Genomic DNA, 138,363 nt, shown 5'->3' on the forward strand with positions numbered 1-138,363 from the left:
AATAATAATAATAATAATAAAAATAATAATAATTTATTATTTATACCCCTCCCATCTGGCTGGGCTTCCCCAGCCACTAAGGACGGCTTCCAACAAAATATTAAAATACCGTAATACATCAAACATTAAAAGCTTTCCTAAACAGGGCTGCCTTCAGATGCCTTCTAAAAGTCTGGCGGTTGTTGTTCTCTTTGACATCTGGTGGGAGGGCGTTCCACAGGGCAGGTGCCACTACCGAGAAGGCCCTCTGCCTGGTTCCCAGGCCCTTGGCGCTGGACCTCAGTGTCCGGGCTGAACGATGGGGGTGGAGACGCTCCCTCAGGTATACTGGACTGAGGTGGTTTAGGGCTTTAAAGGTCAGCACTTTGAATTGTGCTCGGAAATGTACTGGGAGCCAATATAGGTTTTTCAAGACCGGTGTTATATGGTCTTGGCGGCCACTCCCAGTCACCAGTCTACCTGCCGCATTCTGGATTAATTGCAGTTTCCGAGTCACCTTCAAAGGTAGCCCCATATAGAGCGCATTGCAGTAGTCCAAGCGGGAGATAACTAGAGCATGCACCACTCTGGCGAGACAGTCCGCGGGCAGATAGGGTCTCAGCCTGCGTACCAGGTGGAGTTGGTAGACAGCTGCCCTGGATACAGAATTGACCTGCGCCTCCATGGACAGCTGTGAGTCCAAAATGACTCCCAGGCTGCGCACCTGGTCCTTCAGGGGCACAGTTACCCCATTCAGGACCAGGGTGTCTTCCATACCTGCCTGCCTCCTGTCCCCCCAAACAGTACTTCTGTCTTGTCAGGATTCAACCTCACCTGTTAGCCATCATCCATCCTCCAACCGACATATATTTTGCCAGAAGCCGCCCAGAGTGACTGTGGCAACCCAGTCGGATGGGCAGCACCTAAATAATAAAATTGCTACTGCGACTCACCCGTTGCTCTGCCTCCTGGCTCATCAGGAAACCTTCCGCCAGGGCCACCGCCTGGGAACTGGTCTCCGCTCCACACTCCCTCACCCAGCTCTCCATCTCCGGGGGGAGGACAGCCAGGAACTGCTCCAGGACCACCAGGTCCAGCATCTGAGCCTTGCTGTGCTTTTCTGGCTTCAGCCACTGATGGCAAAGATGGTGGAGTCGGCTGCAAACCTCCCGGGGTCCCTTGGCTTCCTTGTAGCAGAACTGGTGAAAGCGCCATTGCTGTTCGTCTGAGCTGCTGTCGGCCTTGCTCGGGAGCTTGCACACTGTTTTTTCCCAGAAGGCCCCACTTCCCCCAGCCTGGCGGTCTCTTTGGGCCTTGGTCCTAGCTGAATCATCCTCTTCCATCTCCAATTTGTACTCAAAGGAAGGATCTCTCTGCTCCGAGTTGGTCTAAGGCCACTTTTGTCCGCAGGTGCTCTTGAATTGAGTGGCAGCCGCCCTGCTTAGCCCCGCAAAGGCTAATACGTCTTCCTTGTTTCAAGAAGAGGCTTTCGGAGCAAAAAACTGGGCGTTCCCTGCAATCTGCCAGAGCTTCTCCTGTGGGGAAAAGTGAAATGAGATGAGACCATAAGAATCAGAGACAGCCTAGAAAAGATGGCCGTTCTGAGTTGGTTTCAACCAAGTCCCACTCAAAGGCAGACACATTGAAGTCAATAAACAAAAGTTTGTCATGTCCACTGACTTCAACAGGCCTACTATGAAAGCTTGTCATTTTAAAACAGCTTCTGACATGGTTGGTAGCTGCAGCTAGGATTTGAATAGCCGAAGAGTGGAAAACCCTGGAAAATCTACTTTTGTCTTTGTAGATATCTCTGGACTTCAGGTACCGTAGAAAAAGCTATACAGTGGTACCTTGGGTTACATACGCTTCAGGTTACAGACTCCGCTAACCCAGAAATAGTACCTCAGGTTAAGAACTTTGCTTCAGGGTGAGATCAGAAATTGTGCTCCAGCAGCAGCAGGAGGTCCCATTAGCTAAAGTGGTGCTTCAGGTTAAGAACAGTTTCAGGTTAAGAACGGACCTCCGGAAAAAATTAAGTACTTAACCCGAGATACCACTGTACTTCTGGATAACCTTTTCTGAACCTCTTCAATACCCCCCCTTTTTTGCAGTGAGGAACATACACAGTATTCCAAATATGGCCACGCCATAGATTTGTATAATGGGCATTATGATATTCACAGTTTTATTTTCAATTTCTTTCCTAATGATCCCCAGCACCAAATTCACCATTTTCATAGCTGCTGCACACTTCCATGAGACCCCCTTAAAATGTCTGTTTACTTCGGTCAAGGATAGATCATTACTGCTGCGTAAAATCCAGATATTTATATAAACTTCAAAGCCTGTACGCTGTAGCTTGGAACCTATCTAAAGACCTAATGCAATGGGGGAAATCTCAGAGTAGTGAAGCGTAATTAAACAACTATGTTAAAGAGGGAGCAAAAATGAATATAAAAAAGAACTCGGTAAGTACTGATGTAAAAACAAACAAAAAGGAACTAGGAATATCTGGGGATATGCAAAAAGATGTTACAGAAGTGTACTAAGAATACAGTACAGTATACAGCCCTGTGGCTGTGTGACAGTAGTTTATCCCTCACAGCACTACAATTCACAGCACACTTAATGAACTATAGTTCCCAGTGTAGATGCCGATGAAGGTTGCACAGGCTGACGAATCCTCTGCAAAGTGCTAGAGGCATCAGGTCACACACCTGGGGTTCTGGGGCAAAGAAGAAATGGCCTCTCCCAATATTGGAAAGACATAAACCCCAGCTGATCCCCAACCCAAGCCTTAAGCCTGGTGGGCTCAATTTGTTACAGCGTGGTGGTGAAAATGCCCAGGCTGCAGGTTCGATCCCTGTAAGATAGCTACAACTAATCCAGAATGCGGCAGTTAGACTGGTGACTGGGAATGGTCGCTGAGACCATATCACACTGGTCCTGAAAGACCTACACTGGCTCCCAGTACGTTTCCGAGCACAATTCAAAGTGTTGGTGCTGACCTTTAAAGTAAGGTTACCAGACGTCCCTGGATTTTCAAATCAGTCCCCGTACAAAATCCACTGATGTTGAAAAGTGTCCGCAGATTCATTGAAAAAAATCTGGTAACCTTACTTTAAAGCCCTAAATGGACTCAGTCCCCACCCCCATCATTCAGCCTGGACACTGAGGTCCAGATCCGAGGGCCTTCTGGCGTTTCCCTCTCTGCGACAACTGAGGTTACAGAGAACCAGGCAGAGGGCCTTCTTGGTGGTGGTGCCCGCCCTCTCATCAGATGTCAAGGAAATAAACAACTATCTGACTTTTAGAAGATATCTGAAGGCAGCCCTCTTTAGGGTGTTGAACTAGATGATCCTCAGGGTCCCTTCAAACTCTGATTCTATGGCGCAGGTTCCTCCTTGGCAGAAATAAAATATAAAAACGGCAAACCTAGGAACACCGGATGTGACCTTCTGCCAAGTCAGACCATTGACCCATCAAGCTCAATATGACTTACTCTGACTTGCAGTGGTTCTGCAGAGTTTCAGACAGGTAGGGGGCCTTTCCAGACCTACCAAAATTAAAAGACGCCTGCTTCTTGGGAGAAAAGCAATGACAAACCTAGGCAGCATCTTAAAAAGCAGAGACACCACCTTGCCAACAAAGGTCTGTATAGTTAAAGCCATGGTTTTCCCGGTAGTGATGTATGGAAGTGAGAGCTGGACCATAAAGAAGGCTGATTGCCGAAGAATGGATGCTTTTGAATTATGGTGCTGGAGGAGACTCTTGAGAGTCCCATGGACTGCAAGAAGATCAACCCTATCCATTCTTAAGGAAATCAGCCCTGAGTGCTCACTGGAAGGACAGATCCTGAAGCTGAGGCTCCAAGACTTTGGCCACCTCATGAGAAGAGAAGACTCCCTGGAAAAGACCCTGATGTTGGGAAAGATGGAGGGCACAAGAAGAAGGGGGCGACAGAGGATGAGATGGTTGGATAGTGTTCTCGAAGCTACAAACATGAGCCTGACCAAACTGTGGGAGGCAGTGGAAGACAGGAGTGCCTGGCGTGCTCTGGTCCAGGGGGTCACGAAGAGTCGGACACGACTAAACAACAACTGGAGAAGTCAGGGATTGAACCAGGGAACTTGTGCATGCAAAACAAGATGCTCTGGCTTCTCAGATTACACAGGGACATATTCCTTTTTCAAAGCAAACCACTGGCCTATTTAGCTTAAGATTCAAGCTGGGCAAATTTTTTCTGCACCCAACAGTACTAGCCTTAATGACTATGCTCTGCCTGCACAGCTGGAAGCAGAAATGCTTCTGAGTTGCTGGAAACTGCAGGAGTCGGGCTGCTCTCTGGTGCTTGCATCCTGCTTGCGGGTTTCCCATCATAATGGTCAGCCGCTGTGAGAACAGGATGCGGGACTTAGGTGGGCCATTGGCCCCATCCGGCAGCCTCGTCTTACGTGGCTGGGAGGCAGGCAGTGCAACCCAGCAGGATAGCCGTGGGGAAGGAATCGGGGGTCTTTAGCAACCAAAGGAGCCCCTCCCTGGCATTTCTCGACGTACCTAAAAGCAAAATTCGCTCTCTTTCTCCCCGGATTCTGGTGCACCGCTGTCTCCCCCATGCACCCCCCCCGAATCCCCAGAGCTTCTAATTTTTGCAAAAAAGTGAGACGCCTCCCCCTGCAGCCCCCGGCCTGGCTTGCAATTGCAAAGGGTCGTGCAATGCAAAGAATGCAACCCCGGGGGTAGTATTCTCGCCCCCGCACCCCCCCATTCCCTATTCCATTTTTGCAAACCCAATTCTCTCCAGCTCCTCACCTGGGCGGGGGCGGGGGACTTACGAGAAGGCCGTTTTCCCACGTGCATTCGTTACGGGGGTCGTAGAGCTAGGAAAGGGCAGCGAGGTACCGAGTTCACTTCCGGTTCTCATTCAAACGCCCGACCTCCACGGCCACCCCTCCAAGTGTGGGTGAATTGGGGGGGGGGAGGGAGATCTGCTGTATTTGCAGCCGTAGCTCTATGGCCGCGTTCGAAAGGGAACCTGAAGTGTCGCTGCAGGTGGTTTGCATTTTGCAGCAATGCAAATAAGGAGCGCAGCTTAATTGAAGGCAATTTTTGCAAGAAAAAGGGGGGGGGCACTCGGTGGTCCTCCAGTGGACTGGACTTGAGCTCAGTTTCCTAGAGAGGAAGGATATTCAAAAAGCTGTGGGGGGGGGCTGAGGGGGAAATCACAGAATAGATAATAGAATTGTAATATTTGGGGGTTGGTTCTGAGGATCAGCTAGGATCAACGCGGCTGTCCCATACAGGGATCGAACCTGCAACCTTGGCATTATCAGTACCATAGTGCTCGGTCTCGTGGGATCGCCTGGCCAAAAAGGATGGGCGGTTGAGGCTGGTGCAATATTGAGGAGGAGCAATATTGCAAGGAGGAGATAGGGATTTGCTTTTGGGGCATAGCTGTCAACTTTTTCCTTTTTTTTTAAGGGAATTTCCCTTATTCCGAATAGGATTCCTTGCAAGAAAAGGGAAAAGCTGACAGCTATGTTTTAGGGTAAAAAAAAGAGTAAAGAGGCACACACACACACACACACACACCCCTCAGTTCCATGTCAGATATTTTGCAAATTGCACACACACACTCTCTCCCCAATAACCAGATGCAAGGTTTCCATAGACCCATGAGTGGAGTTCAAATGATCTGAGCTCGGGTTTCTTAAGAGAGAGGGATAACATTTTTTAATAAAAAAGGTGGGAAGGGGGATACTGTTTTAAACAAAATCTCCCCTTTTTCCCTAATGGGGTGTCCAAGAGCCTGTATAGAGTCCTTATGTGGGTTCCCTGTTGGTAGGAGAAAATAACAGAGGCCAACCAGAGAATATTGAGAAGCAAAGCAGCTAGCAAGCCTGATCTTTATTGAACTGTTGCAACAGTGTTCCCCTCACATGCAGGAGAAGGAGGAGGAACCCAGAACAAAGGTGTGCCTGCCCTTATATAGACATTTTAAATTCTCCGTCCTGGAGCTCCAGACCAGCCCTCCATACATCATACATACATCACAGAAGGGGTGTAACCCAAGACCACCCCCCACAAACATCATACCTACATCACAGAAAAGGCGGTCTACAACAGAAATTTGAATGTTGTTGTTTTGTAGCACCCTGCTTGTGGTTAACGCTTAGCTGGAATGAAATATTCAACGCAGCAATAGAGAAATTAAAATAATAATTTATTTGTCAGACAAATAAATGAGAGGCACAGTGGTATATGGTTACCAAGCTCTGGCCTGGCCTCTTGCCATCCTGGCCAGCACTTATATTCCCTTAATCCAGCCCCCTTTGCTCCTCCTGTGGCTGCCTCTGTCCAATCAGCCTGGTTGAAATTCCTATTGGCTGTTTGGTAGAACCAATCACAAAAGATACACCCACAAAAGATACACCCACTTCCTTGCCCTTATAAGGGAGACAAAGAGCTATATATGTGACAAATAAGTAATAATATATCTTACATGGAATCTTAATTACCAGCTCACCTCTTGCCCTCCTTGCCCTATTGCCTTCTAAAACAAATGTTTAATCTTACATTTTTATGTTCAACAGATGTCAAGGATCTTGAGTTCACATCAACATTGAAAGATTTCCTTCATTTAAGGTTTCTAAACAAATGCCTGACAACTATATATCAAGAGTGCTTGGATGGCGTCTTCTGTCTAGCAGGGGGGCTAGACTGGTGGCTGACTTAATTTCAGGATAAATACAACTCTTACAACCATATGAAATAAGAATCTAGCATTCCTTAAATCCTTTGCATAATTACATTTAAGCCAATATATTTAAGCTAATATATTTCATTCACTTATCATAGGTAGCCTTTTAAAAGAATAAAGCCTTTGTAAAGTAAAAAGGAACTCAGTAAAAAACAGCTTTAAAAGATTTCCCAAAAATGCTCTCTTTTCTTCTAGCCAAGCCAGTTGCCTTTTTCACTGCTCTTGGCCTTTCAACCTTAGAAAGAAGATCTGGCTCATTTTACTGGGAGGCACATTGGTATTATTTTACTATTTACCCTTGCCTTTAATTGTGTTTTCTCAGTCTGCAAGGGCAGCATATGTAATTCTCCCTTTTTATGACTTTGAGAATTGTTTTTCTACTATAAATCAATGGGGCCCCCTTGTCTTAGGAGAAAAACCTCTTGCCAAGGTTCTTTCTGCCTGGCATGAAACATTTGAAAATCCTTTTTAAGCTCATTTTTAAATACAAGCCTTGATTGCAATATATAAGCTTTGATAAAAATGCAGGCTTATGATTAGGTGCCTCATTCCCCCCTTTCAAGCTCAAGGACCTTCATCCCAAGTGTCCTTGATAGCTTGACCTTCATCATATTCCTGAGGTAAAGCTCTGTATAGGGCCATGATATGAGGTAGAGTTTCATTTGAAACCATCTTGCTAATTGTACTTCTAAAACATGAAATGATACATGGCATCATACATAAAACCATTACCACTACTGTCAAGAAAAACAAGCAAGACAATAGTATCCCTTTGAGTCCTGTGACATTAGGTAACCAATTGGTGAGCCATCCCATATCCCATCCTTCCCATGTTTGTACTGGGACATGTGCTATATTCTCCATCTTTGTGGCCAACACACGGATTGCCTCACCATTATCAGAAATGTTAAAGCAACAGGCATTCCCTGTCAAGTTCAAGACTCCACATAGGCCTCCCTGCCTGGCAAGTACATAATCCATTCCCATTTTCAGCTGCAAAATGGCGGCTCTACTTTCATCCAACTGTTGTGCAATAAGTCTCAAACTCTGGGCCGTTGCATTGGTTACAAGTTCCACTACTGCTTGCAATCGAATTATTCTGTTTAGATTATAAATAGGATCCCGTGCCCCTTGTATGAGCTCACCAGGATTCCAGGAGGCAGGATCATAATAGGCTATAATGCGCTCTGGCGGCCAATCATCAGTACCGCTCCAACTTTGGGTACTTCCTCCTGCTATATGAGAAATATCAGCATTCCTTCGTGTTCGCCTGGCCGAACTAGTGGGCATAATCCACATTGGTGGTAATACCCAACCCAAGAAACAAGTCCCACTCCATTTGGAAGGGAGCTTTTTGTATGCCCATTCTCCACATATCCACCACAACCATCGGGTCTGAGGTTTTTGGTACGTGGAGTACAGAAGGCGAAATACCAAAAGAGGTAGAGAGTTCACAGTGCAGTATGTTAGATTGCCTTTTTCTGTCACAGTTATGTTCCACACCACTTTCCATGCGTGAATAAAAGGAGGTGCACAGGGCAAGGTATTCCGAGTTCGATAGGTAGTACCGTGTGCCCAGGTATGACTATTCTTAATATAATCCCAAGTATAGTGACAATGAGAAGAGCCTATCATGGGAGAATCAGCTGCATCTGATGATTTATGTACACAGAATTCCCCTTGTACAGGTATAACTCGTAATGGTTTAGTTGAGTTCCATCCGGGGAAATTCTGTATTTCTGTTTGGTGTGGCATTTCGCTTACCATACCAATGGCATCTAATGGTATCGGTAATAAGGGCATACCTCCCTCTGAATCATCTGGCCCAAGAGAGCAAACAAGGCAATTGGTCCTATTTGCAACATTGGCTACCATTTCAGCTAAACCTACCCACATATTGTGGTCATGGCTGAATCCATATTTAGCCAATTTGGTCAGATTCAAGGACCCTTCCCCTTCCCAAGGGATCAGGATTAATAATAAAATCATGTTGATGTCTAGTATATGCATTCCTTCCACAAAAGATTACCTTATTGTGATAGCAAATAATTATTAGCCCCAATATAATTCCCCCAGTGACAGAAATGGGGTACCACCAAGACCAAAACATATATCCCGAGGATCCCCAATGAGTAATATCTCTGATAATTGTTCCACAAGGGGGCAGTCAATCAATTGTATTAGAGAATCTTTCCGTTCACAGTCGCTGGTTCAGATGCTCCTCAAGCTTCAGGCGTGCGCAGGTCAGCCAGCTTCCAGGTTGTGGCTGCAGCAGGCCGGTCGTCAAATGTTGCCCGTGACCTAGCCCGTTCCCGGTAGGGCTAGATACAGGGGTTTTTGGAGAGAGTTAGTTTTAAAGGATTAGAGGGGTCACCTTTGCACGTCCAACTGCCTTCGGACTTCTTCAAACGAGAGTGATGAATCCAGGGGGTCACCTCAGCTACCTTCACCGCTGTTGGAGTAGAGAGCAAGACGGTGTAAGGTCCACGCCACTTTGGTGCAAGTGGATCACGTTTCCACTCTTTCACCCATACGCTATCGCCAGCCTGGAACTGATGAATCGGCTCGGCAATGCTGCACGGCGTGCGTTCGAGGGCCCACCTGTTAAGAGAAACAAAAACACGGGAGAGAGATTGCACTTGTCCCTGTGTCACATGATCTCCTATTTGTTTAAGGTCAGCTGGAATATCCTGAACAAAGGAGGGCGGTCTCCCATACAGGAGCTCAAAAGGTGACAACTTAAGTCTTTTTGTGGGTGCACACCGAACACGAAACAGTGTTATGGGTAACACATCTACCCATCCCAATCCCGTTTCCTGGGTTAATTTTGCCAATTGGGTTTTCAGAGTCCGATTCATTCTTTCAGTTTTCCCTGAACTCTGAGGCCTATATGCTGCATGCAGTCTCCATTTTACTTGTAGGACTCGACATACATCTTGTACTACTTGATCAATGAACGCTGGCCCATTATCACTTCCAATGCATCTAGGTAATCCAAACCTTGGGATCAATTCAGTGAGGAGTCTCTTAGTTACCTCTCGTGCCTTTTCAGTTCGGGTGGGAAAAGCTTCAACCCATCCGGTAAGAGTATCTACAAACACAAGGAGATACTTGAATCCCTTAGAAGGGACCAGCTCTGTGAAGTCCACAATTAGACTTTCCATGGGGACATATCCCACATGTTGGATTCCAGGAGGTTGTACCGGTCCCTGCCTGGGATTGTTTTTAGCACAAAGAACACATTTCTGTGAAATGCAAGTTGCTAATTGTGATAGATTAATAATATACAACTTCCGACTGAGACTCTCTCTGGTTGCAGTACCGCCAAGGTGAGTAGATTCATGATAATTTCTTACAATTGTGCCTGCTAGATGATGAGGTACATAAATCCTATTGTCCGGCAGGATCATCCAACCGTCCTTCACAACCGCTCCTTCCTGTTCAGCCCACTTCCTCTCTTCTGGGGTATAGTGAGGTTTAACATCTTCTGGAACTACCTCTGGTATGAGGGCTGCTATAAATCCTCCCACAGGCTTTTGGGCTGCCTCTCGGGCTGCTTTGTCAGCAGCATGATTTCCTCTGGTTATTGGATCCCTTCCTCGTCCATGACCTTTGCAGTGCATTACAGCAATCTGTTCTGGAGCCCATACTGCTTCTAACAGGATTTCTACTTCAGGTCCATATTTCAAGGCCTTCCCGTGGGCTCCTATTAGACCTCTTTCTTTCCATAGAGCTCCATGTGCATGCAGGGTTAAGAAGGCATATTTAGAATCAGTATAGATGTTTGCCTTACATCCAGCTGCCAATTGCAGAGCTCTAGTTAAGCCTATAAGTTCAGCCTTTTGTGCTGATGTGCCAGCAGGCAAAGCTTCAGCTTCCACAACTTCCTCATTGGTGACCACAGCATATCCTGCTCGTCTGGCACCTTCATGCAGGTAACTGCTACCATCCGTATAATATACAACATCTGGATTTTTCAATGGTTCATCTTTCAGATCAGGTCTACTGGAATAAACTTCATCCATTATTTGGAGACAATCATGTGATTCTTCATCATCTACCTCTGGCAGAGGCAGCAGAGTCGCTGGATTGAGCATATTCACTACTCGTAGATGAATCCTGGGATTTTCACACAATAGGCCTTGGTATCTAGCCATCCTTGGGTTCGTTAACCAATAACTACCCTTATATTCCATGAGTGTCAGAACAGCATGAGGTACATTCACATACATCGTCTGGCCGAAGGTAAATTTATCAGCTTCTTTGACAAGGCTTGCAGTGGCCGCTACTGCCCTTAGGCATGGAGGCCATCCTTTTGCTACTGAGTCCAATTGTTTAGACAAATAAGCTACTGGGCGGTTCCAACTTCCTAATCTCTGGGTCAGGACTGCCGCTGCAATCCCATTCTGTTCATGTACATACAGCTGAAAGGGTTTTTCCGAATTAGGCAATCCAAGGGCTGGGGCCTCCATAAGTCGTTGTTTGATAACTAAAAAGGCTTGTTTCTGCTCAGGTCCCCATACGAATGGGTCCTTTTCTGCACCTCGAGTGCTTTCATGTAAGGGCTTGGCCAGACTGCTGAAATCAGGTATCCATAGTCTACAAAACCCTGCTGTTCCCAGGAATCCTCTAAGTTGTTTCCTTGTGGTAGGTTCCTTGATAAGGCAAATAGCTTCTTTCCTCTCTGGTCTCAATGCTCGTTGTTGGTGTGAGATGTCAAAGCCCAAATATTTGACCTTTTCTAAACATAACTGTGCCTTTTTCTGGGAAACTCGGTAGCCAGCTTCCCAGAGCAAGTGGAGCAGTTCCTCTGTCCCTTCTTTACAGGTATTAAAATCCTTTGCCGCTAGTATAAGGTCATCTACATATTGCAGAACCACCTTTTCTCCCGGTATTGAGGGGTAACTTGTTAGATCCCTCGCCAAGGCAGTGCCAAATAAAGTTGGGGAATTTTTAAAGCCCTGGGGCAATCTTGTCCAGGTTAGCTGGCCTTTTGTTCCTGTTAAAGGGTCTTCCCACTGGAAGGCAAATATAGGTTGGCTCTGTGGTGCCAGCCGGCAACAGAAGAATGCATCTTTCAAGTCCAATACAGTAAAAAATGTTGCTTCTGGTGGGATCAAACTCAACAAGGTATATGGGTTTGGTACATTTGGGTGCAAGGTCTCGATAGCCTGGTTTACGAGCCTCAAGTCCTGCACTGGCCTGTATTCATCTGTCCCAGGTTTTCGAACAGGCAAAAGGGGTGTGTTCCATTCTGATTGGCAAGGCTTAAGCAGACCATATTTTAATAGGCGGTCCAAATGTTTCTGGATGCCCTCTGCTGCTCGCCGGGGTAAGGGATATTGCTTTACAGATACAGGGGTAGCCATAGGTTTTAGGGTTACTACAATTGGAGCTATATTCTTAGCCATTCCTGGTGGGCTATTTTCGGCCCATACTCCTGGTGGCACCTGTAGAGTTCGGAGGAGCTTGTTTAATTCTGTATCCAATGTGGGTTGGACTTGCAGGGCTGACATTAGGCGCCATGATTGTTCCTTGGGTACTGAGAGGGTAATTATTCCTGCTGCTTTTGATGGCAGTTTCATTTCTGGACCTCGAGGAGTGAAGGTGATTTGGGCCTGCAATTTGGACAGCATATCTCTGCCTAAGAGAGGTATTGGACACTCAGGTATATACAAAAACTGATGGGTTAAACGATGTCCCCCAATCTGGCATTCCAAAGGTTGGAGGAAAGACCTCTTAGCTGACTGACCAGTGGCACTTTTAATGACTACACTTTTGGATGCCTTTTTCTGCAATAGTTCTGGGAGTACTGAGTATTCAGCCCCAGTATCAATCATAAAGTCTATTAAATGGCTCCCTAATTGAATCGTGACCGTGGGCTCCTGGAAGCCTAACTTTATGGAGTCCGGTCGTTCCTAGTCTTGAGTAAAATCCTCTTCTGCCAGTCCAATGAAATTGTCTCTACTCTGTCCTTGTCCTGGTCTCTGATATCTTCCATTTCGGATCATTCCCCGTCCCCGTCCCTGGTTTCTTGGGCCGGAGCCTGGGCCTGGGCCTGGGCGTACTTCTTCCAACCTCAGGGGTTCAGGACACTCCCGCTTCCAATGACCCTCCTTCTTGCAATTTGCACATTGATTCCTTCCCAGTGGTGGATTCCTTCCTCGCCCTCTCCCTCCATTTAAGGGGCGGTGGTCTTGCTTCACTGCTGTGGCTAGCATTACCATCTTTTCCTTCTGCCACTTCTTCTTCTCTTGCTTCTCAGCCTCATCCCTATTCCGATAAACTCGGCGTGCAATGGCCATAATTTGGCTCATCAGCATCCCTTCCCATCCTTCTGATTTCTGAATTTTCTTACGAATATCAGAAGCGCACTGGGCCACAAATGTAGCAGTAATCATTCTGCTGTTTTCAGGGGCTTCAGGGTCAAAAGGAGTCCATATACGATAGGCTTCTTGCAGCCTCTCTAAAAAGTCTCCCGGACTCTCATTTGGTTTCTGTTCTACTTCTGAGACTTTAGACATATTAATGGGCTTCTGGCATGCCCTGCGGATACCTTGCACAAGTGTCTGGCGGTAGGTGGTAAGTCTGGCCAGGTGAATTCCATTGTTTGGATCCCAATTAGGATCTTCCAAGGGAAAGTTGTCTTGGAGATGACGGTCAATATTAAAAATATTTCCCACTCTGGCCTGCTCACGCAAATATATCTGTGCCTTTTCAATTATGTCTCTCCTTTCCTCAGTGGTGAAAAGAGTATTTAGGAGCTGGCGACAATCTGTCCAAGTAGGGCTATGAGTATTTACTATTGAAGTCACCAAGTCCATCATAGCCTGAGGTTTTTCTGCGAAAGATGGGGTGTGTGTTTTCCAATTCATCAAATCTGTAGTTGTGAATGGAATATATTGCAGGGTCGAAGTTCGAGGTGGCCGTGGTCCGGGTTGCCCATTAACCAGCGCAGGCTCCTCAAGTGCATCAAATACTCTTCTAAGAGGGGCTACTACGTGACCTTTCTCTTCACTTTGCTCTAGGGGCCTCAAATCATAGGGGATGGTATCTGTCCCAAGGCGTTCTTTTAGCAGCTTTATACGCCTGGCTGTATTGCTTGCTGACCGATTAAGGTCTCCCTGTAACTTCTGTAATATTTCTCTAGGACTTGGATGTACAGGGGTTTGGGGTGGGCAATCAGTTGTTCCACTAAAGGAGACTGTAGATGGAGGTCTATTAGGAGTCACAGGTGGAATAACCACTTCTGCTTGGGCTTTATTATAGGACTCCAATGCCTCCTGAAGATATTTATCATAATCTATCAAGGAATCAAGCTCTGTGACTCCACTCCCATTATTCATTCCACTTTCTTGCCTTGGGGTTACAACTGGCGGAGTGTTTGAATTAAGCTCCCTTCGATGTGGAGCATAGGGTGGAGGTGGAAGCACCTCTTCCTCTGGTCCCTCAAAAATGGGTTTGAGTTTATTTGGCAAGATTCCTTTCCTAGCTTCAGCTTTTACAGCCAATAATTTGCATCGTTTGACTTTGCATTCCCTTATCCATGGAGGATTTTTATTTAATGTGCTCAGCCAGGAATCTATATATGGAAATTGTTCTGGGCACCCTCCAGTTTCTTTGGCGATATCAGTCCAAAGTTTGCTTACTAAATTTATATCAAAGGTTCCCTGAGATGGCCATCCAGTAATTTGTTTTGGCCATTCTAGTTCACATAACGTTCTCAAGCACTCTGGAGTCATTTTGACTCCATATGCCCCTGAGAAGGCTTTCTTAAAATTATTTAACATACACTCAAGAGGTGTATTTTCCCCCTTTGAACCCCCAACTCCCATTGTATGGCCCTGTGAAGTATCCACTCAGTCACTCGCACACACACTTCGTGAGTTTCCTTGCCCAGATGGAGTCGCCTCACTGGGAACCGAAGTACTACCCACTCCACACTCAGGTCAGCTACAGATTGCTCTGTACTTTCTCACACATACAATGCGCTGGATACTTCACCACACTCTACCTCCCAATTTTCCCTTTTCCTCCACCAGACCAACATCTGATGTACCCAACCACCTAGCGTACTCAGTTTCCCCTTACTGAGACGCAGAAGTTTGATCAAGACTTCTCTTCCTCCCAATTAATTGGAGGGCCAAAAATCCCTTTGTGCACTTACCCTTGGTTGGTTCCCTGTTTCCCCCGGTCCGTCGCCGCCAGTGAGCAGGGTATCAGACAGACGAGTCTTCTGCGTTCCCCCTGGAAAAATTTACCAGTGCGCGCTGGGTAAGCAGTGGTCCTCTCTCTTGTACCCTGCCCAGTAGGGCGAAGGGGCTGCGTTCCAGCAGACCACTTATCCGAGTCACAGAGGCACCATAAAATGTAGCACCCTGCTTGTGGTTAACGCTTAGCTGGAATGAAATATTCAACGCAGCAATAGAGAAATTAAAATAATAATTTATTTGTCAGACAAATAAATGAGAGGCACAGTGGTATATGGTTACCAAGCTCTGGCCTGGCCTCTTGCCATCCTGGCCAGCACTTATATTCCCTTAATCCAGCCCCCTTTGCTCCTCCTGTGGCTGCCTCTGTCCAATCAGCCTGGTTGAAATTCCTATTGGCTGTTTGGTAGAACCAATCACAAAAGATACACCCACAAAAGATACACCCACTTCCTTGCCCTTATAAGGGAGACAAAGAGCTATATATGTGACAAATAAGTAATAATATATCTTACATGGAATCTTAATTACCAGCTCACCTCTTGCCCTCCTTGCCCTATTGCCTTCTAAAACAAATGTTTAATCTTACATTTTTATGTTCAACAGATGTCAAGGATCTTGAGTTCACATCAACATTGAAAGATTTCCTTCATTTAAGGTTTCTAAACAAATGCCTGACAACTATATATCAAGAGTGCTTGGATGGCGTCTTCTGTCTAGCAGGGGGGCTAGACTGGTGGCTGACTTAATTTCAGGATAAATACAACTCTTACAACCATATGAAATAAGAATCTAGCATTCCTTAAATCCTTTGCATAATTACATTTAAGCCAATATATTTAAGCTAATATATTTCATTCACTTATCATAGGTAGCCTTTTAAAAGAATAAAGCCTTTGTAAAGTAAAAAGGAACTCAGTAAAAAACAGCTTTAAAAGATTTCCCAAAAATGCTCTCTTTTCTTCTAGCCAAGCCAGTTGCCTTTTTCACTGCTCTTGGCCTTTCAACCTTAGAAAGAAGATCTGGCTCATTTTACTGGGAGGCACATTGGTATTATTTTACTATTTACCCTTGCCTTTAATTGTGTTTTCTCAGTCTGCAAGGGCAGCATATGTAATTCTCCCTTTTTATGACTTTGAGAATTGTTTTTCTACTATAAATCAATGGGGCCCCCTTGTCTTAGGAGAAAAACCTCTTGCCAAGGTTCTTTCTGCCTGGCATGAAACATTTGAAAATCCTTTTTAAGCTCATTTTTAAATACAAGCCTTGATTGCAATATATAAGCTTTGATAAAAATGCAGGCTTATGATTAGGTGCCTCAGTTTTTCCTGTCTGCCAGGTTATCTGATAGTGCCTTATCTGATTTCCTTTCCTGGTAGTTTGGCCATTCCTTTGAGATGGTGATTACCCAATTCCTGAGACAATGGGAAGGTTCCCTCGCCCGCTCCCTCCTTGCCAAGAAAACATTTGGTCAGTTTGGGAGTCAACATGGTTTCAGGACTGTATTCCTGTGCTGCTCCAGACATGTGGTCCACATATCTATGTACTTTTTGGTTGGTACATTTATGAACATTTCTTATATTTGTTGTTGTTGTTGTTTAGTCGTTTAGTCGTGTCCGACTCTTTGTGACCCCATGGACCAGAGAACGCCAGGCACTCCTGTCTTCCACTGCCTCCCGCAGTTTGGTCAAACTCATGCTGGTAGCTTCGAGAACACTGTCCAACCATCTCGTCCTCTGTCGTCCCCTTCTCCTTGCGCCCTCCATCTTTCCCAACATCAGGGTCTTTTCCAGGGAGTCTTCTCTTCTCATGAGGTGGCCAAAGTATTGGAGCCTCAGCTTCAGGATCTGTCCTTCCAGTGAGCACTCAGGGCTGATTTCCTTCAGAATGGATAGGTTTGATCTTCTTGCAGTCCATGGGACTCTCAAGAGTCTCCTCCAGCACCTTAATTCAAAAGCATCAATTCTTCGGCGATCAGCCTTCTTGATGGTCCAGCTTTCATTTCTTATATATAAGACCTTAATTTTTTTATTGCAAAACAAAATAAATAGACGAGCCTTCTCCTATATTCCTGCATTGCAGGGGGTTAGACAAGACGACTCTCCCAACTCTACAATTCTACAATACTGTGATACAAATGTAACAAATAAATGAAAATAACTTTTGGGGTTTGGGTTTTTGGAAGACGCCTGTGCGTGAATTAGCTTTATGTGTGTAGATCAGTGCACGGTGACCAACACACAGTCTTTGCAGTAAGGCTCTGTTCCGATTGCATGAGTAATCACAAGGACCAGTAGATTCTTTTCTGCTGTAGCCTTCATCCGCCTTCACAGCCATTGGAACATGCCGCTTGTTGTCTTCCGCCTGTTCTGCCATTGAGGACTTCTTGGATCATTCTTTGTCTAGCTCCTCCCCTTTGACCTTACTACCTTGGGTGACTCTGCTGGGAGTACAAGATATCTGACACTTTTGCTCACAAGGAACATGCAAGCCAATTCAAAGTGATGATCCAGCGAGTGAGACTTGATCCAACGACAGGGTTCAGTACACCAAGCCTGCAAAAACTAGTATTTTAATTGTGCTTTTGGAAGGTAGCCACACATTAGAGGAAACATGGAACTGTGGGAATCAGGCTATGATAAAGCAATATGTAAAAAACATCAAAGCAAAGTCATTCGTAATTTATGTGAAAGTAAGAGATTTGAATCTAAGAAGCTACATTACGAAAGCAAATATATGGGTTTCATTACTGGTGTGCTGGGCATCTCTTGCTAAAATTGAAAATAATAGTTCAGCGTTCAGGTACCATATTTAGTTTTTGTTGTGAGGAGCTCCTTTCTATTCAGATCAGGCCTCAGTACAATAATGTAGCACTTAGGGATGAAGATGCAGCCCAGGAGCCCAGCACTGGAGGCCAAGATGGAGAAGACCTGAACGGCTACCATGTATTTCCCCTTGGTGCTCAGGTAGGTGGGCACAAAGGACACCCAAACACTGCAGAAGACCAGCATGCTGAAGGTGATCAGCTTGGCTTCATTGAAGGCCCCAGGCAGCTTCCTGGCCAGGAAAGCCACAATGAAGCAGATGGCAGCCAGGAAGCCCATGTAGCCCAGGGCACCATAAAACATGGCCGCAGACCCTTCATTGCATTGCAGGATAATCTCTGCAGGCTGGGAGTGCATGTCAGACTCTGGGAAAGGGGGAGAGATGCCCAGCCACATGGTACAGATGAGAACTTGGACACCGGAACAGGAAATGACAACAGTGTTGGCCAAACTCTTCCCCAGCCATCTCCTCACCCTGTTCCCTGGCTTCATGGCCAGGAAGGCCAGCACAACAGTAATGGTTTTGGCCAACAAAGAAGAGACTGCAGCCGAGAAGATGATGCTGAAGGCTGTTTGTCGGAGAAGACAGGTTGCTCTTCTTGGCCGGCCGATGAAGAGGAAGGAGGACAAAAAGGAAAGCAGGAGAGAGATGAGGAGGGTGAAGGAGAGGTCCCGGTTGTTGGCTTTGACTATGGGTGTTTCTTTGTATTTAATGAAGGTTCCTAAGATGATGCCTGTTGAGAAAGACAAGAAGAGGGAAAAAGAAGCCAAGAGGATCCCCAAATAGTCTTCATAGGATAGGAAACTGGTAGCCTTGGGGACACATTTTTCTTGGTCCTTGTTTGGATGATGATCTCCTGGGCATTTTGAGCAGTGGTCTGCATCTGAAAGGAAGAGGAGATGCTTTGGTAGCTAACATAAAGCTTGTAATTATGGGTGCTAGTCTGGATTTTTTATATGGTTTATTTTCATGGATCAGCACAGCTGACAGAAGTTTAATTTTGCATCCCTCATGAGCTATGTTTAACCTCAGCACATCTCCCACCCCATATGTGATCTGATGAAATAGGTAAAATCCTGAACCTAACAGCTATAGAAGCTCTGATCCTTGTATTTGCTAGGAAGAGCTGGTTATCAGCCCCTGTAAGCAGGAATCAGACTTCAGATAGCCAATGAAAGTCATTTATAAGACAAGTTTACGATTTAAAAACTTCTTATATTCTTAAATTAGAACACTGGTGTTCTATGAACCAACCATAAACCGTAGGTGAGCTGATAGCAGATACCTAGAATTCCTTGGGAGTTTGCACTGTGTCATTCCTTAATTAATTTTTTTGCTTTTATTTATTTATTGAATTTACACCCCACATTTCTCTCCAAGTCACTCCACAACAACCCTGTGAGGTAAGGTTAGGCTAAGTGGCAATGTCGGCCCAAGGTCACCCAATGAGTTTCATGGTTGAGTGGGGATTTGAACCCCAGTCTCTTCCAGCTCCTATTCCAATACTCTAACCACAACAACCAGCTTCCATTCCCAAGGATACCTGTGCATTGTGAGTACAGGGAGCTTCTGCTGCCTGGTGTTCGTTCATCTAATTGGCAAACGGAACATAGCTAAAGGAAAGGCTGCTGTGTGAAGCCCACCATTTGAGAGAAGCTGGGTTATGGGGCTTAACATTACAGAAGCCAATGGTGGTCTTGTAGTAAGGTTAAAGCATACTGGGAATTGATATATAATGAAATGAAAAGGATGTTTAAAACAACCTTTGTAAAAAAAAAAATTCAGAAGGTTTTCTTTTGGGAATTATAGGGCCAGAACTACCTAAACTGTAAAGGTTAAAGGACCCCTGGACAGTTAAGTCCAGTCAAAGGCGACTATGGGGTTGTGGTGCTCATCTTGCTTAACTGTAGTAGTAGTAGTAGTAATAATAATAATAATAATAATAATAATAATAATAATAATAATTTATTATTTATGCCCCGCCCACTCTGGGAGGCTTCCAACAGAATACTAAAATGCAATAACCTATTAAACATTAAAAGCTTCCCGAAACAGGGCTGCCTTCAGATGTCTTCTAAAAGTCTGGTAATTGTTGTTCTCTTTGACCTCTGGTGGGAGGGCATTCCACAGGGCGGGTGCCACTACCGAGAAGGCCCTCTGTCTGGTTCCCTGTAACTTGGCTTCTTGCAGCGAGGGAGCCACCAGAAGGCCCTCAGCGCTGGACCTCAGTGTCCGGGCTGGACGATGGGGGTGGAGACGCTCCTTCAGGTATACAGGACCGAGGCCGTTTAGGGCTTTAAAGGTCAACACCAACACTTTGAATTGTGCTCAGAAATGTACTGGGAGCCAGTGTAGGTCTTTCAAGACCAGTGTTATATGGTCTTGGCGGCTGCTCCCAGTCACCAGTCTAGCTGCCGCATTCTAGATTAGTTGTAGTTTCCAGGTCACCTTCAAAGGTAGCCCCACGTAGATCACATTGCAGTAGTCTAAGCGAGAAACTGTAAAGAAACTTATTCATGTATGCTACTACAGCAGCCGAGAATGCTATTTGCCCCCAAATGGAAAGAAGCAGAATTCCCAGCAAAGGGTGAATGGAATACGAAAACATATGGAATATGCAGAAATGGCGAAACTTACTGGAAGAATATGAAATCAAGATAACAATTTTTTTTTTAAAATAAAAGAAAGGTTTACTGAATATTTACAGACAAGAACATTGGTAGGATTATTGTAACAGTCTGCAGTTTCATAAAAGTATATACTTAAAGAAGATGGATAAATGAGCAAATTAAGTTAATTTGGATATGCAGAAATAATAAAAATAAATTGAAGGAACTGCAGGAAGAGGGGGAAGGAAGTCAGGTTATGAAATGTCAAAATGGTTGTTAAATTAGTGAACTGTATACCTGAAAAGTATATTTTTTTAAAAAAAAAAACATTACAGAAGCCAAGCAAGGGTCCATATTCTGAAAAATGTCTTTAGGGTCTTCATAGTATGTGTCTGAGTGAAGCTTGCCCTGTTTATGTTCTCCCAATGAATTTTCCTTTTTCTCCTGAGATCACTCACCTTCCAAAATGGAGACTGTCCCTTCTGCACACGGAACACAAGAATAACAGCAAACCGGCTCTCCTTCTTGAGCCACCTTGACGTATCCAGGGCGACAGCTATTGGAACATCTGGAGCGAGGAACGGTCTAGCCATGCAGAGAAGGTGCATCAAGAAAAAGTGTTAGGGGTCTGGGAGTGAATTGGGTCCCCAGGAAGATAATTGTCCCCCCAAAAAATTTCTTTAATGAGAGATGGAAAAATCGTGGAATGAAATTTTTATGACCCTAGGGGAAACGTCTTAAGAGAATAAGTTCAAATATATCAGTTTTAATGAGAAATAAGATTAAATAATGTAAAAATGGATGGATAATTGGCGAAAGAGAAAATGAAAAATTACAGCATATTAAGATAAATTATTAGGATAAAAACAAAGATGAAGGATTTGCTGAAATACCTATCTGAACTAGAATACAAAGAGGGGAGGTGTGAAGAGGTCGAGGAAATAAGTTAAAGAAAGAAAAATATGTAAAGGTTTGACTTGTTCTTTTTTCTTTTTGATTGTATGTATTTTTATTCCCCCCCTCTTTTTTATCTGTTTTTGCTTTTTTATTTTTTCTTGGATGTGACTTGCTTTTATGTATTGTTTTCTTTTCTTTTTTGTTTCTTTTTGTAACCTTTAAAATTTGAATAAATATTTTTTTTTTTTTAAAAAAGGAAGATAATTGTCCCCCACCCCACACCTGCATGCTGTTTGAGCTTCAACTTTCAGGTGTTTGGTGTGAACCTGCCCCTCCTTCCAAAGCAAATGGATTTTTTTTAAAATGGCACAGATGATAATATGCTCTACCTCATTAAACCACAAGGGCCACACAATGGCTTCTGGGTTAATGGTGAGTTTTAAATCAGAGGATGCCTGTTCCTCTACGCTCCCGACTTTCACTCTGCCGCGAGACCCATTGGGAAACAGCACCCAGCTCACAATGTCATAGTCGGCTGCCAGCTCTCCATTCGCATCCAGATGCAGTCCACCCTTGGTGGTGTTAAACAACTGGGCTTTTCTTAAGTAGGGGTGAAGCTGGAAGAAGAAGAAGAAGAGGAGGAGGAGGAGGAGGAGGAGGAGGAGGAGGAGTTTGGATTTGATATCCCGCTTTATCACTACCCTAATGAGTCTCAAAGCGGCTAACATTCTCCTTTCTCTTCCTCCCCCACAACAAACACTCTGTGAGGTGAGTGGGGCTGAGAGACTTCAAAGAAGTGTGACTGGCCCAAGGTCACCCAGCAGCTTCATGTGGAGGAGCGGAGAAGCGAACCCGGTTCACCAGATTACGAGTCCACCGCTCTTAACCACTACACCACACTGGCTCTCACCACACTGGAGGCTCATTGAATATCCCAGCTCTGCTCATTTTGCAGTCTAATCACCTGTGAATTGGGCCACTGCACTTCTGGACTCAAAGGTGCTTAGATTTGCAGAACTGTCACACTGTGGTTTCATGTGGGAGCCTTTCCTTTGGACCTCCCTGATATTGGGTGGGTTTGTTGGCTGTATAACCTTTTTTCTAGTTAGTAAGCAGTATATAAATTTTGTAGATTAATAAATATCTTATTAGAGAGAAGATATGTGAGAATTATGTGTAGATCCACCTTTCCGTCAATGTGGAAAGCCTACAGCATGGGACCCAGGAGAGTCAGAGCGGATCTCTTAAGACACCAGGGAAGACAACTGAACAGGTAGATGAGTGTCTTTTGGTGTCACCAAAGCAAGCTAAATGGTTGACCTGCAGCAGGCGACTTACAAACTGCAATTTGCAGTGCTGTTGCAAAAGGAAAGGGGAATACCTGCCATGGCTGCAGCTTTTGAAGTCCCAAACTGTTTGTCCTACCCGCCATCAGCATCTGTTTGGATCTGGAGGAATATGCCGAGTTTAAGGCAAGTGCCACAGCCTTGACACTGTTGCAAGTGTCGTAATTGTCTTGAGACAGAACTCTTTCGATCTCCTCTTGGGGGAGAACCTCCAGTTTCTCCTTCTCTGTGCATCTTGTCCATACCTCAGTTGACAGCACATCCTCTGAACATGAACAATGGAAAGAATTATCCCAAAACTCGTTTGTTTCACTGGACCATACCTCATAGAAGTCACGCCCTGCCCCTTTTCTGGCCTTCCTTACTAAGGACAAAGAACCATGGATTTGCATGAAGGAATCGGTACCGTAAGAGAAAATGATGTTCGTGTCCCTAAAAACTGTAGTGACCCAAACTTTCCTCCTAGCTAGCTTCCGTTGCAACACAATGATTGGGCCAAATTCATAATCAGAGCCCCCACAATAAACAAACACACTGACTTGTTGCCACATGGCAGGGAGCTCATGCCATAAGTACTTTTCCTCTAGAGTCTTTTGTAGTATTCTTTCCACAAAGGCAACACAAATCCCACTGCGGATCATCGGAGGTGTGAAGGCATTCATGAAGCTTTCTCCAGCGTCATTGTCTGGAGCAAATATTCCGATCCACGTCCATCCAAAATGCAGGAGCAGCTTGATAATCCCCAGGTACTGGGTTACTTCCTTTGGGACCATCCGGTAGACAAAAGGGAACTGGATTTGATCATGAAGAGGAAAGCCATGACTTATCTGGTTAGGTAAGGAAGTGAAAGTTTGTTTTCAGGGGAATTGTGGCACTTCTGTTAACCTGGAAGTATTAAGAGCCAGTGTTATGTACTGAAGTTTCTCACCCTGGGCCAGCAGGGGGATACGGTAGGTAGTTATGCAAATGAAGGATCGAAAGTGACGTTCAGTGATTGGATAGTTTGTATGCAAATGAAGGATCGAAAGTGACGTTCAGTGATTGGCTCAGTGATTTCGCTCAGTGATTCAGCTCAGTGATTCAGCTCAGTTCAGAGGATGGCCGCATCTGGCTGTGCTCTGATGTCCATTGATCCCACCTTCGTTGCCAGTGTTAAGTTGTGGGCAAACATATCAGACGACACAGCGATTCTTCCAAAACAGCTCTTTATTTGTAAGCTGGAACAGAACTGAACTGAGGAGCTCAGTCAGCCTGCTTATATAGAGCTCCACTAGAATGCAACAGTAACCATTTTCTGTAACTAGCCAATCACTGAACGTCACTTTCGATCCTTTATTTGCATACAAACTATCCAATAACTGAACGTCACTTTTGATCCTTCATTTGCATAACTATCTACCGTATCCCCCTGCTGGCCCAGGGTGAGAACTTCAGTACATAACAGCCAGGAAGAAGCTCAAAAAGATTGATCTTTGTCAAGTCCTTGTCAATATGAGGGAGGGTGGAGAAAATTTCCAGAAGTGGACTGAGCACCAAATTGACCCATAGTTTGCTTGTTTATGTGAAGTGGTCTCGCTTACAGCAAGTTTCTGTGGATCAGCCTATGATCTTAACAGCCTGCTAACTGGGCACTGCTAAAATGTGCACTCGCTCAGCTGTAGGTATTTCTACTAGGTCTTCCTGTATGATGGATGTGATTGAATGACCTTAAAAGACTGAACAGAATGAGACCACATCAGGAGTCCTGTGTCCAGTTCTGGACTTTTCGCTGTGTCCAGAAACTGTCACCTTATGGAGCTGTGATACCACCATGTTTCATCCGAGCAATCTTTGCTTTATAACAGACGAATGCTCCACGAAACCATCTTTTCTGCAATGGACTCTGCACATGTGCTGAAAACCAAGGCTCTGCTCAAGCATGTAAAATTAAACTACTTTTTGATGTCTTGGATCTTGTGTCCTGCCCTTCCCTACCCCCTACCCTGAAACTCAAAGTCTTTTTAGTAAATAAAGGTAAAGGTACCCCTGCCCGTACGGGCCAGTCGTGTCTGACTCTAGGGTTGTGCGCTCATCTCACTCTAGAGGCCGGGAGCCAGCGCTGTCCGCAGACACTTCCGGGTCACGTGGCCCGCGTGACGAAGCTGCTCTGGCGAACGAGCACCAGAGCAGCACACGGAAACGCCGTTGACCTTCCCACTATAAAGCGGTACCTATTTATCTACTTGCACTTAAGGGTGCTTTCGAACTGCTAGGTGGGCAGGAGCTGGGACCGAATGACGGGAGCTCACCCCGCCGCAGGGATTCGAACCGCCGATCATGCGATCGGCAAGTCCTAGGCACTAAGGTTTTACCCACAGCGCCACCCGCGTCCCTTTTACTAAATAAACTTCCTTTATATAAAATTACAGTAGACTTCATTCTTTTCAGAGAGGCATTTCTCTAGCATTTCTCCCCAGAATCCTTTAACGTGTGCTGCATTGTCCCTTGCAGTCAATGAAGTATTGTTGTTCCATATCCTCTGGGCTTTAGGAAAGTAAAACTGAATCCCCTTCTTACTAATTTTAGAGTAGTCCTAGACAAAAGAAGTAGAATCCAGCCCCTCGCCAGCAAAAGTAACCTAGGCCAAGCATAGGCAAACATGGCCCTCCAGATGTTTTGAGACTACAATTCCCATCATCCCTGACCACTGGTCCTGTTAGCTAGCGATGATGGGAGTTGTAGTCCCAAAACATTTGGAAGAAGAGTAGAAGAGTTTGGATTTGATATCCCGCTTGCTTTATTATTTTTTTAAAATATTTATTAAAATTTTAAAGGTTACAGAAAGAAGAAGTAAAAATACCACATTAAACAAAAACAAAACAACATATCACAATATGAAAAAAAATCCATTAAACAAAAACGCAAAGAAAAATAGAGCAAATCTTCTCATTACTTATCTTTCATTAGCTTATTTCCTTGACCACCTCACACCTCCCTTTTTTGTATTCTAAATCAAATATCCATTTCAGCAAATCCTTTCCCCCTTTTAAAATTTTAGTCCTGTAAATTATCTTAATATGATGTAACTTTACTTTTCCTCCTTTCACCAATTAACAGTCAGTTATTCCCAAATCCTTTATATCATTCCTGCTAAAATCATATAATATTATTCCAACATCCTTCTAACAGTTATTAATTTTACAATGTTTCTGTAAATAGTCTTTAAATTTCTTCCAATCTTCCTCCACTGACTCTTCTCCCTGGTCTTGGATGCTGCCAGTCATCTCCGCCAGTTCCATGTAGTCCATCACCTTCATCTGCCATTCGATATCCCGCTTTATCACTACCCGAAGGAGTCTCAAAGCAGCTAACATTCTCCTTTCCCTTCCTCCCCCACAACAAACACTCTGTGAGGTGAGTGGGGCTGAGAGACTTCAGAGAAGTGTGACTGGCCCAAGGTCACCCAGCAGCTGCATGTGGAGGAGGGGAGACGCGAACCCGGTTCCCCAGATTGCAAGACTACCGCTCTTAACCACTACACCACACTGGCTCTCACACTGGAGGGCCAAGTTTGCCTATGCCTGACCTAGTGTGCCCCAAGACAAATTTAGCCTTTTAAAAAACATTTTCTGGGAAACTTTTCAAGGAGCTGGAAGGGAGCTCAAGATCATCTGCTCTAACCCTCTTCAAATGTATATAATCTATGACTGTAGCAGCCTTCACAACTGGCGATCCTAGTTCTCACCTGTGGGATTTTGTAGATGTCTGACATGCTCGCAATCTGGATGAAGATGTCTGAGTCAGCCCCTTCAATAACAGCCAAGGGGTTCTTCTGTTGTCCACAGTTATAGTTTGGGATAGTCTTTACCCCTCCAGAATGGCCATCAAGGATGGCATCGGAAGTAAGTCTGCCATCATAGAAGCTGTCAAAGAGGTTGTACCCCAGGGTGATGTTGGGTAAAACTGTGGGATCTTGATTGATCTCCTGAACAGCTAGCAAGAAGGACAGGATATGCCAATATCTCGTAGAACCCAACCTGCAAACAAAGAAACCAATAGTACTCATAGACTGCCGTTCTCCTTTCAGTGAACACAAAATATCACATTATTTCCTTTACAGTGGCGTAGCGTGGGGCGGTGGAGGGGGGGGGGCAGCTGGGCGCAACATTTTGGGGGCGCGCGCTCGCACTCGCAGCTCTCTGCCCCTACCTGGCTCACTCACTCTCTCTCACTGTAGTGCTGGCTGTGCGAATCCGATCCGAGCTGCTGGGTCGCCGCCCACTGTGGAGGGGGAGGGTGCCAGGTGTGCGTTGCGGTGCGGAGCAGAGAGAGAGGGAGGGAGGGACTATCTGGGGGAGGGACAGTGCAGCGGCCGCCCAGCGCAGCGCTGAGCGCGGGACAGAACCACACCCGACCAGCCCAGGCAGCAGCAAGAAGAAGCTGGCAGCGGCGGCAGGTTAGGGGTTAGGGGCGCAAATTACTTGCCTTGCCCCGGGTGCTGACAACCCACGCTACACCACTGTTCCTTTATCAATCTAAACGCCTTTACACAAATCTTAAAATAGCTTGTCCCCAAATATCGGTCTGTATTGTTTTTATGGGGGGTGGTTGCAAGTTGGATATTAGTACTTTGCCATTTAAGAGAAAATGGAGAGTTTACTGTTTCTGATGGTAAGCCCATTGCCTTTGAAGATCAAAATCAAACGCAATTTAAAGAGATGTGAAATGTTAGGAAACTGCTCATCTCGACTGCTTCCAAGCAGGAAAATACCTAAACACCCAGCAAGCAAATCAGCATTAATATAGATATAAGAAATGCTTATTGTTGTCCACCAACAAATTAGAAAGAATCCACAATGAAGTCATAATATAACAGCAAGCTATGTTTTGTACAGGCAAATGAAGGCGAACGCTAAGTAACAAGGTTGCCTGAAGGAACTACTGGAATCAAAATAAGGGCAGAATTTGATCAGATGGACCAGAAAATAGAGGTTGTCCCTAGCACTTGGGGACAGTCAGGGTGCAGATACAGCAGCATAAAATCCATCAATACATAGGTACCTACAGAATAAACCTGGTTAAGGGGTGCCGGGAGAAGATGTATGGTTTAACTAAACCACCTTTTGATGAGATGATTCCTCTAATGATATGGTTTCCTGTCCTGTAATAATTTGCAGGCTGATTTGGATAACGAGGCAGGAATACTTGGCAGTACTCTGTCTGTGTTCCATGGACTGCCTGGGGCATTAGCAACAGCAACAGCAACAGCAACAGCAGCAGAGATACCATTCTAGCAGTGCCTGTGCCAGTCACCTTCATCGTGGCAGCAATGATGTTAAGGACACAGCTGGATTCCTCTCATGGATTCATATCTAAAGCCCAATGGCACAGTCCCTGCCTTCCCTCAATCTCAGACCAGACTCCCACTGGCACAGGACTTAGTCTTTTCCCCCAAGAAATTTGTTGGAGGAATTGAACATGGAGGAAGGGGGTTAGCCAAGCAAGCCAGTTGCTAATGTCAGCTTATTAGTCGGTGAGGGAGTCTTGTGAAATGACTCAAAGTCTGGGTTATGTCATGGAATTGCTGGAGCAATAGAAATACTTTGTACTTGTATATATCTGTATCTGCAAACACCACAAGCTGTATGTATATATCAGTGTCTGCAACTGCATTGCTGAAGCCTGATCTTCTGCAGCAATAAACTATTGGGAACCTACAGCTGCTTCTATGCGGTGAATGGAGCTGGGGCAACTTCTGCAGCATGGGTATCTCACCCTTAGAATCACAACAGTATTTATGTCACAGTTCTTCTTTCTGGCTTGCTGCAGGAAGTTGCCACATGTTGTTCTGGATTCAGATGTTTGTATTATTGGTCTCAGGGGAAATCCCCAGAGCTTTGGTGTGTGAGGGGAAGAATACACCATTATGATTTTCGTAATTATAGAGGGGAAGAAGGTCCACCTCTGCAACCTGCCAGCCTCTCTCTCTCTCTTTTTTTTTTTAAAAAAAATGATTTTTATTAAAATTTTAAAGGTTACATAGGTAACAACAAAAAAGCACCCAATTAAACCAAAAAAAGCAATACATAAAAACAAGTCACATCAATCAGGTCGGAGCGAAACAATATAAACTTAAAGCATTTGCAGATGACCTAGTTTTGACCATACAGGAGCCAGAATCTAACACGAAAAAAGTATTACAACTGATTCAAGAGTTTGGTCGGGTAGCGGGATTTAAATTAAATAAACAGAAAACTAAGGTATTGGGGGAAAAATTGACAGTTACAGAGTCAGAACGGTTTCAGAAAGAGACAGAGTTAAATGTGGTTAAAAAAGTAAAATACCTAGGGGTAAACATAACAGCAAAAAATCTGAGTCTATTTAAAGATAATTATGAGAAATGCTGGTCAGAAATTAAGAGAGACTTAGAAAGCTGGACAAAACTGAAACTTTCCTTGTTAGGCCGAATCGCTGCTGTAAAGATGAATGTATTGCCAAAAATGCTGTTTTTATTTCAAACATTACAGATTGTGGACAAAACAGAGTGTTTCCGGAAGTGGCAGAGAGACATTTCCAAATTTGTCTGGCAGGGCAAAAAGCCCAGAATTAAGTTTAAGATACTAACTGATGCGAAAGAAAGAGGGGGCTTTGCCCTGCCAGACTTAAGGTTGTATTATGAATCAGCAGCTTTCTGCTGGTTAAAAGATTGGCTGCTTCTCGAGGACACTGACGTATTAGATTTGGAAGGTTTCGACAACGCGTTTGGTTGGCATGCATATTTATGGTATGACAAGGTTAAGATTCATAAGGCTTTCAAGAATCATATTGTCAGAAAAGCAGTGTTTAATGTCTGGACAAAATATAAAGACTTATTGGAAAATAAAACTCCAAGGTGGCTTTCACCACTGGAAGCTAAGGCCCGGAAAAGGCTCAATATGGAGGCCAATTGGCCAAAGTATTGGGAAATACTAGAAAAAGATGGGGACAATTGGAAATTGCAGAGTCAGGAGAAAATGAAAGACAAAGTCCGAGATTGGTTACATTATGCTCAGATTAAAGATGTTTTTAAACTTGATAAAAAGTTAGGATTCCAGGTGGAAAAATCGAAGTTAGAAACGGAACTGTTAGAGCCTAAGACTAAAGTACTTTCAAGAATGTATAACTTGCTGTTAAAATGGAACACACAAGATGAGACGGTTAAATCGGCTATGATAAAGTGGGCACAGGACATTGGGTATAATATTATGTTTGAGGACTGGGAAAGGTTGTGGACTACTGGGCTGAATTTTACTGCATGTAATGCTTTGAAAGAAAATGTAATGAAAATGATATATAGATGGTATATGACCCCAGTCAAACTTGCAAAAATATACCACTTGTCTGATAATAAATGTTGGAAATGTAAGGAAAATGAAGGAACGTTCTTTCACCTTTGGTGGACTTGCCCTAAAGTGAAGGCTTTCTGGGAAATGTTATATAATGAGCTGAAAAAGGTATTTAAGGACTTCCGGAGGCGGCGCGAACGGTAATGGCTGCCCTTTCCTAACCGGGAGAGGGAAGCTCCGCTGGAAAAGGGTCGTCCGCTACGGCGAAGCGGAGACCCATTTTGGAAAACCGCAGGCAGCGGAAGCCTGCGGTCTCGGGACCCGGCGGGCGCCAGGAGCAACCCCCGAAACGTTGAGGGAACCCCGTAAGGGGCTCCGGATCGCAGAGGGGGCAGCGGCGCTGTGGGTCTATGCGCATTCAGCGGAGCGAAGCCGCGCTGCTGTTGCCGGTGAGCGCCGACCTTTCTTCCTGCAACACAAGATTCTGAAACGCAACAACCCGTGAGTAACTGAGGATTTTACTAAATTTTGGGACTAAAAATACTGAAAATAAGCTGAAAGCGGAGTGACGAGGAAAAGGAAGTCCGTCTTCCGCAGCCATTGACTTTTAAAGCAAAGAGCAGGAGGAGTGGAGGCACAGAGAGAACTTTTGACAGCTCAGATTGAGCACCCGCAGAAATTACTTTCAATCCCCTTAAAGACTGTAAGTAACTGATTTTTTGGACTTTTATCAGGACTTATATATCCTCTTCTTTGTGGATTACAACTTTACTTAAGAAGCCCAGGTGTCAGAACTGCCTGAGCAGTAGAACTGTCAGACTGCAAATTTGGATACATTGTATTTAAACTTTGAGACAATCTGAGGGAGTTCAGAATGGTTACGTTCTTGCACTACGGAACTCCAGTAAGCACAACTTGAAATATTGTGGCAAACTTAAAACCAACTCTGCTAAAACTACTTTTGTGAAGACTCCTAAGTATTGGTTCAGATTTTGTATGATTGGAATGGACTCTTCTTCTTAGGACATTTTATGCTCCCCCTAGAGGATTGAGGATTTATAACAAAAACATTGTTTTACTTTCTATTTCCCGGCCCTCTGTTTGACTGCTACCACCTGGGCCGTTGCTTTCTCATGGGAACAACTCAGCTTGACCTTGACTGCTAGATAACTCTGGAATGAGTGGCGCAAAAAGAAAGGGATTAAGAACTAGACAAACAACTCTGCCAACCTTAACTGCAGCCTCACAAACACGCAAATCATCTGTGCCTACTTTGCCCTCGGAGGAAAAAGCTACCTCCCTGTCACAGGCAGGGGAGGGAGAAACTGAGGAATTACAACTAGAAGAGATGGCCTCAGGAGGATCTGGTTCTGTATTAGAGAGAATTCTTGAGAAATTGGAGTCTTTGGACAGGAAAGTTGACCAACAAACTGCGAAAATTGACCTTAATACAGAAACTTTAAACAAATTATCTGGGCAAGTTGCACAAAATGCACAAGCAATCGGACAACTGAAGGAGGCTGCAGGTGAAAATCAGAAACTGGCCGAAGAGACCAGCCAAAGAGTGGGAGAGTTGGAAAAAGAAGTAAGGCCGCTCAGCAAGCAGGTTGGGGAACACCAGACCTATCTCTCTATGTTGGAACTTCGGAACAGGGAGACTAACTTAAGGATAAGATCGATACCAGAAACGGAAGAAGGCAATCTAGCTGAGTTTTTGACCAAAGAATTCTCCAAGTCCTGGGGTCTAGAGGAGGAAGACTTTAAAATTGTGTCAGCCTTCAGACTTGGAAGACTCATAAAGAGAGAGAAGCCCAGAGACTGTTTGATTACGTTGAGATCAAAGGAGGAAAGGGACAAGATTTTGGGCCTGCACTACGGAAGATCCCTGAACATTTCGGACAAAAGAATTGAGATTTTTAAGGACATTCCTAAACAGCTGTTGGACCTCAGATCTGAATATCTGGACTTAGTAAAGCTGCTGAGAAGCAACTCAATCATCTTTAGGTGGGACTTTCCTCAAGGATTATCCTTTACCTTTAGAGGGAAGAAGATTAAAATCAGAACTTTGGAAGATAGGGATAAGTTTTTGACTGCCTACGGAGAGGACCTTCATAAAGGACTTGAACTACCCCCAGGGCCTGAACCACCACAGGTACCTGCACCACAGAATCCTGAAGACTCACAGAACAAAACACCATCCCAAGGAAATTAAACAGATTCATCCAGGATGTCTCTGCAACTTTTAAGCTGGAATATAAATGGCTGTAACAGCCCGGAAAAAAGGAAGAAAATCTTTCACATATTAAAAAAGGAGCAACTAGACATTACTTGTTTACAAGAAACACATGTGACTAGGCCCCACAGAAAAATATTGGTAAATAAAAGGTTAGGCCAAGAATTTATATCTTCGGATTCAGTTAAGAAGAGAGGAGTGGTGATATATGCAAAGGAGAGCCTCTCACCAAAATTTCTATTTAAAGATGAACATGGAAGAATTTTGGCAATTGAAATACAGCACCAAGGAGAGAAAATTTTGATATTAGGAATCTACGCTCCAAATGAAGGGAAATCAGAATTCTACAAGAAGTTGCATGAGATTATGCTGGACTATCTGGACTACGATAACATCATCATGATGGGAGATATGAATGGGATCGTCTCAACGAACATGGATAGGTCACAAAGCCAAAAGGTTACTAAAGATGGCAGACTACCAAAGACCTTTTTCGAAATGACAGACAACATGGACTGGATTGACATATGGAGGACAAAGAACCCCTTGGGGAAAGAAGGAACATTTTTCTCTGAAGCCCAACTGTCTTGGACAAGAATTGACCAAATATGGATTTCTAGAGGTCTGGCTCCTAAGGTTAGGAAAGTGGAAATCTGCCCAAAGACCTGCTCCGATCATAACGCGTTGAAAATGGACATGACATTATTACCAACCGGCTCCTTTAGATGGAAGATGAATGACAATTTGTTTAGAGATCAGGAGATTATTAAGAAGGCCAAAAAAACAATAAAGGACTATTTTGAGATAAATTTGAACACTGCAGTGGAAAAAAGAACAATCTGGGACGCAAGCAAAGCTGTGATGAGAGGGTTCTTGATACAACAGAACGCCATAAAGAAAAGACTACAAAATGAGAAAAAAGATAAGATTTTGGGGAAAATTAAAGAATTAGAGAAGAAACTAAGAGTAAACCCGAAGTCACAGCCGATCTTGAGAGAAATTAAACTTCATCAGGCACAATATTCTAAACTGATAAATCAGGAAATAGAATGGAAGATTAAATTAATGAAACAAAAAACATTTGAATCGGCTAACAAATGTGGGAAACTGCTGGCTTGGCAGTTGAAGAAGAGACAAAAGTTGAACATAGTAACAAATTTGGAAATCGAAGGAAGATATATTCAGAACCCGGTGGAAATTAGAAAATGCTTCCAGAAATATTTCAATGAGGAGGAGATTGCAAAATTTTTGGAGAAAAATGGACTTAAAAAACTATCACAAGAAAATAGATCACTCCTGAATAGCAAAATAACACGATTAGAGATAGAACATGCCATTCAGAATATGAAGCTGGGCAAGTCTCCAGGGCCAGATGGCTTGACCTCCAAGTACTATAAGACATTAAGTGACTATTTGATTCAACCACTGATGGAGGTCAGCAATGAAATTATGGAGGGAAAGAAGGCGCCTGAATCGTGGAAGGAAGCTTTCATCACATTGATACCAAAATCAGAAACTGAAAAGACACAACTTAAGAACTACCGTCCCATTTCCCTTTTAAATGTGGATTATAAAATATTTGCTGATGTTTTGGCAGGAAGACTCAAAAGAGTTTTAAATGAGATAATTCATAAAGACCAGGCAGGCTTTCTCCCAGGAAGACACTTGTTTGCTAATACAAGGAATATTATTGACATTTTGGAACTTTTGCAAACAAATATTAACACTAAAGCAGTTTTAATTTTTATAGACGCGGAGAAGGCCTTCGATAACATCTCTTGGAAATTTATGAAGGGGAATTTAAAAGAAATGGGAGTGGGGCGGGGTTTTGAAAATGGGATTGATGCGATTTACTCAGAACAAAAGGCAAAACTGATAGTTAACAATGTGGTTACAGAAGAGTTTAAGATTGAAAAAGGGACACGACAAGGCTGCCCGATTTCCCCCTTGCTGTTTATTTCTGTCCTGGAGGTGCTCTTGAACTTGATTAGAGGGGACCGGTTGGTGCAAGGGATTCAGATCGGAGCGAAACAATATAAACTTAAAGCTTTTGCAGATGACCTTGTCTTGACATTGCAAGAGCCAGAATCTAGCACAAAAAGAGTGTTACAATTGATTCAGGACTTTGGTCGGGTGGCGGGTTTCAAACTAAATAAACAGAAAACTAAGGTGTTGGGAAAAAACTTGACAGATACAGAGTTGGAACGGTTTCAGAGAGAAACAGAATTAAATCTGGTAAAAAGGGTGAAGTACCTAGGGGTAAATATAACAGCAAAAAATTTATGTCTCTTTAAGGATAACTATGATAAATGTTGGTCTGAAATTAAGAGAGACTTGGACAGCTGGACAAATTTGAAGCTTTCTTTGTTAGGCCGAATTGCTGCTATCAAGATGAATGTATTGCCAAAGATGTTGTTTTTGTTTCAAACATTGCAGATTGTAGACAAAACGGAGTGTTTCCGGAAGTGGCAGAGAGATATTTCTAAATTTGTCTGGCAGGGCAAAAAGCCCAGAATTAAGTTCAAGATACTAACTGATGCGAAAGAAAGAGGGGGCTTTGCCCTGCCAGACTTAAGGCTGTACTATGAAGCCGCAGCTTTCTGCTGGCTAAAAGACTGGCTACTTCTGGAGGACACTGATGTCTTAGATCTGGAAGGTTTTAACAATGCATTTGGCTGGCATGCATACTTATGGTATGATAAAGTTAAGATCAATAAGGCCTTTAAGAATCATATTGTCAGGAAAGCAGTGTTTAATGTCTGGACAAAATACAAAGACCTATTGGAAAATAAAACTCCAAGATGGCTATCACCTCTGGAGGCCAAGGCCCGAAAAAGACCCAATATGGAGGCCAAATGGCCGAAATATTGGGAAATAATAGAGAAAGAGGGCAATAATTGGAAATTGCAGAGTTTGGAAAAAATGAAAGACAAAGTGCGAGACTGGTTACACTACGCTCAGATCCAAGAAATTTTTAAAAATGATAAAAAGTTAGGATTCCAGGTGGAGAAATCGAAGTTGGAAACAGAATTGTTAGAACCTAAGACTAAAGTACTCTCAAGAATGTATAACTTGCTGTTGAAATGGAATACACAAGATGAAATGGTTAAGTCGGCCATGATAAAGTGGGCACAGGATATTGGGCATAATATTATGTTTGAGGATTGGGAAAGGTTGTGGACCACGGGGATGAACTTCACGGCATGTAATGCTCTGAAGGAAAATGTAATGAAAATGATATATAGGTGGTACATGACCCCAGTCAAACTTGCCAAAATATGCCATGTGCCAGACAATAAATGTTGGAAATGTAAGGAAAATGAAGGAACATTCTTTCACCTCTGGTGGACTTGTCCCAGGGTGAAGGCCTTCTGGGAAATGATATATAATGAGCTGAAAAAGGTATTTAAGTATACCTTCCTTAAGAAACCAGAGGCCTTCCTCTTGGGCATTGTCGGCCAGATGGTGCCAAAGAAGGATCGAACATTCTTTTTGTACGCAACAGCAGCAGCAAGGATACTTATTGCTAAGAAGTGGAAAACTCAAGATCTACCCACCCTGGAAGAATGGCAGATGCAGCTGATGGACTATATGCAACTGGCAGAGATGACTGGCAGAATTCGAGACCTGGGAGAAGAGAGGGTTGAAGAAGATTGGAGGAAATTTAAGACTTATTTACAAAAATATTGTGATTTGGTGGAAAGTTAAGTAGGATGTTTGATCATAAATAATTGGCCATCACAAAATCGGATTGGAATGGGATGTAAAGCGAGACTAAGAGAAACAAATTTTCAGAGGACTATATTTAAATAAGCGGTTATAAAATTTGCAAACTAGATGATAAATTGCATGGAAAAAATTTATGATGATGAAAATGGCAGTGGGAGATGTGAGGAAGTCCAAAGAAGTTATGAAACTCTGTTGAGATAAAAGTAAGGTTGTTTATTGTCTTTGTACTCCATTCTGTAAAAAACCCTAATAAAAATTTTATTAAAAAAAAAAAGAAAAAGGTATTTAAGTATACCTTTCTTAAGAAACCAGAGGCTTTCCTTTTGGGCATTGTCGGCCAAGGGGTGTCAAAGAAGGATCGAACATTCTTTATGTATGCAACAACAGCAGCAAGGATACTCGTCGCTAAGCATTGGAAAACTCAAGATCTACCCACTCTGGAAGAATGGCAGATGCAACTGATAGACTATATGGAACTGGCCGAGATGGCTGGCAGAATCCGAGACCTGGGAGAGGAGACGGTAGAAGAAGATTGGAAAAAATTCAAGATTTATTTGCAAAAATATTGTAAATTGTATGAATGTTAAGTAGGATGTTTGATCATAAACAATTTGGCACCATTGAAACAGACGAAGTGAATTATGAAGATAAGTTAAATTTATGAAAATACAAACTTTTAGATAATTATTAGGCTAAGTTTAATGTTTTAAAGAGTGAAATAAATGTATCTAAAATTTAAGACATAACATTGGAAAATTAGATCTTAAGGTGGGGATAAATTGCTGGTTAAATCTTTATAAATTTGGAACGCAGGAGCGGGAGATGTGAGGAAGTCCAAAGAAGATAAGAAAATATGTTATGATATGTAATATTTTTGTATGTTTTTCTTTGTGTGTTGTAAGCAAAAAATCTTTAATAAATATTTTTTTTTAAAAAAACAAGTCACATCAAAAGAAAAAGATAAAAAATGGAAAACAGACAAAAAACAAGCAAAAAAATATACATAGAATCAAGAGAAAAAGAAAAGAAAAGAAAAGAAACGAACAAATCAAACCTTACATAACTTTCCTTCTTTAACTTATTTCCTTGACCTCCTCACACCTCCCCTCTTTGTATTCTGATTCAGTTAGATATTCCAGCAAATCCTTCATATATGGGGGAGCTTTAACCCTAAAGAGGCAAATGGAGGATTACAACTTGAGGCCTTATATGACTGTAATTAGGAGAAGCCAGTTTTTGAAGATGGGTACCTGGCCTGATCTGGAAAAGTAAAAGTGGAGAGATCCCTTTATGCAGGGATCAAATGACTTTTGGAATATGAATTTGAGCCAGGAGGAGATTGGAGCTTCGGGGGCCTTTGGACTTGGAAGAATTGTGAAACAAGGTTTGGAATACTTTATGGGCCCTAGCTTTAATTATGGAAACCTGGCAGACTTGTCAAGAAGGAATATAAGCATCGTTGGGTTGGAGCTCCCCCGAGATCTGCTTTTTAGCACCAAAGTTTATCAAGAAGATCGGCAGAAGGGAAGGGAAGAAGAGTTAAGAGCCTCGGACATCAGATCTCCAGGTTGATGGACGCTGGAAGGTTGATGGAGGGCAGGGGCCGGGACCGGGGAGGGGAGACGGAGGAAAGAAACTGGGAATTTAAAGTGTATATAAGGATTCTTTTTTAAAAAATAAAAAATTTAATGAGAAATGGAAAAATCATGGAATGAAATTTTTATGACCCTAGGGGAAATGTCTTAAGAGATTAAGTTCAAAATATTAGTTTTAATGAGAAATAAGATTAAATAAAGTAAAAATGGATGATTAATTGGTGAAAGAAGAGAATGTTAAACTACAGTATATTAAGATAAATTATTAGGATAAAAACAAGGATGAAGGATCTGCCAGCCTCTCTCCATGGCTCGAGGAAGAGGTGCAGAGCTGGAGGAAAAACATGTTTGCGAAATATCACTGATGGGGCTCCATAGCTGGAGATGGGCCAGCCAGTGAGCAGCTGAATAATAATAATAATAATAATAATAATAATAATAATAATAATAATAATAATTTATTATTTGTACCCCGCCCATCTGGCTGGGTTTCCCCAGCCACTCTGGGCGGCTTCCAACAGAGATGAGAAATACACTAAAATGTCACATATTAAAAACTTCCCTGAACAGGGCTGCCTTCAGATGTCTTCTGAATGTCAGGTAGTTGTTTATCGCTTTGACATCTGATGGGAGGGCATTCCTCAGGGCGGGCGCCACTACCGAGAAGGCCCTCTGCCTGGTTCCCTGTAACTTGGCTTCTCGCAGTGAGGGAACCGCCAGAAGGCCCTCGGAGCTGGACCTCAGTGTCCGGGCAGAACGATGGGGAAGGAGACGCTCCTTCAGATATACTGGACCGAGGCCATTTAGGGCTTTAAAGGTCAGCACCAACACTTTGAATTGTGCTCGGAAACGTACTGGGAGCCAATGTAGGTCTTTCAAGACCGGTGTTATATGGTCTCGGCGGCCGCTCCCAGTCACCAGTCTAGCTGCCGCATTCTGGATTAGTTGTAGTTTCCAGATCACCTTCAAAGGTAGCCCCACGTAGAGCGCATTGCAGTAGTCCAAGCGGGAGATAACCAGAGCATGTACCACTCTGGCGAGACAGTCCGCAGGCAGATAGGGTCTCAGCCTACGTACCAGATGGAGCTGGTAACAGCTGTCCTGGATACAGATTTGACCTGTGCCTCCATGGACAGCTGTGAGTCCAAAATGACTCCCAGGCTGCGCACCTGGTCCTTCAGGGGCACAGTTACCCCATTCAGGACCAGGGAATCCTCCACACCTGCCCACCTCCTGTCCCCCCAAAACAGTACTTCTGTCTTGTCAGGATTCAACCTCAATCTGTTAGCCACCATCCATCCTCCAACCGCTTCCAGACACTCACACAGGACCTTCACCGCCTTCACTGGTTCTGATTTAAAAGAGAGGTAGAGCTGGGTATCATCTGCATACTGATGAACACCCAGCCCAAACCTCCTGATGATCTCTCCCAGGGCTGCATGTAAATGTTGAAAAGCATGGGGGAGAGGACAGAACCCTGGGGCACCCCACAAGTGAGAGCCCAGGGGTCTGAACACTCACCCCCCACCACCACTTTCTGGACACGGCCCAGGAGGAAGGAGCGGAACCACTGTATGACAGTGCCCCCAGCTCCCAGCCCCTCAAGACGGTCCAGAAGGATGTCATGGTCGATGGTATCAAACGCCGCTGAGAGATCCAGCAGAACTAGGAAACAGCTCTCACCTTTGTCCCTAGCCCGCCGGAGATCATCAACCAGTGCGACCAAGGCAGTTTCAGTCCCATGATGAGGCCTGAATCCCGACTGGAAGGGATCCAAATGGTCCGCTTCTTCCAGGCGTGCCTGGAGTTGTTCAGCAACCACTCGCTCAATCACCTGGCCCAAGAATGGAAGGTTTGAGACTGGGCGATAATTGGCCATCGTGGCCGCATCTAAAGATGGTTTTTTAAGAAGCGGTTTAATAACCGCCTCTTTCAGCGGGTCTGGGAAGGCTCCCTCACGGAGGGAAGCATTCACCACCCCACGAAGCCCATCGCTCAGTCCTTCCCGGCTAGCTTTTATAAGCCAGGATGGGCAAGGATGCAGGAGACAGGTGGTTGGCTTCACTCGTCCAAGCAGCCTGTCCACATCCTCGGAGGTAACAAATTGGAATTGATCCCACACAACTTGACCAGACAGGACTCTAGCACTCTCCCGCCCCGGCCCTGCTCCCACGGTGGAGTCTACTTCTTCCCGAATCTGAGCGATTTTATCTGCAAAAAAATTTGCAAAATCATTGCAGGAGAACATGTGGCCCATACTGGGCCCCGATGTTACAGGTGGTTCCGCTAAATTGTGAACCACCTGAAAGAGTCTCCTGCTGCTGTTTTCTGCAGATGCAATAGAGGCGGTGAAGAAAGTCTTCTTCGCTGTCGCTATCGCCACTTGGTAGGCTCGACGTTGAGCTCTAACCTGTGTCCGGTCAGATTCGGAATGAGTTATCTGCCACCAACGCTCTAGCCATCTCAACGATTGTTTCATTGCCCTCAGATCCGTGGAAAACCACGGGGCTCTCCGGGCTCCATGCAATCGGAGAGGGCGCTTCGGAGCCAGACAGTCAATAGCCCTGGTTAACTCCACATTCCAGCGGGCCACCAGGGAATCGGCTGAAAGGCCATCAACATGGGATAAAGCATCCTCTACCACTCTCTGGAAACCATTTGGATCCATTAAGTGGCGGGGGCGGACCATCCGAATCGGTCCCACCTCCCTGCAGAGGGGATGGGTCGCAGAGAAGTCCAGTTGCACCAGGAAGTGGTCTGACCATGGCACTTCTTTCGTTTCGCTTTTACTTAGTGTCAGATCACCAACATCCATAGAGGTAAACACCAGGTCCAAGGCATGTCTGTGGCTATGGGTTGGGCCAGACTTATTCAGGGACAGCCCCATGGAGGCCATGCTTTCCACAAAGTCCCGAGGGGCCCCTTGTAAGGTCGTGTCGGCATGGATGTTAAAATCCCCTAGGACAACCAAGCTAGGTGTCTCCAGGAGAACATCCGCCACGACCTGAAGCAGCTCGGGCAGGGAATCCTTGGTGCAGCGGGGAGGTCGGTACACCAAAAGGAATCCTGTACTGCCCCTATTGCCCAACTTTGTATTGAAGAAACACTTTGTATTGAAGAAATCATTTCATAGAGGCAGGATCCAAATGCTCATTTTCAGCAGCATAGCTAGCCGCTTGGGTGCATGGGGGTGGCGCAAGGCCCCCATGGGGTGGGGCAGGGCACGCCAGAATCCCAGTGCCCGAGCCCTCTTCTGCTCTGGCACCCTGCAGGCCTGCGTTGCTTTTTCGAGCTGTGAAGAGCCTGCAGGGAGACTGTCTGCTGCCTCCCCCTCAACTGCAGAGAGGCTCGGGGGAGGGGGGCAGATGCATGCCTCACACGGCCCTTTTGGGCATTGTGGAGGCTGCAGGTGCCTGAGCCACCGCGTCACTCCCAGGAAAGACGCTTAGCTCGGGCACAAGAAGTGCTGTCCCCTGCCATGTGGTGCCCAGTGGCCCCCGCCCCTCCTAGCTACGGCTCTGCTCATTCTTTTAGGCTCCATTTGAACTACCACATACCTGCATTGTGCGCCTATCCCTCTTCCCTCCCCAAGCAAGCAGTAATGCCGTCCTTCCTCTGTGCATAAGGAGGGAGATTTCACTGTCCTATTGGTCAGAGTAAATCTACCATTTTTGTTGATTATCTAGATTCAATCACAAACCATGGATGTTCTGCAGGATATTATCCTGAATATTTTGCCGGTCTGAGTTTGCCTCCTACAGAATATTGCTCCAATTCACCCAGTATTCTTTACCCTAATAGGAAAAGAAATCAAACTTGTCCCTCAAAGCAATAGAACGCACAGTCTCTATAGTTTTTTTGGATTTGATATCCCGCTTTATCACTACCCTAGGGAGTCTCAAAGCGGCGAACAATCTCATTTCCCTTCCTCCCCCACAACAAACACTCTGTGAGGTGAGTGAGGCTGAGAGATTTCAGAGAAGTGTTGTTGGAATCTCGAGCCTTGTCAGAGGAATTTGCCACTCTCCAGGCACCCGGCTTGAGTTCCTTGTTGACCTCCCTGTCAGCAACTCCGGGCAGGAGACAGGCAAGGTCTCTATCGGCGATTCTCCTCAAACGTGAGAAGAACACACCACTCTTCCCTCCTCCCTGTCTTCCCCAGGAGGGGGAAAGAGACAGACAGAAATGTATTTACATGCCTTTATTTCTGTCTATGCAGCAGTACAGAGAAACACGTCTGCACTCTCCAAACACCAACAGCAGAGAGAGAAACTCCACCCCTGTACTTCCAGTACAGATCAGATGACACTCTGAGCTAACATCCGGTGCTCAGTACAGTGAATAGACTGTCCTTTCGATCCCACGGTACAGTCCCAAACATCAACATCCTGTTTGGCATTCCAGCCAGCTGCAGCTCGCTGTAGCATTGCTCCTTTTTTGTAACAAGTGTGACTAGCCCAAGGTCACCCGGCAGCTGCATGTGGAGGAGCGGGGAAGCCAACCCGGTTCATCAGATTACAAGTCCACTGCTCTTAACCAACAGATGCAGAGTTAATTGCTGCTTTGCTGTGCATTTTAAGAAAATATTAGTAGATCTGCCTCATCTGAATGTATGCCCCCCCCCCCCCGGACAATCAGTAGATCAGCATATATTGCAGTGAATCTATTGAGATTTTAGTAGGTCCGAGAACACTGAAATAGGTTCAGGGTTTACCCTACCAAAGAGGGTCTAGGCTACGCCAGTTCTTCAAGCCAATGAAAACAGCAGTGTGTAGAAAGAGCACAGGTTTATTCAAGCTGCAACTCAAATTGGCCGAGTGGAATTTCTCCAAATAGTGAGCAAAAAGCATACCTTTCAAGGCACTTTCATAGCATTAGTTACATGATTACTTCATGCATGATCCTTTCTACAGGGCTGCCTTCAGATGTCTTCTTAAATTTGTATAGTTATTTATCTCCTTGACATCTGGTGGGAGGGTGTTCCGCAGGATGGGTGCCACTACTGAGAAGGCATGTGGTATGGAAAAAGAACAGGGAACCTGAAAATCTTTTAGGAAGCATGAGGTTCTGTATCTTTTTAGGAATTTTGTTTGCCTCCAATGGATTCTGGCCCCTTTCCTTCCCTTAGAAAATGGTCCCTTTCTTTAGAACTTGTGGGAGTCATAAAGCCAAGGCAGAGGCTTGTAAATACTGCAGGGTGCCCCCTGACCTCGGCTGACCAGCACTCTGTGCCTTACAATGTATTAGGATGTATTGACCTGAAATGGAGCTGTGTTTCCTCTGGGCAGTGTTTCCTTATATGGTGTTGTGTGTAATAAAAGCCTTGACCGGATGAGGTAACGTGAGACACAGGCAGACCGGCCATGCAGGCAGAGGGGAACAAAGGATAATAAAAAGTTACCGGAGGAGAGGGAAGCAAAAGGAGCTGCTCCTACCATCCATGAAAATACTCGCTGCCTCATTGTGTCTTCTTTCTATGCTAAGCGCCATCTAATGACGGCAGGACTCCGTCAAGAACTAAGTCTCAGATGCCATCTTTTGTTTTTGTTGAGAGGTGCTCTTTTGTATTCAGATCAGGCCTCAGTACAATAATGTAGCATTTGGGGATGAAGATGCAGCCCAGGAGCCCAGCACTGGAGGCCAAGATGGAGAAGACCTGCACAGCTACCATGTATTTCCCCTTGGTGCTCAGGTAGGTGGGAACAAAGGACACCCAAACACTGCAGAAGACCAGCATGCTGAAGGTGATCAGCTTGGCTTCATTGAAGGCCCCAGGCAGCTTCCTGGCCAGGAAAGCCACAGTGAAGCAAATGGCCGCCAGGAAGCCCATGTAGCCAAGGACAGTGTAAAACATGGGAACAGATCCTTCGTTACATTGCAGGATGATCTCCCCAGCCTGGGAGTGCTTGTCAGAATCAGGGAAAGGAGGAGAGATCCCTAGCCAGATGGTGCAGATGACAAGTTGGACACTGGAACAGGAAATGACAATGGAGTTGGCCAAACTCTTCCCCAGCCATCTCCTCACCCTGTTCCCTGGCTTAGTGGCCAGGAAGGCCAGCACCACAGTGATGGTTTTGGCCAAGAGAGAAGACACAGCAACTGAGAAGATGATGCTGAAGGCCGTTTGTCGGAGGAGACAGGTTGTGTTCATTGGCTGACCAATGAACAGGAATGAAGATGAAAAAGAGAGTATGAGGAAGACGAGGAGGATGTAGGAGAGGTCCTGGTTGTTGGCTTTGACTATCGGAGTTTCCTTGTATTTAACGAAGATTCCTAAAACAAATACTGTGGTTATGGACAAGAATAGGGCAAAGGAAGCTAGGATGAGGCCCAGAGGTTCGGTGTAGGCAAGGAAAGTGGTGATCTTAGGGACACATTGATCTTGGTCCTTGTCTGGATGCTGATCATCTGGGCATTTGGTGCAATAGCCTGCATCTGAAAGGAAGAGGAGCGAATTTAGTAGCTATAACATAAATAAGAGAATCAGATTTGCATCTTTAGAGATTAGCACGTCCAAATCACATTTAAAGCAGAGGGGGATAAGAATCACAAAAGGTTATACTTGTTGTGGGCATCATCCCCCAAACTATCTTTCCTGCAGTGTGCATTCCAAGGCAATTAAAAAGAAAACAACAACAACAACAACAACAACAACAACAACATTTATTTATACCCTGTCCTCTCCGGCCAGAGCCGGGCTCAGGGCAGCTAGCACCAATAAAATCACAGTAAAAACATAATAGGGGGAAAAGAGGGGGGGTGAAGGAAAAGGGAAAAAAACACAATTTAAAATACAAGTTAAAATGCAATTTAAAATGCAGCCTCATTTTAATAGTAGCCCCTAGATGAAAACCATAAGGGGAGGGAAACATAAGGGTCAGACTGAGTCCAAACCGAAGGCCAGGTGGAACAGCTCTGTCTTGCAGGCCCTCTGGAAAGATGTCAAGTCCCGCAGGGCCCTAGTCTCTTGTGACAGAGCGTTCCACCATGTTGGGGCCAGTGCTGAAAAGGCGCTGGCCCTAGTTGAAACCATGTACCGGTAATTCATTGTGGCAGGGGTTCTCACACTTTATCTCCCTAGGACCGATTTAAAATGACTAGAAACTACTAAGGGCAACAGTCATGATTTAGATGCAAACTATGACATTCTTTCCACGTTGCAGGGAGTTCCATAGTTCAGCTTTTCTCAAACTCAGCATAAGCACTGGTTCTCTAGGCATTGTGATTCAACCGCCCCCTTTTGTGCAGAATATCTTGATCTAATAACTCAAAACGGAGAAGCACAAGCACCCCTTCTCTCCTCTACATGCCTCTTGGTGTTTTTATTAATATCCTACCATTTTCTTCTGCTTTGCTCCTTTCACACTCAATGTGCACTGTAGTGTTTTAGAGTAGATGACCTTTGGGGTCCCTTCCGACCATGTTTCTACTATTCTATGTGTACTCTGCTACCTCCCCCAAGTGCCCATTTCTTTGATGTGCACAGCTTCCCTTTCTACCTTTCTCTTTTTTCTCTTACTGTTTTCCTTGTCAGCCTTTTATTGGATCTCTGCCCTATTTTGGTTCTCCCAAGGAATGCCCTCCCCGCTGGAGTCACCCACCTTCCTGGGTGGAGATTGTCCCTTCCGTACATGAAGCACAAGCATAGCAGCAAACGGGCTTTCCTTCTTGAACCACCTTGGCATATCCAGGTCGACAGCTTTCGGTACACCTGGAGCGAGGCATTGTCTAACCATAAAGTAAAGGAGCATCAAAGGGAAATTGTTAGGGTATGGAAGTGAGGGTTTGGAATGACCCTAATGGATTCCCCTACCTCCCCCTCCCTTTTAGGTAAATATTGTTGATGCTCTAGTGCATGGCTTAGAAAGTACTTTGGCGTACATAATTTTGCTGCTCCAATTATCTCAGAGCAGAGGGCCAAGGAAAGATCCTACGTCTGATACTAAGCTAGGAGAGGAAATAGTTGTTAAGAAATGGGAATATGTAAATAGATTTAAAATTTATAGACTGTTACCTCCTGAAAGAAAATTACATAAAAGTGGTGGATAGATGGTATATAACACCAGTACAGATAGCAAAAATGTATAAAACAGGCTCAAACACTTGTTGGAAATGTAAAGAAAAAGAAGGGACCTTTCATCATATGTGGTGGGAGTGTAGAAAAGTTAAAAAAAAGGGAAATGATATACAATGAATTGAAAAAAAAATGTTTAAAACGACATTTGTATAAAAAAACCAGAAGCATTTTTGTTAGGGATTGTAGGACAAGTCCTGCTAAGGAAAATAAAGAACTTATTTATGTATGCTACAACAGCAGCAAGAGTCTTGATAGCACAAGGATGGAAGAATGAGGAAATCCCGACAAAAGAACAGTGGCAAGAGAAAGTGATGAACTATGCAGAACTGTGACTTCAAGGAGGAATGGGGACAAACTATTTAAAAAGACAACACAATGAACTGGACTCCTTGGCAGGTTTTGAATAAACATACACAAATTTATTTGCTGATAACATGATGGATAGATATGTAAGGATATGTACAATTTTATAATATGCAGAGAAAATATGTGAAGAGAAATCAGGGAGAGGAGCTGAAGGAAGCCCTTGGTGGGAGGGAGGGGGAGGAAAAAATGTATGTGATTATATGGTTTGATAATTTGTTATGTGGAAATTGATCAATAAAAAATATTTTTAAAAAAAGAAAAGAAAAGGGAATATGTGGCAGTTTTATTGACACTGGAAGGAGGGTACTGAGCCAAAGGGTGACGGGCGACTTTCGGAATCCAGTGTCCAGTTGCCACTCAGATCATGTACATATTACACTAAAGAAACACAGCTCAAACAACTCTGTATGCAATTATATAGAAATTTCCAAAGACAAAATGTAAAAATAAGTTTCCGTTTCTTTAAATATAGCTTTAACATAATGTATGCAATAGCAAAATCAGGTTCAAGTGCAATACTGGATGTCTCAAAACCAAAGTTCCATCCAAACGTTCCTTCATTCAATAAAGAGAAAAGAATGTCTACAAGTGTACTTGTTGCTGAAGGATAATCCACAGACTGGAAAAAACTGCCCACCTTACTGGGAGTGTTGTTGCATTGCTCTCAGTCACTCAAACCATAGTGGCAGTGATCCAGTCGTGTGAAATCCCAAGTGGGGCAATGAGATCACTGGATGGAAATCCATGTTTTGAATGTGTTCGTCCAATCGGTCCACAATGGACATCAAAACACATGCTCAAGTAGATAACTCAGCTACATAAACTTGAAAAGGCTCTCTGCTCATTCTATAATCCTTGAGATCAGCCCTAGACTAGTGCGAAAATCAATCGGATAGGAATAAGTTCATTTTCTGAATCATACGGAATAAACCCTGTAAATTATTTGAGCTTAATAGTTGTCACAAAGGGACAGGCACACAATTCATTCTGCCTACCTTGTTAAAATGTGAAGGCCAGACAATGGCTTCTGGGTTAATGGTGAGCTTTAAATGGGAGGCTGCCTGTCTCTCTACACTCCCGACTTTCACTCTTCCACGAGACCCATTGGGAAACAGCACCCAGTTCACAATATCATAGTCAGCTGCCAGGTCTCCATTCTCATCCGAATACAATCCGCCCCTGGAGGTATTAAACAACTGGACTTTTCTTAAGAAATGGTGAAGCTGGGATGACAGAGGAAACACCAGCATTAAGAAAGCACTGAAGCCGATTGTATATTGCACTCTTTGCACTCTTTCCCCCCTCATTTATTATTATTATTAAATTGATTAATTTAACATAATTATTACAAAATATAAGCAAAATATTGCAAATACATACATACATAAAGTTTCAGATAAGCACACATATATAAAAAAAGAAGAAAATAATAAAGAAGAACAAATAGAGAGAGGAAAGAAGGAAGAATTTCTTCCAAATTTATTCTAAAAATATCTCAATATGAAAATATTGATAAAATTTCATTGACTGACTTCCATCGCTTACACTGCACTTCCTATATACATTTTAAGCAAGATTGTATCTGTTATTCCGTATTTTTCCCATACAATCTCGCACAAATATTCTAAACAATATGTTTTTAAAATCTTTCATAATCTATTCTAAACACAACCAATACTTTACATTTAATCTTTGTCTACATAAATAATCATTTAAACATTTCCATTGTTTCTGGATTATATTTTTTGGTATTTGTCTTATCAGATCAGTCAACTTTGCTAATTCCAAGCATTTGCATAATTCATTCAGCCATTCTTCTTTGGTTGGAACATAATTTCCTTTCCAATTATTTGCTATTAACATTCTTGCTGCTGTTGTCGCGTACAATAAAATATTAATTTTGCCATTTGGGATGTCTCCATTCAAAATTCCTAATAAATATGATTCTGCTCTTTTATTATGTGATGTTTTTATTAGCTTTTTAATTTCCTCATGTATCATATTCCAATATTTCATAATTTCCAGACTTGGCCACCACATATGGTATAAGGTTCCAATCATTCTATTACACCTCCAGCACTCTAATCTCCTATGAATTGGGACCTGTGTCACATTTGGACTCACGATGGTTGACTGCTGTTGGCTTTCCACAGTCAAATCTGAGATTCATTCTTAAGTCGTCGCCCCCCACTTTCTCCTTCAACATTTTGGAAATCAGCAGAGCCAGCTTCATCATGTATAAAAATTCAGTGTGAACCCTAAGGTCAAATTCTAATATCAGGTAGAGTTAAGTCATCCACTTGAATCAACACATTTGGGGCACCATTTAAGTGAAGAACAATGATTCCAGAATTAGACAGTAGGTTGCAATTTAAAAAAGGGAATACCTGCCATGGCTGCAGTCTTCCACGTCCCCAACTTTCTCCTCTACTCATCATCAGCATCTGTTTGGATCTGGATGAATATGCTGAGTTTAAGGCAAGTGCCACAGCTTGGATGCCACTATAAGTAACGTAGCTGTCTTGAGACAGGGCCCTTTCAATCTCTTCCTCGGGAAGAATCTCCAGTTTCTCTTTCTCTGTGCATCTTGTCCAGCCTTTCATGGGCAGCACATTCTCTGGACATGAACAGTGAAATGATTTCTCCCAAAATTGTTGTATTTTGTCAGAGAATGGCTCATAGTGGTCAGATTTTGTCCATTTTCTAGTCTTCATTGTGAAGGACAAAGAACCATGGGTGTACATGAAGAAATCAATATCGTAACTCAAATTCATGTTGATGTCCGGAAAAGCTGTTGTGATCCAGACTTTACCCCCAGCTTGTAAATTTTCAAATATTTCTTGTATGTGGAATATTGGCACAAAATCATATGTCGAGTCCCCATAATAAACATATACATTGACTTGTCTCCACCTAGCAGGTAGTTCATTCATTTGGTACGCTGTCATGTGTTGTATTCTTTCTGAGAAGGCAAAACAAATTCCACTGGTAGTCATCAACGGTGTCAGGGCATTCAAGAACCTTTCTCCATTGTCATTGTCTGGAGCAAAGATTCCAATCCACGTCCATCCAAACTGCAGGAGAAGTTGAATAATCCCCTTGTACTGGATTTCTTCCTTTGGGATCATCCGGTAGACAAAAGGGAACTGAGTTTTATCATCAAGAGCAAAGCCATAACTGACCTAGTGAGGAAATAAAGAATACCAGGTATCTGTTCATAAGAAACGAAAACCTGAAAGAGCTCGACCTGTCAGCTGAGGATGAGTAATTGGTAACCTTTCACTTCAACAGCAGATAAAGTGGAAGTATCTTTGAGGACACCACTATGAGGGCTGAACCTCCTCCTTACCTTCACTGAGCCCAGCGTAAATGGTGGTTTTAAGCCTACATATTGCTCTTCTTCAGCACACTAGGTTGTGTGTGTGTGTGTCCAGAGAGAAAGGGGGAAAGTGTCTCGAATACTTAGGAGAAACATCACTTTCATGAGATGATATTGAATATAATTCAAAATCTGCTAAACTAAGGCATAGACTTGTGGTCTCTGCCTCTCCACATGCAGCTGTTGGGTGCCCTTGGGCCAGTCACACTTCTCTGAAGCCTCTCAGCCCCGCTCACCTCACAGAGTGTTTGTTGTGGGGGAGGAAGTGAAAGGAGAATGTTAGCCACTTTGAGACTCCTTTGGGTAGTGATAAAGCAGAATATCAAATCCAAACTTCTACTCTTCTTCTTCTTCTTCTTCTTCTTCTTCTTCTTCTTCTTCTTCTTCTTCTTCTTCTTCTTCTTCTTCTTCCAGGGAGGGTGGGGTATAAATATTATTATTATTATCATCATCATCACCATCATCATCATCTCTGGGCTTCTCTCTTCGTCTGCTGTCCTCACCCTCTTACTTAGTTCCACATATGTTTATGCAGGATGGACAAGATATTTAAAAATCTGTTTGGATGATCATTCTAGTTTTTATTTATTAATATTCTTATTTTTGAATGTGAAATAACTTTTGTGACAAAAACAAAAAATGGATAACACCGAGTAACATTAAGAGTAACATACGAGTAACATTAAACATACGAGTAACATTAAGAGCATTGATTAAATGCTCTTAAACATACGAGTAACATACGAGTAACATCAAGAGCATTGATTAAATCTCTATTGTGCTGTAAAATATTTGTTCTTCCTACGACCAGAATTATAGACCTCCGAGCCTACTGAAGACTTGGGTGATGCCTTCCTAGAGCAGATTACCAAAGCATTCAAAAAGGAGAGTTACCGTAATAATAGGAGACTTCAACTATGCCAATATCTGTTGGAACTCAAACTCTGCCAAGAACGTAAGGTCCAACCAATGCTTCCATTGCCTCACTCACAATTTCCTTCCCAAGAAGGTGGAAGAAACAACAAGGGGATCATCTATCTTGGACTTGGCTCTCACTAGCAGGGAGGAACTGCTCCATGAATTGGCAAGTATTGAGAAGTTGGGGTGGGGGAAATAATAATGTTTCTGGGTTTCATTATACAGAGGAAAGGGATATGCACTCTGACGATTTCAAAAAGCTTATGGGTGAAAGCCCAGAGAAGGGAGTCCAAGATGGATGGAAGCTTCTTACAGCTGAAATATTGAAGGCACAAATACAGACAATTCCATCAAGAAATAAAAGTGGGAGGCATTGAAAGAAACCATCCACTATTATGGAATCTCCAATAGGTGGTCATCCAAGTCCATACCTGAGGGATTTTGTAAATGCCTGCCATGCTTGAAATCTGGATGGAGATGTCAGATTCAGCCCTTTCAATGACAGTCAATGCATTCTTCCTTGTTCCACAGAAATAGTTTGGAATACTCTTTTCTCCAGTAGAACGCAGGTTTAGCATGGCAGCGGAAACCAGTCTGCCATCAAAATAGCTGTCAAAGAGGTTGTATCCGAGGGTGATGTTGGGTAAGAGATTTGGCTCCTGATTGATTTCATGAATGGCAAATAAGAAGGAGAGGACATGCCAGTATCTTGTAGGGGAAGTTCTGCAAACAAGCAAGCAAGCAAGCAAACAGTTATGACAACCTCCCATTTTTCTCTCAGTGAAAACAAGATGCCACGTTCTTTCTTTCATAATGGAAGAGTATAATGGAAGTATAATGGAATATATGCTGTTTTGCTTTATTAGAGAAGCGAAGAAAGCAAGTACAAGAATTACGACATGATAATAAGGAGGCTGACATTGCAGGACATCGTGGAAGGACATGTGGATCCAGAATTGTCCTCCACAGTCACTTACGGACTCATTGTTAAAACCATGTTTATGGAAGACAATTTTACTTGGCTACGAGTGATCGCCAAAGAATAATAATAATATAAAACCTTTCAAAATTAACCTTTATATCATTGCAATTTATACGTTATCCAGTTCTAATTACACTCATTACAAAATATCTCAAAAAATTAAAATAATAAAGAAAGATAGAAAATTTCTCATTACAAGTCTTCAGACAACCTTGCTAGTGATGTTAATTGCTTACAATGATCTTTCAGATATCGTATAAATTTACTCCAGTCCTTTAGAAATACTTGATTGTGCTGGTTTCAGATTTTTCCTGTCAGCTTCGCCAGTTCTGCAAAGCCCATCATCTTCATCTGCCACTCTTCTTTCACTGGTACTTCTTGTTGTTTCCATTTTTGGGATAAAGAATTATTGCCGCAGTTGTTGCATACATAAACAGTCTTTTATCTTCCCTTGGTATCTCTTCTCCCCCTATACCCAATAGAAAGGCTACTGGTTTTTTAACAAAAGTATTTTTATACATTTTATTTAACTCATTATATACCATTTCCCAGAAAGCCTTTACCTCTTTGAAAGTCCACCACATGTGGTAGAAGATACCTTCCCTTTCTTTACATTCCCAACACTTACTGGTTCTTGTCTTGTACATTTTAGCAAGTTTAGATGGTGTTAAATACCAACCTAGAGCCTGTTTCTAGCTTCTGGCTCACACACCTCAACCTGGGCTTTCATCTTTCTACCTACCAGCCAGTTGTTTTCTGGCATGGAACCTCTTCCTTTGTTACCATAACGAGCCATACTTAGGGGGTCATTATCAAGAAACTAGAGGGACGCGATTGGTGCTGTGGGTTAAACCACAGAGCCTAGGACTTGCTGATCAGAAGGTTGACGGTTCGAATCCCCACGACGGGGTGAGCTCCCGTTGCTTGGTCCCTGCTCCTGCCAACCTAGCAGTTCAAAAGCACGTCAAGTGCAAGTAGATAAATAGGTACTGCTCCGGTGGGAAGGTAAATGGCATTTCTGTGCGCTGCTCTGGTTCTCCAGGAGCAGCTTAGTTATGCTGGCCACATGACCCGGAAACTGTACACGGGCTCCCTCGGCCAATAAAGCGAGATGAGCGCCGCAACCCCAGAGTCGGCCACAACTGGACCTAATGGTCAGAGGTCCCTTTACCTTTACCTATCAAGAAACTGGCCTGGCTGCCTAACACCTTTCCCCCAACTCACGCCACTATAGTCTTTCGCCCCCTGTTAGCTGGGGTCAGTCAGAATGCAGATGGGGCAGAATTAACTTCTTCAGTGTGTAGTTACTTACTCAAGAATCCCAACGAAAGGTGGCTGGGAGAAGGCATAGGGTTCCAATGCAGCATGTTTTGGAGAGATGACTCCACTCACAAGGTAGTCCCCTAACCTATAATAATTCACTGGTTCCTGTGAATACAAGGAGAGATTGAACGAGCATTTTGCCTTCTGCTTCCCCCAGACTGCCTGGTGCATTACCAGCAAGAGCAGAGATATCATTCTAGCAGCACCAGAGACAATCACCGCCATTCAGACCAGCCATGAATTCAGATTTAAAGGCAGTGAAAGAAACTGGAATAGACCCAGCCTGCCCAAAATCTCACCTCAGGCTTATTAATAAACAATATCTATTTTTAATTTTGAGGAGGATTTATGTTACTTTGCTATCGATGTAATAAGCTGCATCACACGACCCTTGATGGTGATGTTTAGATTACTGAGCTCTGGAGAAATCCCTGGAGTTTTGGTTTCAGGAGAAGAATAAATCACTATAATTTTCATAGTTATATGAGGAATGAAGTTTACCACTGCAATTCCTGGGTCTGTCTGTGTGGTTCATTGAGCAGGTGCAGAACTGGAGGAAAAACATGTTTGCAAGAAATCACTGATGACGTTTCAGTGTTTCGGCCAGCGACGGGTTGCGTGACTGAACTTTGCAAACTTTTAAATGAAGAAAGACTTGCAAGAGGCAAAATTGAAATGGTCTTACTTTTAGGCTATATATGAACTGGTGTCAGGGAACTGACATCAAAGGGAGAAACGGAGGCAGGGCACCAGAGTGATGCCGGGGAGGGAACCAGCAGAGGGGAAGGATTTCAGCGTGACACCAATAGAGAGGGGAGGGAGATGGAGGCATTGGTGTCAGGGCTCCAAGACCCTTCAAGCGAAACTAGCGGAGAGAGTGCTGGCACGCCCTTGCCGTCCCCTTACTTGCGCAGACGCGTTCCGCGCAGGGAACATAGGCGGAGACTTGGGGTCAAACAGCTCTTATGCTGGAAGAGATTCAAGAAACGCCCACTGACGGATTCTGCAAGTGACTAACAGGTCACGGAGGGCGAGCTCTAACCCTAATCATGGTTGAGCAAACGATCTAACTGAAGCGGAGGCAATTTACGCACGAGTAACCCACCCATAACCATTACAACTGGGAAGGGGGATTCATCCCTCTCCTGCTACCCTGCCCGGCCACTATGCAGAAACACTTCTCATGTCTGTTGGGTAGCCCCATTTCACTATCCTGCCTGTCAGCATAAGACCAGCTTTTTCATGTGGGATGATGAGCATCTTGGCTGGAAGTCTGGCCAACTGAGTTCAGGCCTTACTAGTGTTTATTGTAGCTTCTTCTTCAGCAATCACTCATAGCCAAGTAAGATTGTCTTCCATGTCTCCGTAAGTGATGGTGGAGGCCAGTTCTGTAGCACTTCCAATGAAACATACAGCTTCTAGAATTAAGTAACCCAAGAAAGAGAAACTTGAGGAACAAAGGCAAGGGTTTTTCATTTTTTTAAATTTTTTTATTACATTTTTCAAGAAATAGAAAGAAAGAAAACAAAAAAATAACAACACTGCAAACACACTTATATACATATTTTCCAAAATGAAAACTAATAAAAAGGAAAAGGGAAGGAAAAATAAAAGATATAAAGGAAAAAGACAAAAGACAAAAGAAAAGAAAAAATACTTTTCATAACCTGGAATATCACCAAATTCTTGCTTCAAATACTGCAATATATAAATCTTAGTTAAAATATTATAAAAGACTTCCACCGCATTCACAACACTTCTCTTTGTTGTCTTGCTCGCTTTTGCATTTGTTCTTCAATCATTTCCCTTCCTTAGATTCTTTCATAATCAATCAAATCTTTATGTTCTCTATATTCTTCACAAGGTTAATCTAGAAACAACCAAACTTTCGTATTTGAGCCCTGCTTGTATAAATAATCATTTAAACATTTCCATTGTTTCTGAATTAAAGTTTTTGACTTATGCCTTATTAAATCCATCAATTTTACTAACTCCAGGTACTCACAAAGTTTACTTAACCATTCCCCCTTTGTTGGAATATAATTTCCTTTCCAATGACTGGCTACCAACATTCTCACTACCGAAATATGTTGATTTTGTCTTTGGGAATATCCTTATTAAAAATTCTTAATAAATATGCTTCTGCCCTTTAGATATACGATACTTTTATCAATTTTTTAAATCTCCTCATAAATCATATCCCAATTTTTTTTTATCCTCTGGACATGTCTACCACATATGGTATAGGGTGCAAAGGCAAGGCTTGTACCAACTCACAAACTGTGTCTAAAAGGGGAAATTATCGACTTCCGGAAGCGGCGCAAAACAGCAATGGCGGTCCTCTTTACTCTGTGAAGAGGGGCGCCGCAAAAAAGGGTCGTCCGCTGCGGCAAAGCGGAGACCCACCAAGAAAAACTGCAGGCAGAGTGAGCTTGTGGCTGTGGGACTCGGCGGGCGCCAAAAGCCCCTCCAGAAACGAAGAAGGAACCTCGTAAGGGGCTCTGGAACGTGAAAGGGGGAGCGGCGCTGTGAGTTCATCGCTCTTTTCGTGGAAGCAAAGCCGCGCTGCTGCTGCTGATGAGCGCTGACCTTTCTTCTTGAAAACATCAGAATTGGCAGTAACATACCCGTGAGTAAGGGGTCTAAATATTGGACTAAATTTGAGAAATTCGGCTGAAAACGGGAGGCGAGTAACAGGAAGTCCGTCTCCCGATCTTGCTTACCAGATCAAAGCAAGGGCTCTGAAGTGGGCTGAAGCGTTTAAAAGGGATCGTAAAAGCAGAACAAAGGTGCATTGATAGACTTTGTACTTAGAAGATAAAAGGGAAAGATTTGCTAAATTTGTGGACTTTTTCTTCTTGGAACTTTCTTCCTATTTTTGAGCTAAACGGAGTTAGAAGGGATAACCCAGTTGTCGGGCTGTCAGCGCACAAAAGAGAACTGTCAAACTGCTGATACTGTTGCAGGAATTTAAACGGTTACATAGACTGAGATACTAACGTTTAACATTGTTGCTGGGACCTTTCTTGACACCTTGTGGCTCTATCTCAAGAAATAGAAAGCTTTGGGAACCTTCCTTTTGTACTCTGGAATTACAAAGACTTAAACATGGGGAATATAGGAACTTCAATGGCGGAAAATAGTTCTTCCCTTCCCTGAAACTTTGAAATACCCCCCCTAGAAGATTGTGGAGACATAGAGGCCTGGGAACTGTATTTTATTGAGACTCTCTGTGGTTTAATTGTTTACACTCTGGACTTGTCTTTCTCATGGAACAAAAGACTATTTGACCTTGAACAGAGGCAGGTGTGGAATGAGCGGCTCAGGGAAAACAAGAGCAGCTAAAGCTAAAGAAAAAGAAAAGAAATCTGGGCAACTTGTTCAAACAACTTTAACTCATCAACGCAGATCATCTGTCCCAACTGTGCTGACAGCACAGGAGGTGGGAGCTGAACAGCTGGCTGCAGAAGACATGGCAACTGGAGGATCTGAAGCAGTCCTTAAACAAATTTTGGATCAACTGGCAATTCTAAATCAAAAAGTGGACAATCAATCATCAAAAATTGATCAAGCTACATCCTCTATTAGTAAATTATCTGATCAGGTTTCCCAGCATACTCAGGCAATTGAGAAACTGCAAGGAGCTACGGCGGAAAATTATAAACTAGCTGTGGAAGCCAATCAAAAAGCAGAGCAGGCGAAGAAAAAGGTTGATGAGATTAAGGGGGAAGTAAGGCCTCTGAAAAGACAGGTAGGGGAACAACAAGCCTACCTGCCATTGGTTGAATTGAAAAGTAAGGAAAATAATCTTAGGTTAAGGGCCATCCCAGAATTGGAGGAAGGTAACTTAGAGGGATTTTTGACACTTTTATTTTCCAAATTCTGGGGAATTGAGGAAGACAAAGACTTTAAAATTGTGACGGCTTTCAGATTGGGAAGATCAGTAAAGAAAGACAAGGCCAGAGACTGTTTGGTTATTTTGAGGTCAAGAGAGGAAAGAGATAAGATACTAGGCCTACATTTTAAAAAATCTTTGGAGATAGAAGGTAAAAAGGCTGAAATTTATAGAGATATACCGAAACATCTATTGGATCTCAGGACTACCTATATAGATCTGACCAAACTGCTGAGACACAACGCAATTCCTTATAGGTGGGAGTTTCCACAAGGACTATCATTTACTTACAAAGGAAGGAAAATAAAGATCAAATCACCTGAGGACCAGCAGAAGTTTCTATACGACCACGAGGAGGACCTCCAGAAAGGAGCCGCAGCTTCTTGGCCTCCACCACCACCGGGACCACCACCAGGACGTACACCGTCTGGATCTGGACCAGTACTACCACCTCCGGAATCGGAGGGAAACCTAGACACCCCATTGTAGGACCCACTAACTAGACCAGGATGTCTCTGCAGCTTCTTAGTTGGAATATAAATGGCGGGAATTCTCCGGAAAAAAGAAGAAAAGTATTTCATATCTTGAAAAAAGAACAATTGGACATTATTTGCCTGCAAGAAACACATGTGACAAGGCTCCACAGAAAAGTGTTAATTAACAAAAGATTAGGCCAAGAATTTATTTCTTCGGACAAAGTCAAGAAAAGAGGAGTGGTGATATATGCAAAGGAGAGCCTGTCACCGAAATTTCTATTTAAAGATGAACATGGCAGAATTTTGGCGATTGAAATTCAGTCACAAGGAGAAAATTTTTTGATATTAGGAATATATGCCCCAAATGAAGGAAAATCGGAATTCTTCAGGAAGCTGCACGAGACTATGCTGGATTATTTAGACTACAACAACATCATTATGTTGGGCGATATGAATGGGGTTGTGTCTGAAAACATGGATAAGTCGCAAAGTGCCAACATAACGAAAGATGGCAGACTACCTAAAACTTTTTTTGAAATGACTGACAATATGGACTTAATTGACATATGGAGGGTTAAGAACCCCCTAGGAAAAGAAGGAACTTTCTTCTCTGAAGCTCATCTGACATGGACAAGAATCGACCGAATATGGATAACTAGAGGACTGGCACCTAAAAGTGGAAATCTGCCCAAAAACCTGCTCCGACCATAATGCCTTGAAAGTGGAATTGAGACTAAACACAACCGGATCCTTTAGATGGAAAATGAATGACACCCTATTAAGGGATCAGGAGGTTGTTAAGAAGGCCCAAAAAACGTTAAAGGACTATTTTGAGATAAATTTAAATACCACTGTGGAAAAAAGAACAATCTGGGACGCAAGTAAAGCAGTTATGAGAGGGTTTCTAATACAACAAAATACGATTAAGAAAAGGCTCTGGAATGAAAAGAAGGAGAAGATATTGGAGAAAATAAGAGAAGGAGAGAAAAAACTAAGATCTAGGCCTAAGTCGAAGGAAGTGCTGAGAGAAGTGAAACTTTTCCAGGCACAATATTCGAAATTGATAAATCAAGAGGTGGAATGGAAAATTAAACAAATGAAACAAAGATCTTTTGAATCAGCTAACAAGTGTGGGAAACTGCTAGCATGGCAGTTGAAAAAGAGACAAAAACTTAATACAGTTACAAATCTAGAGATTGAAGGGAGAATGGTTCAGAAACCCGAGGAAATTAGAAAGTGCTTCCAGAGATATTTCAAAGAACTTTACTCACAAGGGCCGCAAAAAGATTCCGAGGTGGATCAATTCCTCACAACTAATGGATTACAAAAAATACCCCAGGAAATGAGAACAACCCTGAATTGTAATATCACACAGCAAGAAATTGAGAGTGCCATTCAGAACCTTCAACTAGGCAAGTCTCCAGGCCCTGATGGACTTACCTCCAAATACTATAAGGTTTTGAAGGACTACTTGATACAACCTTTGTTGGAGGTCTGCAACCAGATTATGGAGGGGAGGAAGGCACCAGAAAGGTGGAAAGAAGCTTTCATCACATTGATACCCAAACTAGAAACTGAAAAGACCCAGCTTAAGAACTACTGCCCCATCTCACTCCTAAATGTGGATTACAAAATCTTTGCGGATATTTTGGCAAGTAGGTTTAAAAAAGTACTCAACGAAGTGATCCATAAGGACCAGGCTGGCTTTCTCCCTGGTAGGCATTTGTTTGATAACACAAGAAACATTATTGACATTTTGGAACTTCTTCAAACAAATCTTAACACTAGAGCGGTTTTAATTTTTATTGACGCGGAGAAAGCCTTTGACAACATTTCTTGGATGTTCATGAAGAAAAACTTGGAAGGGATGGGAGTGGGGCGGGGGTTTGAAAATGGAATAGAAGCAATCTACTCAGAACAAAAAGCCAAGCTGATAGTAAACAATGTGGTGACAGAGGAGTTTAAAATTGAAAAAGGGACACGGCAGGGGTGCCCCCTATCCCCCCTATTGTTCATTTCAGTCCTGGAGGTGCTATTGAACATGATTAGAAAGGACCGGTCTGTACAGGGAATTGAGGTCGGAGTGAAACAATATAAATTGAAAGCATTTGCAGATGACTTGGTATTAACATTACAGGAACCAGTCTCTAGTACGAAAAGAGTGTTAGAATTAATTTCTGACTTTGGTCGGGTGGCGGGATTTAAGTTAAACAAACAAAAAACTAAGGTTCTAGCAAAAAATTTGACAACTATAGAAACAGATGAGTTCCTGAAAGAAACAGAATTAAACGTGGTTAAAAAAGTAAAGTATCTAGGGGTGTATCTGACCTCCAAAAATTTGAACTTGTTTAAAGACAATTACGAGAAACGCTGGTCAGAAATCAAAAGAGACTTGGAAATATGGTCAAGATTGAAACTTTCCTTGTTGGGCCGAATAGCAGCTATAAAGATGAATGTATTGCCGAAAATGTTATTTTTGTTTCAGGCCCTACAGATCGTGGACAAGGTGGAATGTTTTGGAAAGTGGCAGAAGGATATTTCTAAGTTTGTTTGGCAGGGCAAAAAGCCCCGAATAAAGTTTAAAATACTAACTGATGCGAAAGAAAGAGGGGGATTTGCCCTGCCAGACTTGAGGTTATATTATGAATCTGCAGCCTTCTGCTGGTTGAAAGATTGGATTTTATTGGAGAACACTGATGTCCTAGATCTGGAAGGGTTTGATAATGCTTTTGGGTGGCATGCATATTTGTGGTATGACAAGGTTAAAGTGCACAAATTGTTCAAAAACCACATTGTCAGAAGAGCAATTTTGATGGTCTGGACAAAATATAAAGACTTATTGGAGAGTAAGACTCCGAGGTGGCTCTCACCGGTGGAGGCCAAGGCACGTAAGAGACTTAACATGGAGGCCCACTGGCCTAAATATTGGGAAATAATTGAAAAAATTGGAGACAATTGGAGGTTGCAGAGCTTGGAAAAATTAAAAAACAAGGTGCGAGATTGGTTGCACTACGCTCAAATTCAGGAGGTTTTTAAAACGGACAAAAAGGTTGGATTCCAGGTGGAAAAATCGAAACTAGAGACAGAACTGTTAGAGCCAAAAAGTAAATTACTTTCGAGAATGTATAACTTGCTGCTTAAGTGGAATACACAGGATGAGGTAGTTAAATCCGCCATGATAAAATGGGCGCAGGATCTGGGGCACAACATTATGTTTGAAGACTGGGAAAGGTTATGGAACACTGGAATGAAATTTACGGCATGTAGTGCCTTGAAGGAAAATATTATGAAAATGGTATACCGGTGGTACATGACCCCAGTCAAGCTTGCTAAGATATACCACCTGTCTGACAATAAATGTTGGAAATGTAAAGAGGCGGAAGGGACATTCTTTCACCTCTGGTGGACTTGCCCGAAAGTGAAGGCTTTTTGGGAGATGATTCATAATGAACTAAAAAAGGTACTTAGATTTACCTTACCTAAGAAACCGGAGGCCTTTCTTCTGGGCATGGTGGACCAGAGAGTGCTTAAGAAAGACAGAACTTTTTTTATGTATGCTACCACAGCAGCTAGGATCCTGATTGCAAAGCACTGGAAGACACACGATTTACCCACGCTGGAGGAATGGCAGACGCAGTTGATGGACTACATGGAACTGGCCGAAATGACTGGCAGAATCCGAGACTTGGGAGAAGAAATAATTGAGGAGGACTGGAAAAAATTTAAGGACTATCTGAAAAAACATTATAAGCTGTATGAATGCTAAAAATTGCACTTCTTAGGAAATTCTAGCTTCAGTAACCGTAAATTAATGAAATGGAAATTAAGGTATAAGGAGTCAGAGGTGGAATAATGAAACAACTTTATTGTGTTTAAATTAAAATGCATAAGATTCGGGTTACAACATTTTTGAAATTAGGTAACACGATAAAATGAAAGATACAATAAGTTTTGAAATAAGTTAACAAATTGCTGATGTTCTGTATCACAGAGAATGCAGGGTTTGGAGGATGCGGGGAAGTCCATTAGATTTGCTGAAAAAAAGAACATGGAAATTTGTAACTTTTCTATCCTTTTTCTTATATACATCTTCTATTCCTTTTTTTCTGTACTTTATAAACTCAATAAAAATATTTTAAAAAAAAATAAAATAAAAGGGGAAATTATCATGTATGAAGGAGGACAATGATTTCCTTCAACTGTTTCATTTTCGAATCCCTTCCCCCGCTATTTCTGTCCGGTTTCTCCCTCTTCTGTCAAGGAAAACCATGCATCTTTCTTGTGAGCTGGCTGACTTCACCCCATTGCTTTAATCAATGGCAGAGGCCCACATCCTGAGGGAGCAGCTAGCCAATACATCAGTCGAGAGTGGGGGGGGGGAATCCCCTCCCTGCCCCCAAACTTGGAGGTCCAAGCGTGTCAGAGAACAAAGGAGATGAGTGGGGAGGGACTTCCCATTGGTGTGCTTAGAATCATAGAATCATAGAGTTGGAAGAGACCACAAGGGCCATCGAGTCCAACCCCCTGCCAAACAGGAAACACCATCAGAGCACTCCTGACATATGGTTGTCAAGCCTCTGCTTAAAGACCTCCAAAGAAGGAGACTCCACTACACTCCTTGGCAGCAAATTCCACTGTCAAACAGCTCTTACTGTCAGGAAGTTCTCCCTAATGTTTAGGTGGAATCTTTCTTCTTGTAGTTTGGAACCATTGCTCCATGTCCACTTCTCTGGAGCAGCAGAAAACAACCTTTCTCCCTCCTCTATGTGACATCCTTTTATATATTTGAACATGGCTATCATATCACCCCTTAACCTCTTCTTCTCCAGGCTAAACATGCCCAGCTCCCTCAGCCGTTCCTCATAAGGCATCATTTCCAGGCCTTTGACCATTTTGATTGCCCTCCTCTGGACACGTTCCAGTTTGTCAGTGTCCTTCTAGAACTGTAGTGCCCAGAACTGGACACAGTACTCCAGGTGAGGTCTGACCAGAGCAGAATACAGTGGCACTATTACTTCCCTTGATCTAGATGCTATACTCCTATTGATGCAGCCCAGAATAGCATTGGCTTTTTTAGCTGCCGCGTCACACTGTTGGCTCATGTCAAGTTTGTGGTCAACCAAGACTCCTAGATCCTTTTCACATGTACTGCTCTCAAGCCAGGTGTCACCATCTTGTATTTGTGCCTCTCATTTTTTTGGCCCAAGTGCAATACTTTACATTTCTCCCTGTTAAAATTCATCTTGTTTGTTTTGGCCCAGTTCTCTAATCTGTCAAGGTCGTTTTGAAGTGTGATCCTGTCCTCTGGGGTGTTAGCCACCCCTCCCAGTTTGGTGTCATCTGCAAATTTGATCAGGAATTTGCCTCTTGCTATGGTGAGGCATCTAATCGTAGGCCTGCATTTTTATCAAAGCATATATATTTCAATTAAGGCTTGCTTGTATTTAAAATGAGCTTAAAAAGATTTTCAAATGTTTCATGCCAGGCAGAAAAAACCTTGGCAAGATGTTATCCTCCTAGACAAGGGGGCCCCCTGATTTATAACAGAAAAACAATTCTCAAAGTCATAAAAAAAGGAATTACAGACAACTGACCTTGCAGATTGCAAAACACAATTAGGAATGGGCAAATAGTAAAATGATACCATGGGCCTCTCTTAAACCTTGAGTTGTATTTTCTAAGGCCAAGAGCAGTGAAAAAAAGGCAACTGGCTTGGCTGGAGAAGAAGAAGCTTCTTTCTATTTTATTTTGAGGCTGGAAAGGAGGGTGAAAGGGGGGGGTGTAAACTGAAGAGGCTTCTTTTTAAAAGCTGTTTTTTACTGAGTTCCTTCCTTTTTACTTTGAGAAGCTTTATTCTTTTAAGAGGCTACCTATGATAATGTATGAAATATATTAGCTTAAATATATTGGCTTAAATGTAATTATGCAAAGGATTTAAGAAATGCTAGATTCTTATTTCATAGAGTCATATTGCAATAGGAGACCAGAGGGGCAAATGAGCCCAGCCTCCTGCCAGACAGGAGACGCCATCGAGCACTCCTGATATATAGTTGTCAGGCATTTGTTTAAAAACCTTCAAAAGAAGGAAATCTTTCAATGTTGATGTGAACTCAAGATCCTTGACATCTGTTGAAGATAAAAATGTAAGATTAACCATTTGTTTTAGAAGGCAATAGGGCAAGGAGGGCAAGAGGTGAGCTGGTAATTAAGATTCCATGTAAGATATATTACTACTTATTTGTCATTTATATATAGCTCTTTGTCTCCCTTATAAGGACAGAAGGAAGTGGGTGTATCTTTTGTGATTGGTTCTAGCAAACAGCCAATAGGAATATTCAACCAGGCTGATTGGACAGAGGCAGCCACAGGAGGAGCAAAGGGGGCTGGATTAAGGAAATATAAGTGCTGGCCAGGATGGCAGGAGGCCAGGCCAGAGCTTGGTAACCATATACCACTGTGCCTCTCATTTATTTGTCTGACAAATAAATTATTATTTTAATTTCTCTATTGCTGCGTTGAATATTTCATTCCAGCTAAGCGTTAACCACAAGCAGAGGTGCTACAATGGAAGTGAGGAGGAGTCAGAGTAAGCAACTGTTAACCTTACGGAGGGTTGCCTGTTTGTGCTTGCAACACAATGCTGTAATAAAAGGACTATAAATCTACCAAATGCTCCTTAATTCTTATCGGTGAGCTACCAGAAGGAAGAGGGGAACTCCTGTACTTGACAACAGACCTCATTTCAGGCCTCTTCCAAATGACCTTATTCCTCACTTCACTCCTACTTTTCTGGCTATATCTATCCTCCCTCCCCTTTAATTTATCCCGTGTTGCGTTCCAAAAGCAAGGAAGGATTGGACCCTGATTAATAAAATACACATGAGCAAGACTCTGGGAGGAGTGCCAATAATAATCTCTCCACCCCTTAGCCCAGGTCGTTTTATTCACAAAAGAACTTTTTACACAGTGTTCGTAAGAACCAATCATATTTCCTCTGAACATTTCAAAAAAAACAAAACACACGTGGGACAAAGTCAGAAGAAATCCTTTTAACTACAAAGAAACTATTTCCTACTTGAGCATGCCTACGTGGTTAATCTAAATAAACAAGAACCAAGGAGGAATGCATTTAGTAACCCCAGAGGTCATAAACCCATAGGAAAGAAAGACGCATTTACCATCTCTGTGTAAACTCTGTTCCTGGCCCTTAAGATCTATCTAAAGATTAACAAAAATAACAAAAGCTACATCAAAGCTACCTTCTATCTTCATGGCTCAGGATGCCTGGTGAACAACTGGCCTGTGTTTAGAATGTTTATATATGTCCCTCAGGCATGGAGAAAGAAAATGGCAGAGGTGCAGAGGCTTGTGGGATTTGATCAATAATTACTGTCAATGACTCAAACCCAGTCAAGCAATGTTTTCATTGTGACACAATGGCTTGTTCCATTTTTCATAATTCCTCATAGAAATCCCACCTGACCCCCACAATCCTGGTCCTTTTGAGTCTTCTACCACGTTGCTGGTGACAGCAGTCACGAAATTAAAAGACGCCTGCTCCTTGGGAGAAAGGCGATGGCAAACCTAGACATCATCTTAAAAAGCAGAGAGATAACCTTGCCATCAAAGGTCCGTATAGTAAAAGCTATGGTTTTCCCAGTAGTGATGTATGGAAGTGAGAGCTGGACCATAAAGAAGGCTGATCGCCGAAGAATGGATGCTTTTGAATTCTGGTGCTGGAGGAGACTCTTGAGAGTCCCATGGACTGCAAGAAGATCAAACCTATCCATTCTGAAGGAAATCAGCCCTGAGTGCTCACTGGAAGGACAGATCCTGAAGCTGAGGCTCCAATACTTTGGCCACCTCATGAGAAGAGAAGACTCCCTGGAAAAGGCCCTGATGTTGAGAAAGATTGAGGGCACAAGGAGAAGGGGACGGCAGAGGACGAGATGGTTGGACAGTGTTCTCGAAGCCACAAATATGAGTCTGACCAAACTGCGGGAGGCAGTGGAAGACAGGAGTGCCTGGCATGCTCTGGTCCATGGGGTCACAAAGAGTTGAATACGACTAAACGACTAAACATTAACAACAACCACGTTGCTGCCAGCAGAGCGTGACTGAGGCCCAGTCTGCAATGTGAGCCCTTCTCTCTGATCCTAATGCCTCCTCCTCACTCACAGTTGCAGAGGTAAATTGGGCCCTGGCGTTACCATGGAGGTGACTTAAGCTAGAGCTGCAAGCTCATCATTATGACATAATGTATGATGTCACAAGCAGGATAAACTCTGCTCATGTTCTCAGAAATAAAAGCTGCCACTTTTCTTGCTGGCAGAGCTCTTGTGCTGCTGGTGAGTGCCTCGGAGGCATCCTTACTCGCAGGAAATCATCATTAGATTTGCACGCTATGAAAAGGTTCCTCAGGGAAACTGCTCTGTCAGTCAGCCACTAAAACTACAGTAGGCTAACAAGAAAGAAAGAAAACGAAGGAGCACAGCAGACCACAGATTATATATCCATTGAAGGCCTCGTGGTCAATTTGGCATCTCTGCACCACCAGGTTGTATTTTGAACTTGGCAGAAAATGCAAAGAGCAAATCTGCAACCCATTTGAAACTGAGATAAGGGTTCCTGACTGGCTCTCTCCTTTCCTATTTCTGTCCTGTAGATCCTCTGTGGATCCAAACTACAAGAAAGAAGATTCCACCTAAACATTAGGAAGAACTTCCTGACAGTAAGAGCTGTTCGACAGTGGAATTGGCTGCCAAGGAGTGTGGTGGAGTCTCCTTCTTTGGAGGTCTTTAAGCAGAGGCTTGACAACCATATGTCAGGAGTGCTCTGATGGTGTTTCCTGCTTGGCAGGGGGTTGGACTCGATGGCCCTTGTGGTCTCTTCCAACTCTATGATTCTATGATTCTATGATTCTCTCCTGTGCCTGTCTGATTTGACCAGTTTGCCTGCCTTTTCACTATTATTAACTGTAATGCTACTGGATTATAAGGCAGGCAACAGGGTAGGGTTATGTGGGACTAAGTCGTTAGGGGACAGTTAATGAGACTAGTTTGTGATTAATGTTAATGTCCAGTTTTACTGTTTCCCTGTCACGACTCCCAGGCTCACTGCCTAGAGAAATCAGAGACACAGAGAACTTCTGCTAGCTCTTTTATTTAAATCAACAGGGTACACACAGAGACTATGGATTATGCTCTCTTCAGTCTTGAGACATTGCTCAGAGTGCCCACTCCACCCCTCTTGTGGGACTTCCTAGCTTCCAAAACCCTCCTTACTGCCTACGGTGGCCGCAATGGGATATTTCTGTCTGTGTTTAGCTTTCTGCTCTAAGATATGAAGGAATCGCCTGTTCTGTGGAGAAGGAGGAGGTTCCACCAGGCTTTCAAGTGATGTAGTGTCCACTGTCTGAGTACTGTTTCTCTGACTTCTGAGTCCTGTCTCTGAGCATCTGCTGGCTTGCTGGCTGTTTCCTCATCCCCCATTATTTTTCAGCTCTTTGTTTCTTCTTCTGGGGTGTGTCCTGTTTGCTACCACCACCACCAACCTGGGTCTAGTGTATCCCCATTTTCCTCCTGCTTGGACACCTCTTGAGGTGGAAGTTTCCACCACTACTCCTCATCTGCCCAGTCCCTGACACCCCTGAAATTCCCACAGAAACATGCAGAACTTTCTCCTCTGGCATTTAAGTCAACCCAGTTCAGTCAACTGTGGGCCAAAGTCCTCCAGCTCCACTTCCCTCAGGATTTTCCCTCAAAAATGTATCCTCAGAGCATGGGCATCCTACTTCTGGATTGGTTCTTTCTCCTCTCAGCTGCTCTCCATTAGGTTTATCTCACCCATTTGTCATTATTTTATTTAAAATATTTCTCACCCTCCATTTCCAGCGCCCGAGTCTTCAAAGAAAGAACTCTGCACTAACAAAACAGTGGAAGAAGGAAAGGCCATGTCCCCTGCAGAAGGTACTTTAACTGCAGGAATGTAGAAATGGAGCCCTCAGAAAAACTGAATGAAGATGATTCCTCCCCAGCAACTAGTCCAGGCAGAAGACATGAGAGGGATCCGGAGAGGGGAGAGAAAGTATTCAGAAATCTCAGTTGGCCTCCCTTGTCTTGGCACAGAAGACCAAGATAAATTTGCACAGGACCTAGAAAGTGGGGATAATTTTCTTAGGAACACAGGAAGCTGCCTTGTATTGTTGAACCATTAGTTCTAGCTCTATTGTGTCTATACAGGTGGACAGGGGTTCTTTTCAGGCAGGGGACATTCGCCCAGCCCAACCTGGAGATGCCAAGGATTGCACCTGGACCGACTGTTCAACCACTGAGCTACAGCCCTTCCCTGTTGGAAGGGACTGTTGAGAATTCCATTCCTCCCGTGCCGCAGTTGTGTGGGATTGTTACATGTCACATGTCTGTTTACATTCCAGCACTGATTATTGGAGTCTTGTGAGTGGAAATTGAGATACGCTGTTCCATTTTGTATTGCTATTGCTTTTACAGTTCTTTCTCCAGGGAAGAAAGACACAGAGAGTAGTCATGTTTTTCTTTGTTCTGTTATGTTTGATTTAATTTGCAATAAATTAGGCTTAGATGTTACTCCTCAAGGCTAAGCTTCTGTTTGAACTCTGCTTGTCATGTGCTCGTGTCCTTGGATATAGGCCACATTAGCATGACAGGACACCGGAGTGATGAATCCTGGGTGATGCTGTGTTGGGGGTGGGGAGGCACCGGTCTTGGCGTTATCACCCAACAGGGATATCAGTATCATCTCCTGAGCTATGACATCTTTTTGGTTTATGTTTCAATTCTTTCCTCCATGCAGAAGTTCAAAGAATCCCTACAATTACTTAACACCAGATGGAGACACCTTCCAAGAAAAAGTAAGATCAGTACCAATTCACAAACTATATCTGGTGGAGAAGAAGGGTGCATTCAGTAGCATTACACATAGTATTATCTTTAAAAGCTGTAACTCCTCCTTCCTAAATATATTACGAATTAGATGCCTCATTTAATTTTCATTGTGAGATGCTCCTTTGTATTCAGATCAGGTCTCAGCACAATAATGTAGCACTTGGGAAGGAAGATACAGCCCAGAAGCCCAGCACTGGAGGCCAACATAGAGAAGACCTGCACAGCTACCATGTATTTCCCTTTGGTGCTCAGGTAGGTGGGCACAAAGGACACCCAAACACTGCAGAAGACCAGCATGCTGAAGGTGATCAGCTTGGCCTCATTGAAGGCCCCAGGTAGTTTCCTGGCTAGAAAAGCCACTGTGAAGCAGATGGCAGCCAGGAAGCCCATGTAGCTGAAGGAACCATAAAGCATGGCAACAGACCCTTCATTGCATTGCAGAATGATCTCTCGGGGCTGGGAGAGCATGTCAGAGTCTGGGAATGGGGGAGAGATGCCCAGCCAGATGGTGCAGAGGAGAACTTGGACACTGGAACAGGAAATGATAATGGAATTGGCCAGACTTTTCCCCAGCCATCTTCTCACCTTGTTCCCTGGCTTTGTAGCCAGGAAGGCCAGCACCACCGTTATGGTTTTTGCTAACACAGATGAAACAGCAACTGAGAAGATGACACTGAAGGCTGTTTGTCGGAGAAGGCAGGTCACTTTCCTTGGGCGGCCGATGAAAAGGAAGGAGGACAAAAAGGAAAGGAAGAGAGATACAAGAAGTATGTAGGAGAGGTCTCGATTATTGGCTTTGACTATGGAAGTTTCCATGTATTTAATAAAGATGGCAAAAACAAAACCCGTGGTAAAGGAGAGGAATAGGGCAAAGGACGCCAATGTGATCCCCAAGGATTCTTCATAGGCAAGAAAGGTGATAACCTTGGGAACACATTGATTTTGGTGCTCGTTTGGGTGCTGATCTTCTGGACATGTGGTGCAATAGTCTGCATCTGAAAGTAAGAGGAGACCATTCAGTAGTCCTAACAGGAAGCTTAGAACAGTAATATTATGTATTCTGTTACATTCCATAATATATATGTTTCAGCACGATATCTTATACTCCAGAATATTCATCTGTCCCAATCATATATAAAGTAGGGTGGGAATGAAATCAGCAGCATCCATAAGACCATCTCTGTGCTTTCTGTCCTGAAGTTATTTCTTTCATCTCACATTATTCAGTTCATCGAGAAACAAGTTATCACACTTTCTTTCTGCAGGACCTATGTCAGGAGTCCAGGCTCCCAGCTTGATAACAAAGTAAGCATAGGTACTTAAAAAGCAGGATTTATTGCAAAAACAAACAGATAGCTCCGGGCAGCTCTAACGAAGCCACCGACATTACCATTCAAGATGACCCTTCTGAAGACTCCTTCCCATGTCTACAGAATATATTTAACCGTCGCCCCTTACATCTCTTGTTTTGCTTCCTGTCTAGCAGCCCTCCCATTCGCCACGGACTTGGACTTATTGGATCAGCTCCAGCCTCTTCCTTTTCCAACAAACTATCTCTGTGTCTGTTCATGCCTGTTTGAGCTTCCTTAGAGCTTTGGCTGTGTTCCAGCCTGCTCTCAGTCGTTCCCTTGGCAACCGGCATTCCAGTGTCCGAAGGAGGCGCACTGGGCACTGGCCACTGTTCAGCCTGCATCAGATCTAACCCTCTCTGTTCTGCAGCCGGCTGTAAAGTTCCACTAGGAGCTGGCTCATTCCTGACAACCTATTTGAGATGGCTGGAAATGCCTGAGAACAACAATCACACACTCTTTCTAGGCATTGTGATTCAGACTTCCCATTTTGGGCAAAAGATACTGATCCAATTGTGTGCAATTCGCCTGCACTGAAGATGGGTACTGGGTAACATGACCAAATTTATTCATGTGTTAATAGATACACCTCTCACTGTTATTAACACAGGAGAGAGCTAGAATTAACTCTTTGTGGTAGTGCTTATGATTAAGCAGCAGCAAAATATAGTACTTCTGTGAACACAGTCCAGTGTCCGCTCATTCCCTACCCAGAAGTTCAACATATGAGGAAGCACCTCTTAAATAAAACTGATTTGTTTACACTCAAAACAAAAAAATTCCTTCCAGTAGCACCTTAAAGACCAACTAAGTCAGTTCTTGGTATGAGCTTTCATGTGCATGCACACTTCTTCAGATACAATTTTTTTGTTTTGACTATGGCAGACCAACACGGCTACCTATCTGTAACTTGTTTACACTCGATCATGTTTTGTTTATTTAACATAATTGTTACAAAATATAAGCAAAACACTGCAAGTACATACACACATATACACTTCAAATAAGCACATATACATGAAAAAAGGAACAAAAGAGAAAAAGAAGAAAAGAAAAAAGAAAAAATAAAGAGAAAAGAAGAAGTAGAAAAGTTGGAAGAATTTCTTCCAAATTTATTCTACAAATATCTCAATATGAAAATAATAATAAAATTTCATTGATTGACTTCCATTGCTTACACTGCACTTCCTATCTGTTATTTCATATTTTCCCCATACAATCTCAATCATGGTTTAAAGCACGATGGTTTCACAACTGAGGAACAAAACTTAGGACTCGCCCAGAATTAATTTTGTTCCACATTTCTACGTGCAAAATGATCCATGTTTTTCCCTATTCCTGTGCTTTCCATGAGGAAACCTGCAATTTAACATTGAATCAGAGCAAATGGCAATCGCTGACTGGGAAAGTGTGAACATGTGCCTAAGAAAGCATGGGGCAAGAAAGTAAATCTAGACGAGCCCTGAGTCACCCACCTTCCTGAGTGGAGATTGTCCCTGCAGCACACGGATCGCAAACATAACAGCAAACTGGTTGTCCTTCCTGAACCAACTTGGCATATCCAGGGCGACAGCTTTCGGTACACCTGGCGCGAGGCACGGTCTGCCAATTAAGTGAAGGAGCATCAAGGGGAAAGGGTTAGAGATGTGAAAGTGAGTCATAAGGTGTAGAAGGACCCTACTCCCTCCATTACAGGTAAATTCTGTTAGAATTCCTGCTCCATGATTGCAGTCACAGGATTTTTGTCTTTCACATGATGGTATGTTTTGACTCCACAGAGTGGGAAGTGATGGAAACAGGATGTTTGTGTTACTGTGGTCTGTGAAGTGGGACTATTGTCCTTTGTTCTTTTTCTCTTTGCTGTCTGATGCTAGAGAGAGAGGGGGCCATGTTGCAGTGCTCCGTGTGTTTTTATATGTAAATAAAGTAGATTAGCCAAAATGCTGAGTTGCTGAGGTCTGTCACACATGATGCACAAACACTGCAGATCCCTAAGTGTGCCAATGTCTGTTGGCATCGGTTGCTGTGATGTTCGGGCTGAAGAAAGCTTTTGAAGCTCCTGAACGATTGACCAGGAGGGAGGGAACATGCCAGTCGGGCATGTGTCTCTGCCAGGGTCCTACTCGAGTGTAGACTGAACTCCTGACAACTATTGTTGATGCACAAGTTTCTAGTTTGAAGCAACTCTGGTGTATATAATTTTGATGCTCCAACAATGGCAGAGCAGAGGAAAGATCACAGGCTTGATGATAAACTAGGACAGGAAAGAGCTGTTAAGAAAAGGGAATCTGCAAAGTTTTTCTTGGCACTGGGTGAATGGCACAGAACCAGAGGGTGATTGGTGACATTATGCAGATGAATGTCAGGATGTCAGTCAGATCATGGGAACTTTCCATTAAAGATGTGTTATCATATTGTTGTTGTTATATAAAGGTAAAGGTAAAGGACGCCTGGATGGTTAAATCCAGTCAAAGGCACTGTGGGGTTGTGGTGCTCATCTCACTTTCAGGCCAAGGGAGCCAGCGTTTGTCCTCAGACATTTTTCTGAATCATGTGGCCAGCATGACTAAATCACTTCTGGAGCAACAGGACACTGCGCCAAGTGCCAGAGCGCACGGAAACACCATTTACCTTCCTGCTGCAGTGGTACCTATTTATCTACTTGCACTGCCATGCTTTCAAACTGCTAGGTTGGCAGGAACTGGGACAGAGCAACGGGAGCTCACCCCATTGCAGGGATTCGAACCACCAACCTTCTGATCGGCAAGTCCAACGCCACCCGCGTTGTTATATATTCCAGCACCACCACGCTCAAAGTGATTTTCCAATTCAATTTAATTTTCTGTTTATGCTGAGAATTGGGGAGGGAGGCCTTTGAAATCAGCCCTAGATTAGACTGCAAATGAATTGTGTAGGAATAATTTCCTGTATAATAGAGAGTAAATTATTTGAGTTTAACAAATGTCATAGGGTAATAAAGCACACAGGGACCCGGGTGGCACTGTGGGTAAAACCTCAGTGCTTAGGACTTGCCGATCGTATGGTCGGCGGTTCGAATCCCCGCGCCGGGGTGCACTCCCGTTGCTCGGTCCCAGCGCCTGCCAACCTAGCAGTTCGAAAGCACCCCCGGGTGCAAGTAGATAAATAGGGACCGCTTACTAGCGGGAAGGTAAACGGCATTTCCGTGTGCTGCGCTGGCTCGCCAGAGCAGCTTCGTCACGCTGGCCACGTGACCCAGAAGTGTCTGCGGACAGCGCTGGCTCCCGGCCTCTAGAGATGAGCGCACAACCCTAGAGTCTGTCAAGACTGGCCCGTACGGGCAGGGGTACCTTTACCTTTACCTTAATAAAGCACACATAGATCTTTCCCCCTACCTCTTTAAACTGCAAGGGCCACACGATGGCTTCTGTGTTAATGGTGAGCTTTAAATGGGAGGCTGCCTGTCTCTCTACGCTCCCGACTTTCACTCTGCCTTGAGACTTGTTGAGAAACAGCACCCAGTTCACAATGTCATAGTCGGCTGCCAGCTCCCCGTTCTCATCTGAATAGAGTCCGCCCCTGGAGGTGTTAAACAACTGGATGTTTCCTAAGAAAGGGTGAAGCTGGACTGACAGGAGAAAAAGAAGAATTAATAATACCCGGAAGCTTATGAAGAATTAATAATACCTGGGAGCTTATGAATTAGGATCATAGAATCAAAGAATCATAGAATTGTAAGCTTGGAAGGGACCCTAAGGGTCATCTAGCCCAACCCCCTGCAATACAGGAATCTCAGCTAAAGCATTCATGACAGATGGCCATCCAACCTCTGCTTAAAAACCTCCAAGGAACGTGAGTCCACAACCTTCTGGGGGAGACCACTCCACTGCTGAACAGCTCTTACTGTTAGAAAGGTTTTTCTTGATGTTTCAATGGAATCTCCTTTCTTGTAGCTCGAAGCCACGGGTTCAAGTCCTACCCCACAGGAGAAAACAAGCCAGCTCCCTATTCCATGATGGGACAGCCCTTGAGATACTTGAAACTCGTTCTCATATCTCCTCTCAGTCTCCTCTTTCCCAGGCTAAACAGACCCAGCTCCATCCATCGCTCCTCATAAGGCACAATTTCCAAACCATTGGTCATCTCGGTTGTCCTCATCTTGGGTCAGTGCACTTCTGGACTCATAGGAATCAATTGCTGTTGGCTTTCCACAGTCATACATTATTAAGTCCTCCCTTTTCTCCTGCCCGACTTTGTAAACGAGCAGAGCTAGGATCATTACACTGTGCACCCTTAGGAGAATTTCCGTATTTTTCGCTCTATAAGACACACCAGACCACAAGACGCACATAGTTTTTGGAGGAGGAAAACAAGAAAAAAAATATTCTGAATCTCAGAAGCCAGAATAGCAAGAGGGATCGCTGCGCAGTGAAAGCAGCAATCCCTCTTGCTGTTCTGGCTTCTGGGATAGCTGCGCAGCCTGCATTCGCTCCATAAGACGCACACACATTTCCCCTTACTTTTTAGGAGGGAAAAAGTGAGTCTTATAGAGCAAAAAATACGGCATGCAAGCAGAGCCATACCTTACAGTTAGACAAAGTGAGGTGGGCCATTTGAAGCAAAATATTTGGGGCACAGCACTCTTATTGATCCAGAAGGCCACTGGATCTTTCAGAATGCTGTGAAGTTGCTGTGCCCCCAATCTTTTGCTTCAAGTGGTCCTCTCTTCCTTTGTCTGCTGCCTCTGCCTACTCTGTAAGAGCATAAGATCAGAAGAACCTTGGTCCCTCTTGTACCTGTAGGTGTTCCTTTGGGTAAGCTGGATCTGTTTGTGCTGCTGCTGTTGGTGACCATTGTTTTTGACTGAGCCCAACTCAGTCCCTCTGTCTCTCCTTCCACCTTGGATTCAGCTGGCCCTGAAAATTGGCTGCCCACCTCCTCAGTTACCAAAGGAACTGCACACTCAGAAGATGGAATAGTGACTGATTCCCATGATTCTCCCCTTCTGTGACATGGGGGTTGGAACCTCTCATAATTCACTGCTCGGGCCTTCCTAATTACTTACTTTCCTTTTTTCCCACCTTTGTTCTGATGTTCCTCTAATCTTGATTTCATCCTCTGATCTGCCCTTGAACTATCTCATAATAAACATAATTTTATACCTGCTTAGAATGAATTGAATTTGCCATTTTCCTGCCCATTCATTCCATTTGGGGAAAAAATCTTTTTGGAGCTCTTCACAATCCCTCTTACTCTTAACCACTCAAAACAATTGGGTATCATCAGTACATTTAGTTTGCTCACTTTTCATGCACAACTCTAGATGATTTATGGACAAGTTAAAAAGAAGAGCACATAAAACTCATCTGTGAGTAGACACTACCTTCTACACTCATGTTTCAGAAGGAGAATACTGTACCTGCCATGGCTGCAGTCTTCCATGTCTCCAACTTTCTCCTCTACTCATCATCAGCATCTGTTTGGATCTGGATGAATAGGCAGAACTTAAGGCAAGTGCCACAGTTTGGATACTGCTATAAGTAACGTAGCTGTCTTGAGACAGGGCCCTTTCAATCTCCTCTTGGGGAAGAATCTCCAGTTTTTCTTTCTCTGTGCATCTTGTCCAGCCTTTCATGGGCAACACATTCTCTGGACATAAACAGTGAAATGATTTATCCCAGAACCATAGTGTTCTGCCAGACCGTGGCTTATAGTAGTCATATTTTGTCTGTTTTCTAGTCTTCATTATGAAGGACAAAGAACCATGGGTGTACATGAAAGTATCTATATCATGAGACAAGTTCATGTTGATGTCCGGAAAGGCTGTTGTGATCCAAACTTTCCCCCCAGGTTGTACCTTTTCAAATATGCTTTGGACCTTAATGATGATGCCAAATTTATTGGAAGAGTCTCCATTGTAGACAAATACATTGACTTTTCTCCACATTATAGGTGGTTCATTCAGCATGGCGATTTGGTATAGATTCTGATAAACTATTTTTTCTGAGAAGGCAACACAAATTCCATTGATGAGCATCAAAGGTGTTATGGAACTTATGAATCTTTCTCCATTATAATTGTCTGGAGCAAAGATTCCAATCCACGTCCATCCAAAATGCAGGAGGAGTTGGACAATCCCCAGGTACTGGGTTTTCTCCTTTGGAATCATCCGATAGGCAAAAGGGAACTGAGTTTTATCATGAAGAGGAAAGCCATAACTCACCTAGTGAGAAAAAGGAAGAATATCAGATGTATGTTAATAACAAGCAAAAAGAGGCCATGTCAGTGAGAGGAACGCATCACACTCCATCAAAAGAATGTTAAAGACAGTGCTTTACTTTCTCCTCATAAATGAGGTGATGTTGGGAAGCTCAATAAAAATATTCCCAGTACAGTGGTACCTCAGGTTACATACGCTTCAGGTTACAGACTCCGCTAACCCAGAAATAGTGCTTCAGGTTAAGAACTTTGCTTCAGGATGAGAACAGAAATCGGGCTCTGGCGGTGCGGCGGCAGCAGGAGGCCTCATTAGCTAAAGTGGTGCTTCAGGTTAAGAACAGTTTCAGGTTAAGAACAGACTTCCGGAACGAATTAAGTACTTAACCTGAGGTACCACTGTATGCAGCTGTTGTGCAAATGACCAACTCCATGTTGGGCATTTTTATGGAAGGATTCAAAATGAAAACTGTCAACATCGTAATGTGCCTCAAGAAGGTTATTGTAGAATTAGGAAAAGCGCTAAAATGGTTAACAAAAATGATCTAAGGTTTGGAGCGGGGTTTCCCAAACTTGGGTCTCCAGCTCTTTTGGGACTACAATTTCCATTATCCCTAGCTAGCAGGACCAGTGGTCAGGGATGATGGGAACCGTAGTTTTTTTTAAAAAAAGTTGGAGACCCCAGCTTAGGAAATCCTGGTTTGGAGCAACTCTCCTATGGGGAAAGGTTACAATTTTTCCGGATCTTTTTAGTTTAGAGGGCAAAAGAGACACGATAGAGTTGTAAAAGTATTCATGGTATGGAGAAGGAGGATAAAGAGGCCCTTTTCTCCACATCCCATAAAACTAGGACTTAAGGCCATTCAATGGACCTGAATGTTGGAGAATTCAGAATGCTTCTTCACAGTGAATAGTCAAACTGTGGACTTGCCCTCACAAGATGTAAATATGTCCACAAATCGCATGGCCTTCAGAGGGGAGTAGGTAGACTCAGGGAGGATAAGATTAGCAATGATTCACTAGCCAGAGGGCAGTCTACCTCTGAATTCCACTTGTTGGGAATCAAAAGTAGGAAGAGTGATGTTGCACTTGGGTCCATTTGCGGGCTTCCTGAAAGTGGCATCTGGTAGGATGCTGGAATAGATGGACCTATAACCTGATGCAGATGCTTATGTTCTTAAGGCATCTCAGGCAAGATTGAGCCTATTGTAAACAGTTTTAAGGGAATCCTTCCAAAAATGGAGAATCCTAGAGCAGGAAGGGAGCTCAGGGTTCACATAGTCTAATCGATACACTACTGTTGCATCCCTGACTGCTGGCCATCCCAGTCCCTACCTGTGGGATTTTGTAGATGCCCAACATGCTAGAAACATGGGTAGAAATGTCCGATTCAGCCCCTTCAATAACAGCCAAGAGGTTCTTGCGTTTTCCACAGTTGTAGTTTGGAATATTGCTTTCCCCACCACAATATCCATCTAGCAGTGCACTGGAAACCACTCTGCCATCAAAATAGGTTTCAAAGAGGTTGTAGCCCAAAGTGGTGTTGGGTAAAATCAAGGGATCCCGATTAATCTCCTGAACAGCAAACAAGAAGGAGAGAACGTGCCAGTACTTCTCTTCAGAGATACTGCAAAGTATCAAATAAAACACTTGTGACAGGCTGCCATTATCCATTCAGTGAAAACAAAATGCCATATTCTTTCTAAAGACTTTCTCAGGTACCGTACATACACCTTAGAACAGGGTACCTCTGGGTAATTGTTTCTATGATTTTATTGGGGGAGAGATACAGATCCTGGCTGCAAGTTGGATGGTTATTTGCCACTTTTGAAAAACAGCAGAGAGGTTATTGTTCACAGTCTTTAAATAACAAAATCAACTTTTTAAAAGAGGTTTGTGAAGTTGGTTTGGAAGCTGATCAAAGGGTGTGTTAAAAAGATGTGGCTTTATGCATCTTCCTATGTTGAAAATGAATGTTCAGCTTTTACATTGGGTAAGAGAAGCAGGTATTTGTTAACTTGTTCATAAACAATCTAGAGTTAGGACTGAGCAGTGAAGTGGCCAAGTTTGCTGATGATGGTAGATTCTTCAGGGTCAGTAACACAAAAAGAAATTGTGAAGAGCTCCAAAGAACCTAACAAATCAGAAAGAATGCTTGATAAAGCCCAGATATAGTCTGAGCATTGCTTAAGCTTTGTACAAGCAAACCATGATGAAGGTCGGATAAACAACTCATCTGAAATGAGGAGCCATCACACTCAATATTGGGAGAGAATCTGATCAGGGGTACCAGAAAATAAGAGCTGTCCTTGGGAACAGTCAAGGCACAGGTGGGGCAGTGTTCGATCCTGGTACATTCTTAAGGAAATCAGCCCTGAGTGCTCACTGGAAGGACAGATCCTGAAGCTGAGGCTCCAATACTTTGGCCACCTCATGAGAAGAGAAGACTTCCTGTAAAAGACCCTGATGTTGGGAAAGATGGAGGGCACAAGGAGAAGGGGACGACGGAGGATGAGATGGTTGGACAGTGTTCTTGAAGCTACCAGCATGAGTTTGACCAAGCTGCTGGAGGCAGTGGAAGACAGGAGTGCCTGGCGTACTCTGGATCATGGGGTCACGAAGAATCGGACACGACTAAATGACTAAACAACAACAACAACTTACTCACGAGGCCTGATTAATGGAGGTTGAGAGAAGATGTATTCATCAAACACAGCAGCTTTGGGTGAGATGATCCCGCTAATGAGATGGTCCCCTGCCCTGTAATAATTCACTGGTTCATTCTGAAGCCAGATCAGATCCACAGAGCATCTACCCAGTTGTGTCCCACAGGCAGCCTGTGGCATTAGCAGCAGCAGCTGCAGAAGCAGGAGTGACATCATCCTAGCAATGTCAGTGGCAAGTGTCCTCCCTTATGACATCAGTGACTTCAGTGACACAACTGGACTCAAGACATGGATTCAGACCTAAAGGTAGGGGAGAGGACCTCCATCCCAGACCAGGCTCTCAGTGGCACGAGATTTAATTATTATCTTGAGAAGGGTAGGGCAGGAGGTTTTTATGTCACAGTTATTCTCCCAAGCTCGTTGAAACAAGTTACATCACGTTGCCCATGATTGTGATGCTTAGAATATAGGTCTCAGGGGAAATTCCTAGAGCTTTGGTGTGAAGAGAGGAATTAATCATTATGATTTTGATAATTATAAAGGAGGAATAAGTTTCCTGTTTGCTACCTCTTGGGCTCTCTGCATGGTTCAATGAGCAGCTGCAGAGCTAGAGAGAAAACGTGTTTCTGAGAAATCACCAAGGGGGACTCCATTGTCTGACATGGACCAGTGACATGGACAGGTGAACTTGGCAAACTCTGCGGTAATGAAACACTTTCACATTAGGCAGGATGAAAATGCTCTTTGTTTTAGACCAGTGGTTCCCAACCTTTTTTGGGCCATGCCCCACCTAAGCATCTCTAAAATCCTGATTCCCAACCGACATGTATTTCTTATTACAGTGATACCTTGGGTTAAGTACTTAATTCATTCTGGAGGTCCCTTCTTAACCTGAAACTGTTCTTAACCTGAGGTACAACTTTAGCTAATGGGGTCTCCCGATGCTGCTGCGACACCGCTGCGTGATTTCTGTTCTCATCCCGAAGCAAAGTTCTTAACCCAAGGTACTATTTCTGGGTTAGCGGAGTCTGTAACCTGAAGCATCTGTAACCTGAAGCGTATGTAACCCGAGGTACCACTGTATTCAAAAAGTGAACTCCTATTCACATGGAGGAAGCCTAAAAGGCCATTAACTTGGTGTAACTCATTATCGAATTGCCCCCCTTAAAAATCAAATAGCCCCCCTGTGGGGCGTGTGCTCCACATTAGGAATCACGGTTTTAGAGTCTATATGAACCATCTCCCATATGCATACCTGGGGGGCAGTCGTCCCTCCCCACCATGCAGAAACTCTTTTGTTGTCTGCTGATAGCTCCATTTCCTACCAGTCATTATAAGACCACCAAGTTTGTTAATAATCCTTCTCTTGTAAAGCACATATTGTGAATCAGTAAGCTGCTCCTCAATAATCTGCACATCTGCAGTTGCCTTCTGCTTAATCATGCTGTTTCCTAATAGGAAAAAAATTCTGAAGAAATTTGCAGAGAATGATCACTAGGGCTGGCCGATATATCATCCAATACTGGTTTGAAGTCCATGTCATGATATCAGTTTCCTAATTTTTGACCTGGCAATATATTGCAAATCATGGTGTGTGTGTTTGTGTGTGATGCAAAAATCACAATGTAGGAGAAACCGTGAAGCTGGTGAATGCTTCTCTTGAGTTCTGTATCCCCTGTTAAGTCTGCTGGCTCATCTCTCATCTCGCCCCTGCCTTCTGCAGTGGGCAGCAATTTACAAGAGCAGGCGCCAGCAAAAATCATGAAGCCAACCAATGCCTCTGTATAGCTCAATCCTTATTTCAGACATCATGATATATCGCAATGTTTAGATGGTGATATATTGCGATGTTGAAAACCAGATATTGTGCAGCCCCACTGTTTGCCTCTACATAGTTCCATCCTTATTTCAGACATCGTGATATATCACAATGTTAAGTTGTTGATATATTGCGATGTTGAAAACCAGATATCAACCAGCCTTAATGCTCACAGGCTCCTTATCGGTACATCTTGTCAAGGACCCTGGAGGCCAAGATGGAGAAGACCTGCACAGCTACCATGTACTTCCCTTTGGTGCTCAGGTAGGTGGGCACAAAGGACACCCAAACACTGCAGAAGACCAGCATGCTGAAGGTGATCAGCTTGGCTTCACTGAAGGCAGCTTCCTGGCTAGGAACGCCATTCTGAAGCAGATGGTAGCCAGGAAGCCCATGTAGTTGAGGGCACTGTAAAACATGGCAACAGTTCCTTCATTACATTTCAGGATTAAATGGAGTTGGCCAGACTCTTCCCCAGCCATCTCCTAGTGTTTCTGTGTGCTTTGGCTTCTGTCAGTGTTCTGTGCGTTGCAAGCAGTTTAGGCATGCTGGCCACATGACCTGGAAAGTAGTCTGCAGACAAACGTCCAGGGATCCTTTACCTACCAGACCACCTTAATAAGAATTCTGGTGTCAATCACACACCTGTTATTAGGCTGCCATACTTCAGACCTCTCATGCAGGAGGCACACAAAGAAGGGCCTGCTGAAAATAACAAAATGTATCTCGTGAAAAAGTATTATTACGTGTTAAGGAGGAGGGCATGCTCAGTATGACTATGAAAACTGGATGCAATTTATACATTTATATTAATATTATTTATATTTATATTTATATGTATATTTATATTTATATGTATATTTATATTTATATTTATATTTATATTTATATTTATATTTATATTTATATTTATATTTATATTTATATTTATATTATTTATATATTTATATTTTTTTTATTTGTATAACGTCCTCCATCCGTAGATCTTAGGACAGTTCACAACATAAAATTGCAATACAAAAAACATGAAATACATAATATCAATAAGAACAAAAACCAATAATCCCCCCTGCCACAACATATTTAAAAGGGCATGGGACATCAATCAGCCCTAGGCCTGGTTGAAGAGAATTTTTTTTGCCTAGCACCTAAATTATAAATAATGAAGGCGCCAGGCAAACCTCCCTGGGGAGGGTATTCCACAAATGAGGAGCCATCACAGAAAAGTCCCGTTCTCTTGTTACCACGCTCTGGACCTCTCCTGGAGGAGCCACATGAAGAAGGGCTTCAGATGGTGATCTCTGGGTCTGGATAGGCTCATAGGAGAGAGTGGTCCATGAAGTATTGTGATTCTAAGTCATTTAATGCTCAGTATCATCACTTAATGCTGTAAGTCCTCATCTTTCCTCTCCTCCTCTGATTAAGGGATTCCATTTCAAATCCCCTGCCGAGCTACTTCTGCCCAGTTTTTCCCTCCTCCGCCAGGGAAAAAGGAGCATCTATCATCATCATCATCATCATCATCAAACCTTTTATTGGCAAAACAAAAAAAATTCCTTCCAGTAGCACCTTAAAGACCAACTAAGTCAGTTCTTGGTATGAGCTTTCGTGTGCATGCACACTTCTTCAGATACAAACAAGAGCATCTAACTTCTGACATGCTTGCAGCGAGTAAATTGGACAGTGGCCTGACCCCACACATTTCATCAACAGCCCATCAGTTGAACAGAGTTTAAGAAAAAAATATTTTAAAGTCAAATCTATCCGCAGAACTGGAAGTTTTAAGAATAAGAGGCTTCATTTAGTTGACATCATAATTTAATGGTGAATAAAGGGCTCGGGTCCAGTTTGTGGCATCTCAACTAAACAGAACTACTTGCTAAAAATGGCAGCTAACATGAACATCAAAGAATAAGATGTCTCACTTTGATTTCATTGTGAGATGCTCCTTTGTATTCAGTTCAGCTCTCAGCACAATAATGTAGCACTTGGGGAGAAAGATGCAGCCCAGAAGCCCAGCACTGGAGGCCAGTATAGAGAAGACCTGCACAGCTACCATGTATTTCCCCTTGGTGCTCAGGTAGGTGGGAACAAAGGACACCCAAACACTGCAGAAGACCAGCATACTGAAGGTGATCAGCTTGGCCTCATTGAAGGATCCTGGAAGCTTTCTGGCTAGGAAAGCCACTGTGAAGCAGATGGCTGCCAGGAAGCCCATGTAGCTGAGGGAACCATAAAACATGGCAGAAGACCCTTCATTGCATTGTAGGATGATCTCTCCAGGCTGGGAGTGCATGTCAGAGTCTGGGAATGGGGGAGAGATGCCCAGCCAGATGGTGCAGAGGAGAACTTGGACACTGGAACAGGAAATGATAATGGAGTTGGCCAGACTTTTCCCCAGCCATCTCCTCACCTTGTTCCCTGGCTTTGTGGCCAGGAAGGCCAGCACCACCGTGATGGTTTTTGCCAACATAGAAGAAACAGCAGCTGAGAAGATGATGCTGAAGGCTGTTTGTCGGAGAAGGCAGGTCGCTTTCCTTGGGCAGCCGATGAAAAGGAAGGAGGACAAAAAGGAAAGGAAGAGAGATACAAGAAGTATGTAGGAGAGGTCTCGGTTATTGGCTTTGACTATGGGAGTTTCCATGTATTTAATAAAGATGGCAAAAACAAAACCCGTGGTTAAGGAGAGGAATAGGGCAAAGGACGCCAATGTGATCCCCAAAGAGTCTTCATAGGCAAGAAAGGTGATAACGTTGGGGACACATTGATTTCGGTGCTTGTTTGGGTGCTGATCTTCTGGACATGTGGTGCAATAGTCTGCATCTGAAAGGAAGATACAAGAATTCAGTGGTCCTAATGTGTTCTGCTACATTCCAAAACATCTACGCTTGAAAGTGCAGTTCAACTGTGGAACGAACTCCCCTTTTTTGGAGGTTTTCAAGCAGAGCTTGGATGGCCCTCTAGCATGGATGCTTTAGTTGAGATTCCTTTAGTTGCAGGCGGTTGGACTTGGCGTCCCTTGTAACCCTGATTCTATGATTCTCCTTGTGCCATTTTACATTTACATTTTGTTTGTACAGTGGTACCTCGGGTTACAGACGCTTCAGGTTACAGACTCCGCTAACCCAGAAATAGTGCTTCAGGTTAAGAACTTTGCTTCAGGATGAGAACAGAAATTGTGCGGTGGCAGATGGAGACCCCATTAGCTAAAGTGGTACCTCAGGTTAAGAACGGTTTCAGGTTAAGAACGGACCTCCAGAACGAATTAAGTTCTTAACCTGAGGTACCACTGTATAACAAATTCCCTGTCTAATCACCCTTCTCTTTATTCCCTGTATTTTCTGATGGTTTTAGCATGCTGGCCTTTTATGTCTCTGAGTAAATTTCTATTCATATTCTCCCAAAGAATGCCCCTATATCACCCACTGGTGCCACCACCCGGCCTGCAGTTTGAGAAATCCTGCGTTTTGGAACTTAACATCACAGTAGCCAAGAATGGTTTCACATTCCAAAATACATTCCAAAAATGTACTTAGGATCTTCACAGAAAATCTCTGCTGAGCAAATCTTCAGCCTATCTTTGTTTCCCCAAGGAATGCCTTCTCCCCTTGAGTCGCACACCTTCCTGAGTGGAGATGGTCCCTTCATCACACAGAGCACAAGCGTAGCAGCAAACCGGTTCTCCTTCTTGAACCACCTTGGCGTATCCAGGGCGACAGCTTTCAGTACACCTGGCGCGTGGCACAATCTGACAATAGAGTGAAGGAGCGTCAAGGGGAAATGGTTAGAGATGTGGAATTGAGTCATGAGTTGTGGAAGGACCCTAGCCCCGCCCCCTTTGTAGGTAAATATTGCTGATGCATAAGTATCTAGTTTAGAAACAACTTCTGCTGTCCCAGCAATGGCAGAGCAGAGGAAATATCACAGGCCTGATGATAAACTAGGAGAGGAAACAGGTGTTAAGAAAAGGGAATCTGTGCAGTTTTTATTGGCACTGGGTCTAGGGCACAAAGCCAGAGGGTGATTGACGACTTTATGCAAACAAATGTCGATGTCGGAGCATGGAAACTTTTCATTAAAAATGTTAAACAAGAATGGTCAGGGATGCATGTTATTAGTTATTGTTGCAGAATTTTTCATCACCAATCAAATCAGGATGCCACTGGGATTTTGCAGATTTATATCATATAGAATTATACTGCTCACTCAGACACAAAAACATTATTTGCCCTATTTTGTTTTCACATATTTAAAAAGCTTTTAAAAAGGGCTTTATTTTTTAAAAAGTGACTCATGGGGAAACTAAGTTGGGGACAGCGTATGAGACCCAACCCCACTCCAGCATGCAGTTTGAGCTCCAGCTTGGCAGGAAATTACCAAATTTTCCATTTCAAATCAATTTTCCCAGTAGAGTTTATGGTGCGAATTTGGGTGCGGCAGGTGAGGCCTAGATTATAGTCTGCATATGAATTAAATTAAATAATTTCCAGTATCATATAGATAAACCCTGTAAATAATTTGGGTTTAATAAATCTCAGCGGGAAAGAAGCACATAAAAAATTCCTTTACCTTTTTAAACTGCAAGGGCCACACAATGGTTTCTGGGTTAATGGTCAGCTTTAAATGTGAGGCTGCCTGTCTCTCTACACTCCCGACTTTCACTCTTCCACGAGTCCCATTGGGAAACAGCACCCAGTTCACAATATCATAGTCCGCTGCCAGGTCTCCATTCTCATCCGAATACAATCCACCCCTGGAGGTATTAAACAACTGGACGTTTCTTAAGAAAGGGTGAAGCTGGACTGACAGGAGAAAAACAGAATTGAGGAAACATGGAAATCTATTGATCTCTTTTCATTTTTCACTCTAGTCTCCTCCAAATTAGGGATAGTACACTTCTGGACTCATAGGAATAATGTTGTTGGCTTTTCACAGTCACAGCCGAGTTGCATTCTTTTTATATATATATAAAGTTATACTGGATTTTACATTTTTTATCATATTAAAACATATCAGATCATCAAAATCAACAAGATATATCCCCCCCCAAAAAAAAACACCAGAAGAGGAAGTTGTGGGAAGTCAGAGGGGGAGGGGGGAAATTGGGGGAAAGCTGAGTTGCATTCTTAATTTATCACTAGAGAATGATGACTGAACCATGGAATGTCTTCTGATGCCACCAAAACAAGCCAAATAGCACTGGAGAATTTCATGTTAGATATGCATTGGAAATGCTGGCACGGTTGAGGCGATTGGATTGGATTCTGGGTGCAGGACAAGGATTCAAGGGGGAGGGGAGGAATACCTGCCATGGCTGCAGTCGTTCAAGTCCCAACCTGTCCCCTCTACCCATCATCAACACCTGCTTGGATCTGGAAGAATAGGCAGCATTTAAGGCAAGTGCCATGGCCTGGACACTGCTGTACGTAATGTAGCTGTCTTGTGACAGGGCCCTTTCAACCTCCTCTTGGGGAAGAACCTCCAGTTTCGCTTTCTCTGTGCATCTTATCCAACCTTTCATGGGCAATACAGCCTCCGAACATAAACATTGAAATGATTCATCCCAAAATCGTAGTGTTGTGCCCGACCGCGGCTTATAGTATTCATATTTTGTCCATTTTCTGGTCTTCATTATGAAAGACAAAGAACCATGGATATACATGAAGGTATTAATACCATAAGATAAGTTCATGTTGATGTCCTGAAAAGCTGTTGTGATCCAGACTTTCCCCCATGTTTGCACCCTTTCAAGTATCCTTTGTACCATGATGATTGGGTCAAATCGATTGGAAGCGTCCCCATAGTAGACAGAGACATTGACTTTTCTCCACATAACAGGTGGCTCCCTCCGTATTAAAATCTGGTACAGAGTCCTTTGTTGTATTTTTTCTGAGAAGGCAACACAGATTCCACTGCTGATCATCATAGGTATTAAGGAACTTAAGAACCTTTCTCCGCTGTCATTGTCTGGAGCAAAGAGGCCGATCCATGTCCATCCGAAATGCAGGAGCAGCTTGACAATCCCCAGGTACTGAATTTCTTCTTTGGGAACCATTTGGTAGGCAAAAGGGAACTGAGTTTTATCAGTAAGAGCAAAACCATAACTGACCTAGCGAGGAAAGGAAGAATATCAATCAATCAATCAATCAATCAATCAATCAATCAATTTCCTTTATTCGACTGATAGTCAGAGATAAAACACAATACAGAATTATAAACTAAAACATCATAGGGGTACATAAATAAGGTAGGGCCACAGTACTAAACCTCTCACAGATAACCCACATCAAAGCATTCAGTTATACGTTTCCGACACTTGAGTGCCAGGAAAAGGAATTTAGCCACTGACAAAGTTGTTTTCCCAGAAGACTTATTTAGCAGATATGCTGTCTGCTTTCCTCTTTGTCGGGGACTGAGCTGGGGTAAGTATGGAGTTATAAGATACTGTCTTAAATCGTTGTAGAAGGGACAGCTCAGTAAGATGTGCTCTGTGGATTCTACCTCACCCAACGCACAATGGCATAATCTCTGGTCATATGGGACTCCTCCATATCTTCCCTTCAGAACCGATGAGTCAAGAACATTCAGCCTAGCCGCGGTAAATAGTCTGCGGTATTCCACATAGTGGATATCCGCCAGGTAGCGAGCTGGAGCAGCCCGATACATCTGCTCCCCCAGAAACAGCCCAGGTTTCACACGGGCTATGTCCTCCTGTCTGGCAATGTCCCTTAATCTTTGAGCGATCACCGCCTTTGCGTGGCTATACATCATGGACTGGAAGAATATCAGCTATATCTTAATAACAAGCAAGAAAGGGACTGGCTTGACAAGGATGGGAAGGCTATCAATGATTACTAGGTGCAAGGACCATGTTCTTCCTCCACTGCCAAAGGCACCATGGTCTTGAAAGCCTGTTGTTGGGAATCAAAAGTGGGAAGAGTGGCTTTTCACTCAGACCACACCTGCAGACTTCCCAGAAGTGGTTTCTGCTCGGCTGAAAATGGGATGCTAGACTAGACGGACTTACAGGCTGAACCAGCTTCAGGGTGTTTCTCATGTTCATAGGACACCTCAGGCTATTATAAATCATTTTAAGAGAATCCTTCAAAAAACAGAGAGTCCTAGAGTCAAAGGGGAGCTCAGAGGTTCCTCCAATGCAGGAAATTCACCACTGTAGCTTCCCTGACTGGTGACCATCCCAGGGAGCTGGGCATGTTTAGCCTGGAGAAGAGGAGGTTAAGGGGTGATATGATAGCCATGTTCAAATATATAAAAGGATGTCACATAGAGGAGGGAGAAAGGTTGTTTTCTGCTGCTCCAGAGAAGCGGACACAGAGCAATGGATCCAAACTACAAGAGAGAAGATTCCACCTAAACATTAGGAAGAACTTCCTGACAGTAAGAGCTGTTCGACAGTGGAATTTGCTGCCAAGGAGTGTGGTGGAGTCTCCTCCTTTGGAGGTCTTTAAGCAGAGGCTTGACAACCATATGTCAGCAGTCCTCTGATGGTGTTTCCTGCTTGGCAGGGGGTTGGACTCAATGGCCCTTGTGGTCTCTTCCAACTCTATAATTCTATGATTCTATGATTCAGTCCCTACCTGTGGGATTTTGTAGATGCCCGACATGCTAGAAACATGGGTAGAAATGTCAGATCCAGCCCCTTCAATAACAGCCAAGAGGTTCTTGCGTCTTCCACAGTTGTAGTTTGGAATATAGCTTTCCCCACCACAATATCCATCTAGCATTGCATTCGAAACCACTCTGCCATCAAAATAGGTTTCAAAGAGGTTGTAGCCCAAAGTGGTGTTGGCTAAAAGTGAAGGATCCAGATTAATCTCCTGAACAGCAAGCAAAAATGACAGGATGTGCCAGTACTTTTGTTCTGAGATACTGCAAAACATTAAATACAGTAGTTGTAACAGGCTGTCGTTCTCCAGTCATTGTGGGTGTGGGGTGTGGTAGGGATGCCAAATTCTTTCTTTTTATTAATCAGAAGGCTTTCCAGGCACCATACGCCTCAAAAACAGTGCATCCTCAAATAATTGCTCCTATGTTTTTATTGGGGGACAGATACAGACCCTGGTTGCAAGTTGGATATTAATTTGCCACTTCCTTAAAACATTGTGGAGTTTATAGTTTGGGATAGAAGGTCCGCAGCCTTCAAAGAACAGAACCAAATATAATTCAGAAGTTTGCGATATGCTTGGAAGCCGATCAAAGGATGTTATAGATTTGCCAGGTTCCACTTAACAGGGCTAGCTGGCTAAATTAGTCCTATTTGTGCCAGTGATGAGACCAAGGGAGAATTAGCTGTGGGTTCTCAGAGTGGGTAATCTTTATAAAAAGGGGAGGGGGAGAGAAGAAAAGGAAGGGGAAGAAAAGATCAGGCAAAGTTCAAATTGAAATCCATGCGGAATAGCTGTCTTACTGGCCCTGTGGAAGGAAGTTAAATCCTGCAGGGCCCTGGTCTCCACCAGGTCGGAGCCATCACTGAGAAGGCCCTGGCCCTGGTGGAAGATAATCTGACTTCCTTAGGGCCCAGGACCTCTAAACTATGATTATTCATGGATCTTAAGGTCCTCTGTGGGAAGTACCAGGAGAGGCGGTCCCATAAATACGAGGGCCCTAAGCCACAAAGTGTTTTAAAGGTCAAAACCAGCACCTTAAACCTGACCCTGTACTCCACTGGGAAGCAGTGCAGTTGGTAAAGCACTGGGGGAATATGCTCCCAGGGCAGGGACCCCGTGAGGAGCCTCGCTGCAGCATTCTGCACCCGCTGGAGTTTCTGGGACAGTTTCAAGGGCAGCCTCGCATAGAGCGAATTACAGTAGTTGATGTTTCTTTCCAGCAATCAAGTGGCTTATAGTTACTTACTCGGTAATCATGGTTAATGGGGGCCAAGAGAAGTTGTATGGTTTAAATAAAGCAGTTTTTGGTGAGATGATCCCACTAATGAGATGGTCCCCTGCCCTGTAATAATTCACTGGTTCATTTCGAAGCCGCATCAGATTCACAGAGCATTTCCCTGCCTGAGTCCCACAGACAGCCTCAGGCATTAGCAGCAGCAGCAGCAGCAGCAGTGATATCATCCCAGCAGTGACCATGACAAGCAGTGACTTCAGTGGCACATCTGGGCTCTAGCCATGGATGCAGACTTACAGCTAGCAAGAAAAAGCTTCCCACCTTCGCAGTCCCTGCCTGCCCTGAACCTCAGACCAGGCTCTCAGTGATGCTTAATATTTTGAGAAGCATTTATGGCATCACTCTTCTTTCAAGCTTCTTGCAAGATGTGGACTCATTTTCTCCTTGATTCTGAAGTTTAGGTTATTGGTCTCAGGGGAAATCCTACAAGATTTGGTGAGAGTAGAGGAATACACCACTATGATTTTGATAATTATACAGGGGAAGAAGTTTCCTGTCTGCAACCTCGTGGACTCTCTGCTTGGCTCACTGGGCAGGTGCAGAGCTGGAGAGAAAACATGTTTCTGAGAAATCACCAACAAGGTTTCATGGTCGGGATGGGCCAGTGGACCTGGCAAACTTTGCAATGGAGGAAACACTTTCGAAAGCTTGCTTTGGCCACCAGGGGCATACTCTTAGTAACCGACTTTGGTTACTGTAATACAACTATATGAATACAGATATAGGAAAGTACAATAACAAATATCTCCTGGCAGAAATAGAATGATCCTTATAAAAACAACAAATATAATGTTTTTTGATATCTGACGAAAACAAAGAAAGAAATACAATAACTTGGAACTGTGTGTGAAAAAATTGTAGAAATAATACAATGAGTCTAATCAGAAGCCAAATGTGTTTGTTTTCTTTTCTTTTTTCTTTTTTCCCCTCCCCTCCTTCCACCCCCTTCCTCTTCTCTTTTCTTTTTGTGCCTCCTTTCTTATTTTTTGTCTTTTTGATATGTTAAGAAAGAGATAAAGAGGTAAAAGCATAATATGAAAACTTCAATAAGTTGAAAGTGATGTTGTGTAATTTTTCTATTACTATTTATATATTGTTAAAATTGGTTAATTGTAATGAATTGATGTAGCAACTACTGTGGTTTTCCCCCTTTGTTATTGTTGAATTCTAAATAAAGTATTATTCTTAAAAATAAAAAAAGATATAGGAAAGTACTTCATTCTTGGTTCCAGCGATGCCGATGAATAAAATACAGTGGTACCTCGGGTTACATACGCTTCAGGTTACATACGCTTCAGGTTACAGACTCTGCTAACCCAGAAATAGTACCTCAGGTTAAGAACTTTGCTTCAGGATGAGAACAGAAATTGTGCGGCAGTGGCAGCAGCAGGAGGCCCCCTTAGCCAAAGTGGTGCTTCAGGTTAAGAACAGTTTCAGGTTAAGAACAGACCTCCGGAACGAATTAAGTACTTAACCTGATGTACCACTGTATTGGGGTGGTGGTGCTAGGTAAGCCCTGCCCTACATAATTGATCACAAGATGCAGTGCACACACACCATTTGAATGGCAACGCCCATCAATATTGGAGAGGCAACCTTAAATATTTCATTGGGGGCCTGAAGGGACCTCGGCCCCTAGGCATTGACTCCTAAGCCAGGTTCCCATTCGTACAACAACAGGACCCAGGGGGAGGAATTGCTGTACTGTTTCCGTAGCTCTACGGTGCCCTGTCCCCGCTACCCTTGCAAGCAGCCACAGTTCAAAATGGAACCTGAAGCGCCGCTGCAGTTTCAGAGGTGCAAATGATGACGGTTTAATTAAGGACACTTTGCAGGGAAAGGAGTGGGGGCGACCTTCCTTCTTCTGCCCTTCAGTGCTCCAACTGCTAAATTAAATGGAAATGAGCTAAGAAGAAGAGTTTGGATTTGATATCCCGCTTTATCACTCCCCTTAGGAGTCTCAAAGCGGCTTGCGAAGAAGTGAAAAGGTTTTGGGGACTTATCTACGATGAACTAAAAAGTTTTTTGAAATATACCTTCCCTAAGAAACCTGAAGCCTTCCTATTAGGAATGGTCAGAGAAGAGATTAGGCAAGAAGACCAAACTATGTTCCAATACGCAGCGGTAGCTGCCAGGATACTGCTAGCGCAAAACTGGAAAACCCCTAATATCCCAACTATCAGAGAATGGCAATCTAAGTTATTTGAGTATATAGAACTAGCAAGGATGACACAGAAGATCAGGCATCAGAAAAACGTAAAATTTATTAATGATTGGAGTAAGTTTATTACACACATAGAAACAAATTTAGGAAATATTAAAATTACAGTAGGTGTAACATAAAGCCCGCCTGCCAACCTAGCAGTTCGAAAGCACCTCCGGGTGCAAGTAGATAAATAGGGACCGCTTACCAGCGGGAAGGTAAACGGCGTTTCCGTGTGTGGCTCTGGCTCGCCAGAGCAGCGATGTCACGCTGGCCACGTGACCCGGAAGTGTCTCCGGACAGCGCTGGCCCCTGGCCTCTTGAGTGAGATGGGCGCACAACCCCAGAGTCTGTCAAGACTGGCCCGTACGGGCAGGGGTACCTTTACCTTTACCTTAACATAAAGCCTGAGATGTATAGATAAAGGTTGTAAAAAGATACCACAGGAAGATAATGCAGGGATATAGCTCAAACCGTGATGGAGGGAAGTCAATTAATGTTATGTCGTAAATTGATGCGTTTTCTTTGTTGTTGTTGTTGTATGTCTACATGTTTTTGTTGATATGTTGTTGGTTTTGTTTTTGTTTTTATGTTTTTTCTTGTCTGTTTTTCCCCCCTCCCCTTAAAAAAGAGCTTAATAAAAATGAATACAAAAAAAAGGAGTCTCAAAGCGGCTAACATTCTCCTTTCCCTTCCTCCCCCACAACAAACACTCTGTGAGGTGAGTGGGGCTGAAAGACTTCAAGGAAGTGTGACTAGCCCAAGGTCACCCAGCAGCTGCATGTGGAGGAGTGGGGAAGCGAACCCGGTTCACCAGATTACGAGTCTACCGCTCTTAACCACTACACCACACTGGCTCTCTAAAGCTAAATGGGGTGGTGGGGGTGGAATTTTGGACAGAAAGTCCAAAAGGTGGGGAGGTTTGCTTGTGAGCTATGCAAGAGCCACAGGGGTTTGTGGTGGGGAGTGATACATACAATCTAGCTGCAAACTGCCCCCCCAAAAAACCCTTTGTGATTTCCGTTTATGTACTAAGCTTGGATCCTAGAACAATAGGCAGGTAGGATTGTACAATGCAACAGCTGATTGGCCTGCAGGAGAAGACCAATCAGGCTCCAGGAGGGAAGCAGAATCAGCCAATCAGATGGGACTCATTGTGTAAATAATGTATATAAAGGCCTGAGGTTTGGAGGAATTCAATCACTGTTTTACAAGCTGCAATTGGTAAAGGTAAAGGGACCCCTGACTGTTAGGTCCGGTTGTGACTGACTCTGGGGTTGCGGCACTCATCTCGCTTTACTGGCCGAGGGAGCCGGCGTACAGCTTCTGGGTCATGTGGCCAGCATGACTAGGCCACTTCTGGTGAACCAGAGCAGTGCACGGAAATGCCGTTTACCTTCCCACCGGAGCAGTACCTATTTATCTACTTGCACTTTGACGTGCTTTCGAACTGCTAGGTGGGCAGGAGCAGGGACCGAGCGACGGGAGCTCACCCTGTTGTGTGGATTTGAACTGCCAGCCTTCTGATTGGCAAGCCCTAGGCTCTGTGGTTTAACCCACAGCGCCACCCGTGTCCCCGTATGCTTATGTATGCATATGTGTGATATTTCAGGTAAAGGTAAAGGTACCCCTGCCCATAAGGGCCAGTCTTGCCAGACTCTGGGGTTGTGCGCCCATCTCACTCAAGAGGCCAGGGGCCAGCGCTGTCCGGAGACACTTCCGGGTCACGTGGCCAGCGTGACATTGCTGCTCTGGTGAGCCAGAGCTGCACACGGAAACGCCGTTTACCTTCCCGCTAGAAAGCGGTCCCTATTTATCTACTTGCACCCGAGGGTGCTTTCGAACTGCTAGGTTGGCAGGCGCTGGGACCGAGCAACAGGAGCGCACCCCGCCGCGGGGATTCGAACCGCCGACCTTTCGATCGGCAAGCCCTAGGCGCTGAGGCTTTTACCCACAGCGCCACCCGCGTCCCTTGTGATAGTTCAAATAGAGCCTAAAAGAAAGAGCATTTTTATTCTACCTATTATGAAACTATTTCATCATTATAAAGTTTGCAAAGTTCACCAGAATCCTCAATGTCTTAATCCAGACTATGAAGCTATGTTGCTCATTTCTCACAGACTTGTTTTTCCTCCAGTTCTGCACCTGCCACACATAGTCCAGGAGGTTTCAGAGAGGAGCTTTCTTCCCCTTTATAATTATCAAAATCATAGTGATGTATTCCTCTCCTCACACAAAAGTGCCAGGGATTTCCCCAGAGGCAAATAATTTAAAAGGAGAAAATAAGGCAATAACCTAAAAAGGAGAAAATGAGGCAACCTCTTGTAACAAGCTTAAAAGAAGAGCTGGGCCATAAATACTTCCTTTCCTATATTTCTCAAAACAACAAGTCATGTGCCATGGAAATCCTGGCCTACGATTGAGGATAGGAAGGGGCTGTGCAGGTGAGCAGTTTCCTCTCACAACCCTGAGAGGCTGGACCCCTGTTGTTCTGTTCTTGTTACAGATGTCACAAAAGGACATTGTCACTGGCGTCGCTAGGATGAGATCACTGCTGCTGCTGCTGCTACTGCTGTTCTTAATGCCCCAGGCAGTCTGTGGGAACTGTCCCTCAAGTCCCTTCAGGCATCGAAACAAACCACTGAATTATTACAGGGCAGGGGACTATATCATTGGCGGAATCATCTCACCCAAACCTGCTTTCTTTGAACCACACATCTTTTCTAAACCCCCATCAACAAAGCTTGTTGAGTAAGTAACAGTGTGTTGGATCTAATGTTGCCCCATTGGCACTCCCATTGGCATGCTCCCAGATATACAAAGTTTAGGCAATGCTGAAATTAGATCAAGTCTTTATTGAGTATTACAGTGATGCCTGGGGTTACATATGCTTCAGGTTACAGACTCTGCTAACCCAGAAGTAGTACCTCAGGTTAAGAACTTTGCTTCAGGATGAGAACAGAAATCACGCGGCGGCGGCGCTGCAGCATTGGGAGGCCCCATTAGCTAAAGTGATACCTCAGTTTCAGGTTAAGAACAGACCTCCAGAACGAATTCAGTTCTTAACCCGAAGTAGCACTATATTTCTGATTTATTAATGGAACAGTCATGTGACAAAAAGTGTTGCTTCTGCATTCATCTCCATTAACGTGGGGTATTTAGACACCTTCACAATGGTCCTTTGTTCATTCAGTGTGTTCCAATGCCTTCTGCTGTCACCTTCCAGAATGCAAAAAGTCCATTTCTTTTTAAGAATGTGTATTTGTTGTGGCAGGGCAACAGGGTCCTTTAATCCATTTCAATTGCACAAACCCGAAGTTCTCAAATCCCACCAGCCATATAGTGACAGTCCACAACAGAGTTTCTCTCAGTGCTTATTGTAACTTTCAGGGGGTTAGCTAAAAGTATTTTCTGCTGCAAAATCAGAGCATCCTTTCAGCAGCTTTCAAGCCTTTCACAAAACTTGAAAATGCAGTTGATTTTGTTATTTGAAGACTGTGGACTTTTCATCATGAAAAATAAGCTTTCAATTTTTCTCTGAATTGGTGAGTTAATATCTGCTTTGCAACAAGGGGAGGTCTCCCACCTTCAGTAAAAACATTACAAAGCATTTTTTGGGGTGGGGGGAGGAGATACAAAAAATTGAGACTGATGTTGCCCAGAAAAGTCCTTTGATTAATAAAAATAAAGAATTTGGCATTCTCTTTTCATTGAATGGAGAATGGCGTCCTGTTCATAACTGTTTTTGCTGGTTTGCAGTTTGGCTCCAACGATGTATTGGCACATTCTGTCCTTCTTGTTTGCTGTTCAGGAGATGAATCGGGATCTCAGGATGCTACCCAACATCACCCTAGGCTACAGCCTCTTTGAAACCTATTTTAATGGCAGACTGGTTTCCAATGCAATGCTAGACATGCATTCTGGTGGGGAAAGCCATCTTCCAAACTATAACTGCGGACAGCGGAAGAACCTCTTGGCTGTTTTTGAAAGGGCTGAACCTGACAACTCCATCCAGATTTCAAGCATGTTGGGCATGTACAAAATCCCACAGGTAATAATAATAATTTTTATTTATACCCCACCCTCCCCTGCCAAGGCCGGGCTCAGGGCGGCTTACAAGCAATAATAAAATCAAGTTGAATGATTACAACTTAAAAACAAAATTAAAATACAACATTAAAATATTGAAACATTAAAACATTAAAATGTAGCCTCCTCGCAGGAGGAGAAGGAAAAGAAAAAAGAAAGAGAGGGAGGGAATCAAATTGGCTCCAAGCCAAAGGCCAGGCGGAACAACTCTGTCTTACAGGCCCTGCAGAAAGAAATCAGATCCTGCAGGGCCCTGGTCTCATGAGGCAGAGCGTTCCACCAGGCCGGAGCCAGAGTTGAAAAGGCCCTGGCTCTGGTTGAAGCTAATCTAACTTCCTTGGGACCTGGGACCACTAGGGTGTTGTTATTTATGGACCTTGAGGCTCTCCGTGGGGCATACCGGGAGAGGTGGTCCCGTAGGTACGAGGGTCCTAGGCCGTGAAGGGCTTTAAAGGTCAAAAGCAGCACCTTAAATCTGACCCTGTACTCCACCAGGAGCCAGTGCAGCTTGAAAAGCACTGGGTGAATATGCTCCCATGGCAGAGACCCCATGAGGAGCCTCACTGCAGCATTCTGCACCCGCTGGAGTTTCTGTGACAGCTTCAAGGGCAGCCCCGCGTAGAGCAAATTACAGTAGTCAAGCCTGGAGGTGACCATCGCATGGATCACTGTGGCCAGGTCAGGGAGGTAGGGACTGGAATGCCTCCCTGTCAGATATACTACAGTGGTGGATTGCCAGTATGTGCAGGGGATTAGACTCCATGACCACGTAGCTCTCTCCCAACTCTGCCATTCACCTTTTAGGAAAGGATGGTCCTAAAAAGACCTACAATAAGGTGAATCTAGCCTGAGATTCCCCAGGAACATCAGAAGCACAGAGGGGCTTGATCACATCAAAGGACCCGTTAGCCCAGCATCATGTTTTCAGATGAGCTCACCTGATGCCTCTTCTGGAAAGCCTGCAATCAGGACACTCTTCACAATTTTGCTTCCCAGCAGCTAACATTCAGAGGCTTCCTGCCTCTGAAAGTGGAGGGGAAATGTGGTCGTTGTGGGTAGAAAAGATTGAATGCCTTATCCTGCCTGAATTTATCTTATCCTTTTTGAAAACCATCAGAGTTGGTGAAAATCACTACAGTTTGTGGGGGCCACAAAGAAAATGTCAAGAAAGCTTCAATCTAGTTTATAGTAACATGGTACAATTTGTTTGACATTACTATGGTTACTATTTGTTATATATGGTGGTTATAATAGTCATTAATGACTTTTCCAGTTTATAATGAAAGATCTATCTTTTAAAAATGTATTAATGGACATTTTTGCACCCCCAATGCAGCATATTTCTACATCTAATTACTGACACAATTTCACCATCCATTCACTATGCTAGTTTATCATGTGTTTTTATAATTAGGTCCAAGAAAATCTCAAAAAGTGAGGTTTCTCCTAAGCATTATATATCACTAGATGTGTGTGTGTGTGTGTGTGTGTGTGTGTGTGTGTGTCTGCATGTGTGTGTGTGTATACACCCCCCACAGCCTAGTATTTTTACAATATATACATATTTTGTCACATAGCTATATATTTCTCCACAACCTAATATTCTGAAGAAAGAGAATATCTGGACCTAAATCAGCCTCTACTCTTCCTCACCAGGTCAGCTATGGCTCTTCTCATAATGATAAAACTCAGTTCCCTTTTGTCTACCAGATGATTCCCAAGGAAGAAACCCAGTACCTGGGGATTGTCAAGTTGCTCCTGCATTTTGGATGGACATGGGTTGGTCTCTTTGCTTCAGACAATGACAGCGGAGAAAGGTTTTTGAATGCTGTGAGACCTCTGATGATGGGTAGCGGAATCTGTGTCGCCTTCTCAGAAAGAGTGGAACGCGAGACTCTATATGCAGAGTTCATGGAGAGGAAGCCAACTGTCATGTGGATAAAAGTCACTGTATTTGTCTTCTGCGGGGACTCTCCTTATGAATTTACCCCGATATTCGTGATACAAGAGATTCTTGAAAAGATACAAAGTGGGGGGAAAGTTTGGATTACAACAGCTTTTCAAGACATCAACAGGCTTTTGCACTACGAAATTAAGCACTTTATGTACGCCCATGGTTCTTTGTCCTTCACAATGAAGACCAGAAGATGGACAAAACATGACTACTTTGAGCCATGGTCTGAAAGGACAATACAATTTTGGGATGAATCATTTCACTGTTTATGTTCCAAGGAGGTATTGCCCGTGAAACAATGGATAAGGTGCACAGAGAAAGAGAAACTGGAGATTCTTCCCCAGGAGGAGATTGAAAGGGCCCTGTCTCAAGACAGCTATATTACTTACAACAGCGTCCAAGCTGTGGCACTTGCCTTAAATTCTGCCTATTCTTCCAGATCCAAACAGATGCTGATGATGGGTAGAGGAGACAGTTGGGGACATGGAAGACTGCAGCCATGGCAGGTACACTTATCTCTTCCACAACACCACTGTAAATGCGTAATCCATTCTCCAACTCTGGAATCAATGTCCTTCACTTTGTTGTTGTTTAGTTGTTTAGTTGTGTTTGACTCTTCGTGACCCCATTGACCAGAGCACGCCAGGCACTCCTTTCTTCCACTGCCTCCTGCAGTTTGGTCAAACTCATGCTGGTAGCTTCAAGAACACCGTCCAACCATCTCGTCCTCTGTCGTCCCCTTCTCCTTGTGCCCTCCATCTTTCCCAACATCAGGGTCTTTTCCAAGGAGTCTTCTCTTCTCATGAGGTGGCCAAAGTATTGGAGCCTCAGCTTCAGGATCTGTCCTTCCAGTGAGCACTCAGGGCTGATTTCCTTAAGAATGGATACGTTTGATCTTCTTGTGGTCCATGGGACTCTCAAGAGTCTCCTCCAGCACCATAATTCAAAAGCCTCAATTCTTTGGCGATCAGCTTTCTTTATGGTCCAGCTCTCACTTCCATACATCACTACTGGGAAAACCATAGCTTTAACTATATGGACCTTTGTCGGCAAAGTAATGTCTCTACTTTTTAAGATGCTGTCTAGGTTTGTCATTGCTTTTCTCCCAAGAAGCAGGCGTCTTTTAATTTCATGACTGCTGTCACCATCTGCAGTGATCATGGAGCCCTCTTCTATTTGATGGGGCCAGTGGCCATGTTCATCCAAGATTAATAAAGATTATTTTATTGAGTTATCATAAGAATATGTAAAATTATCTGCTGTCTTGAGGGACATCTTTAGGAGGTAAGGAAAGGGTAAGGACCAAACCCCAAACAAATCTGGAGTAGAATTCCTAAGATGGTTTGATGGCATCGTGTATGCTTCCATCCTTCCGGCAACTTCTGCAGCCAATCTGGTGCCAAATGTATTGCATTGCATTCCATTGGACTACATCAGTGAGGCCATGATGGTCTTGCCATCTGGGCATCCTAGGACCTCCAGTCACACTGCCCAAGCTTGTGCCCCAGTATAGGTCGCTTTGGTGCTGCTAATGCAACAAAAGACAGGAGAAAGCAGTTACGAGTTACCAGTCTCTGCTGCCACAGCAGGCGCTGCGATTCTCCAGCCATTTCATTTCACCCCTGGAGGTGCATTCTATTGTTTCTCAAGACAGACAGATAACCATAACAAAATGTGAGATTCATGACTAGGAATTCAGAAGGCTCTCGTTCTGCATTATTTTTTTCCTGTCATTCCAGCTCCACCCTTTCTTAAGAAGCATCCAGTTGTTTAACACCTCCAGCGGCGGACTCTATTCAGATGAAAATGGGGATCTGGCAGCAGATTATGATATTGTGAACTGGGTGCTGTTTCGTAATAGGTCTCGTGGAAGAGTGAAAGTTGGGAGTGTAGAGAGACAGGCATCTTCAGATCTAAAACTCACCATTAACACAGAAGCCATTGTGTGGCCCTGGCAGTTTAAGCAGGTAGGGGAGATAAATGAAGTGCCCCCCCCTGCTTTTCATCTGTGAAGCTGAAATCATTTATACTGTTTTCAGCATACTGAAACAGAAAATTATTCTTATCCAATTCCTGTAAACCCAATCTAGAGCTCATCTGTAACCATCCCAATTCCTATCCCAAAAACTCCTTTCTTGAGCAAATCAACCACACCACTTTGTGCTTCAATGCCAGGTTCAAACATGTGATAACAGCATGAAACATGTGTCGCTCCATTCATCCAGCGCCCCTTGTTTCACATCTTTAATGCTGAATTCACGCAATCTGAGTAGCATCCACACTCAGCTTCACAAAGTCACTGGAAACACTCTAGCTCATGACCTGCAACAGGTGTGCCCAAAAACCACTCCATACAATCCCTTTGGTTAACAAGTACAGTGATACCTCGGGTTACAGACACTTCAGGTTACAGACGCTTCAGGTTACAGATTCCACTAACCCAGAAATAGTACCTTGGGTTAAGAACTTTGCTTCAGGATGAGAACAGAAATCATGCGACGGCGGCACGGTGGCAGCAGGAGGCCCCATTAGCTAAAGCGGTACCTCAGGTTAGGACAGTTACAGGTTAAGAATGGACCTCCAGAACGAATTAAGTTATTAACCTGTGGTACCACTGTACTTCCTGTTCTAGCTTAGCATGAGGCCTGTGATCTTTTCTTGACAGTTTGCTTTGACATTATCAGAGCAGCAAAATCATAGATAGCAGAATAGTTTGTAAGCACAAAGAGTATTTGCCTAAAAGCGGCTGCTTATGGAAACCTCTTCCAAACTCCATGATTCATTTCCACACCTCTAACACTTTCCTCTTGATGCTTCTTCCCTTATGTTTAGACTGTGCCTCGTGCCAAGTGTACCGAAAGCTGTCAACCTGGATACACCAAGGTGGTTCAAGAAGGGCAGCCCATTTGCTGCTACGCTTGTGCTCTCTGTGCAGAAGGGAGCATCTCCACTCAGGAAGGTGGGTGATTCAGAGGGAAAGGGCATCCCTTGGGAGAATATAAATAGTGCAGAGATTCAAACACCGATAAAAAGGTGCTGATCTTTAAAGCCCTAAATGGCCTCGGTCCAGTACACTTGAAGGAGCGTCTCCATCCCCATCGTTCTGAGGTCCAGTGCCGAGGGCCTTCTGGTGGTTCCCTCACTGTGAGAAGCCAAGTTACAGGGAACCAGGCAGAGGGCCTTCTTGGTAGTGGTGCCCACCCTGTGGAACGCCCTCCCACCAGATGTCAAAGAGAAAAACAACTACCAGACTTTTAGAAGACACCTGAAGGCAGCCCTGTTTAGAGAAGCTTTTAATGTTTAATAGACTATTGTATTTTAATATTTTGTTGGAAGCTGCCCAGAGTGGCTGGGGAAACCCAGCCAAATGGGTGGGGTATAAATAGACAAAATAATAATAATAATAATAATAATAATAATAATAATAATAATAATAATATTCACATTGGGGAAAGGCACCAAGAATATCAAGGGAGTTAAGGGAAACATTTTTAGCAAGGAAAATTGTTACAGAAAGAAAAAGTGAACATATGAAGCTCACAGAGGAGAGTTGGAACACATAGGCAGTACAGAGGAGCTAGCAGTGTACAAAGTGAGAATGTAAGGTGAAGGACAGAAGAAGTTTGGAGATTAAGGCAAAATGCTGAGGCACATGGAGGATGGAGGAAAATAAAAACATTTCTCCATTTAGAGTCCTTGGGTCAGTATATTCTGCCTTAAAAGAAAGGATGTGCCATAATGTCTAGAAAGACTGTGTTCACCCCCAGCTTGAGAAAAGGTGAGCTGTGGAACTCCTTCCCCCATGGAAAGAATGCTGCAATTTGTGCTTCGTGTCCCAGTCATTTCCAGATCTTCCGAACAGGCTCTTGGAAGAAAAAGGGTGAGAACCCCAGTCACAAAGATTGGGTTAATATGAGATGAAAGATTTGACGTTGGAAGGAAAACTACAGGAGAGAAAAAAGAGAGAGGGTTTGATGGATGCTGCCCACGACATGTGCATCCTTTTTGTGACTTTAATTCCATGCTGCTTTTTATATAAGATCTCAAAAGATATAAGATTGTTTTTGCTCAGCTGATTCTAGAATATAAACTCTCTCTCTCTCAAATGGATATGTCATAAAATGCAATAGAAAAAGTAATAGTATGTTTATAAATTTCCCCTTAAGACTACCTGAAGCATCCCTTCTTCCTTTCAGATGCAAATCACTGCACCAAATGTCCAGAAAATCAACATCCAAACAAGGAGCAAGATCAATGCATCTCCAAGCTTATCACCTTCCTTGCTCATAAGGAACCTTTGGGGATCACGCTTGGTTTCTTTGCCCTATTCTTGTTCTTAACTACGTGCTTCATTTTGGGGGTCTACATAAAATATATGGAAACTCCCATAGTCAAAGCCAACAACAGAGACCTTTCCTACATACTCCTTGTATCTCTCATGCTTTCATTCTTGTCCTCCTTCCTCTTCATTGGTCGGCCAAAGAAAGCAACCTGCCTTCTCCGACAAACAGCCTTCAGCATCATCTTCTCAGTTGCTGTTTCATCTGTTTTGGCAAAAACCATCACTGTGGTGCTGGCCTTCCTGGCCACAAAGCCAGGGAACAGGGTGAGGAGATGGCTGGGGAAAAGTCTGGCCAACTCTATCGTCATTTCCTGTTCCAGTGTCCAAGTTGTCATCTGCACCATCTGGCTAGGGATTTCTCCCCCGTTTCCAGATTCTGACATGCACTCCCAGCCTGGAGAGATCACCCTGCAGTGCAATGAAGGGTCTGTGGCCATGTTTTACACTGTCCTTGGCTACATGGGCTTCCTGGCTGCCATCTGCTTCACAGTGGCTTTCCTAGCCAGGAATCTGCCAGCAGCCTTCAATGAGGCCAAGCTGATCACCTTCAGCATGCTGGTCTTCTGCAGTGTTTGGGTGTCCTTTGTGCCCACCTACCTGAGCACCAAGGGGAAATACATGGTAGCCGTGCAGATCTTCTCTATGTTGGCCTCCAGTGCTGGGCTTCTGGGCTGCATCTTCCTTCCCAAGTGCTACATTATTGTGCTGAGGCCTGATCTGAATACAAAGGAGCATCTCACAATGAAAACAAAGTGAGACACTTGAGTCTATTATGTTCAAATTAGCTGCCCTGTTTAGTGAGCAATCCAGTTATATAAAGATGCCACAACCTGACCCTGAGGCTTTCATTTGCCATTAAATTATAAGGAATTATGTGATAATCAACTCTGGAAATCAACTTGTCAAAATGTTTTACACCATTGTTACTTTACACTGGAAAGCAGTCTACCATTTTTTTAAATTTTCTCATAATTCATAATTTCTGAATAAATATGCCATCCATGCTGCTTCCAGGGCCTTTTTGTGTTTTTATTCTCTTGCAACCTGTGACTTACTCAAAATTTTGTGTTTTCTCAAAAGCTCTCCTGTGCAGTTTTTGCCAGTGGGGGAGGAAGCTGTGAGTGAAGATGGCGTCCGGCACGCTTCTTCTGCGCCACTGTGCTTCCGCGCCGATCGAAAAACTCGAGCTCCCCTTAGTTCTCTTAGCATAGTCCCAGCAGAGTTCAGCCGCGGGAGAAACTGTTGCCGTGTGTGGATAATAAATCAGACTGAATGGTTATCTCCAACAGTCTTTTAATGCGTAGAAAAACATCGTAAATTAGCCCAGCGAAAGAGCAGGCATCCTTTCGCCTCTCAGTCAAAACCGAAAGAGCACTCACACACAAAGAAAGATTCCCGTATGTGAACCACGCCTCAGAATGTGAGACATCACACAGAACACCCTGTAAGTTCTGATTCTCCTCACAGAAGCATCCATCAAGAGAGAGTGAGCAGAGCTGGTGGTGCTGGAGAGACAGAGTAAGAAAAAGAGAACAGCAGATAGATGTCTCCATCCAGGAGAAAATACAGATATCCCTTCCAGGAGGAAAGTGAAGTAACTTAATTGTAGAGCACCTGCTTTCCCTGCAGATGGTCCCAGGTTCAATCCCCAGCATCTCCAGTTGGGACTGGGTGAATGTCTCCTGTTTAAAACCCTGGAGGACCACTACCCATCAGTGTAGACCCTATGGAACTTGTTCCGAGTTTCCCAAACTTGGGTCTCCAGCTGTTTTTGGACTACAGCTCCCATCATCCTTAGCTAGCAGTACCAGTGGTTAGGGAATATGGGAACTGTAGTCCAAAAACAGCTGGAGAACCATGTTTCGGAAACCATGAGCTAGGTGGACTAATGGCCTGATTCTGTATCCTGAGGATTTCTGTGTTCCTAAAAGCAGGATCCCCACTTGTTACTTTCTGTACACATTTCTCTGGATATTTCCTGCAGAGGCTCAGGTAAGCAAAGGGCCCGTGTGGTGTAGTGGTTAAGAGCGGTAGATTCGTAATCTGGGGAACCGGGTTCGCACCTCCGCTCCTCCACATGCAGTTGCTGCATGACCTTGGGCCAGTCACACTTCTCTGAAATCTCTTAGCCTCATTCACCTCACAGAGTGTTTGTGTGGGGGAGGAAGGGAAAGGAGAAGGGAAGGGAAACGTTAGCCGCTTTGAGACTCCTTAAGGGGAGTGATAAAGCGGGATGTTGTTGTTGTTTTGTTGTTTAGCCGTGTCCGACTCTTCGTGACCCCATGAACCAGAGCACGCCAGGCACTCCTGTCTTCCACTGCCTCCCGCAGTTTGGTCAAACTCATGCTAGTGATTCCTGTCAAGTGTTAGCACCCGGACTCTGGCATTTGCCAAGGCAAGGTCAAACTCCCCCGGAGCAGAGAGACATCAGAGAACTGCTGATATTCAATTACTCCACGCCCTATATCTACTATGGTCCTCACCAGGAAGAACTGTAAGGACCTGGGAATCACTCTAATCTTGCCTCATAACTCTACGCAGCCTCAGAGGCAAAGCAAAATCCATGGTAGGGAAGGAGGAGACTTTTGAGAGTCCCATGGACTGCAAGAAGATCAAACCTCTCCATTCTGAAGGAAACCAGCCCTGAGTGCTCACTGGAAGGACTTTGGCCACCTCATGAGAAGAGAAGACTCCCTGGAAAAGACCCTGATGTTGGGAAAGATGGAGGGCACAAGGAGAAGGGTACGACAGAGAACGATATGGTTGGACAGTGTTCTCGAAGCTACCAGCATGAGTTTGACCAAACTGCGGGAGGCAGTGGAAGACAGGAGTGCCTGGCGTGCTCTGGTCCATGGGGCCACATATCTTTAGATATGTTGCAAGCCGCCCAAAGTGGCTGAGACAACCCAATCAGATGGGCAGGATATAACAATAACTGTAACAGTTATATACTGGCCTTGGTCCAGTATATCTGAAGGAGCGTCTCCACCCCCACTGTTCTACCAGGACACTGAGGTCCAGCGCTGAGGGCCTTCTGGTGGTTCCCTCACCACGAGAAGCCAAGTTACAGGGAACCAGGCAGAGGGCCTTCTTGGTAGTGGCGCCCTCCCTGTGGAACGCCCTCCCACCAGATGCCAAACAGAACAACTACCAGACTTTTAGAAGACATCTGAAGGCAGTCCTGTTTAGGGAAGCTTTTAATGTTTGATGCATTACATTATTTTAATATTTTGTTGGAAGCCGCCCAGAGTGGCTCGGGAAGCCCAGCCAGATGGGTGGGGTATAAATATATTATTATTATCATAATCATCATCATTATTATTATTCAGTAACAATAACAATAATAATTTCATCAGAAAAAATGTTGGAGGATATGTAAACATACTGGTAACACAAGAAAAAAATTTATACTGACTGATAGGAGAGTGAAATAGTACCACATAAGGAGATGTTTTTGTACATTGATGGGGGGGGGATGGTGCTCCCATATTTCATGTGTGATCTTTCAAATATATCCTCAAAACTACAAGCATTTTCACCCATAGTCTCATGGAAGCCTCTCTTCAATACAATGTTGGCCAAATGCAGCTGAAGCCTCACTGGTCCTTCACGGGATACAGAACCTCATCAGTGAGTTCTCACAAACATGTTTTTCTTCCAGCTCTGAACCTGTTCCTTGAGCCACACAAGGAATCCAAGACGTTTCAGAGGTGAAACCTCCTCCCCTTTTATAATTATGAAAAATAATAGTAATCTATTTCTCTCCTCACAACCAAATCTCCAGGGACTTCCCATAAGACCAATAACTGAAACATCAAAATGAAGGGAAGCATGATGTAACCTTTTCGTAAAAAGAATAACTGTGGCTTAAATACCTCCTATTAATGAAATGATAAATAAGACTTGTGCTGATGAGAACCTGGTCAGAGACTTGGCTTGTTTTTGCTGCCTTGAAAGCTGCACCCAAGCCTAGACTCCAGTTGTGCAACTAAAGTCTCTACTGCTGTTGCAAGAGACTGTCACTGCCATCTCTAGAATGATATCTGCGCTCCTGCTCCTGCTGCTCCTAATGCCCCATGGAGCCTGTGGGATGCAGAAGGCAAAATGCTTCTCGAATCCACCCAAGCATCGGAATAAACCAATGAATTATTACAGGCCAGGAGAGTACCTTGTTGGCGGCGTCATATCTACAAAAAGCGCTACCTTTGAACCATACAACTTCTCCCAGCACCCCTCCACCAGGCTTGAAGAGTGAGTAGCTACGTGCTGATGGGTTTATTGTTGCCCCACCTTCACTCTTGACTCTGCCCACCTTCCAGTGCAGCCAAAAGCAGATTGCATTTCCCTGTTTCCCTGGGTCAAACTCTCTCCTTACGTTTAACCTGAGTTTAGTGAACACAAAAACGGAATCTTGAGCACAGCCGGTCAGTTCATGACCTGCATCCAGGGAGATTCACACAGTTTTGTGTGGTGATAGTACGTTAAGGAGCAACTCGGTTTTCCAGAATTTCGACCGAAATAACCAATAACATTCCTGCTTTCAGATCTTGTGATAAGAAGCAGTATGTAGCTAACATGGGTCCTTTTTTGGGGGGGGGGGAGGGAGCATCTAAAAGCAAATACAACTCACAGCTTCTCCTTCTATCCCCAGCATAACTGCCTAGCAGAAAAGTTCCAGGTGTTGCTGGATGTGTGTTCAAAATACACCTGTTCTTCAGCAAGAGGAACCAATTTCACTGTGCAATTGAGAATTTGGAGACAGGGGAAGGGACAGTGAGGGGTCAAGCAGTGTTCGTTGGCACAAGGGTGAAGTTACTGGGAGGAATTAAAAGTAGTGCTAAGGAGGTCAATCAGTTAGTGCAAGTACTTCTGCTTTCCTGACGGAGTTATCTTTCATCCATTCCTCCCAGCCCAGGCATTTCTGGGGGTTCTCCCACCCCAAGCTGATTGTTGCAGGGTTGCACACAGTGGGGAGTAGATGGGAAGCCCCATTGTTCAAGTGGGGCTCTTTGCACTTGATCCTGCTGCTGCAACTATTGAGTTGAACCCAACCCTTAAAAATATTTTCTGCTGGGCAGAAATGACTGGCAGAATCCGAGACCTGGGAGAAGAGTTGGTGGAAGAGGATTGGAAGAAATTTAAAGTTTATCTACAAAAATATTGCAAAATTTATGAATGCTAAGATGATGTCGGACTTAAAAGTAATATGGCATTAGTGATAAAGTTATAAGGAATATGTAAAAATGAATTAAAAAGGGAAGAAAGATTGGAGGTATAATATGCTAAGCTATATAATTAACAATGAGAATTGAAAGAGGGTAAGGATTTGCTGAATTTGATTGGGTAAATGGGAACACAAAAAAGGGATGTGTGAGGAAGTCAAGAACCAGGGTTAAACAAGTATAAAGCTAAAAATTGGATTTTTTCTTTTTCATATTTTTCTATTATCTTTTTTGCTGTTTTATTGTGTATTTTTTGTTTGTTTTCTGTGTATTTTTGCTTTGTTTTTTCTTTTTATGTTGTATGTATTTATGTGCTTTTTTTGTAAAACTTTAATAAATATTTTATAAAAAATAAAATAAAAATATTTTCTGCCGGTATTTTGGAAGGCATGTGAGGGTTTTTTTGGGTGCTCTGTTTTGTAACTTCCAGTCTGAAGAAACCTCCTCAAAGGTACTGGTAGAATGAGTCTCCCTGGTCTGACACTGCTCCTTGAGACTAAGGCGAGAATGGTTCTCTCAGGGACTGACAAGGCAACTCTCTTTCTGCAGCAAGAGGCAAGCCTTTCCTTTATGCCTAAGCAGGATGGCAATTTAAAATAACATTTCCCAGCTGGAAACTACCACTGGCAACTTTCCGGCAACACCCACCATCAGCACAAGCTGATTTACGAAGCCTCCAAGCAAAATCTATGCTATGCTTACATGAGTACAGTGTAACCTGGAAACTCCATTTGACTCCAGAGATATTTTCTTCAGTTCCCATCACTAACCCCACTGCATCTCCAACACACACAAACACTAATACACTGTGACCGTCAGCTAATTTCACTGGCAGAGTCAAGGCATAGCTGTCAACATTTTTCCTAAAAGGGAAAAGTTGACAGCTATGAGTCAAGGCAAGGGCACATGAAGTCCTTGAAGCTTCCTGATGGTTTCTTCCACTGAAATCCTTGTTTCATTCAAGGGCTGGACTGCATATCACCAGTCAAAGCAAAATTTACATTTATTGACTTATATTGCAATATTCAGAAGTCCCAATGAGCTCATGGAGCTTACACCAAGGTAAGTGGGTAATGGAAGCAGTCTTTGCCTTTCCAATGCAAAGGTTGAGCATTCAGTTTCATCACTCAGATCTATTTTAAAGCTGACAAGCTACAACCACCTTTTATCACTTTTCTAATGCTGAATTAACATTTATTATGCCTTTAATATGGTTCTTTGAAGGCTGAATGGTACTCCTGAAAGCAATAACCTTCCCCATTTTTGTTCCTAACTGGACCTTCACTTTAGAACCCTCCTCACCCTCAATACAACCATGAAGATCATTATCTGGGGATAACTTAATGTGATATTTATGCTGCCTGAGCAGGTGCTTAACAGTTAAGATGGCGGCGCGCAGAGACGCTGCGGCTCAGTGCTCTCCTTTTGTTTTTTATTTTTACTTGTTTTACTTGTTCTTTGTTTTTTATTTTTACTTGTTCTGAGTATGTTTGGCCGGGCAAGAAAGATTTATAGCAGGCAGGAACTCCTGAAGGTCGGGTTACAGTGTGAACAAGCTGTGAGAGCTGATTACTTTCGCCTAGATAACGCTCCTGTGGGAGTAGCCAGGCCACCGGGTTCTCCATGGATTACTATGCCGCCAGGGAGGAGGCGAAGGCGGCGTAGAGACAGGAGGCAAAGGCGGGGTTGTCGGGCCGGCGTCCTGGTAAGATTGCAGAGGAGTCCATCTAAACCACCACTCCCTAGCATATTTCTTGCTAATGTGAGATCTCTTGCCAACAAGATGGATGAATTGAGGCTGCTGGCGGCAAAGAACAGTCTTGTAAAAGATTGCTGCGTTTTATTTGTCATTGAGACATGGCTTCAACCGTCCATACCAGACACGGCTATTCAGTTGGAAGGCTGTGTGGTACATCGTCATGACCGAGGCATGGACTTCGGAAAAACCAGAGGAGGGGGGCTGTGTGTATATGTGAACAAATGCTGGTCCAATAATTCTAAGACCGTTGGCAGTTACTGTTCACCGGATTTGGAATATGTGGCTGTTAAATGTAGACCAGCCTATCTCCCTAGGGAGTTTACAGCTGTTATGCTAACTGGTGTGTACGTGCCACCAGATGCCAATGCCAACTTGGCGCTGGGATGCCTGCAGAGCCTTATCAGCAGCCAGCAAGACAAGCATCCTGAAGCTGTGCACATCATTGCGGGAGACTTTAATCATGTTGAACTTAAAAAAGTGCTCCCAACGCTCTATCAGCATGTGAAATGTCCCACAAGAGGGGACAAGACACTGGACAAAGTTTATTCGAATGTAAATCACGGCTATAGGGCTTTACAGCTGCCACATTTGGGCCAGTCCGACCATATGTCTCTGTTCCTGGTACCAGCATATATCCCACTCAGGAAACGGGCTCCCACAATATCAAGGACTGTTAAAATTTGGCCTGAAGGTGCCATCCATCAGCTGCAGGACTGTTTTGAGAGAACCAATTGGGACATTTTTGATCGTTCAGACCTGGAGGAGCACACGGCGGCAGTTCTGTGCTATATCAATCACTGCACAGACACTGTCACAGTAAATAAATCCATCCGGTTTTACCCCAATCAGAAACCCTGGATGAATAGAGAGGTCCAGTGCCTGTTGCGGGAAAGGAACAGGGCTTTTAGGTCGGGCGAGGTGCAGCTTTACAGTGTGGCAAGAGCAAACTTGAAGAGGGGTATTCGACGGGCAAAACTGGTCTATAGGCAGAGGATTGAGGATAATTTAAGGAGTAACAACACAAGACAGATGTGGCAGGGGATTCAGCATATTACCAACTACAAACCTAACCTTGGTGCTGTCGACGGTGACCCTTTGCTGGCGGAGGAGCTTAACTTCTTCTTTGCTCGCTTCGAGAAGGAGCCACCTGAGACGCCGGTATTACAGCCACCAGCCCATAGGGGCCCCTCATTCACTGTAGAGGAGCATGAGGTGAGACAGGTATTGAGGATGGTGAATCCGAGGAAGGCTGCTGGACCTGATGGCATCACGGGAAAGGTGTTGAAGGGCTGTGCGGATCAGCTGGCGAGGGTCTTTACTAAGATCTTCAACAAGTCCTTACACCAGTCTATTGTCCCACCCTGCCTGAAGTCGTCAACTATTGTTCCTCTGCCTAAAAAATCCACAATCAGTAGTCTGAACGACTACAGACCAGTTGCACTGACTCCAATCATCATGAAGTGTTTTGAGAAACTGGTGCGCCGTCACATTATTTCCTGTCTTCCATCAACTTTTGACAACTACCAGTTTGCATACAGGGCAAATAGATCCACGGAAGACGCTATCACTACCACTCTCCATGCTGCTCTGTTCCATCTGGAGCAGCCGGGGAGTTATGTGAGGCTGCTGTTTGTGGATTTTAGCTCTGCTTTTAACACTATCCTCCCCCATAGACTGGTGTCCAAGCTAGAGGCGATTGGACTCTCCAACTCCACCTGTCTCTGGGTTTTGGACTTTTTGTCAGAACGTTCTCAGAGGGTTAGAGTAGGGTCACATATGTCCACAGCCCTTAGCCTTAACACCGGCTCACCACAGGGTTGTGTGTTGAGTCCCCTGCTCTATACTCTCTATACGTATGATTGTACAGCCATTTATTCCAGCAACAAAATCATCAAGTTTGCTGATGACACTACGGTGGTGGGGCTCATTTCAGGAGGGGATGAGTCCGCCTATCGGGACGAGGTGGAGCGGCTTTGTGCTTGGTGTGGAGAGAACAATCTGGCTCTTAATACGACTAAGACCAAGGAATTGGTGGTGGATTACAGGAAAAAAAAGGCGGACATTCAGCCCTTGTATATCAACGGGGAACGGGTGGAGAGGGTGGCGGAATTCAGGTTTTTGGGAGTGACTATCGATCAGGGCATGACTTGGAGCGCAAATACTACTGCTCTGGTGAAGAAGGCCCAGCAGAGAATTTATTTCCTCAGACTTTTAAAGAAGAACAATCTGAGTGAGAGACTGCTGGTGTCCTTCTACCGAGGCTCCATAGAGAGCATTCTCACATACTGTATTTGTGCCTGGTTCTCCAGCTGTACAGCTAGGAAGAGGAAGGTGCTCCAGAAGGTCATAACCACAGCCCAAAGGATTATTGGTCATCCCCTCCCATCTTTGGAAGAACTGTACGGTTCCCGCTGTCTTAGGAAAGCAAACAATATCCTGCAGGATGCATCTCACCCGGGACACAGTCTGTTTGTACTACTGCCTTCTGGCAGGAGATACAGAAACATCAAGTCAAGGACAAATAGACTGAAAAATAGTTTCTATCCAAGAGCTGTGGCCTTCTTAAATGCAGTAACTCGATAGTGTGACCTGGGAGTTTGATGGGTGTGGGTGTGGGTGTGGCTGGAATGTGGTTTGTTTGGTTGTTGTTGTTGTGTTGCTTTTGTTGTTTTTAAGGGATGGCATCCAATTTCGTTGCACTTGTGCAATGTTGCACTTGTGTAATGACAATAAAGAATCTATCTATCTATCTAGATGCATTAAAAGTTTAACATGTCAGAGACAGGAGCATGGCAGTGTGTCACTCACAAATGCTGTTTCTTTGATGGTAGTGAGTCTACTCCAAATTACTGGCACATCCTGTCCTTCTTGTTTGCTGTTCAGGAGATCAACCAGGATCCCAGGATCTTGCCCAACTTCACCCTGGGATACAACCTATTTGACACCTATTATGATGGCCGACTGGTTTCCAATGCCATGTTAGATATGCATTCCGGTAGGGAGAAAAATATTCCAAACTATAACTGTGGAAGACGCAAGAACCTCTTGACTGTTATTGAAGGGGCTGAATCAGACATCTCCACCCAGATTTCTAGCATGTTGGGCATCTACAAAATCCCACAGGTAGGGAATGGGATGGCCACCAATTAGGGATCCATCAGTAGTGGGTGTTCTGCATGGGGGAGGGGATGAGATTAGATGACTTACGAACTTCCTTCCAGCTCTATGATGATCCTTTTTTGAAGGATTCCCCTAAAATGATTTACAACAGACATTAGTATACTTACTTACCTTCTTGTTGTATGAATGCTTTAATTCACCTTCCTGCTTTGTTACTGGGGTTGAGATGATCGGTCAGCTGGTACTCATAGTTGAGAACGACTTGTATAAAAATGAAGAGTCATGCCAGGCCCAAGCTAAGGTGCTATCTCTGTTCTCAATTCTTATCACCTCAGCGTCAGATATTTACTTGCCTGTGCATTTTAAAGATTTCACTGTTTCACTTACTCTCTAGCTGCTTGAATTTTAGGGGCAGCCATATATTATAACTTGGGGTTTTATTACTTTATAATTCTCTTGTAGGGTTCGCTTCTGTAATGTATTGGGTCCCTCTCTGGTATCTTAAACAAAAGTAAAATGAATAATGTTGTAAATTGGCTGCAGTGTCTTTGCAAAGCAGGTGGAGGTACCATTTAGTGGAAAAGAAATAGCATTTTTGGCAGCACATTCATTTTAATCGCTGCTATTTTCCCTAGCAATGAGAGATTCATTCTGCTCCATATGTCTAGATTTCTTTTTACCTCAAGCCAATTTTTTTCGTAGTTATTTTTGTGTAAATTTATATTTCTTGATGTTAGCCATATCCCTAGATATTTAACCTTTTTATGTCTCTATGTCCCCCCCCCCCTCTTCCTTTTCTCACTAGATCAGTTCTGGCTTTTCTCTTAATGATAAAACACAGTTCCCTTTTGCCTACCGGATGATCCCCAAGGAAGAAACTCAGTATATGGGGATTATCAAGTTGCTCCTGCATTTTGGATGGACATGGATTGGCCTCTTTGCTCCAGACAATTATAATGGAGAAAGATTCTTAAATGCCTTGGCTCCTTTGATGGTTACCAGTGGAATTTGTGTTGCCTTCACAGAAAGAATAACACAAAAGGCGCTGTATGAAATTTTTTTACAGGGTGAACCACCTGACGTGTGGACACTAGTCAATGTATTTGTTTTCTTTGGAGACTCTCACTATGATTTTGGGTCGATCATCAGGGTGCAAATGCTCCTTGAAAAGACGCAAACCGGGAAAAGAATCTGGGTCACAACAGCTTTTCAGGACATGAACTCGAATTTGTCTCATCACATTGATTCCTTCAGGTACACCCATGGTTCTCTGTCTTTTGCAATAAAAACCAGAAAAAGGACAAAATATGAGTACTATGTGCCATTGTCTTTTGTAACAAGTCGGTTTTGGAGTCAATCATTTCATTGTTTATGTCCATTCACGGAAGGTTGGCCAACATGTACAGAGAAAAGGAAACTGGTGATTCTCCCCCAAGAGGAGATTGAAAGGGCCCTGTCTCAAGACAGCTACATCATTTACAACAGTGTCCAAGCTGTGGCATTTGCCTTGAACTCAGCATATTTGTCCAGATCCAAACAGACGTTGATGGTGGGTGGAAGAGAGAGATTGGAACTTCAAAGGCTGCAGCCATGGCAGGTATTCCTTTTTCAACTTGCAATCCATTGTCCAACTCTGCAACCATTATCCTCCTCCACAATTGAATTTGATAGTCATGATGAAACTCATTTTCCCGTCCCACCCAATTTCTGAGGCCTATTTGTAAGCCTATGGGCACAGGTCAGCTATTGGGCATGCTTTGGTCAAATGGCGACCCAAATCTGTTTTTTACTTTATTTTTAATTTTTAAATTTCTATACCGCTTTATATTTTTAATAAAAATCTCAAAGCAGTTTACAGCATATTAAAACAATAAAACAATAGCTGGGTGGTGTTCCTCTAGTCTTTTGAGGAGAGTCTTCAGTAGAGCTGGTGAGTCCAGCAACTAGGCCAGGTGGAAAGGGCCTTGCAGGGAGCGGCCTTCACACTCATAGCCGGGCGATGTTCCTTTGGCCTCATGAGGAGCCCCTTGTTGCTTTAATTAGCTGACCTCACTTTCCCTAACAGTAGGATGAATTGATTCTGCTTTCACACTGAGCTCATATGTGTAATGACACTCCTACCAATCTCCAGTACACTGAAGCAGGGAGAGAAAACTCAAAATTGCATATCTGCAGTGTCTGTGAAAGACCAATGACTTTCCTCCATTGGAAGTTTTAAAGCAAAGATTGGATAACCCTTGGTCATTGATCCTCCAGTTGAGATTCCTGCATTGGAAGGGATTGGAACAGAGTTGTACAGAAATGTAAATTGAATATTCAGCCACTAATTATTGAGGGGAAGTGTGTGGAACAGGTCTCGGTGTTTCAGTTTCTGGGAATGGAATTGAGAGATGACCTAACCTGGGGAGAAAACATTGAAGACCTGATGAAGAGAGCACAGCAGAGGCTATATTTTCTGAGAATCCTCCAGAAAAATAATCTCTCAAAGGACCTGTTGATGGCATTCTACCATTGCACTGCTGAGGGTGTATTAGCTATTGGTCTGTGCGTGTGGTTTGGGAGCTGCACGGTCAGGGGAAAAACAATGCTGTCCAGGGTTGTAAAGACTGCGGGGAGAATAACTGGGTGCACTCTCCCTACCTTGGATCAAATCTATGCTTCCAGGTGCCATAAGAAAGCTGTAGAGACAGTGAAGGATAGTGCGCACCCCGGAAATGATCTTTTTCAGCTTCTGCCTTCTGGAAGAAGGTACAGGGTTATAAAGACTAGAACTAGCTGTCTGAGAATAAAGACATGTACAAGGTACAGGTGATTGGCACAGAACAGTGTTCGTGTCATGCAGAACTATCACAGTGCTGACTGCAACATGGATCACTCACTGGTGACGAGCAAGGCCAAAGAGGACCCACAGCACAAAGCTGGGAAACAGGATTCAGGCCACGAGACATGTGCATGAGACAACTAGCATTATGACACTCTGCAAGAACAAAGTTAGCCTCCATGACTGTAACAACTACCAAGGAATCTCCTTGCTGAGTACTGTGGAGAAAGCCTTCACTTGCGTAGTTCTCAACAGATTACAGTCCCTCGCTGACAGGGTCTATCCCAAGTCAAATGTGGCTTTAGAGCTCAGAGGTCATCAGCCAACATGATTTTCTCACTGCGCTAATGTGAGCAGGGCTGAGGTTTTATGTTTTCTTAATTCTGGTGCTTTCTCTATCATTCCAGTTTCACCGTCACTTAAAAAAAGTCCAGTTGTTTAACACTTCCAGGGGTGGACTATATACAGATGAGAATGGGAAGCTGATAGCTGACTATGATATTGTGAACTGGGTGCTGTTTCCCAATGGGTCTCAAAACAGAGTGAAAGTTGGGAGTTTTGAGAGACAGGCATCCTCAGATTTAAGGCTCACGATTAACCAAGAGGACATCGTGTGGCCCTCACAGTTTAAGAAGGTTGGTGAAATTTTCTGCATGCGTCTTTCTCCCCTGCCCTCCATTGACATTTTTTTCCTGGACTGGAAAAAAGGACTCAAGGCAACCTACAAAAATTAAAACCATGCAGTTCAAATATAGAAAGCTAAAAAGACAGGAGTGCCTGGTTTGCTCTGGTCCATGGGGTCATGAAGAGTCGGACATGACTAAATGACTAGACGACAAAAAAACATATTAAAGATAATAGTTTTATAACTTTTAAACCTGTTATCTGATTTTGTTTTTAGCTTTCTGTAGTAGAATCTATGATAGAATCAAACCGTATATAAGCAAATCTACCGAAATACAGATAGTAAAAGCAGCATAGTACTGTTAGATAAAGCAGTCCATTCCCCAAAGCTTGTTAAATTTAAACAGCCTTCACCTGCAAAGGGAAGGACAAGAAGGCGGGAGCTGGTCTAGCTTCTCTAGGAAGAGCATTCCAAAGTCTGGGAGTAGCCGCTGGGAAGTGTGCAAAGGAAGGAAGGCAAAATACACACACACACACACACACACACACACAGTCACACATTACAAAATGCCTTTATAAGCCATCTTGGAGCTGGAAAGTGCATTAACAATATGAAATGTATATTGTATTAATCCACCCACCCGCAAATTCTTATTCCACAGCTTTAATCCAAATTTGCATGATCTCATTGGCATTCTAGCATCCAACTTGCAGAAGTCATCCTATAAATTCCCCGGCTCATGCCCTGCCAATAAATCTACGGATGACGGGCGGTATACAAATTTAATAAATAAATAAGTAAATAAAATCTTCCACGTGGTTTCTTTTCTTAACAATGTGTATTCTTCAAACTTCTGTTGTCCCCTTTGTCCTCTGATTTGCCATTTTGGAGCAAAATCATTTACAACCACATAGTTGTGCATCAAAAGAATCATAGACTCATAGAACTTTAGAGTTGGAAGGAATCCATGGGTCATCTAGTCCAAGAATGCAAGAATCTCAACTTAAGGCATCCATGGCAGATGGCCATCCGATCTGTGCTTAGAAACCTCCAAGGAAGGAGACTCCACAACCTCCTGAGGGAGACCATTCCACTGTCCAACAGCTCTTCCTGTCAGAAAGTTCTTCCTGATGTTGAGTCGGAATCACCTTTCTTGTAGCTTGAAGCTATTGGGTTGAGTCCTACCCTCCAGAGCAGGAGAAAACAATCTTGTTTCCTCTTCCATGGGACAGAACTTATCTAGGAAGTGTGGATGGGTTGGGACTCAGTTAGATTGTCTTCAAAGCCCATGATTCACTTCAAGACCCCTAATACTTTTTTCTGGATGCGTCTTGTCTTAATGCTTAGACCGTGCCTCGCTCCAGGTGTTCAGAGAGCTGTCGCCCTGGATACGCCAAGGTGATTCAAGAAGGAGAACCGGTTTGCTGCTACGCTTGTGCTCTGTGTGCAGAAGGGACCATATCCACTCAGGAAGGTGCGTGACTCAAGGGGAGAAGGCATTCCTTGGGGGAACAAAGATAGGCCAAAGATTCGCTCAGCAGAGATTTTCTGTGAAGATCCTAAATACGTTTTCGGAATGTGAAACCATTCTTGGCTACTGTGATGCTAAGTTCCAAAATGCAGGGTTTCTCAAACTGCAGGCCGGGAGGTGGCACCAGTGGGCCTTAGCCTGATTTCAGGTGGGATTCTGCACAGTAGCCTCCCACTGGCTGTGTCATGGCCTTGTGGTTGGATCAACACAAAACACCAGGAGCTACATGCAGGCACAGTGCATAGGTACACTTGGGCTAGGAATTGCTTGAAGATGGTGGAGCAAGTTGAGCCAGTCCTCAGTCCTCAGCCCCCACTTAATCGTCTTTTTGTGTTGCCACCTCAGAAGGATGGTGGAACAGACAATAGGAGAGTTTAATAATAATAATAATAATAATAATAATAATAATAATGCTTTATTAAACTTAAACAACAACAAAAGTTCATACATTTATGTCATTTGTTACAAGGGAAACAAAGTTAACCACAAAAACTCATACACTCTGACAATAAATCTTCTTAGTGTACATCTAACTTCCTGTCGTCTCCATACTTCACTTAATATTTACTTATTGCATAAACATAACCATTCATTTTATAATAAAGTATTATTTCTCCTATGTCCTTATTTCTTGCTTAGTACAGCTACAGAAAAAACAAAAAAATTCCTTCCAGTAGCACCTTAAAGACCAACTAAGTCAGTTCTTGGTATGAGCTTTCGTGTGCATGCACAAGAAGTGTGCATGCACACGAAAGCTCATACCAAGAACTGACTTAGTTGGTCTTTAAGGTGCTACTGGAAGGAATTTTTTTGTTTTGACTATGGCAGACCAACACGGCTACCTATCTGTAACTACAGCTACAGAAGTTATTCAAAGGCTACGGCAATAGGAGAATTAGTTGGCTCTGACTCCACCTCCTTTTGGTCTAAGGTTACCAGATTTTTTTCAATGAATCCGGGGACACATTTCAACTTCAATGGATTTTGTATGGGGACTGATTTGTAAATCCGTTTGTCTCCAGGAAACCTTACTTTGGTCTCCCTACCTTCTGCAAACCCTCCAACATTTCTCTGATGAAAACAGGGATGTCTTATTCCATCATCATCATCACCATCACCACCATCACCACCATTATTATTTATACCCCACCTATATGACTGGGTTGTCCCCGCCCCTCTGGGCAGCTTCCAACATACAGTATATGAAAACATAATTAAACATTAAACATTTAAAAACTTTTCTACACAGGGTTGCCTTCTAAAGTTTGCATAGTTACTTATCTCCCTGGTTTGGGGGTCACGTAACTCCATACCTTCCAACATTTCTCCAGTCAAAATAGGGACATCCTAAGGAAAAGCGGAACATTCTGGATCAAATCAGAAACCTGGATGGCTTCTGGAAATTCAAGACTGTCCCTGAATTATAGGGACACTTGGAGGGAAGGAAAGAACAGAAAGGGGATTGAGTGGCCATCACATTTGAAGCACATTCTTTCCCCCCAAGAATTCTGGGCCCTGTAGTTTATCCCTCTCAGAGTTACAATTCCCAGGAACTCTTAACAAACTACAATGCCCAGTATTCTTTGAGGGGAAGAATGTGTTCTGAATGTGCTCTAAAGATGCAGTTTATACACAGCACAAGTGTGAAGGAGGAGGAAAGTGAGAAGGACAGTTAATGGGAATGACCTTTCACACACACACTCCTAGCTCCACATCCCAGATTGTTGGACCTCTGCAATTTCTTGCACCATGAGGACAGAAAGGCTTGGAACCCCTGCTGTGACTAATGATGTAAACTGAAGTGAAAGAAATGGCCTTGAGAGGTCATTGGTCATCTAGAAGGCCAAGCAGGGAAAGTGTCTGATGGGTGCTGTCCATATTATCCACCCTTTCTGTGGTTGTAACAACACTTTGCTTTGCGTATGATTGTTGTTGTTGTTGTTTAGTCGTTTAGTCGTGTCCGACTCTTCGTGACCCCATGGACCAGAGAACGCCAGGCACCTCTGTCCTCCACTGCCTCCCGCAGTTTGCTCAAACTCATGCTGGTAACCTCGAAAACACTATCCAACCATCTCGTCCTCTGCCGTCCCCTTCTCCTTGTGCCCTCCATCTTTCCCAACATCAGGGTCTTCTCCAGGGAGTCTTCTCTTCTCATGAGGTGGCCAAAGTACTGGAGCCTCAGCTTCACAATCTGTCCTTCCAGTGAGCACTCAGGGTTGATTTCCTTCAGTATGGAGAGGTTTGATCTTCTTGCAGTCCATGGGACTCTCAAGAGTCTCCTCCAGCACCATAATTCAAAAGCATCAATTCTTCGGTGACCAGCCTTCTTTATGGTCCAGCTCTCACTTCCATACATCACTACTGGGAAAACCATAGCTTTAACTATACGAACCTTTGTTGGCAAGGTGATGTCTCTACTTCTCAAGATGCTGTCTAGGCCTGTTATTGCCCTTCTCCCAAGATTGCGTATGATTAGGACAGACTAATTTGTATAAAGATAGGCCTGGTTCCACTCAGCTTATTCTGGAATATAAACTGTGTCTCTGAAATATGTATTTTATGGAATGTAATATTCTGGTTATTAGCTTTATTTTAGGACTACAGAAGCCTCTCCTTTTCCTTGCAGATGCAGAGAAGTGTACCAGATGTCCTGAAGACCAACATCCAAACAAAGACCAAGATCACTGCATCCCAAAGATTATCACCTTTCTTTCATATAAAGAATATTTGGGAATCCTTTTGGCTTCTTCTTCCCTTTTCTTGTCATTTACTACAGGTATGCTGTTAGGAATCTTCATTAAATACAAGGAGACACCCATAGTCAAAGCCAACAACCGGGACCTCTCCTTCATCCTCCTCATCTCCCTTCTGCTTTCCTTTTTGTCCTCCTTCCTGTTCATTGCTCGGCCAAGAAAAGCGACCTGCTTTCTCAGACAAACGGCCTTCAGCATAATCTTCTCTCTTGCAGTCTCTTCTGTGTTGGCTAAAACCATCACTGTGGTGCTGGCCTTCCTGGCCACAAAGCCAGGGAACAGGGTGAGGAGATGGCTGGGGAAAAGTCTGGCCAACTCCATTGTCATTTCTTGTTCGAGTGTCCAAGTTCTCCTCTGCACCATCTGGTTGGGAATCTCCCCCCCATTCCCAGACTTTGACATGAGGTCCCAACCTGGGCAGATCATCCTGCAATGCAACGAAGGGTCTGTTGCCATGTTTTATGGTTCCCTTGGCTACATGGGCTTCCTGGCTGCCATCTGTTTCACAGTGGCTTTCCTAGCCAGGAAGCTTCCAGGATCCTTCAATGAAGCCAAGCTGATCACCTTCAGCATGCTGGTCTTCTGCAGTGTTTGGGTGTCCTTTGTGCCCACCTACCTGAGCACCAAAGGGAAATACATGGTAGCCGTGCAGGTCTTCTCTATCTTGGCCTCCAGTGCTGGGCTTCTGGGCTGCATCTTCCTTCCCAAGTGCTACATTATTGTTCTGAGGCCTGATCTGAATGCAAAGGAGCACCTGATGATCAAAACTAAGGATAGCATTTGATTCTTAGTACTAGGGATGCAACCGAAGTCTCTCTGGACCATATTTTGTCTTGAAACCACAAGTTCTGTGAGGATTAAAAAAAGGTCTAGAATGGGTCTTGTGTCTGTTTGTCTCCAGTCAGCAGATTCTTAAACATAGATACCACTGGAATGAGTATTTTTATACTTTCTTGTGTGATCCTAGCTCTGTTGCATGGGAAAAGTGAACTATTTCTGCACAAGTGGTTCTTTCTATTAGGTGAAGGTAGAAAAATATACTCATTATTGTGGTCCCCCTTCCTTTTCTTTTGCCTTTCCAGACCTCTGTGGATTGGGCAAGGCACAATGCTAATTTACATGCACCTTCTTCCTTGTGCCATTATTGCAAGAGGAGAGAACTGGTAGCCTGATCTCACTTCCGGTGCAGCAGCACCACTACTGAATATAGCCAGAGAGCAGCAATGCCATCTCCAGCACAGCTCTAGAATGGGAAAGTTTCCTTGCCTGAAAGTCTGGAGAGCCATTGCTAGTTAATTTGCTAGACAATACTACGAGCCAGTGTGGTGTAGTGGTTTAGAGCGGTAGACTAGTAATCTGGTGAACCGGATTCGCATCTCCGCTCCTCCACATGCAGCTGCTGGGTGACCTTGAGCTAGTCACACTTCTCTGAAGTCTCTCAGCCCCACTCACCTCACAGAGTGTTTGTTGTGGGGGAGGAAGGGAAAGGAGAATGTTCGCCGCTTTGAGATTCCTTTGGGTAGTGATAAAGCGAGATATCAACTCCAAACTTTTCTACATGGGCCAGTTTACTGATTCAGTATAAGGCAGATTCGTAGCTTCCAACAGGGATCAAGTACCTCAAGGAGCCATTGGCCCTGTTGAGCTGCCAGCTCCAGTCAGGATTGTCTTGGAAGGTGATTTGTTCTTCTTCATCAGCTCAAGTGTAAGAGAAACCAGCTCTTTTGCCTCAAGGCCACCTGTTTTTTCTTCAAATGTGTTTTCTTCATTTTGGGGTGTACATCAAACCCAGTTCTTAAAAGGAAACATCATTCGATGTAATCCTGTTCCTGCCAAAGACAGAGAATGCCACCCTCTTTGCTCTTTGTTACTTCAGCCCAGTTGTTGCATTTGCATTGTCCTGCCTTTTTGGGCACAGAGAAATATCTTTTTGTAGATGCCTAAACATACTTGATTTACAAAATAAAAACAGAGTTCATTTAATGTGTTTGTTTTATACATATATCTTTGCTCATTGCACAATGATTCATTAAGGGGGCAAACAACACACAATTGCTTTTGAAGTTAACTGGTTTGCCTTTATATGCAGCTGTTTCATACCTAGATGTATTTAATCCAAACGTACTGAATGAAACTTAAGACAGTTTCATACTAAACATATCTTCTGTTGCTGCTGTTCCTCTGCAGAGGACTTGGGTGCATTGATGAAACTAACTACCTAACTAACTAACTAACTATCTAACTAACTAACTATCTAACTATCTAGCAGCCAATCGGAAGCTGTGCCGGACATTCAGCTTCCGAGGCAAAGTTTGCAAACCGGAACACCTACTTCCAGGTTTGCGATGTTCGAGTTCCAAGTTGCTTGTGAACTAAGCAGTTCGAAAACCAAGGTACGACTGTATTCATGTAATATTGCTTTTCTGTAAGGGTATATTTTTCTTCAGTAATCTTCTGTCCACGTTTGCTAATCTCCCCTGCCCATTGGATCATTGGAGAGTTTTGGCAGAAAGAGCCACACAAATAGATCATGGTTCATGGCAGAGCCAAGTCTTTCCCTTATCATTATGGAAATAATGGTGATTTGGCTCTCTAATTCTGCCAAAGCTCAAGGGATTTCTCTGAAGATCACATTTGGGACCAGGAACAGAAACAGCAGAATCAGGAATAACTGTACACAGTTTTTTTGCATCTTGCCTGAAAATATATTAATTCTGCATGCTGTTGAAAGCTTAGACTGGGATTTGAGGCAGGCAGGGATGCTGTCAGTTTGAAGCTTAAAATCAACCCCCTTGGAAGAGAAGCCCTTAGCTGAACTCCATCTGTATTAACAAAGTTCCACTTGCAGCTTTGGTCTTGAAAGAGGGTTTCGGCGATTCTGAAGAGAAGAGCCACAAACAGGGTGGGTGACAGCAGCACGTATGCCCATCAAAATTTTGCTTCTGCTGCTGCTCAGTACAGCCTATGGGATGATGAAGCAAAAATGCCCCTTGAATTTAGTGAGAGATAGATATGAGCCCTGGGACTATTATAGAGCAGGAGACCATCTCATCGGTGGGATTATCCCCACACTAAATGGATTATCCCACCCAGGCTCTTTCTCCCAGGTTCCTTTTATCCACATAATACCGTAAGTAAATTATGTGGGGATGGGTTTAATAGTAGTCAAGCTGTAATCTAATGTTTTAAGCCTCTTGAAAAGAGACAATGGGCATTTCATCGCATCAGCCCATGCAAAAATCCCAGTTTCTTGGAATATCTCCATTTTACAGTAGGGATGTGATTCTGGAATGGAATATGAACCCTCCAGGGCCATGCAATCAGCCTATTTTCACCAGCTGGTGAGGTTCAGTTCAGACAATAATCTATGACCCATAAGAATTGTAGAAGAGAAGAAGAAGAGTTTGGATTTGATATCCCGCTTTATCACTACCCGAAGGAGCCTCAAAGCGGCTAACAATCTCCTTTCCCTTCCTCCTCCACAACAAACACTCTGTGGGGTGAGTGGGGCTGAGAGACTTCAGAGACTTCAGAGAAGTGTGACTGGCCCAAGGTCACCCAGCAGCTGCATGTGGAGGAGCGGAGACACGAACCCGGTTCTCCAGATTACGAATCTACCACTCTTAACTACTACACCACACTGGCTCCCTGATGTATCCTGATGTATGTGTGTGAATCCCCTGAATACCTGTTTTATTTGATTTTATATTGTTGCTCTTTCAGATTTAAGCTGCATTTTCATTTTAATGGATCTTGCTTTCATTTATTTTATTTATCTACTTGCACTTTGATGTGCTTTCGAACTGCTAGGTTGGCAGGAGCAGGGACCGAGCAACGGGAGCTCACCCCATCGCGGAGATTCGAACCGCCGTCCTTCTGATCGGCAGGTCTTAGGCTCTGTGCTTTAACCCACAGTGCCACCCGCATCCCTAACAAAACCAAATACATATCCATATAAAGAGATTTCTCTGAATCTCAAGACTTTCCCCCCATCCCCTCCATGGGTTCTAATGTTGACGTTTTCAACTGCATATTATGCCATAGTCTGTCCATAGTATTTGTAACATTACAAGTGAGATTAAAATCCTGCTAATGTTTTCATCTGCTTACAGGGGTCTCCTAAATAGACTATAAATCCCCCCCATTCTTTTTTGAAGTTTTCGTCTTCTTGGTCCCTGAGCTTTCGGCATAGTCTAACAGCTTGATCTGCCATTCCTCTCTGATAGGAACTTTGTCTTCTTTCCATCTCTGGGCTAACAGCATCAGTGCTGCTGTTGTCGCATACATGAAAAGTCTTGGGATCTTGCTTTTAAATTGTACACTGTGTACACCACTTAGAGGTTGTCACACCTACACACATCTAAACACACACACACACACACACACTGTCTATTAAAGGTTATTTTTCTCCTTGGATTGCAGCCATTTAATAAGGGAAGGGAAAGTAACCTGCTACAGCCCACTTTGACAGGGAAACACTTACTGGGGTCTCCCATGGCAACGGTTGTTTATATCACTGATTCTTTGAGCCCAACTCCTTAAGAGCCAGTGTGGTGTAGTGGTTAAGAGCAGTAGTCTCGTAATCTGGGGAACCGGGTTCGCGTCTCCACTCCTCCACATGCAGCTGCTGGGTGACCTTGGGCCAGTCACACTTCCTTGAAGTCTCTCAGCCCCACTCACCTCACAGAGTGTTTGTTGTGGGAGAGGAAGGGAAAGAAGAATGTTAGCCGCTTTGAGATTCCTTAAAGGGAGTGAAAGGCGGGATATCAAATTCAAACTCTTCTTCTTCCTCTTCCTCTTCTTCTTCTTCTTAAAAAGTGTTGATTTGCACGACCTATTCCTTGCTGCTTCAAAGTCCAGGTGTCAATTGCCCTCTAAGTAGCTAAAGATTGAGCCACCCCCCTCTCTGCTTAGTGGTAGCAAGAGCCCATGGGGTACCAGGCACTCACACAGGCTCTGTTGTCCTTTGGAAAACTGAGGCACAGCAGAGACAATCGTGGCTTTAAGAAAAATGGTTTATTCACATATTTACACCATCAGTCTGCATGGAAGGAGTTCGTGGTCCTTTCGAGAGGGGCTAGTACCCCAGATTAGTCCTGCAGCCCAAGGCATCTCTGCTAGCCAACCTCTCCCATAGATGGATCCCAGCCTTTCTTCCTCCTTCTTCCTCCCAGCAACCTTTCCCCCAAACTCCTCCTTCACACCCAGTTACTCTGGCAAGCTCAAATCCCAAATCCCCAGCCTCTGTTCACACCTCAGGTAAAGTTCTCTTGCACTGCTAGTGTCCCGCAATAGCCCTTGATGTTCCTAGCTCAGCCAGGCTGTTTTGCATAGGCCAGCCCAGGAAATCCTCTGTAGCTTGCATTCTCCCTTTGGTTTTTTGGGGGCGAGGGGGTCGCCTAAAACCTATAGCAATATAAAATGGTCAGGCAAAAACATTCCTCTTTAACCAAGGCTTTCAGCTGATTAACATTCTTATGACCTTTAAAAAAAAATTGCGGGAGGGGGGGACTACTGGTTTGTTTTTGTTTTTAATAGGTATTTTGTGTTCTCTTTTTTATAATCATGTTTTATTAATTTTCCATACAATCATTCCACAATACAATTTCTATTAAACTTTTCAGTTTTTGACTTCCTTCGGCTTTTCTGCCAATCATTCGAATTTAGTTTCTTTAAATACACATTTCCAAATTTTTATATTGCCTTTATACCTTCCCCCCTCTTATATTTTACATTTTTACAATTTTTTTTTTACAATATTTCTTATTTTATCACAGAGCTTCTCTAAATGCCACTAACGTTATTTCATTATCACTTAGGTATTTTGTGTTCTCATTTTGTATTTTCATGTTGTAAACTCCCCAGTGATCTTCAGGTGAAGGATGGTATCCCAAAAAACTAATAAATGAATTAATAACTAATAAAGAAACGTTTCACTCAGGGTTGGCGATTGGGATTCTAATTCTGATCAAGCACGGGCGTTGCTCCTAAAATAAATTCAAGGTGCTTTCACTGTCTAGAAATCATACAATCATAGAATAGTAGTTGTAAATGCCCTTCAAATGGCAATTTCCCCAAGCCCACTCCCTTTCTGCAATGTACATCATGGCAGTGCAATGTAGTGGCTAGAGTTTTGGGATTTCAACTGAGGAGATGTACGTGCACATCAGCCCTCAGCCACGAAGTCTTTGGCTCTCCTGTGGCTCCTCTTACATCAAAGAGTTCTTATCAGGGTCAAATGGTGGCATGAGGTATGGCACATATGTGCTGCCTTGAGCAAGTTGTTGTTGTTTAGTCGTTTAGTCGTGTCCGACTCTTCGTGACCCCATGGACCAGAGCACGCCAGGCACTCCTGTCTTCCACTGCCTCCTGCAGTTTGGTCAGACTCATGTTTGTAGCTTCGAGAACACTGTCCAACCATCTCGTTCGATGTTCTCCTCTTCTCCTTGTGCCCTCCATCTTTCCCAACATCAGGGTCTTGAGCAAGAGGAGACTGCAAATGTGATGGGTCGCTTGGATGAATGGCCATCAGCAATTCCTGTGTTACAGGGGGTTGACCTAGACTTTGGGGTCCCTGCCACCTCTACCATTTTCTGATTCTATGACTGTGACATACATTATTAAATGGAGGGTGATGTGTGAGATGTATGTTTTGTTGCAGAGAAGCATACACAGTTTTACTCCACAATCTGGCCTTCCTGCTCGCCATCCACGAGATCAACCAGAATCCCAGGCTCTTACCCAACATCACCCTGGGCTACAATATCTTTGAGAACTATGACAAAACAAGAATCACATACGACGCCATGGTAGAGCTGCTCTACACCGGTCATGCAAGTATTCCAAACTACAGGTGTGGAAGGCAGAATAACCTGCTGGCTGTTTTAGATGGTGCAGACTCTGAAATCTCTCTCCATATTTCGAACATGTTGGGCATCTACAAAATCCCACAGGTGTGAATTGGGGAGCAGTCTAATTTCACTTTGCTTTAAAATGTGTTTGGATGTCTGAGGGAGAAGGTTTCTGTTAGTAGCAATCTTCCTTCCTTCCTTCCTTCCTTCCTTCCTTCCTTCCTTCCTTCCTTCCTTCCTTCCTTCCTTCCTGTCCATCTGGACTGACAGAATCCTATGTTATGGAGAGGAGACCTGTATTTGAGGAAATTCAAACAAAGCCAAGCAAAACACTTTTCTTTTCTGTTCCCATCCAGGTTAGTTATGGGTTTGTCTCCCAAGACATCAATGATAAAACTCAATTCCCTTTTTTCTACCGGATGATCCCCAAAGATGACCACCAATACACAGGGATTGTCAAGTTGCTCCTGCATTTCAGATGGACATGGATCGGTCTCTTTGCTCCAGAGAATGACAACGGAGAAAGGTTCATGAGGTCCTTGACCCCTATGCTCACCTCAAATGGTGTTTGTGCTGCCTTCTCATACAGAATCCCAGAAATGACTCAGTATTTAGTGAAAATTCAGGTTGATTCACTTTTCACATTGGGACAAGTCAATGTATTTGTTCACTATGCAGAGACTCGTTCTTTCTTCAGCGGAATATTCTTTATAAATAAATTACTAAGATTGTCGCTACAGTCCACTGAGGGGAAAGTCTGGATCACAACAGCTTTGTGGGACATCACCACAACGTTCTCTAACTGGAGATTACATTTCCAGCACCGCCACTGTTTCTTTTCCTTCTTAATTCAGACAGAGATTGCCCCAAAACATGACAATTTTGACTTCAGTCGCTTAGTTCCTTACTGGAAGGAAGTGTTTGATTGTTTCTTTTCAAAGCACTTGTTTTCTGCGAAAGAACGTTTCAGATGTGAACAAAAAGGGGAATTGCCCCTGGATATTCTTGTGCAGAGTCTTTCTCCAGACAACTACAATATCTATAGCAGTGTGTATGCTGTGGCACATGCCTTAAATGCTGCTTACTCATCCAGATCCAAGAAGGTGGCAATGATGGGTGGAGGAGACGGGCGGAGGCTTCAGAGGCTACAGCCATGGCAGGTATTCCTTTTTCCATAACTGATAGTACGAATGAAATGTGCAAAAGTGTTCTATCATTATTTAGAACAGGCTTTGTGGAGATCCCACAACAACTCTCCACTTCTTTAATATTTATGTATTTTGGAAGGGTATCTCACCTTGGACAAAATGGACTGCTTCAAGAAGTGGCAGAGAGACATTTCTAGATTTGTCTGGCAGGGCAAGAAGCCCAGAATAAAATTTAAAATACTAACCGATGTAAAGGAAAGAGGTGGATTTGCCCTGCCAGACCTTAAACTCTATTATGAATCAGCAGCATTTTGCTGGCTGAAAGAATGGCTGCTTCTTGAGAACTCAGACATTTTGGATTTAGAAGGCTTTAACAATGTTTTTGGGTGGCATGCATATCTGTGGTATGACAAGGTTAAAGCACACATAGCATTTAAAAACCATATTGTCAGGAAAGCATTGTTCAATGTCTGGATAAGATATAAAGATTTACTTGAAAACAAAACCCCAAGGTGGTTATCACCGATGGAAGCCAAGGCTCCGAAAAAGCTCAATATGGAGGCCAAATGGCTGAAATATTGGTAGATTTTGGAACAAGAAGGAGACAAATTGAAATTGCAGAGTTTTGAGAAACTAAAAGATAAAGTGCGAGACTGGCTTCATTACTATCAAATAAGGGAGGCTTACAATCTGGACAAAAAAATTGGCTTCCAGGTGGAAAAATCAAAATTGGAAACAGAACTGTTAGAACCCAAAACTAAGAATTTGTCAAAAATGTATAACCTGCTGTTGGAATGGAATACACAGGATGAAACAGTTAAATCAGCTATGATCAAGTGGGCGCAAGATATTGGTCATAACATTATGTTTGAGGACTGGGAACGGTTGTGGACCACCGGTATTAAATTTACGGCATGTAATGCCCTAAAAGAAAATATTATGAAAATGATTTACAGGTGGTACATGACCCCAGTCAAGCTTGCAAAAATTTACCACTTGTCTGACAATAAGTGTTGGAAATGTAAAGAGAACGAAGGTACATTCTTTCACCTTTGGTGGACATGCCCAAGGATTAAGGCCTTCTGGGAAATGATTTATAATGAAATAAAAAAGGTACTTAAATATACCTTTTTGAAGAAACCAGAGGCCTTTCTCCTGGGCATGGTCGGCCAATTGGTGTTAAAGAAGGATAGAACTTTATTTATGTATGCTACAACAGCAGCAAGAATACTCATCGCAAAGTATTGGAAGACACAAGATCTACCCACCCTGGAAGAATGGCAGATGAAAGTGATAGACTATATGGAATTGGCGGAAATGACTGGCAGAATCCGAGACCAGGGAGAAGGAGTCGGTGGAAGAAGATTAGAAGAAATTTAAAGATTACCTACAGAAACATTGTAAAATTAATGAATGCTAAAATGATGTCGGAATGAAATGATATGTTAAGATAAAGAATTAAGATAAAAACAAAGAGGGAAAGGATTTGCTGAAATAACCATTCGAACTGGAATACAAAAAAGGGACTTGTGAGGAGGTCAGGGAAACAAGTAAATGAAAGGCAAGACATGGAAAGATGGATTTATTTTTAATTGTTTTTATTTCCTCTGTATTTTGTATCTTTTGTTTTCTTTTTTCTACTTTTTTATTAGTTTTGTAATTTCTTTTGAAATTTTAATAAATATCATTTAAAAAAAAAAATGGAAGGGTATCTCACCAATCAGGGCTTGTTTGTTTTTTGCGGCTTGGGGGTGGCATTGTTACAGAAAAAGCAACAACCTTTTCTTATATTTCTAACCCATGGTGGAGGAACTTCTGAGGCGGCCAAATTTAATGTGTGTGTGTGTGTGTGTGTGTATGTGTGTGTGTGTGTGTGTGTATTATAGCGATGAAAGGGAAAGGGGGAAAAGAGGAAGACATCTTGTGTCTTCCAATACTTTGCGATGAGTATTCTTGCTGCTGTTGTAGCGTACATAAAGAAAGTTCTATCCTCCTTTAACACCAATTGGCCGACCATGCCCAGGAGAAAGGCCTCTGGTTTCTTCTGGAAGGTATATTTAAATACCTTTTTCAGTTCATTATAGATCATTTCCCAGAAAGCCTTTATCCTTGGGCACGTCCACCAAAGGTGAAAGAATGTACCTTCATTTTCTTTACATTTCCAACATTTATTATCAGGCAAGTGGTAAATTATTGCAAGCTTGACTGGGGTCATGTACCACCTATAAATCATTTTGATAATATTCCCTCTTAGGGCATTACATGCCGTAAATTTCATACCGGTGGTCCACAACTGTTCCCAGTCAGCAAACATAATGTTATGACCAATATCTTGTGCCATGATCATGTATTTCAGTAATTCAACTTAAAAGGTGAAACTAATATATGAGATAGACTCATAACATGCAAAGCGAGATATGTCAAGGCTTTATTTGTTATAATTGTGATGACTGGCTCCCCAAATCTCTTTTCTGATGAGAGCAGCTTTTGCATCTCATTTGGAAACCAAGGACCCAGAGTCTGGAGGAAGAATGGGGAGGCACACAATGCCAGATGCTTGAAGTCCAATCTGACGTTTCCACAGTCTGTGTTGATTTGGGGAGCCTTGTCATCAGCTGGTGTTGGTCCACTGTGCTTCATTAAGTCCAGGGTCAACACAGCCGTCTACCATGAGATTTTGGAGCACTTCATGCTTCCTTCTGCAGACAAGCTTTATGGGGATGCTGATTTCATTTTCCAGCAGGACTTTGGCACCTGCCCACACTGCCAAAAGTACCAAAACCTGGGTCGATGCTCATGGGATTACTGTCTTTGATAGGCCAGCAAACTCACCTGACCTGAACCCCATAGAGAATCTATGGGGCATTGCCAAGAGAAAGATGAGAGACATGAGACTGAGCAATGCAGAAGAGCTGAAGGCTGCTATTGAAGCATCCTGGTCTTCCATAACACCTCAGCAGTGCCACAGGCTGATAGCATCCATGCCACGCTGCATTGAGGCAGTAATTGATGCAAAAGGGGCCCAAACCAAGTACTGAGTACATATGCATGCTTCTACTTCTCAGAGGTCCAATATTGCTCTATTTGCAGTCCTTGTTTTTCTGATTTCATTTAATATTCCAATTTTCTGAGACTGTTAATTTGGGATTTTCATCAGCTGTATGCCACGATCAACACAATTATAACAAATAAAGCCTTGACATATCTCGCTTTGCATGTCATGAGTCTATCTCATATATTAGTTTCACATTTCAAGTTGAATTACTGAAATAAATGAACTTTACCATGATATTCTAATTTTCCAAGTTTCACCTGTATCTTATAAGAGCAGGAAGCCAGTTTTGGAATTAAATTACATTGTATTGTATTATATTGTATTAAACTGAAGCAATCTGGCAAGATTTGTAATCATTTGGAAAATTGATAAAAAATAAGAATTGGAAAATGTGGCAAGAAGCACAGGGTAACAGTGGGGAATCGCTCAGGTGCCTTGAAACCAGAAGGTGCTTTCCCCACTAAGCCCAGAAAGCAAGCAAGCGAACGGGAGAGAAAGAGAAGAGAGGGGAAGGGGCTGTCCATTCAAGCAACAGGAGGAGTGGAGTGAGCTTTCCAGGCAGAATTGGTATATCTGGTGATCCAGTGCTGGAAAGCCTCCATGGTCGCCTCTCCAGAGTCAGAATAGTTGTGTTTCTCTGACAACACCAGCAATAAGCAGGAAGAACAACGAGGAACAGTCGAAATCCGGTGCTAAAAGCTTGATCTCTGGAACCGTTGGGCAAAATTTGGGTACAATCAGAGCAACAAAACATAGTTTCCCATAAAAGAACCTCACGTTTTGCCCCATCCCCAAATGGGAAGCACTGCAGTGATGCTCTTTTTATCCATGTGTCATTCTAGTTCCACTCATTTCTGAGGAACTTTAGATCTTACAACGCCTCCATGGATGCGGATGGGGAGTTGGCCGCCAACTTTGATATTTTTACCACGGTGGTGTGGCCCAACAAGTCTGTGGCTTCTGTGAAAATTGGGAGTCTCAAGCAGCAAGCACCTTCAGACAAAAGGTTCAGCATTGACGAAGATGCCATTGTGTGGCTTGGGCAGCTTGCTCAGGTGAGGAAAACCAAGGGTCAAGAATCCCAGTTATTCAGTGCCTTCAGAACACTGTTGTTGTTTAGTCGTTTAGTCGTGTCCGACTCTTTGTGACCCCATGGACCAGAGGACGCCAGGCACTCCTGTCTTCCACTGCCTCCTGCAGTTTGGTCAGACTCATGTTTGTAGCTTCGAGAACACTGTCCAACCATCTCGTCCTCTGTCATCCCCTTCTCCTTGTGCCCTCCATCTTTCCCAACATCAGGGTCTCTTCCAGGGAGTCTTCTCTTCTCATGAGGTGGCCAAAGTATTGGAGCCTCAGCTTCAGGATCTGTGCTTCCAGTGAGCACTCAGGGCTGATTTTCTTAAGAATGGATGCGTTTAATCTTCTTGCAGTCCATGGGACTCTCAAGAGTCTTCTCTAGCACTATAATTCAAAAGCACTTCAGAACACTAGGTGGGGGTTATTTGCAGAAACACCCGGTGAGCCCCTCACCCTACTGCAGTAAATATTAAGGCTCTTCTCATCCTAAGGCATTTCATAGAATCATAGTATTGCAAAGCTGGAAGGGATCCTAAGGGTCATCTAGTCCAACACTCTGCAATGCAAGAATCCCAGCTAAAGCATCCATGACAGATGCCCATCAAACTTCTGCTTTAAAACTGCCAGGGAAAGAGTCCACAACCTCCCAAGGAAGACCAGAAAGTTCTTTCTGATGTTTAATTGGAATCTCCTTCCTTGTAACCTGAAGGCATTGGTTCTGGTCCTGCCCTCCGGAGCAGGAGTAAACAAGCTTGCTCCATCTTCCATGTGGCAGTGAAGCTTTGCATCCATCTCATCTGCTTAATTTGCCCCAGATTGGACTAGATGCTGATATCAGTTTAGAGAATGCATTTACAACAGATCAATGATAGGTGGTTTCCCATTCTGAGAAAATAATGGGTCTCTGGTCTAATCCACAAGGACCCTTTTCTGTGGGGCAGAAGCTAGAGCAATTTTCTAGTAAAATGTGGAGTGATTGTGTATTTTCTTTGCCTGTTACTCAGTTCTGTGGCTTATTGACCCATCCCTATCACTTTTTATTTGATATCCCTTCACTTTATGATTAGACACTTCCACATTCAAGGTGCAGCAAAAGCTGCTCTTCTGGATACGTCAAAGTGATTCAAGAAGGAAAGCCGCTTTGCTGCTATGCTTGTGCTCAATGTCCCAGTGGGACCATCTCCACCCAGGAAGGTAAGGAATTTCAGAGGGAAAGGAAGCCCTTTCAGAACCAGGCATGTCCCACCAACTAGAAGATAACACAACCCCCTGTGTTGCAAAATGTAACAATCAATGCAAATGCAACACGCTGGCTAATAACTGGTAGTGGATATATAATTAATTACAATATCACTCAAAATATGCTAATAGGCCACTTCAAAATAATGTATCTATCATACAGTACATCTCACAAAATATACAAGTGACTTTAAGCTGTTGTATATATAAGAGTCAAATGAGGAGTCAAACAAGTCAATGAATAGTGAGGAACGCCAAAATGTCTCTCAAAGGAAGACGTTCTATGAAAGTCTGAAAGGAAGACGTCTCTCAGAAGTCTTAAAAGGAAGTCTGAAGAGGACAGTGTATCCGGAACAGTTCACTGTTTTGGAATAAAGTCTTCATCAGCTGGAAATGGACTAGAAGGCAATGAATGACAACAAAACTGAGCAACCTGCACGAATGTTATACAGTAAAACAAAATATATAAAGAGGTACTGTACATACCAAATAATTATCAGTGAGATATTCATACTGGTGTTGATTACCACCAACTAGAAGAGGCTGACCTGAAAGGGTAGACAGAGTGAAGCCAGGAGTCTCAATAGCATGTTTTAGGACATTCTAGGTCTCTGGTATAAGCTGTCACCCAATATATTATGGCATCTTGAAGAATCGAGACTAATACAAAGACCTGTATGATACATGGAACAAAAATCATAGGACAATGAAGTAACTCTTTATCATTGCAGATGCAGACCATTGCAACAAATGTCCAGAAGATGAGCACCCAAGCAAGAACCAAGATCAGTGTGTCCCCAAGATTTTCAGCTTCCTGGCCTATGAAGACAAGTTAGGGATCCTCTTGGTTTCCATTGCCCTCCTCTTATTTTTAATCACAAGCTTTGTGTTAGGACTCTTCATTAGATTCCGGGAAACCCCCATTGTCAAAGCCAACAATCGGGACCTCTCCTACATCCTCCTCGTCTCTCTCTTGCTCTCCTTTTTGTCCTCCTTCCTCTTCATTGGCCGGCCAAGCAAATTGACCTGCCTTCTCCGACAAACGGCGTTCAGCATCATCTTCTCGGTTGCTGTGTCTTCTGTACTGGCTAAAACCATCACTGTGGTGCTGGCCTTCATGGCCACAAAACCTGGGAACAAGGTGAGGAGATGGCTGGGGAAGAGTCTGGCCAACTCCATTATCATTTCCTGTTCTGGTGTTCAAGTTATCATCTGCACCATCTGGCTGGGCATGTCTCCCCCATTCCCAGATTCTGATATGCAGTCTCAGCCTGGAGAGATCATCCTGCGATGCAACGAAGGGTCTGTTGCCATGTTTTATGGTGCCCTCGGCTACATGGGCTGCTTGGCTGCTATCTGCTTCACGGTGGCTTTCCTGGCCAGAAAGCTACCTGGGGCCTTCAATGAAGCCAAGCTGATCACCTTCAGCATGCTGGTCTTCTGCAGTGTTTGGGTGTCCTTTGTGCCCACCTACCTGAGCACCAAGGGGAAATACATGGTAGCCGTGCAGGTCTTCTCTATGTTGGCCTCCAGTGCTGGGCTTCTGGGCTGCATCTTTCTTCCCAAGTGCTACATCATCATATTCAGGCCTGATCTGAATACAAAGGAGCACCTGACAACAAAAACTAAAGATGGCATCTGACTTAAAATATTATTTTATAGTTGAACTGCAGTGCAGCAGTAATGGAACTGCAGTACTTCTCATTTAAATGTAGCTTCACACATGGTAAATCCCATTTATTTCTTTAATTAATTAATTTCATAAAATTTACGCTCCACTTTATTGTAGGGAAAAAAACCTCAAAGCAGTTTCCAAAAGGATAAAGCAATAAAATTATCCTTTCATGTAACAAACGGCAAAACCACAATAGAATAAACTAAGACAAATTAAAACTCTTACAAGCTTTATAAACATCTGAGTAGGCCTGTCTGAATAAGAATGTTGGCAACAATAAAAACCAATGCATAATAACTCACCACTAGTCACCGACCTTTTGTGCTTCATGTTTTAGATGTGCTGGTTTATTGCAGGGTCATCCATCAAACTGGACATTGGCAGCTGCTGGTCTTTCCTTCTTGGCTACAGTTGTTTCTGAACAGGGCACCGAGTTGGGTCTCACATTGGGGGGGGGGGGGGCTGTTGCACTGAAAGAAAGAAACAACCAGCAATTCTCAAGCCTCTTGCATGTGCATCACAAGATACTCCCAGTGGCAGCAGCTATTGGTCTGTCTCTCAACTCCCCTCCTAATTCACCTCTTATCAGATGTTCCGCCTGGCCATCTGGGTGCAAGGCCTGCCTGGGAGCTGAGTGGCAAGTGCCAAAGGGGAGCCTTTCCACCATGCAGGCCTGCCAGCACCTCTCTTTGGGGCATGGCGTTGCTCAGGGACCAGCGGCGGTGGCGACTGCTGCCCAGAGGACTCCCAAGGAGACGAGGGGGGAGGCTGAAAGAACACTCCACAAGGCAGAGTGCTCCAACAGGGGCGAGGGGCTGCCAGCTCTGCAGGCGAGGGATGACATAACTGGGCTTCTGAGGAGCCGCAGAAAGAATGGAGTTGGAGAGCTATGAACTCAAAAAGTTTGAAAACCTCTGGTGTAACCAATTGGAAGTGAACATGAGGGGTTCTTGAGCTGTCCATGTGCTCAGGTATCCAGTTACAGTGGTACCTCGGGTTACATATGCTTCAGGTTACATACACTTCAGGTTACAGACTGCGCTAACTCAGAAATAGTGCTTCAGGTTAAGACCTTTGCTTCAGGATGAGAACAGAAATCATGCTCCGGCGGCGTGGCAGCAGCAGGAGGCCCCATTAGCTAAAGTGGTGCTTCAGGTTAAGAACAGTTTCAGGTTAAGAACGGACCTCCAGAACGAATTAAGTACTTAACCCGAGGTACCACTGTATATTGCTTGGAAAGATCGGGCACGAGGTAATCATATACAGTGGTACCTCGGGTTAAGAACTTAATTCGTTCCAGAAGTCCGTTCTTAACCTGAAACTGTTCTTAACCTGAGGTACCACTTTAGCTAATGGGGCCTCCCGCTGCCGCTGCGCGATTTCTGTTCTCGTCCTGAAAGTTCTTAACCCGAGGTATTATTTCTGGGTTAGCGGAGTCTGTAAACTGAAGCGTCTGTAACCCGAGGTACCACTGTATAGAAAAAGTTATAAAAGTGCCTTGAAGTCCATACTAGTTGCCCAGCCTCTGGGCCACTCTTGTTCCAGCTTGCATAAATCGGAATCCTTTCCACACACTGTTTATGTTCTTTTTGCTTAAAGAACCAGAGGAACTAAGACCCTCTTTGTAGGGTAACAATACGCAGGTGAGGTAACAAGGTTTAGTGAGCAGGAAGAATCAGAGGCAGAGGGCAATTCAGACTCTGAGGCAAATAATGAGGTTGGAGAAGTGTGGAACTAGGAGACAGATAGGCTGCTTCAAAAGCCATGGAGTCTCCTCCTCACTCTGGCTGCTCCCAGCTCCCCTCTTGCTTGGTCTCCAAGGACATGCAGAGAAATGAAACAGGCTGAACAGAAATCAGTTGTGCAAAGGCGCAGATTGAAACTGCTGTATACAGTCATACCTTGGTTTTCGAACAGCTTAGTTCTCAAGCAACTTGGAACTCGAACGTCGCAAACCTGGAAGTAGGTGTTCCGGTTTGCGAACTTTGCCTCAGAAGCTGAATGTCTGGCACAACTTCCGATTGCCTGCAGGACACTCCTGCAGCCACTCCTCGGTTTCCGAACGTTTCAGAAGTCGAACGGACTTCTGGAATGCATTCTGTTCGAAAACCAACGCACAACTATATGTATATACTTTATAATTTGTGTAAATGAGAAGTAAAAATTAGAAGCATGATAGAACATTCAAGCACTCCATGGCTGGATTAACTCCAAAGTTTGTGGAACTCAAGGTCATGGAGAAACGGCAGGCATTGGGGTGATGCATCTATTGGAAGTGCACAAACAGCCTTAGGATCAGAACTAATGGCATATTTGTGCCATCTGGGGAACCAGGAGAAGGAAAGAAAAAATCGCCAATCAGCTTTTTGCTTTAACAGGTGGTGGTGATCTTTCTCTGGTCAGTATGGCGTCTGCCCTGTTTGACCCCAGTTGAAAACTTTAACAAATTCATCAAGGGAAGTCTCATGAATACAGTGTGCAGTGGTTTATGATTGGTCACGGGTCAACAAAGCTGACCTACCTTTCTTTGTACCTTAAAGCAAATTAATCTAGTCAGTTTCATGTGAGATTACACTCCACTGAAAAGTTTTTGGCAGCAGGAAATAAAGACAATCAACATGACTGTACAGAACAATCTTAAATTTGCAGAGGAGTCGGGAAGCAGCCATCAAAAGAGAGGCTCACATTCTTCTCGGACAGTAGTTTATCAATTCCCCGTTGCTGTGAGAAGGACAGGAATGCAGAGTGTGCTGGAGAGAAACTGACTCTCTCAAGTGACACAGGCAATGTCAGAAGGCAGGAGTGGGGGAAGCAGTTCCAGAAGGAGAGTTAATTCATCCAAGGAGCAGACGTATGGGAAAGTTCTTAAACAGAAAACAAAGCCGGAAACAGAAAGGGCATATGATCCGGATATTCTGCCATACCCGGAATCACTCCCCAGAAGGGTCAACTGATTCATAAGTCACCGACGTGTGGATAGGGGTCTGAGCCTGCATGCTTGTATTGCAATAAATCTTCACACTTGCGTGTTGTGTTATCAACATGGCAGCCTGGCTCCTGAGACCTATTTTCCTGGTACTGAATCTCAGATAATCTACTCTAAAAGTGTAACCTGACGTATTAAAAAATAAAAATAAAAAAGACATAGTTTAGGTAATCACTCTTTAGTAATGCACTAAAGCACATATGTAACTGATCAGCAATAATGACTACACTCATGAAATGTACCTTACCCTTCCCTGATCATATGTGTATGTGACAATTATTAGGGAAGATGGAAGATACCAGTATTCATAGCAAAAATGGATCCCTCCCAAGTGTGGAAAGTCGACTGCAATTCCAGCTGTAGCTTCCATGTGCTTTGAGTCTGGAACTATATTTAGTGTCCTGTGGGTGAGGAGATGTGATTTGGGCTGACCAGAAATGTTTTACTCAGAAATAGATAAACATCCTTTAAATCTAATTCTGAAATATCTTTTGGTTGCATTTTATCCCCCCCCCCCTCCCCGAAAGAAATAGTCATTACCCTAGATCTCACATTTTTTATCCCTGGGAACCACCTGAAATGGCTGAACATGACTGGGGTCCATGTTTGCAAATTGCTAAATTATCCATCACGTGTTTTCCTTGTGACAAATGACTCTGCTTTCTTCAGTTATTTCCTGGCCTAATTCAAAATGCTGGCTTTGACCTATAAGGCTTTATAAGGGACATTCTATTTTACATCAGTATCACTGGGTGGGAGAGGAGGTGCTTTTGTGCCCGTTAAGATTTTTTGAAAAGCTTTTCATAATACAGACAACCCCTTCCCCAAAGTCCAGCTATTTCAGGGCTTGGGTGAGGTGTAGGTCAGCAATTAAAACAACAGAGAAGTCAGTAAATTTAACACTTTATTCCAAGTGAAACAGAAGCAGTCTGGTCGAGTGATCCCAGTAACCCTTCTCTGCTGCTTTTGCCCTGATGGGGTACTTGTGAGGACCGAAGGCCCCCACCATCCCACTGCCCACTAATGCTACTCCTCTCCACGGTCTATCCCAAGCAGTTTCAATCTGCGCCTTTGCACAACTGATTTCTGTTCCGCCTGTTTCATTTCTCTGCATGTCCTTAGAGACCAAGCGAGAG

The 138,363-nt window shown here is 43.7% G+C and overlaps 5 protein-coding genes and 1 long non-coding RNA gene across 7 annotated transcripts in view; 3 read left to right on the forward strand and 3 right to left on the reverse strand.

Moving 5' to 3' along the window:
- LOC310837440 (uncharacterized protein) overlaps positions 1–5,024 on the reverse strand; it is a 16,226-nt gene extending 11,202 nt beyond the window's left edge. The window contains exons 1-2 of one of the 2 annotated variants that reach the window (XM_083724041.1): positions 4,792–5,024; positions 933–1,514 (exon numbers count right to left, since the gene is read on the reverse strand). In XM_083724041.1, the coding sequence (XP_083580167.1) occupies positions 933–1,322 (390 nt within the window). In that variant the 5' untranslated portion in view covers positions 1,323–1,514; positions 4,792–5,024. The remainder of the gene's footprint in view (positions 1–932; positions 1,515–4,791) is intronic. The other variant, XM_083724042.1, reaches the window with a different exon arrangement.
- Positions 5,025–17,695: 12,671 nt separating this feature from the next.
- LOC310839530 (vomeronasal type-2 receptor 1-like) lies at positions 17,696–74,088 on the reverse strand (the record flags this gene model as incomplete). Its single annotated transcript, XM_083728167.1, has 14 exons — positions 73,951–74,088; positions 72,550–72,777; positions 70,651–70,777; positions 52,523–52,638; positions 50,660–50,951; positions 48,319–49,113; positions 46,927–47,154; positions 45,090–45,216; positions 26,352–26,599; positions 22,663–23,454; positions 21,671–21,898; positions 20,843–20,969; positions 18,307–18,658; positions 17,696–17,720 (listed from the first exon to the last, which is right to left on the reverse strand). The coding sequence occupies exons 3-14, from the start codon at positions 70,732–70,734 to the stop codon at positions 17,696–17,698; spliced, it is 3,414 nt and encodes a 1,137-aa protein (XP_083584293.1). The 5' UTR covers positions 70,735–70,777; positions 72,550–72,777; positions 73,951–74,088.
- Positions 65,227–67,508, forward strand: LOC310838323. The gene is made up of 2 exons (XR_014560927.1): positions 65,227–65,461; positions 66,798–67,508. It is a non-coding gene; the product is annotated as an uncharacterized lncRNA (long non-coding RNA).
- Positions 74,089–81,615: 7,527 nt separating the features above from the next.
- Positions 81,616–88,923, reverse strand: LOC310835951 (vomeronasal type-2 receptor 26-like; the record flags this gene model as incomplete). The annotated part of the gene is made up of 7 exons (XM_083720917.1): positions 88,730–88,923; positions 87,454–87,745; positions 85,161–85,964; positions 84,425–84,657; positions 83,477–83,603; positions 82,269–82,678; positions 81,616–81,627 (listed from the first exon to the last, which is right to left on the reverse strand). The coding sequence occupies exons 3-7, from the start codon at positions 85,165–85,167 to the stop codon at positions 81,616–81,618; spliced, it is 789 nt and encodes a 262-aa protein (XP_083577043.1). The 5' UTR covers positions 85,168–85,964; positions 87,454–87,745; positions 88,730–88,923.
- Positions 88,924–93,575: 4,652 nt separating this feature from the next.
- Positions 93,576–102,263, forward strand: LOC310837310 (vomeronasal type-2 receptor 26-like). Its single transcript, XM_083723686.1, has 6 exons — positions 93,576–93,731; positions 94,740–95,031; positions 96,726–97,529; positions 98,763–98,990; positions 99,856–99,982; positions 101,220–102,263. Exons 2-6 carry the CDS (start codon positions 94,753–94,755, stop codon positions 102,119–102,121), a joined length of 2,340 nt encoding a protein of 779 aa, XP_083579812.1. The 5' UTR covers positions 93,576–93,731; positions 94,740–94,752; the 3' UTR covers positions 102,122–102,263.
- Positions 102,264–125,349: 23,086 nt separating this feature from the next.
- LOC310839531 (vomeronasal type-2 receptor 26-like) lies at positions 125,350–134,208 on the forward strand (the record flags this gene model as incomplete). The annotated part of the gene is made up of 6 exons (XM_083728168.1): positions 125,350–125,447; positions 125,858–126,149; positions 126,404–127,207; positions 131,093–131,305; positions 132,395–132,521; positions 133,298–134,208. 6 exons carry the CDS (start codon positions 125,350–125,352, stop codon positions 134,206–134,208), a joined length of 2,445 nt encoding a protein of 814 aa, XP_083584294.1.
- Between the last annotated feature and the right edge of the window lie 4,155 nt (positions 134,209–138,363).

This window comes from Podarcis gaigeae (genome assembly GCF_964106915.1).
Source record: "Podarcis gaigeae genome assembly, chromosome: 2".
Classification (NCBI taxonomy): domain Eukaryota; kingdom Metazoa; phylum Chordata; class Lepidosauria; order Squamata; family Lacertidae; genus Podarcis; species Podarcis gaigeae.

What these genes read in the sequence shown, in the direction of transcription:
- LOC310837310 (XM_083723686.1), top strand. Translation starts at nt 94,753, where the DNA reads ATGTATTGGCACATTCTGTCCTTCTTGTTTGCTGTTCAGGAGATGAAT. An exon ending in GAAGACTGCAGCCATGGCAG is followed by an intron (nt 97,530 to 98,762) that starts GTACACTTATCT and finishes CTGTCATTCCAG; the next exon opens with CTCCACCCTTTCTTAAGAAG. An exon ending in GGCCCTGGCAGTTTAAGCAG is followed by an intron (nt 98,991 to 99,855) that starts GTAGGGGAGATA and finishes CCTTATGTTTAG; the next exon opens with ACTGTGCCTCGTGCCAAGTG.